This window comes from Hordeum vulgare, chromosome 4H, assembly GCF_904849725.1.
Source record: "Hordeum vulgare subsp. vulgare chromosome 4H, MorexV3_pseudomolecules_assembly, whole genome shotgun sequence".
Classification (NCBI taxonomy): domain Eukaryota; kingdom Viridiplantae; phylum Streptophyta; class Magnoliopsida; order Poales; family Poaceae; genus Hordeum; species Hordeum vulgare.
Window position 1 is genome coordinate 134,624,522 of NC_058521.1, and position 144,179 is coordinate 134,768,700.

Genomic DNA, 144,179 nt, shown 5'->3' on the forward strand with positions numbered 1-144,179 from the left:
TGGCCAGAGGAATGGCGCTGCCTGAAGCTTGTGTTACCCTCTCCTACTTGTTTCTGATGATGGCTTGCAGAGTCTCATCATCATAGTCATCACTGCCTTCTGATGCAGAAGGGACTGTGATGATTTTTCCTGGGCTAGGTCTGGTTCCTCTCCCAGCAGTCACCTTAGTCTTCATTGGAGTTGGTGAAGACTTTGTTTCTGAGCTAGTTGCAGAAGGAACAGAGGAGCTGGAAACAGTCGGCTGCTGCTTCACAATCTGCTTGTGTTCAGGCTTTGAAGCCTTTGGTGGTGCTGAGGGTTTTGGTGCGGATGCAGGTGCAACTTTCTGAAGCAATTTCTCCTCAGGCTTTGAAGCCTTTGGTTTTGGCGGCACATACTTCGCTTGAGGAATGGCCGTGCCAGAAGTTTCAGCTACACAGGAGGCGGCGGCAGTAGTAGCAGCGGCATATTCTTCATTAAATTTCCTTACGGCAGCTTCTGCCTGCTTCTGAAGCTTTGACAAATGTTTTGTCTTTTCCTCAGGATAGTCATGAATTGTCTTGAGTCTTGAGGGGTGTGCATCCTGATAATCCTCGAGAGGAGACCATTTGCCAGGAGGCTTAAGAGCGAATTTCTTCGCGTACTTGGGAGTGACGAATCTATATTCTTTCCACTCCTTAGCCCACCGGCGTTCTTTCTTTTGAAGCCTTATCTTCCTCTTGGGCACTGTCTCTTGCTCATCAGGTGTGCAGTATTCCAGTTATATGTCATCAGGAATATCGATGGCAGTGCTCTGTTCAAGCTTCTTGCCACCCTTTTGCTTCCTTTCATCTTCCATTTTCTTCAGTGAGGCTTTTGCTGAGGAAATAGAACTGTTGAGGATTCTGATGAAGCTTGCAGATTTTCTTCAAGAAACGGCAATATAGCACGCACGAAGAACACAGGAAGAAGTAGCAGTAGATGCTCTTCGGTGCGAGTCCACTATGCCCTAACTTGGCAACAAAGGAGAGCTACGACGACGAAGATGATCCGGTTCCGGCGTGATTTTGGCGACGGAGAGGTCGATGCAGTAAAGCTTTTCCTCGCCGGCGACGAGACTTCTAGCGGTGGCGCTAGGGCTTTGCTGTAGCGAAGAGGAGGTCAAGAGAGAGAACGAAGAGTTTTGACCGGAGGGGGTAAGGACATATTTATAGCCCAGGTGAAAACTGTCCGGACGATTCTTTCGGACCGAACTACCCCTGCCCTTTCGTCTCCGCAGAACACGTGTAGCAACCGTTTAAAGCGGTGGAGATCGTGCTTATCTGATCGTGGGAAGTGGGGTTCAGTTACTGTGTAACGATGTAAAAATCATTTTTGAATATTTGAGGATTTTGTTACAAAATCATCAGCTGACAAGGACGCAGTGAGGATTTTGAACAAAGTTTCAAGTAGAAACATATGAATAATTGAATAGACTAGGTGAGAGTAGCATAGAGGGAAAGTAGGGTCCGATCACATTCACTTAGATGAAATATCAAATCGAAGAAATAGCTATAAGTGAATGCTGTTGAGGACTTTGAAATCACAGTCTATATATATATATATCTAGGCAAATGAAAGTCATCAAGTGTTTTTTAAGATTTTGATTCACTTGAGGATTTTGTGACAAAGCGTCATGATGAAGAATTTCAGCTTTGAAGAAAGACAAGTTTGAAGAAAATCAAACTTGAAGAACAACAACTTTGAAGAAAATCAACTTTGAGGAAAAACAACTTTGAAGAAATTCAACTTGAGGAATTTCAAAGTTGGGTGGTGGGGTGACCCACCGTATAAGAATGATGATTTCAGGCGCCGTGTACAATTGTTGTAGGGCCCTGAGAACCAAATTCTTCATTAATTTCCTCACACTAAGAGTGATATTCTTCATTGGTTGAAGAAAATCGATTCTTCGTGTGTTGCACATCTAAGTCATCAATTTTGCATAAGTGTTAGGATGTGTGCATGTTTTTACAAAACATTTGAAGATTCTAAGAAATTTAGCTCACACCGCAACTTGCAAAATCTTTTCTCATCCAAGGGCTTATCGAAGATATCTGCTAGTTTATCGTCAGTCTTCACATGGTCGATGAGGATATTGCCCTTGAGGACATGGTCCCGAAGAAAATGATGACGAATCTGGATGTGCTTAGTCTTCGAGTGCTGTACTGGGTTGTATGCAATCTTGATTGCACTCTCATTGTCGCAGTAGAGAGGCACATTCTTCATGTTGATGCCGTAGTCCTTGAGGGTTTGCTTCATCCATAGCAATTGAGCACATCATGAACCAGCAACAATGTACTCAGCTTCGGCAGTGTAGAGTGAAACACAGTTCTGCTTCTTTGAGGACCAGCAGACTAGTGATCTTCCGAGGAAATGACATGTGCTAGAGGTTGACTTGCGATCCACACGGTCACCAACATAGTCAGAATCAGAATATCCCACAAGATGAAGATTTGAGCCCTTGGGGTACCATAATCCTAGTGTTGGTATGTGAGCTAAGTATCGAAGAATATGCTTCACAACCTTATGGTGTGATTCCTTCGGTTTTGCTTGAAAACATGCACACATGCAAACACTAAGCATTATATCCGACCTAGATGCACACAAATACAGTAAAGAGCCAATCATGGAGCGATAAACCTGCTGATCAAATTCTTACCATTTTCGTCAGTGCAGAGGTGGCCGTTGGTAGGCATTGGAGTCTTGACAGCTTTGCATTCATGCATGTCGAATTTCCTCAGAACATCCTTGAGATATTTCTCCTGTGATATGAAGATTCCAATGGGTTGTTGATGAATTTGAAGACCTAAGAAGAATTTTAGCTCCCCATCATAGACATCTGATATTCTTCACTCATCATTTAAGCAAATTCATCACTGTAACGTTTGTCAGTACAGCCAAATATGATGTCATCGAACTATATATCTGGCACACAAATAGTTCATTGTCATAGGATTTAGTGAAAAGAGTTGGATTGAGTGAACCAGGTTTGAAGCCTTTCTTCATGAGGAATTCCTTCAATGTATCATACCACGCCTGAGGGGCTTGCTTGAGACCATAGAGCGCCTTTTTAAGTGTGAAGACTTTGTCTGGATTCTTTGGATCCTCAAAACCTGGGGGCTGAGCAACATATACTTCTTCCTCAAGCTTACCATTGAGGAATGCACTTTTCACGTCCATTTGATATAAGGTAATGTTATGATGATTAGTGATACGTCCATTTTGCATCATATTTTCATGTTGATATTTATCGCTTCTTGGGCTGCTCTTTCACTTCACGATACAATTCTTATGCCTTTTCTCTCTTATTTTGCAAGGTTTACACGAAGAGGGAGAATACCGGCAACTGGAATTCTGGCCTGAAAGTGCAGCAAGTTTGAGATACCTATTCTGCACAACTCCAAACGCCGTAAAAATCAACGACGATTTTTTCCCGATTTATCAAAAATACTGGGCCAAAGAAGTGCAAGAGGGGGGCGTGCAGGTGGCCACAAGCCTGCACGGCGCCGACACCCCCAGGCCGCGCCATGAGGGCTTGTGGGCACCCTGCAGGCCCACTTGCCCCCCTCTTTTGCTATATGAAGGGTTTCATACAGGAAAAAAAATCAAGGAGGAGCTTTTTTGTGGTTTCGGTGCCGCCACGAGGCGGAACTTGAGCAGAACCAATCTAGAGCTCCGGCAGGACGATCCTGCCGGGGAAACTTCCCTCCCGGAGGGGGAAATCGTCGCCATCGTCATCACCAACACTCCTCTCATCGGAGGGGACTCGTCACCATCAACATCTTCATCAGCACCATCTCATCTCCAAACCCTAGTTCATCACTTGTAACCAATCTCCGTCTCGCGACTCCGATTGGTACTTGTAAGGTTGCTAGTAGTGTTGATTACTCTTTGTAGTTGATGCTAGTTGGATTACTTGGTGGAAGAGTTTATGTTCAGATCCTTGATGCTACTCATTACCTCTCTGGTCATGAATATGATTATGCTTTGTGAGTAGTTACTTTTGTTCCTGAGGACATGGGATAAGTCATGCTAATAGTAGTCATGTGAATTTGGTATTTGTTCGGTAATTTGATATGTTGTATGTTGTTTTTCCACTAGTGGTGTTATGTGAATGTCGACTACATAACACTTCACCATTTTTTGGGCCTAGAGGAATGCATTGGGAAGTAGTAAGTAGATGATGGGTTGCTAGAGTGACAGAAGCTTAAACCCTAGTTTATGCGTTGCTTCGTAAGGGGCTGATGTGGATCCACTAGTTTAATGCTATGGTTAGACTTTGTCTTAATTCTTCTTTCGTAGTTGCGGATGCTTGCGAGAGGGGTTAATCATAAGTGGGATGCTTGTCCAAGTAAGGGCAGTAACCAAGTGCCGGTCCACCCACATATCAAGCTATCAAAGTAACGAACGCGAATCATATGAACATGATGAAAACTAGCATGCCAGAAATTCCCGTGTGTCCTCGGGAGCATTTTTCCTCCTATAAGACTTTGTCCAGGCTTGTCCCTTGCTACAAAAGGGATTGGGCCACTTTGCTGCACCGTTGCTACTTTTGTTACTTGTTGCTTGCTACGAATCATCTCACCACACAATCAGTTGTTACCGACAATTTCAGTGCCTGCAGATTTTACCTTGCTGAAAACCACTTGTCAGATCCTTCTGCTCCTCGTTGGGTTCGACACTCTTACTTATGGAAAGGACTAAGATTGATCCCCTATACTTGTGGGTCATCAAGACTCTTTTCTGGCGCCGTTGCCGGGGAGTGAAGCGCCTTTGGTAAGTGGAACTTGGTAAGGAAACATTCATATAGTGTGCTGAAATTTATTGTCAGTTGTCACTATGGATACTAATGCTTTGAGGGGCTTGTTCGGGGTATATTCACCTCGAACGGAAGCACAAAGAGTTTCTCCTCAACCTACTGCACCTACTGAAAATATTTGCTTTGAATTTCCTTCGGGTATGCTTGAGAAACTGCTGGCTAATCCTTTTACAGGAGATGGAACATCACATCCAGACTTGCATCTAATCTATGTAGATGAGGTTTGTGGTTTATTTAAGCTTGCAGGTGTGCCCGAGGATGAGGTCAAGAAGAAGGTATTTCCTTTATCTTTGAAGGATAAGGCGTTGACATGGTATAGGCTATGTGATGATACTGGATCATGGGACTACAATGGTTGAAATTGGAATCTCATCAAAAGTTTTATCCTATGCATTTAGTACATCGTGATCGGAATTATATTTATAATTTTTGGCCTCGTGACAGAGAAAGTATCGCTCAAGCTTGGGGGAGGCTTAAATCAATTCTATATTCATGCCCCAATCATGAGCTCTCGAGAGAAATTATCATTCAGAACTTCTATGCTCGGCTTTCTCATGATGATCGCACCATGCTTGACACTTCTTGTATCAGTTCTTTTGTGAACAGAGATATTGACTTCAAATGGAATTTATTAGAGAGAATTAAACGCAACTCTGAAGATTGGGAGCTTGAAGAAGGTAAGGAGTCAGGTATGAATTTCACGTTTGATTGCGTTAAATCCTTTGTTGAGACAAATACTTTTTGTGACTTTTGCGGTAAGTATGGACTTGACTCTGAGATAGTAGCTTCATTGTGTGACTCCTTTCCTGCCCATATTGATCTCCCCAAAGAGAAGTGGTTTAAATATCATCCTCCTTTAGAAGTCAATGTAGTTAAACCCACTCCAGTTGAAGAGAAAGTCATTGCCTATAATGACCCTGTGGTTCCTAGTGCTTACATTGAGAAACCACCTTCCCTGTTAGGATAAAGGATCATTCTAAAGATTCAACTGTGATACGTAGAGGCTATATTAGAACACCTACACCCCCCTAAGAAAATTAGAGTTGAACCTAGCATTGCTATTATCAAAGATCTTCTGTCTGAAGAAGTCGAGGGACATAATATTCACTTCTGTTAAGATGCTGCTAGAATTGCTAAACCTCACGTTAGAGACAAACATAGGCCTGTTGTTGGCATGCCTGTGGTTTCTATTAAGATATGAGATCATTTTTATCATGGTTTATGTGACGTGGGTGCTAGTGTTACTGCAATACCTCAATCCTTATATGATGAAATCAAAGATGAGATTGCACCTGTTGAGATAGAGCCTATTGATGTCACTATTTAGCTTGCCAATAGAGATACTTTCTGCCGTGTGGGAATTGTTAGGGATGTTGAAGTCTTGTGTGGTAAAATGAAGTATCCTCCTGATTTCCTCGTTCTTGCTACCGCTCAAGATAGCTTTTGTCCCATCATATTTGGCAGACCTTTTCTCAATACCGTCAATGCTCATATTGAATGTGAGAAGCAAACTGTCACTGTTGGCTTTGAAGGTGTGTCACATGAGTTCAGTTTCTCCAAGTTTGGTAGACAACCTCATGAAAAGGAGTTGCCTAGTAAGTATGAAACTATTGCCTTAGCTTCTATTGCTGTGCCTCCTACTGATCCCTTAGAGCAATACTTGCTTGAGCATGAAAATGATATGCATATGGATGAAAAGGATGAAATAGATAGAGTTGTCTTAGAAAAATATCCTATCCTTAAGAATAACTTGCCTGTTGAACTGCTTGGGGTCCACCCCCACCAAAGGGTGATCCTGTGTTCGAGCTTAAACAGTTGCCTCAAACTCTTAAGTATGCCTATTTTGATGAAAAAGAGATATATCCTGTTATTATTAGTGCTAGCCTCTCGGAGCATGAAGAAAATAAGTTACTAAAAACTCCGAGGAAGCACCGTGCTGCTATCGGATATACTCTTGATGATCTTAAGGGCATTAGTCCCACTCTATGCCAGCACAAGATTAAAACTGATCCTGATTTCAAACCAGTTGCTGATCATCAAAGGAGATTGAATCCTAAGATGAAAGAAGTAGTAAGAAAAGAAATACTAAAGCTCCTGGAAGCGGGTATTATCTATCCTGTTTCTCACAGCGATTGGGTGAAGTCCGGTGCATTGCGTCCCTAAGAAGGGAGGCATTACCGTTGTCCCTAATGATAAGGATGAATTGTTCCCACAGAGGATTATTACTGGCTATAGGATGGTGATCGATTTCAGGAAACTGAATAAAGCCACTAGGAAAGATCATTACCCTCTGCCTTTTATCGACCAAATGCTAGAAAGGTTGTCTAAACATACACACTTCTGCTTTCTAGACGGCTATTCTGGTTTCTCCCAAATACCAGTTGCACAATCTGATCAGGAGAAAACCACTTTCACCTGCCCTTTCAGTACCTTTGCTTATAGACGTATGCCTTTTGGCTTATGTAATGCACCTGCCACCTTTCAAAGATGTATGATGGCTATATTCTCTGACTTTTGTGAAAAGATTGTCGAGGTTTTCATGGATGACATCTCCGTTTATGGGTCTTCCTTTGGTGATTGCCTCAGCAACCTTGATCGAGTCTTACAGAGATGTAGAGACACCAATCTTGTCTTGAATTGGGAGAAGTGCCACTTTATGGTTAATGAAGGCATCGTCTTAGGACATAAAATTTCTGAAAGAGGTATTGAAGTCGATAAGGCTAAGATTGATGCAATCGAGAAAATGCCATACCCCATAGATATCAAAGGTATAAGAAGTTTCCTTGGTCATGCTGGTTTCTATAGAAGGTTCATTCAAGACTTCTCTAAGATTTCTAGGCCTCTTACCAATCTCTTACAAATGGATATTCCTTTTGTTTTTGATAATGATTGTGAGGAAGCCTTCGAAATACTTAAGAGGGCTTTGATAACTGCACCTATTGTTCAACCACCTGATTGGAACTTACCTTTTGAAATCATGTGTGATGCTAGTGATTATGCTGTTGGTGTTGTTCTAGGGCAAAGAGTTGATAAGAAGTTGAATGTTATTCACTACGCTAGTAAAACTCTAGACAGTGCCGAGAGAAACTATGCTACTACGGAGAAGGAATTTTTAGCAGTTGTGTTTGCATGTGAAAAGTTCAGGTCTTACATAGTTGATTCCAAAGTCACTATTCACACTGATCATGCTGCTATTAAGTACCTCATGGAGAAGAAGGACGCTAAACTTAGACTTATCAGATGGGTTCTCTTGCTACAAGAATTTTATTTGCACGTTGTCAACAGAAAGGGTGCTGATAACCCAGTAGCAGATAACTTGTCTAGGTTGGAGAACGTTCTTTATGACCCACAACCAATTGATGATAGCTTTCCCGATGAGCAACTGAATGTCATCAATGCGTCACGTAGTGCACCGTGGTATGCTGATTATGCAAACTATATCGTTGCCAAATACATACCACCTAGTTTCACGTACCAGCAAAAGAAGAAGTTCTTCTTTGACTTGAGACACTACTTTTGGGATGACCCTCACCTTTATAAGGAAGGAGTAGATGGTGTTATTAGACGTTGTGTACCTGAACATGAACAGGGACAGATCCTACAGAAGTGTCACTCCGAGGCCTACGGAGGACACCATGCGGGAGATAGAACTACACACAAGGTATTGCAATCAGGTTTCTATTGGCCCACTCTCTTCAAGGATGCCCGTAAGTTTGTCTTGTCTTGTGACGAATGTCAAAGAATAGGCAATATTAGCAAACGTCAGGAAATGCCTATGAACTATTCACTTGTCATTGAACCATTTGATGTTTGGGGCTTTGATTATATGGGACCTTTTCCAAAATCCAATGGGTATACTCACATCCTAGTTGCTGTTGATTATGTCACTAAGTGGGTAGAATCTATCCCCACTAGTTGTGCTGATCACAACACTTCTATCAAGATGCTTAAAGAAGTTATCTTCCCTAGATTTGGAGTCCCTAGATATCTAATGACCGACGGTGGTTCACACTTCATTCATGGTGCTTTCCGTAGAATGCTTGCTAAGTACGATGTCAACCATAGAATTGCGTCTCCCTACCACCCTCAGTCCAGTGGTCAAGTAGAGCTGAGCAACAGAGAGGTTAAACTAATTCTGCAGAAGACTGTCAACAGGTCTAGAAATAATTGGTCTAAGAAGCTTGATGATGCACTGTGGGCTTATAGGACTGCCTATAAGAATCCCATGGGCAAGTCTCCATACAAAATGGTGTACAGTAAAGCATGTTATGTACCTCTTGAGCTAGAGCATAAAGCTTATTGGGCAATCAGAGAGCTCAACTTTGATTTCAAACTTGCCGGTGAGAAGAGGTTAATTGACATTTTCTCGCTTGATGAGTGGAGAACTCAGGCATATGAGAATGCCAAGCTGTTCAAAAAGAAGGTTAAGAGGTGGCATGATAAGAAGATACAAAAGCGTGAGTTCAATGTAGGTGATTATGTCTTGCTATATAACTCTCATTTAAGATTCTTTGCACGCAAGCTTCTCTCTAAATGGGAAGGTCCCTAAGTTGTTGAGGAAGTATATCGTTTTGGTGCTATCAAGATCAACAACATGGAAGGTAATTTTCCGAGAGTTGTAAATGGGCAGCGAATCAAGCAATATATCTCATGTACTCCCATAAATGTTGAAAGCAATATTATCAACACCATAACTCCGGAAGAATACCTAAGGGACATTTATCAGCCTGTTTCAGACTCCGAAAACGAAGAGGTATGTGATTCGGTAAGAAAAGAGAGTCCAAAACTTTTCCAGTAGGAAATTTTCTCCGTTTTGGAATATTTGAAAAAATACAAAAAATGGAAGTAGTCCGGAAAGTGCGCGAGGAGGCGACAAGCCTGCACGGCGCGGGCCCACCCCATGGCCGCGCTGTGAGGGCTTGTGGCCACCTCGTGCGCCTCCCGGACTCTGTTTTCATGTAGGGTACAAATACGTCTCCAACGTATCTACTTTTCCAAACTCTTTTGCCCTTGTTTTGGACTATAATTTGCAAGATTTGAATGGAACTAACCTGGACTAACGTTGTTTTCAGCGGAATTGCGTCGGTGTTATTTTTGTGCAGAAATCAAAGTTTTCCAAACGTCCTGAAAATTTACGGGGAGCAGTTTTGGAAAATATCAAAAATATCTGCGCCAAATTCCACCTAAGGGGGTGGGCCAGTGGGCCACAAGCCCATGCTCTGCCACCACCCCCTGGTGGCGGTGGGCAGGCTTGTGGGGCCCACATGCACCTGCCGCCCCCAACTCCAACTCTATAAGTTGTCTTTCGTCCCAAAAATAAAAATAAAAAGAGAAGTTTTCGTCGCATTTTCAATACGGAGGCGCCGCCACCTCCTGTTCTTCATCTGGAGGGCAGATCTGGAGTCCGTCTTGTGCTCCGGAGAGGGGAAATCGTCGCCATCGTCATCATCCACCTTCTTCCCTCTCCAATTCCATGAAGCTCTTCGTCGTTCATGAGTAATCTATTCGTAGGCTCGCTGGGCGGTGATGAGTAGGATGAGATCTATCATATAATCGAGTTAGTTTTGATGGGGATTGATCCCTAGTATCCACTATGTTATGAGATTTGATGTTGCTACTACTTTGCCATGCTTAATGCTTGTCACTAGGGCCCGAGTGCCATGATTTCAGATCTGAAATTATTATGTTGTCACCAATATATGTGTGTTTTAGATCCGATCTTGCAAGTTGTAGTTACCTATTATATGTTATGATCCGGCAACCCCGGAGTGACAATAACCGGAACCACTCCCGGTGATGACCATAGGTTGAGGAGTTCATGTGTTCACCAAGTGCTAATGCATTGGTCCGGTTCTTTATTAAAAGGAGAACCTTAATATCCCGTAGTTTCCTTTTGTACCCCGCTGCCGAGGGAGGGAGGGACAATATATGTCATGCAAGTTCTTTTCCCTAAGCACGTATGACGACACACGGAATGCATGCCTACATCACATTACCGAACAGGAGCTAGCCACTTATCTCTCCTTGTTATAGCTGTTGCATGATGAATATCATCCAAACAAATCACCGACCCATTGCCTACGAGTTTGTCCTACTATTGTTACTTTTCTTGCTCTGCTGCTGCTGTCACTACTGTTGTTCCTTGCCACTGCTATTGCTCGTTACACTGCCGTTACTCGCTACTTTGCTGTTACTACTGTGCGTGCAGATACTAATCTGCCAGGTGTGGTTGAATCTGACAAATTCAGCTGCTAATACTTGAGAGTATACTCTCACCTCCTGACGGGCTTATCAACAAATTGGGTCGAATACTCTACCCTCGAAAACTGCTGCGAACCCACTTGCTGGTGGGCCATCAAGAACATTCTTCCAGTTTCATTGCCGGGGAGTGCTAGCAGCATTCTTCTCGTGCCGTTGCAGGAGAAGGTTCGTTGTCATAAGCATTCGTCTAGCTAACACTAGAGATTGCAGGATCAACACTTTTCTGGAGCCATTGCCAGGGAAGCACATGTGACGTCAGCATTTTTCTGGCGCTGTTGCTAGGGAGGTATTGCTATATTCTCTCACTTGGGATTTATATCTACTGATCACTATGAAGAATCTGAAGGATCCGAAGACCAAAGTCTTGCCCTCAACTATGAGGGGAGGTAAGGAATTGCCATCTAGCTCTGCACTTGATTCACCTTCAGTTATGAGTAAGTTTGTGACTTCACCTCCTGCTAGAAATCTTGATATGTCGCCTGTGCTTGATGATGCTTGTGATACTATGCCTGATGATGCTATGCTTGATACTACTGCTAGAGATGCTATGCTTGATACTACTGCTAGAGATGCTATGCTTGATACTACTGCTAGAGATGCTATGCTTGATAGTATGCCTGATACTTCTAGAGATGCTATGCCTGATACTGCTAGAGATGCTTTGCCTGATGATGCTAGAGATGCTATTTTGCCTGATGTTCCACTAGGAGTGTTCCTTGATGCTCATATTGCTAGATTTACTGCCAATGCTCATGATGCTTCTGAAATTGCCGATGCTATTGAGATAGAACCTCCTTTTGCTCCTGCTAGATCTAGCTCTCCTAGATATGAATTGCCTGATATACCTGAGGGTTATTTTATGGAGGGAGAGATAGCTGAGGATTTTTTTGCGTGTAAGGATGCCTATGACGCTGAGAAATTAATTCTCAAGTGGAAGGAAAAATCTTGGGAAGTTAGGATGAAAAATGATCCGAAGTTTGCCACTTTGCATATCTTTGTCACCGATAAGGATTATGAATTCTCTGTCGACCCTGAGATAATCTCTCTTGTCGAATCTGATCCTTTTCACGGTTATGAGTCTGAGACGGTCATAGCCCATCTTGCCAAACTATCCGAAATAGCCAACCTTTTCACTAATGAGGAGAAGATCCGCCACTACTATATCCTTAAGCTGTTTCCTTTCTGTGTAAAGGATGATGCTAAAGCCTGGTTCACCTCTCTTGCTCCTGGATGTGTGCGTAGTCCCCAGAAGATGGTCTATTAGTTCTATGAGAAATATTTCCCTGCCCATAAGAAGCAAGCTGCCTTGCATGAAATATACAACTTTGCTCAACTCCAAGAAGAGAGTCTTCCACAAGCTTGGGGGAGGCTCGTCCAGCTACAGAATGCTTTGCCTGATCACCCTCTTAAGAAGAACGAGATACTTGATATCCTCTATAACGGGCTTACTGATGCCTCTAGAGACCACCTAGATAGTTGTGCCGGTTGTGTTTTTAGGGAACGAACTGTAGAACAAGCTGAGACCCTATTGAATAATCTCTTGATCAACGATAATGCTTGGACTATTCCCGAACCACCTCCTAAGCCAACTCTTAAGAAAAGAGGTATTCTATTCCTAAGTCCCGAAGATATGCAAGAAGCCAAGAAATCTATGCAAGAGAAAGGCATTAAATCTGAAGATGTCAAAAATCTACCACCCATCAAAGAGATCCACGGTCTCGATAACCCGATACAGGTAGTAGAAGTGAATTCTGTGCGTAGGTTTGACGAGAGTGATATTCCTTTTGATAAACCTGCTAGCCTATGCTTTGATGAATTTGACAACTTTGTTGCCAAACAACAGAGTTTCAATGATTATGTTAGCGGACATTTGGAACAAAGTGCTCGTATGCTTAGCCATTTAAGTGCTTGTGTAGACAGAAATGTCAATGCGCTGAAGCTTCTGAGTAAACATGCCTCTATGATTACTACTCAGGTAGAACAAGTACTTAAAGCTTAGAATGACCTGCTCAATGAATTGAATGACAACTCTGTCAGAGTCATTACTAGAGGAGGCAAAATGACTCAGGAACCTTTGTATCCTGAAGGTTATCCTAAGAGAATTGATCAAGATTCTCAAGGAATCAATGCTGATACACCTAGTCATCCTAAGGAGAAGAAGAAGGATGATAGAAACCTGCACGCCTGTTCACCAAATACTATCACACCTGAAGAACCTAATGATATTTCTGCGTCTGATGCAGAAATACAATCTGGTGATGAACATGAACCTGGTGACAATGTGGACAGTGATGTTCATAATAATGCTCAACCTAGCATGATGAGGATGTGGAGATTGAACCTACGGTTAATCCTGATAATCCACAACCTAAGAGACACGACAAGAATGACTTCATTGCTAGGAAGCATGGTAAAGAAAGAGAGCCATGGGTTCAGAGACCAATGCCCTTTCCTCCTAAGCCATCCAAGAAAAAGGATGACGAGGATTTTGAGCGCTTCGTTGAGATGATAAGACCCGTCTTTCTGCAGATGCGGTTAACTGATATGCTCAAGATGTATTCGTATGCCAAGTACATGAAAGATATCGTGACTAATAAATGGAAGATACCAGATCTTGAGATCTCCACCATGCTTGCCAATTACACTTTCAAAGGGGGAACTCCTAAGAAACTTGGTGATCCCAGAGTGCCCACTATACCTTGCTCCATTAAAGGAAACTACATAAGAACTGCCTTATGTGACCTTGGAGCCGGTGTTAGTGTTATGCCGCTTTCTTTTTATCGTAGACTTGAGTTGGATAAGTTGACACCCACTGAAAATTCTCTGCAAATGGCCGACAAATCAACTGCTTTCCCTATCGCTGTTTGCGAGGATGTGCCTGTTGTGGTTGCTAATACCACTATCTTAACAGACTTTGTTATCTTGGATATTCCCGAGGATGATGCCATGGCTATCATCCTCGGAAGACCCTTTTTAAACACCACATGGGCTGTTATAGATTGCAACAAAGGCAATGTCACTTTCCATGTCAACGGTAATGAGCACACAGTGCACTTTCTGAAGAAACGATATCCAGTACATTGCGTCAATGCTATTGAAAAGACTTCATCGATTCTCATTGGGAGCTTTGAATGCCCTATTCCTCGTGTCAAGATGAAGTATGATTTTCTTGTTGGGGAGATTCATATCCCCATTGAGGTGACTTAGTGGCTATTTGAAAATTCTCCATTCTCTCTTGCGATTCTAGAAGGTTTTGTCATAAGGACTTGATCAACCCCATTAACGAATTTCTTTCGATGACCATGAAACGGATGAATCAGAGAGTCACATACGTCTGTTTTGAGTTTTCCTTTTCTATTGCTTAGAAGAAAAATGATGGAATTAGTTTAGCTTTTCCTGTTTTCTGTTCTAGCGTCCCGGAGAAAAATACCTCGAAAATAAAAGTTCTCCGATGGTCCTGAAAGTTTAGTATGATTTTTTCTGGAATTTTTGAAAATTTCTGGGCCTGAGAGCTGGTCAGGGGGCCTGACCAGTGGGCCACATGCCCCCCACCGCCACCTACCCCCCTGGTGGTGGGGTGCAAGCTTGTGGGGCCCACAGGCATCCCCTCCACTCATTCCTGCTCCCAGCCTCTTCTTCCACCTCCAGAAAAAATTGTTTCGCAGCTCAAACCCGTGTTCTTGCTCATTTGGCTGTGATTTTCGATCTCCTTGCTCAAAGCACCATTCTCGGAACTGTTTTGGGGAAATTACTCCTTGGTAAGTGAATCCTCCATTGGTCCAATTAGTTTTTGTTCTAGTGCTTTATCTTTCGCGTATTCTTGCTACCTTGGTGACCCTGTTCTTGAGCTTGAAAGGTTGATTTTAGCTGGTCCCAAGTAGTTTTAGCGCGTGATACGGTCTCTAGGCACTAGTAGGAGTAGTTGCTACAAGGTGTGGTGGGTCTTTATTCACTTCTCTCTTGAACTTCAAAAATTTCAGCAAAAGGAAATTATGTTCAGGAGGAAGTTTCATGGTGGTTCCTCAAGTAAGAAGGGTCCCCGTCTCTCTTTTCGGGAGCCCGAACCTTTTCAACTAAGGGACGCACCAGTGCAACCATGTGAATGGCCTTCCGATGAGTTCATGATCGAAGCAGGCTTCAAGGATGAGTTTGATGCACTTGTCCGCAATGCCGGGTTAGAAGAATTTCTCTTAGATAAATGTGACCAGTATGCTATGCTCACCGCCTCTTTCGTGCGTAGATTTAAATTTTTAGTTGGCCGTGAATCATCCATACTATTTGATCTATACGATAAATCCTATACCATGGGTCTGGAGGATTTCAATAGGATTTGCAAGGTACCCGATGGAGGTAGTGTTATTGATCCTCCTAAGTCTTCGGTCAGAGACTTTGTCTCCAGTATAACTGTTGGAGAAACCAGAGATATCACGCAAGCCACCATAGGAAGCATCCATTTCCCTGCCTTGCACTACCTTGCCCTCTTCATAGGTAGGTGCATTAACGACAAGGGTGCACATTGTCACCTATGCGCTTCCGACCTTAGTATCCTTAAGAGCGCAGTAACAGGTGACAGGAGCTTCAATATGGGAGCTATTATAGCAAGGAGGCTGAATAAAAATGCTAGTGAGGGGGATTTCTTTGGTGGAGTTTATGCTACACGCTTAGCAAATTTTCTTGGAGTATCCATCCGTCCAGAAGACCCTCCTCTCCGTACAGCCTACCTTGATCGTGTCGATCTAACACACTACCAGTTCCTTGAGAGAGATCATGGATCCCTCCTATACCGCTTGATATTTAACCGACAGCGTGATTTCCATATTACCCTTCCTGCTCCTACTTTCTTTGACTTTCAGGTTAAACGAAGATACTACATAACCATAGGAGAGGCAGAGGAGTATGAGAGGGAGGCGACTGTTGCTCGACTTCGTGAGGCAGCTATTCAGGCAGTGGATGCAGCACTCCCGTATAACATCCATTATGACTTTGGGTTTCGCCAGGATCATCCATGGGAGTAGATCAAGCTTGGCCAAAAGCCTAAACTTGGGGGAGTACGTGTTCTCACCGACTTTACATTCATGCTTATGCTTTCGCTTTGTTAGCCGGTGTTTACACTTTGCCACTGTATTATCCATGCTAGTTTCTTTTTTTTCTTGTTTTCTTGTTTGGTGTCCTTTTGAGAAAACCCAAAAAGATTTTTCTTTCTTCTTTTGCTTGTTAGGAACTTTCCCGTGTAAATAGTTTTATTTTTCTTTGTGTCAAGGTAGAAGATATTGGTTACAATGCTTAGTGGTTCTTACATGCTTACCTGTTCAGCTTTCAAAGAGCCATATTATTTTATCTTCTCCTTTGTGTTTGCCTGCAGATTCAGCTTAGTCCAATGCGCTTATTATTGTTCGCATCATTCAATCGTGCAAATGAAAGGCAACAATGATGATATATGATGAAGTGATTGAGACTGAAAAGCTGGTATGAACTCTATCTATTTTGTTTTTGTAAATATGACTAGCTTGTCGACCCAGATTTAGCTTTGTTGTGAGAAAACCATGTTTGCAATGACAACTTAGAGATCATAGTTTCTGATGCCATGCTTATTTAGCTGAGAGGTTATAATGGTTTGTCTTGATTGCCAACATAGATTTTGAGATGACTATGATGTAGTATGATAGGATGGTATTCTCCTTTGAATGTTTCAAGTGGCTTGACTTGGCGCATGTTCATGCATGTAGTTGAGACAAAATCAACATAGCCTCTATGATGTTCGTGTTCATGGTGATTTATATCCTGTTCATGCTTGCATTCAATGATAGTCAAACTCATTGCATCTTGATGACTGTTGTCGCTCTCTAGTTGGTCGCTTCCCAGTCTTTTGCTAGCCTTCCCTTGTACTAAGCGGGAATGCTTCTTGTGCATCCACCTCCATAAACCCAAAAGTTTTTCCATGAGAGTCCACCATACCTACCTATTTGCGGTATTTACCTGCCATTCCAAGTAAATTTGCATGTGCCATTCTCTAAACCTTCAAGAAATAATCTGTTTTGCATGCCCGGACCGCTCATGTGGTGACAGAGGGCTATTGGTATCTTCCATGCTAGGAGTGTTATCCTCGACATGTGTTTATTCACAGTCCTTCACGAGAAAGGGGCCGGTATTTGGGATGCCCAGTTCCATGCTTAAATCGAAAACATAACTGTAAGACAAGACTCCCCCCGGATTGATGTTAGTATGGACGGTACCCGAGGATTCGGCTAGCCGTGGAGTGTGATTGATTGGTGGTGGGGGAGTTAAAACTTTACTTTTCAGTTTGGGAACCGCCTATAGCATGAGTAGCATGGAAGATATTGAGAACTCTTGGTCATTGCGTTGACAATGAAAGCATGCCACCCAAAATTATTATCTTTGTTTTCAAAGCTTGAGCTCTAGCACCTCTGCAAATCAATGCTTCCCTGTGCGAAGGGCCTGTCTATTTATTTTCCTGTCGAGTCATCCTCCTCTTATATAAGCACCAATTAGAGAGCACCTCTGTCATTTTTATGCTTTGCTCTTGATTGATATTGAGTATGAGTATGACTGGATCTTCGTTGCTATGAATTACAATGTTTAGTCAGCCCTTGATCTTTGAAAGTGCTCTGCATTTATGTTTTGCGGTCTCAGAAAGAGCTAGCGAGATACCACCTATTCATATTGCTTCATGCTTGCTTTGATTGAAGTGTTGGTATTTGAAACTCATCATTATTTGCTCGTTAGCTGATTATGCCATTGATATTAGTTTACCGTGAGACCTTTGTGTCATTTGCTTATGTGGTTAACTTGTGATCTTGCTGAAATTCTGGTTATGAGTTAGACATAGTTGCAACAACAAGATCAAACAGAGTATGTCAAAGTTTTTCTTTCTCCCTCAGTTTGTCAACTGAGTTGCTTGAGGACAAGCAAGGTTTTAAGCTTGGGGGAGTTGATACGTCTCCAACGTATCTACTTTTCCAAACTCTTTTGCCCTTGTTTTGGACTATAATTTGCATGATTTGAATGGAACTAACCTCGACTGATGCTGTTTTCAGCAGAATTGCCTTGGTGTTATTTTTGTGCAGAAACCAAAGTTCTTCAAACGTCCTGAAAATTTACGGGGAGCAGTTTTGGAAAATATCAAAAATACCTGCGCCAAGTTCCACCTTAGGGGGTGGGCCAGTGGGCCACAAGTCCCTGCTCCGCCACCACCCCCCTGGTGGCGGTGGGCAGGTTTATGGGGTCCACAGGCACCTGCCGCCCCCAACTCCAGCTCTATAAGTTGTCTTTCGTCCCAGAAAAAAATAAAAAGAGAAGTTTTTGTCGCGTTTTCGATACGGAGGCGCCGCCACCTCGTGTTCTTCATGTGGAGGGCAGATCTGGAGTCCGTCTTGGGCTCCGGAGAGGGAAAATCGTCGCCATCGTCATCATCAACCTTCTTCCCTCTCCAATTCCATGAAGCTCTTCCTCGTTCGTGAGTAATCTATTCGTAGGCTCGCTGGGCGGTGATGAGTAGGATGAGATCTATCATGTAATTGAGTTAGTTTTGATGGGGATTGAGCCCTAGTATCCACTATGTTCTGAGATTTGATGTTGCTACTACTTTGCCATGCTTAATGCTTGTCACTAGGGCCCGAGTGCCATGATTTCAGATCTGAAATTATTATGTTGTCACCAATATATGTGTGTTTTAGATCCGATCTTGCAAGTTGTAGTTACCTACTATGTGTTATGATCCGGCAACCCCGGAGTGACAATAACCGGAACCACTCCCGGTGATGACCATAGTTTGAGGAGTTCATGTGTTCACCAAGTGCTAATGCGTTGTCCGATTCTTTATTAAAAGGAGAACCTTAATATCCCGTAGTTTCCTTTTGGACCCCGCTGCCACGGGAGGGATGGACAATAGATGTCATGCAAGTTCTTTTCCCTAAGCACGTATGACGACACACGGAATGCATGCCTACATCACATTGACGAACGGGAGCTAGCCACTTATCTCTCCGTGTTATAGCTGTTGCATGATTAATATCATCCAAACAAATCACCGACCCATTGCCTATGAGTTTGTCCTACTGTTGTTACTTGTCTTGCTCTGCTGCTGCTGCTACTACTGTTGCTACTGCTCTTACTTGACTTGCTCTGCTGCTGTTGCTACTACTGTTGCTACTGTTGTTACTTGTCTTGCTCTACTACTGCTGCTACTACTGTTGCTACTGTTGTTACTTGTTTTGCTCTGCTACTACTGTTGCTACTACTGTCGCTTGCTATTGTTGCTACTTGCTACTTCTGTCACTACTGCTGTTCCTTGCCACTGCTATTGCTCGTTACACTGCCGTTACTCGCTACTTTGTTGTTACTACTGTGCTTGCAGATACTAATCTTTCAGGTGTGGTTGAATCTGACAAATTCAGCTGCTAATACTTGTGAGTATACTCTCACCTCCTGACGGGCTTATCATCAAATTGGGTCGAATACTCTACCCACGAAAACTGGTGCGAACCCACGCGCTGGTGGGCCATCAACAACATTCTTCTAGTTTCATTGCCGGGGAGTGCTAGCAGCATTCTTCTGGTGCCGTTGCAGGAGAAGGTTCGTTGTCATAAGCATTTGTCTAGCTAACACTAGAGATTGCAGGATCAGCACTTTTCTGGAACCATTGCCAGGGAAGCACAGCTGATGTCAGGTACTCCTTCTGGTCTGGAAAAAAAATCATTATATATACTCCCATTTGGTCTGACCCCTGCACCATGCAGATTTCTTCTGTTTGTTGTTTCGAGCCTGTTTTCTGCCGCAGATTTAGAGCAAGATGTCGTCTCATGAATCTGTGGGGGAGAACAATCTCCCTCGAGCCTATGGAGAAGTACATGCTGATCCGAAAAGGATGGAGGTCATGGAGGCTAAGGAAGGGCTGCCTAAGATTGCAACAACTCCACCACCATCACCACCAAAGGAAGGCAACTGAGCATTTGTATGGGCAATCCCCTTGGCTTGTGCCAAGCTTGGGGGAGTTGCCCCTGTATCGTATAACCATCTCATCTTTTGCCTTTACCTTTGTTTTAGTTTTCCTTTTCAGTTTTCTCTTTTTCTAGTACAGTAAAAGTCTTAGTGTTTTAGTCTTGAGTTTTGCTTTGTGTCACCCCTGATGTATTCGAGCTCGTGAGCCATATAATAAAGAGTGTCTTAGTTGAAGGGCTTTGCCTCTTGCCATGATCAAAAGAGTGAGAATAGAACAAAAGCATGAAAGATCATGTAATGATCTTATGGGAAGTGATGGATTCACATATAAAAAGAATGAGGATTGAAACTTGTTGAGGGTAGATAAACGTTGACCTTGGTCATGGTTGTAATTAATAGGAAGTGATAAGGAAGGAAAGGTTCACATATAAATATATCATCTCTGACACCATCTATGATTGTGAACACTCACTAAACTATTGCATGCTTAGAAGTAGATGTTGGACAAGGAAGACAACATAATGAATTGTGTTTGCTTGGCTCCAAACAATGTTATATGATTAGAGATCCCTTAGCGTGTGACGATCGCTTCCACCTCACAATAGCCAAAACTCCTGCACTAAGTAGAGATACTACTTGTGCATCCATAAACCTCCAAACCAGTTTTGCCATGAGTGTCCACCATACCTACCTATGGATTGAATAAGATCCCTCAAGTAAGTTGTCATCGGTGCAACCAATAAAAAATGTTCTCTAATATGTATGATCTATTAGTGTGTGGAAAATAAGCTTTGTACGAACCTGTGATGAGGAAGACATAAAAGTAGCAGACTGCATAATAAAGTTCTTCATCACAGGAGGCAATATAAAGTGACGTTCCTCTGCACTAAGAGGACACGCATCCAAACCTTAAAAGCGCATGACAACCTCTGCTTCCCTCTGCGAAGGGCCTATCTTGTACCTTTACTTTTTGCCCTTGAAAGAGTCATGGTGATCTTCACCAATTCCCCATCTCGTCTTTATCTTGGCTAACGTCATATGCTTTGGAAAGATCTATATTCATATGTCAACTTGGAGGTAAGTATTCATGAATTATTATTGTTGACATTACCCTTGAGGTAAGTAGTTGGGAGGCAAAACTATAAGCCCCTATCTTTCTCTGTGTCCAGCTAAAACTTTGATATCATGAGTACCACGTGAGTTGTAGCAATTGTAGAGAACAAAAGGATGATTGAGTATGTGGATTTGCTTTACAAGCTCTTATTTGATCCTTTCTGTTGTTGTGATAAATTGCAATTGCTTCAATTACTAAAGGCTATCGGTTGTTACTTCTCGGTAAGGTTCTTGATCCATGCTTTACTTTGTGAAGGAATTATCACTTTAGCATGAGAGATTATATGTTGGTATGCTGTTCTGATCATGATCATGATGCATGCATGTTCGTATCTTGTTTTGTCGACACCTCTCTCCCTAAACATGTGTACATATTTATTGAGCTAGGCTTTCGCTTGAGGACAAGCGAGCTCTAAGCTTGGGGGAGTTGATACGTCCATTTTGCATCATGTTTTCGTGTTGATATTTATCGCTTCTTGGGCTGTTATTTCACTTCATGGTACAATTCTTATGCCTTTCCTCTCTTATTTTGCAAGGTTTACATGAAGAGGGAGAATACCGACAACTGGAATTTTGGCCTGAAAGTGGAGCAAGTTTGAGATACCTATTCTACGCAATCCAAACGCCGTCAAAATCAACAAGGATTTTCCCCGATTTATCAAAAATACTGGGCCGAAGAAGTGCCAGAGGGGGGCGTGCAGGTGGACACAAGCCTGCACGGCGCGGCCACCCCCCAGGCCGTGCCATGAGGGCTTGTGGGCACCCTGCAGGCCCACTTTCCCCCCCTTTTTGCTATATGAACGGTTTTGTCCAGGGAAAAAAAATCAAGGAGGAGCTTTTTCGTGGTTTCGCCACCGCCATGAGGCGGAACTTGACCAGAACCAATCTAGAGCTCCGGCAGGACGATCCTGCCGAGGAAACTTCCCTCCCAGAGGGGGAAGTCGTCGCTATCGTCATCACCAACACTCCACTCATCGGAGGGGACTCGTCACCATCAACATCTTCATCAGCACCATCTCATCTCCAAACCCTAGTTCATCACTGGTAACCAATCTCCGTCTCGCGACTCCGATTGGTACTTGTAAGGTTGCTAGTAGTGTCGATTACTCTTTGTAGTTGATGCTAGTTGGATTACTTGGTAGAAGAGTTTATGTTCAGATCCTTGATGCTACTCATTACCTCTCTGGTCATGAATATGATTATGCTTTGTGAGTAGTTACTTTTGTTCCTGAGGACATGGGATAAGTCATGCTAATAGTAGTCATGTGAATTTGGTATTCGTTCGGTAATTTGATATGTTGTATGTTGTTTTTCCTCTAGTGGTGTTATGTGAACGTCGACTACATAACACTTCACCATTATTTGGGCCTAGAGGAAGGCATTGGGAAGTAGTAAGTAGATGATGGGTTGCTAGAGTGACAGAAGGTTAAATCCTAGTTTATGCATTGCTTCGTAAGGGGTTGATTTGCATCCACTAGTTTAATACTATGGTTAGACTTTGTCTTAATTCTTCATTCATAGTTGCGGATGCTTGCGAGAGGGGTTAATCATAAGTGGGATGCTTGTCCAAGTAAGGGCAGTACCCAAGCGCCGGTCCACCCACATATCAAACTGTCAAAGTAACGAACGCGAATCATATGAACATGATGAAAACTAGCATGATAGAAATTCCCGTGTGTCCTCGGGAGCGTTTTCCTCCTATAAGACTTTGTCCAGGCTTGTCCCTTGCTACAAAAGGGATTGGGCCACTTTGCTGCACCGTTGCTACTTTTGTTACTTGTTGCTTGCTACGAATCATCTCACCACACAATCACTTGTTACTGACAATTTCAGTGCCTGCAGATTTTACCTTGCTGAAGACCACTTGTCAGATCCTTCTACTCCTCGTTGGGTTCGACACTCTTACTTACCGAAAGGACTACGATTGATCCCCTATACTTGTGGGTCATCAATTAGCATAAGCAAGTAGTATCCTAATAGCTTCAGGTCTAGCAACAGGTGCAAAAGTTTCATCGAAATCAATTCCTTCAACCTGTGTGTAGCCTTGGTCTACAAGTCGTGCCTTATTCCTCACCACTTGACCATCCTCATCTTGCTTGCTTCGGAAAATCCACTTGGTGCCGATGATATTATGCTTGCGAGGATCTGGTCGTTTGAGGAGCTCCCATATGTCATTCAGCTTGAATTGAAGAAGTTCGTCTTGCATGGCTTGTATCCACTCCGGTTCCATGAAAGCCTCAGCAACTTTTAAAGGTTCTGTGATAGACACAAAGGAGAAATGCCCACAAAAGTTAACTAAGTGTGAAGTTTTTGAGCGAGTGAGAGGACCTGGCGCATTGATGTCATCGAGGATTTTGTCAAGTTCTTCTTCATTTGCAATCCTCGGATGAGCTGGTTGAGGATTTCGTCTGGGCTGAGGAGTTGGTTCTGGAGCAATTTCCTTAGGAGAATCTTCTTGGTTTTCATCAGTGCTGGGGATGATCTCTTCATCAATTTCCTGAGTGGGAACAACGTCTTCAGTAGCTTTGAGCTTTATTGCTTCCTCAGGAGACAGCTTATCTGGATCAATAGGCAATTGCTCTCTTTGCGAGCCATTAGTTTCATCGAACCGCACATCTACTGTCTCAACAACCTTGTTGTGATAGGTGTTGAAGACTCTGTAGGTGTGCGAGTCCATTTCATAACCAAGCATAAAATCCTCATGTGCGTGAGGTGCAAACTTTAACTATTGTGAGGATCTCTAATCCAACATTTTGCACCGAAGAATTTGAAATAACTTACATTGGGTTTCTTTTTAGTGAGGAGTTCATATGAGGTTTTCTTGAGGAATTGTGAAGATATACCCTGTTGATGATATGGCATGCAGTGTTGATTGCTTCAGGCCAGAAGCGACGAGGAGTCTGATATTCTTCAAGCATGGTTCTTGCCATCTCTACCAGAGTCATGTTCTTCCTTTCAATGACACCATTCTATTGAGGAGTATAAGGAGCAGACAATTCGTGAGTAATACCAAGTTCATCAAGATACTTATCAAGACCAGTATTTTTGAACTCTGTTCCATTATCACTCCTGATATGTTTGATCTTGACGCCGAAGTTCGTCGAGGCCCTTAAGGAAAATTGTTTGAAGACTTCCTGCACTTCAGTTTTAAATAAAATGATATGCACCCATGTGTATCTGGAATAATCATCAACTATAACAAAGCCATATAAAGATGCTGCATTTGTTAGAGTGGCATAATGAGTAGGTCCAAATAGATCCATGTGAAGCAATTCAAATGGACGAGTAGTGGTCATGATAGTCTTCGAGGGGTGCTTGGATCTGGTCATTTCCCCACACTCACAAGCACCGCAGAGGTGGTACTTGAGAAATTTGACTGATTTGATGCCGATGACATGCTTCTTCCTCATGAGCGTGTGCAAATTCCTCATGCGTGCATGACCAAGTCTTCGATGCCACAGCCACCCTTCTGAGGTTTTTGCTAGTAGGCAAGTGGCTGGTTGAGGACCTGTAGAGAAATCAACAATGTACAAATCCCCTCTTCTAACACCTTCGAAGACTTTGGATCTATCAGATTCCATGATGACAACACATCTATATCTTCCAAAGATAACAATCATATGAAGATCACAAAGCATTGAGACTGACATGAGGTTAAATCCAAGGGATTTAACAAGCATCACTTTGTCCATGTGCCTATCCTTGGAAATAAAAACTTTGCCAAGTCCCAATACCTTGCTTTTACCTTTGTCATCATATGTGATTTTCTTGAGGGGTGATGGAGTTAGTGGCATATTCATCAGCAAGCTTTTGTCACCAGTCATGTGGTCTATGCAGCCACTATCAAGAACCCACTCAGTACTCTTGGATTTGTCATCCTGCAGATGAATTAGTACAGCTTACCATCTCATATGCTTCAGACTTGAAGAATATGATATTAATTTCATCAGATAGGAATTTCATCATAAACAGAATTATAAGGACGTGTGAAATATTTCTATTTCATCAATATTAGCTTGCGTCCCAGCAAGCGTTTTCCTCAGGTCTCCAGCAAATTCTTCAGATGATGATTTTCATTTGGAGACCTGACCTGCAGAAGTGAATAGTTCCATTTTTTCACCACCCACATCTGAAGGGGTGGTAAAGCATTCATCATCCTGCGAGCACCATATGAGAAAGGGGGCATTGAAGCTAATGCACTTCTCTTAACAGTAGGGGGGTTAGAGTACTCAAATGAATATGCAGAGAACTTAGTTGAGGATTTATGAACATAATGATTTGAAGAATAACGCTCATATTCATATTCCTTGTAATTTCCCTGCATGTTAGAAGCATTAGCACGGGTACGAGCATAGTTTTGACCAGTTGAGGATTTTGATCCTCTAGAAGACTTTGGTCCTCCTGAGGAATTTGATTTGGGGTTCAAATTCTTCATAGGTGGTGTCATGAGGACATTCACCTGAAGATTTTCAAGGCAACTTTTGGGAACCCAGATTTTCCTGAGAGGCCCATTTCTGCAGTTAGTTCCAACATATCGAGCAAATACTTCACCGGATTGATTTTTGAATAGTCTATAGTTGGAGTCAAATGACTCATCTGAGGAATAGGATAATTCACATGTAAATCCTGTTAGATTGGATGGATCGAAAGGAGGCCCTTTAGCAGCAACCCATGAGGTTTTGGGATACTGCTCAGGTTTCCAATATGATCCATCAGCATTCAATTTCCTCTCAAAGGCAATTTCTTCTTTCCTCGGGTTCCTATTCAAGATCTGCTTTTTGAGCACATCACAAAGGGTTTGGTGTCCTTTGAGACTTTTGTATATGCATGTCACATACAATTCCTTCAGCCCTGCATTTTCATGAGTGACATTTGTGGTTTCCTCAAGTGAGGAATTTGACACTACACGAGGAGTTGAAGAATTTGTGGCAATACAAGCATTTGATGATTCTGGTGATGAATTAGCAGTTTCACGTTTGATGCATTTAAGACATGGAGGAATGAATTCAGCTTGAGTAGTACTGATCTATTGAGCTATTAATGAATCATTTTACATACGAAGATAATCATGAGAAATCCTCAGCTTCTCAAGATCAAGCTTCCTTTGAAGAAATTCATAGGAAAGTTTCTCATGATCAGCGAGGAGTGTAACATGACGATCTTGAAGATTATCAAATCTGGACTGAAGACTTTTCATATCTTCAGTGAGGATTTGGGTAAGATTCATTTCATCATTCAACAAATCATCACTTCTGTCTAGCAGTTTCTGAAGCTTTTCCAGGGCAGTTAGTTGTTTAGTGGCAATGATAGCAAGTTTACTGTAACTGGGTTCTTTTATAATCATCAGGTTCACAGTCACTTGAATCAGAGGAGGAAGCATCATTCGGTACCTTTGAATCTTTTGCCATGAAGCAATAGGTTGGAGCAAAGTCATCAGCATAGTCATCAGTGTGGATGGTGTTATCATTTTCTTCAAGGTTGAAGATTGACTTCTTGACGAATGTGGTTGCAAGTGCAAGGCTAGCCTATCGAGATTCTAAATCTTGATCAGAACCCTCCTCTTCATCACATTCCTCGGATTCGGCCTCAGAATCCATTTCCTTGCCAATAAGTGCCCAAGCCTTTCTGAAACTAGTCTTCTTGTGTGATGAGGACTTTGAGGATGAGGATTTTGAAGATTTCTTCTTTTTCTTCGAGTCATCAGAACTTTCATCTTTGTATTTCTTCTTCTTTGATTCCTTTTCCCAACGATGATAATCAACAATGTAGTGACCTGATTTCTTGCATTTGTGGCAGGTTCTTTTCTTGTAGTCCTTAGATGAAGATTCTGATTTACTCATATCTCTTCTTAAAGATTTACCAAACTGTCCACGTCGTGTAAGCTTCTGGAATTTCCTCACGAGCATTGCAAGCTCCTGTCCAAATTCTTCAGGATCACCAATGCTACCATCCGAGTCTTCTTCTTCAGATGAGGAAATTGCTTTGGCCTTCAGTGCACGTGGTCTAGAATAGCTTGGTCCATATAGATCTCTCTTTTCCTCTTGTTCGAATTCATGAGTATTGAGTCTTTCGAGTATATCAGCTGGATCAAGCATCTTGTAGTCTGGTCTCTCTTGAATCATCAAAACTAAAGTATCAAATGAAGAATCCAAAGATCTTAGCAGTTTCTTCACAACTTCGTGATCAGTAATGTCTCGAGCTCCCAGTGCTTGCAGTTCATTTGATATGTCACTGAGGCGATCAAAGGTATCTTGGTAGCTTTAATTGTCAAGCCTCTTGAAGCGATTGAAGAGATTGCGAAGAACATCAACACGAGAATCACGATGGGTTGATAATCCTTCATTAACTTTGGACAACCTTTCCCAGATAAGTTTTGCTGAGCCCAAAGCACTCACTCTGCCATACTGGCCCTTGCTCAGATGGCCACAGATGATATTCTTCGCTTGAGAATCAAGTTGCTTGAATTTCTTCACATCAGCGGTAGAGACAGTAGCAGTGACGATAGGGACCCCATGTTCCACAATATACCAAAGATCGTTGTCAATAGCCTGTAGATGCATCTGCATCTTGGTCTTCCAGAAGGGAAAGTCCTTTCCTTCGAAAGTAGGATATCCTGCAGTAACCTTGATCATGCCTGCAGTCGACATAACTAAAACTCCAGGTAGTTAAACCAAAATCACACAGAACAAGGAAGTACCTTGCTCTGATACCAATTGAAAGTGCGTTATATCGACTAGAGGGGGGTGAATAGGAGATTTTTAGAATATCATCACTGAGGAAATTCCTTTTAAGGAAATTCCTCACCGATGCCTAACTTACAGCAGAAACAACAAAGGATCAGGAGTGCAACGTATCACTACATCAGTTTTGTAGGTGAAGAATATGAAAAACAGTTTGCACAATATGTAGGCACGGAGAAAACATATGAGGATTAACTCGCGTGAAGAATTTGGGGTTGAGGAATTTCAGAGAAAGTCTTCAGCAAATTCTTCAAACAGTGACAGTGAAAAATATCAACATATAATATGAGGAATTTAAAGAGTTGAAGAAATAGAACCCGTTTCACAGTGAAGACAGTGGTTGATGACCTAGTTCCAACTGCTGTGAATTTGTACTTCTGGTTTGGAGCGACTTGGTATTGAAACCAAAAGACACACAATCCCGGGACACACAATCCCTACCATACTCTCCTTGGGCTAAGAACACACAGTCCTCGCCCAACGCTCGTGGCAAGTCTTCAGGGCAGACTTCCAAACCCTCACAAACTTGGTCACCTCACGATCCACAATTGACTGTTGGATTGCTCTAGACCATGACGCCTAACCATCTGGAGGATGCACAATCCTCAAAGGTAAAATGCTTTAGTCCCACACAGGAACAACTTCTTCAGTGATGCTCAATCACTTGGTTTTCGGTTTGTGGTTTGGTGTTTGGGGTATTTCCTCACTGATGAATTACTCTCGAAGACTCTGAGGAATTTGGGTTGCTCTTATGACAAGTGTCAGTTTCCAACGGAGCAGCCAACCAGCTAATGGTTGTCGGGAGCGGCTATTTATAGCCTGGGAGCATCCCGACATGATTTGACATTAATGCCCTTAAATAATATGACCGTTGGTGTGGATAAGATCAGTGATGTGGCGTGACTTGCGGTAACGGTCGGGACCCTCAACTGTGAGGGTCCTCATGCCACTCATATTCCCCACATGAGACTTTTAATAGGATTAGGCTTGGGTTGAGCATCATGAGGAAATTCATGCCGACTTGTAACTTTGACCCCCTTTAACGGTACGGTGTTCCTATGACTCAAAATTGAAGAAAAATAAATAGACAAAATAAATCTTCATGCTTCAAAATCTTGAGATTGTTTTTGTTCAGGACACATCGAATTCCTCATCTTCAATTTCTTCATGAGGAATATCAATTTCATCGCAATTTCTCCGCGATTCAATTCTTCAACTTCAGACCAATTTCTTCAGCCGAAGATATACATTTTTAGGGGTCGATATTCGTCGAATATTTCAAACTCCTCAGCGACTTATAGATCATGTGTAAACTCATGAACACATTAGATACTTAACCTATAAGTCTTCAAACCACCAAAATCACTAAGGGGCACTAGATGCACTTACACTAATGCCCTCACTAGGTCAAACAAATTGAGGGAGCTAAGGGATGAGTTGACGGATGAGAGGGACATCCTCGAGCTGCAGAAAAAAGAACTCGGGATAAACATTCTTAACCTAAAGACATACGTTGCTCACTCCAAAAACTAAGGAGGGAGCAATCGGAAGAAGCTTCGCCAAATGAGGATAATCCTTGATGAAGAGTAGTTTAATAATTTCAGCACCTTTTCTCAAATTTTAAACTCTGAAGTTTAACTATGAGTATATTTAGGTGATGAGTACTATGTTTTAAACTCTAAAGCTTATAAGTATGTTTAGTGGATCCGTACCTTTTGTGAAGTTTAAGCTCTTAGTTTCTGAAGTAGTATTTTTTATCAATAAAAAATTGTTGGCGTTCATGAAAGGTGGACATAAGCAACATGTGATATAGTGCCAATGTAGGATCCAACACCACTACTATTTTCTAAGTGTGGCGCCATATTGGTGGCATCGGTGTTCACACTAGCAAGCCCATTTTTTCCACGCCATAGCTATGCTTTTCTGCACTAGTGTGCAAAGGGAAAGGTTTCTTTGGGATTCACTGTGTGGGATGTACTTCCAAAGGAAAACGATTGGGCATGTATGATCGTATGCGATGGCTAGCCCGATCGCACATGAGCTCATTTTTGCGCAGGGTGTGTGACTGGAGGGCCTATCCCCGACGGTTTCTCAGTCGTGTGTGAAGGACCCCCTATCCCCCACACTCACTAGGAGACGGTTTAGAATTCCATCTCGGAAAGGGGTTAAAAACCGTTTTTATGGCATGTAACTACACTAGTGAAAAATCAACTACAAGATGTAATCAATACAACTAGTAACCCAGAGGTACCAATTTGAGGTTTTGAGACAAAGATTGAATACAAGAGATTAACTAGGGTTGGAGACGAGATGGTGATGGTGAAGATGTTAATGAAGTTTGGTCCTCCCACGAAGGAGGAAGTGTTGGTGATCATGATGGCTCCGATTTCCCCTTCCGGAAGGAAGTTTTCCCAATAGAATCTCTCTATCAAAGAGCAAAAGAGCCTCTACCCAGGTTTCCAACTAGAGACGGTGGTACTTCGTCCTGAAAGGTTTCTTATGATTTTTTCTAGGTCAAAACACACCATATAGGAGAAAAGGGATGTCAAAGGGACATCTATGGGGCCACAAGCCATTAAGGCACAACCAGGGGGTGGCCGCGTGCTCCCTCTTGAGCTTGCGTTGGTTTTTCCCTTGAAGAGGAAAGGGTGATGCAGCACAGGAGCAGTAAGTATTTCCCTTAGTTTTGAGAACCAAGGTATCAATCCAGTAGGAGAATCCAGTCAAGTCCGGAGTACCTGCGCAAACACAAACAAGCTTTCACCCAACACTATAAAGGGGTTGTCAATCCCTTCAAGATTGATTGCAAAGTGAGATCTGAAGGCGGAAAGTGCAAAGAAGTAAAAGTGTAAGGCTGAAGATATGATGTGAAGTAGACCCGGGGGGCATAGTGTTCACTAGAGGCTTCTCCCATGATAGCAAGTATTACGGTGGGTGAACAAATTACTGTCGAGCAATTGATAGAACCGCGCAAAGTCATGACGATATCTAAGGCAATGATCATACATATAGGCATCACGTCCGAGACAAGTAGACCGATACTTTTGCATCTACTACTATTACTCCACACATCGACCGCTATCCAACATGCATCTAGTGTATTGAGTTCATGACGAACAGAGTAACGCCTTAAGCAAGATGACATGATGTAGAGGGATAAACTCAAACCAATGATGAAAGCCCCATCTTTTTACCCTTGATGGAAACAACACGATGCGTGCCTTGCTACCCCTTCTGTCACTGGGTGAGGTTACCGCACGGTATGAACCCAAAACCAAGCACTTCTCCCATTGCAAGAATCATAGATCAAGTTGGCCAAACAAAACCCACAACTCGAAGAGAATTACAAGGATATGAAATCATGCATATAAGAGATCAGAAGAAACTCAAATAAGATTCATAGATAATCTGATCATAAATCCACAATTCATCGGATCTCGACAAACACACCGCAAAGAAGATTACATCGGATAGATCTCCATGAAGATCATGGAGAACTTTGTATTGAAGATCCAACAGAGAGAAGAAGCCATCTTGCTACTAGCTATGGACCCGAAATCTATGGTGAACTACTCACACATCATCGGAGAGGTCATGGTTTTGATGAAGAAGCCCTCCGTATCCGAATCCCCCCTCCGGCATGGCACCAGAACGTGCCCCAGATGGGATCTTGCGGAGACAGAAGCTTACGGCGGTGGAAAATTATTTTCGTGGATCTATCTCGCAGTTTTGGAATTTTCAGGAATTTATAGGCGGAAGAGGTAGGGCAGACGAGCCACAGGGGGCCCACAAGCCTGCTAGGCGCGGGCCCCCTGGCCGCGCCTAGGGGTCTTGTGGGGTCCCCTGGTGGCCCCTGCCCTGGTTCTCATGTCTCGTGCATATCTTCTGTTCCGGAAAAAATATGTTCGGAAGTTTTATTCCGTTTGGACACCATTTAAAATCTTCCTCTGAAAAGGGTCAAAAACACGGAAAAAATTGGAACTAGCACTTGGCACTGAGTTAATAAGTTAGTCCCAAAAAAGATATAAAAGGCATACGAAACATCCAAAGTTTGACAAGATAATAGCATGGAACCATCAAAAATTATAGATACGTTGGAGACGGATCAAGCATCCCCAAGCTTAACTCTTGCTCGTGCTCGAGTAGGGAAGTGATAAAGACTATTTTTTTGATGTGGAATGCTACCTAGCATAGTTATCCTTTGTAACTTCTTTCATGTGACATGAATGTTCAGATCCGTAAGATTCAAAACAGTAGTTTGCTATTGACATGAAAACAATAATACTTCAAGCAAACTAGCAAGGTAATCATGAACTTTCGAAATAACAAGGCCAAAGAAAGTTATCCCTACAAAATCATATAGTCTGGCTATGCTCCATCATCCCCACACAACTAATTTAAATCATGCACAACACCGGTATTGTCCAAGTAATTGTTTTCGCACTCTTACTTTCTCAAACCTTTTTCAACTCTCACGCAATACATGAGCGTGAGCCATGGATATAGCACTATGGTGGAATAGAGTGTGGTGGTGGTTGTGTGATAAAAAGGAGGAGATGGTCACATTGACTCAGCGTATGAAAGGGCTATAGAGATGCCCATTAATAGATATCAATGTGAATGAGTAGGGATTGCCATACAAAGGATGCACTAGAGCTATAAGTATGTGAAAGCTCAAAAGGAGAACTATTGGGTGTGCATCCAACTTGCTTGCTCACGAAGACCTAGGGCAATTTTGAGGAAGCCCATCATTGGAATATACAAGCCAAGTTATATAATGAAGATTCCCACTAGTATATGGTGGTGACAAAACGAGAGGCTCTCAATCATGAAGAACATGGTGCTAATATGAAGCACAAGTGTGGAAAGAGATAGTAGCATTGTCCCTTCTCTCGTTTTCTCTCTCTTTTTTGGTTTGGGCTCTTTGGCCTCTTTCCATATCTCTCTTTTTTTGTTGGCAACTTTGGCCTCTTTTTTTATTTCCTCACATGGGACAATGCTCTAATAATGATGATCATCACACTTTTATTTACTCACAGCTCAAAGCTTAGAACGATGATGACTCTATAGTAAATGCCTTCGACAGTGTACCGGGATGTGCAATAATCTAGCTTGGCGTATGACGTTGAAACATCTCGCTAGCTATCTTAAGATCAGGCAATGGCAATATGAGAGTGACGGCACAAGTCATGAGATGGAACGGTGGGAGTTGCATGGCAATATATCTCGGAATGGCTATGAAAATGCCATAGTAGGTAGGTACGGTGGCTGTTTTGAGGAAGGCTTATGGTGGGTTTGTGCACCGGCGAAAATTGCGCGGTACTAGAGAACTAGCAATGGTGGAAGGTGAAAGTGCATCTATACCATGGAATCCCATTAGTCATGAAGAATTCACATACTTGTTGTGAAAGTTTTTATTAGTAATCGAAACAAAGTGTTAAACGTATACTCCTAGGGGAAGGGTTGCTAGGTGTAAACCATCGCGCGATCCCGACCGCAACACAAAGGATGACAATCAATAGATCAATTACGCTCCGACTTCCTAACATAGCGGTTCACCATACGTGCATGTTACGGGAATTACTAACTTCAACACAAGTATTTCTAGATGCACAACACCCTACTAACATGACTCTTAATATTACCAAATCCACGTCTCAAAACTAATTGAGAGGAATCAAACTTCTCTTTCTACTCAATGCACATGAAGATGGAGGTTCTATTGTATCCTCTTTGGGTACCTATCACCTTTGGAACTACTTTCATAGCACAAGCCAACTACCAAGTTACGCACCGCCGTGCTCTAAAAGATCTAAGTGAAGCACATAGAGCAAAATGGTCTAGCTCAAGAGATATAAGTGAAGCACAATGAGCATTCTAGCAAATTCACGATGAGTGCATGTATCTCTCAAAAGGTGTGCAGCAAGGATGACTGTGACACAACAAAAAGAAAAGACTCCTACGATACAAGACGCTCCAAGCAAAACACATATCATGTGGTGAATAAAAATATAGCTCCAAGTAATGTTACCGATGGATTGAAGACGAAAGAGGGGATGCCTTCCCGGGGCACCCCCAAGCTTAGGCTTTTTGGTGTCTTTGAATTTGGCTTGGGATGCCTTGGGAATCCCAAAGCTTGATCTCTTTTCACTCTTTATCCCTTTATCCATGAGAACATCACCCAAAACTTGAAAACTTCACAACACAAAACTTAAACAGAAACTCGTGATATCATTAGCACAAGAAAACAAACTACCACCTCTTTAGGTACTGTAGCAATCTTGATTTTATTTATATTGGTGTTAGATTACTGTATTCTCACTTTTCCATGGCTAGTACCCCCCCGATACTATCCATAGTTTCATCAAAACAAGCAACCAACTCAACAAAAACAGAATCTGTCAAAAACAGACCAGTCTGTAGCAATCTGTATACTTCGTATACTTCTAGTACCTCAAAAATTCTGAACAATTACGACAGCCTGGGCAAAAGCCATATCAACCAGCATAAAAAAGAATAAACTCAAAAGCTCTTTCTGAATAAAAATGAAAAATAATTTCGTGAGCGAAAAGTTTCTCTCTTTTTCCAGCAGGATCAAACAACCATCACCAAGACTAGTCATAAAGGTTTTGCTTGGCTCAAACACAAAAAAAAACACAAAAAACACAATCATAACAGAATTATGATGGTGTGGACGCAACAAAACAGAAAGAAAAAGATAAATTCATTGGGTAGCCGCCGAACAAGCGCTATTGTTTAAGGCCCTTAGCTAGGCATAAGGCGATAGAATCACGTATCGTCGTCTTTGGTGCTCAAACCATAAGCAGGATGATTACTCATCATCTTAAGGTCTTCATCTCTCTTACTAGATGGTTCACCACTATTCTTAGGAACAAAAACAGACTTGGTGGCCTTATTGTGGGCAAAATTTGGAGTGTTCTGCATAGCGGCAAAAGCGGAACCCAAGTTGGTTATAACATCCTCTAGTTTGCCAATCCTAGCAGAATCATGACCTAGTTTTTCGTTAACTGCGGGTTCCTTCTCCTTTAAATTTTTCAAAGCCATTACCACCTTGGATCCGTACTGAGTGATTTGATTGTGAATCTTTTTATCCAAATTCTCAATGAGTTCGATCGTAGCAACTTTATTTTCAATGATATCCAGCCTACGCATCACATGTTCCAGAGTTAAAGTAGTTCCATTAACCATGAGTGGGGGTGAGCCTACCAAACTTATTAAAGCTCCGTAAGAATCAACGGTATGGCTACCCAAGAAATTTCCGCCTACGATGGTGTCAAGAACGTACCTATTCCAAGGGGAAATACCCACATAAAAGCTGCGAAGCAGGACGGTGGTAGATTGCTTACGAGTAGATCTACTCTGAGCATTGCAAATCCTATACCAAGTGTTGGGGATATTATCTACGGTGTGACCCGCCCTAGTTGGGCCAGGTCACCAAGTGGGTGACTCATCCCTTGACGATTTAAGTTTTGGCCCAATAGGCCCGGGAGCTGGGTGGCGGTTCAAGATCCTCGTGGAGAACCAATTATCGGGGAGTACTCTAGTCTTGGAAAGCACCGCGATTTAGAGATAGAAAGGATCATGACTTGCGTGATGGCAAGGACTCTTGTAAACCCTAAGGGCTCGACCTATATATAAAGGCGAGTCCCAGGGAAGGAGGGGTAGGTGAGAAATCATCGAGTACTAGGTCAGGCGACTTATGCCCTCCTTGTAATCGAAACACCATCAATACAACACAAAGCAAGACGTAGGCTTTTACCTCCTCACGAGGGGCCGAACCTGGGTAAATCTCTGTCTCGCTCCCGTTCAACCCATTTGAGTCGCCACCAAGGTGCGATGGCTCCAACACTAAGTCCTTTCACGAGGACATCTGCCGTGACAAAACCACGACAGTTGGCGCCCACCGTGGAGCCCGCGCACGGTGGAGTTGAGTTCTCAAAGGGAGCCCTACCAGGGTCAGGGAGCTACGCAGCGGGGCTCATGACTCGGAGCCGCCGCGAGAAATACTACATCAATAACTTGCTGTGGGGGCCCGAGGCCGATTCAATCGAATCCGGCTACAGAATCCCCTTCGGCAAGAGCAACATCTTTGTCGTCATGGTTGGATCACCTATGCCTGAGCCGGACATCTTCATCGACATCGTCGAGCCGGCCAGGTGTATCCGCCCTGTCGCGACACCAAATCAAACCCGCCCGGTCTTTGTTGGTTTCACACAGGGATCTGAGGAACCAGAACGATCGGCGACTCACGAGACCACGCCGGTCAACACTGATGACGAATCATCCATGGGCGACTCAGATTCAATTCAGTCCCTACATGGGGGCTGCCTCTGAGGCCTGTTATTAGCAATGGACCCCGAGGTCCTTGACCGGACTCGCCGTCAGATCACCGTTTATATGGCAGGGGCGACTCATCGACGGGACTCACGAAACATCGAGAAGTCCAGCTGCGATTTTGGTGGATTTGGCGGCAGAGATAACAAGGCTCATGGCGACCCGTGTAACAGCAGAAAACCAGGACACGATAAACGCCAAGTTGACAAAGCTAAGAGATGGAGTGGCAAAGGCTCATTGAGACGCTGAAATAGAAGCCGCCAGGATCGAGACCCGACAAGCTCAAATCACCGCTGAGGCAGCCCGCTTGAACACCGAAAACTGGCGCCTCAAGAGGCATCTGCGCGCATCTGACGCTGCCCATCAGCGGAGGCACCAGGGGCATCTACCCCCTGATCTCAACCCAACCCGCCTATTTGACACTCCACGCACTCCCGGGCAGGAGACGTTCCGGGAGGAGGGCCGGGCCAGCCGCCAAACCCGCCGCTTCAGCCAGCGTTTGATCGCGTCCCTCGATTCCAGACACCTCGGGGTCACTTTTCCAACCCGGTGGACAACGTTCTCGCCACAACTCGCCATTTTGAATCCCTTCCGATTCATGGAAACACCCCGGCCGAAATAGAAGCAAGGAATACCATTGAGATGTTGAAGACGGCGGTGGTTCAAAACGCCCAGTTCTCACACAGCCTTGATCGGCTGCACTCCACCCCCCAGGCAAGCCGCACCAAGAGCCGACCAGAGGACCAGCCCGCCATAACCAGCGGACCGCGACACCCTCCCCAGGTTAACCCGCTTGACCATCGGGACCCGCCGGGTCGGGATCACCCGGACATCCAAACCGGTCCAGCACCGCTTGTTGGAGGCGGCAGGCAGGTAGGGGTGCCATTCTTGGCCCCCGCCCTTCGCAATGAGCGAATGCCGAAGGATTTTAAGGGACCAAGAAAGGTGCCTAACTACACCCTAGACCTTGAGCCGGCGATATGGGTTGAGAGTTACGAAATCGCCATGGACATGCTCTATGTAATTGAAGCAATCTGCACCAGGTACTTCACAATGATGCTCGAGGGAACAGCGCGCACTTGGTTGAAAAACCTGCCCCCCAACTCCATCCAAACTTGGGCTGAATTGAAAGAGCGTTTCATCAAAAACTTCCGGGGAACTTGCAAGCGCCCAATGAAAATAGTCGATTTACAGCACTGCATTCAGCGCCCTGATGAGTCGGCTCACCACTGGACGCGGCGGGTCACGGAAATCATTCACTCATCGGATGGTATCACAGCGGCTCAGGCTGTGCTGATCTTGGAGCAAAATTGCCACTATGAGCCCTTGGTACAGAAGTTGGGGCGACTCAAGCGAAAGGTCCAACATATGGGGGAACTAATGGACACCCTCACTAGGTACGCCGAGGCGGACGATACCAAAGATCCAGGAGAGGATGGCGGCAAGGACAAATCGCCGAGGAAAGGCGAGTCATCCAAAAATCATACCCGGTTTCAGGGACGCTCCCGCCATAATCGCGGAGGGAACGACAAGAAAAGGCAGCAGGAAGAATCCACGGACTTCATCGCCAACACCAATGCCAACAACGGCAACCAGCGCCAGAAGAAGAGGGGTTAGAGTGGCAAGAAGCCGCGCAATTATAACGAGATACTCAAGGGCCCCTGCCTGCACCACGCCATGGCGGACGGACCGGCGACTCACTCCTCGGAGGACTGCTACGTGATGCGGGAATTTTGGGCGGAGGCGATCAAAAAAGGGCAAAACGGTGACCTGGACCAACGGCAGGAATAGTTCGGTGCACCTAATCAACGCCAGAACCCGTTCGGCGGCTTCCCCGAACCGGGGGCTCAGGGCGGCTCGCAGCCAAGCAGCGGCCAATATCCAGTGCATAACCAACGGCGGCATAACCCGCCCGGGGTTTTTCAACAGCCACCCCCATAGGGGGCTCCACAGGGGCTAGATGATCATGGCGGGTTCTGCAACAATCCCAAACAATTAAGCAACGGGCAATACCACGTCTTCACCACCAATGCCCGCAGGCGTGATAAAAAGGTGAATCACCGAGCGTACAACGTATCTGAGCCGGCACTCCCTAGGTACCTCCACTGGTCCGAGCAGATTATATCGTGGAGTAGGGAAGATCACCCGCCCAGAGTTGAGAACCCCAGCGACTTAGCATTGGTCGTGGCTCCTCAAGTCGGGGGATATACCTTATTGAAGGTACTGATGGATGGTGGTAGCAGCATCAACATACTATACTTCGACACTTTTCGAAGGATGAACCTGCTGGAGAAAGATTTAATGCCGTCAACCACAGTATTCCACGGAATTGTTCCAGGTAAATCGGCATACCCCATAGGCCGTGGTAAACTCACAGTTGCGTTTGGAACAACATCCAATTACAGGAGTGAGTCGCTTATGTTTGAGGTGGTCAAGTTAAAGAGCCCCTATCATGCGTTGTTTGGGTGACCAGCTTACGCCCGCTTCATGGCTCGCCCTTGCTATGTTTACCATAAACTCAAGATGCCCGGTCCTAAGGGGCCCATCACGGTTGATGGTGACAGGAGGATAGAAAGAGAGTGTGAAGAAGAGGATGCGGCTTACGCGGAAGTTGCCTACGCTGCAGAAGAGCTCAAATATCACCAGGCCAATGTTGATCCAGCAGATATGTCACCTCTAAAGAAGCCAACAACAGACGCTAAGCCGCCCCTCAAGTTCAAACCAACGGACGACACTAAGGTAGTGGATTTCGTCCCTGGCGACTCAACCAAGCAGTTCACTATCGGGGTGGGTCTCGACCCCAAATAGGAAAGCGTGCTCATCGAATTCATCCGTCAGAATCGGGACATCTTCGCATGGAAACCTTCTGACATGCCTGGTGTACCGAGAGAATTCGCTGAGCACCATCTTAATGTTGACCCGAAAACGAAGTCGATTCAGCAATATCTTCGTAGGTTCAATGAGGAACGACGCAAGGCAATCGGGGAAGAAGTCGCCCGTCTTTTGGCCGCCCGATTCATCGTAGAGGTCTTCCACCCCAAATGGTTGGCTAACCCGGTCCTGGTGCTCAATAAGAACGACACCTTCCGCATGTGCATTGATTACACAGATCTTAACAGAGCTTTTCCAAAGGACCCTTTCGCCCTTCCCCGCATCGATCAAATCATTGATTCAGTGGCAGGCTGCGAGCATTTGTGTTTCCTGGACGCCTATTCCGGATACCACCAAATCAAGATGGTTGTGGAAGACCAGAAGAAGACAACCTTTATAACCCCCTTCGGGGCTTTTTGCTATGTGTCCATGCCGTTTGGGCTCAAAAGCGCTGGGGTGACTTACCGGCGCTGCATCCAAAATTGTCTCCGTGGCCAAATCGGACGCAACGTCCACGCTTACGTTGATGACATTGTGGTTAAAACCCATAGGAAGGGGACGCTCTTGGAAGATTTAAGGGAAACTTTTGACAATCTGCAGGTATACCAGATGAAGCTTAATCCCACCAAGTGTGTCTTTGGCGTTCCCGCAGGAAAGTTGTTGGGTTTCCTGGTGTCTGAGCGCGGCATTGAAGCCAACTCGGACAAAATCGAGGCGATTACTTCGCTTGGGAAACCGGCAAATATCAATCAAGTTCAACGGATGGCGGGTCGTGTCGCGGCTTTAAGTCGCTTCATAAGCCATCTGGGAGAAAAAGCTATTCCCCTTTATCAGTTGCTTAAGAAATCTGACTGTTTTGTTTGGACAGACGAGGCCAATGAAGCTTTTGAAGCCTTGAAACAACAGCTGGTCAACCCGCCGGTTTTGGCCGCCCCGACTGAAAAAGAGCCTATGCTTCTGTACATTGCGGCAAAATCCAAGGCAGTGAGCGTGGCGGTGGCCGTCGAATGGAAGGAAGAAGGGAAGGAATATCCGGTGCAACGCCCGATGTATTTCATTTGCGAGGTGGTAACTCTCTCCAAGCAACGATACCCACACTGGCAGAAGCTGTTCTATGGGGTCTTTATGGCGAGTCAAAAGCTCAAACACTATTTCCAAGAGCATCCCATCACCCTGGTTAGCTCCGCTCCTCTCGGGGACATCATCCAAAACCGAGAAGCGACAGGGTGAATCGCCAAATGGGCAATCGAACTTGGGCCCCACCACGTGCGATACACCCCTCGCACGGCTATCAAGTCTCAGGCCTTGGTTGACTTCGTCAACGATTGGACCGAATTACAGATTCCGGAAGACAGGCCCGACCTCACGTACTGTACTATTTACTTTGACGGGTCTAGGCAATTGGAAGGCTCAGGGGCTGGCGTGGTGTTGATTTCGCCCGAGGGAGACAAGTTCTGTTATGTTCTCCGACTCATGTTTCCATGCACCAACAACGCTGCAGAGTACAAAGCCTTGCTTCATGGTTTGCGACTCGCCAAGGAGATGAACCTCACACGGGCTAGATGTCTCGGCGATTCTGATCTAGTGGCTCAGCAAGTTTCAGGTACTTGGGATTCTCGGGACCCCCTCATGGCGGCCTACAGAAGGGCTGTGTTTGATGTGGCGGGTCATTTCCATGGCTATCAAGTTGATCATATCGACCGTCGCCTTAACGGAGCAGCTGATGCCCTTTCGCGTCCCGGCTCACAACGTAAGCTGATTCCTCCCAATGTCTTTCTGGATATTTTGCATAATCCTTCCATAAGGCTGCCCTCAGAAGAGGAGTTGGCAATACCAGACCCTGAGTCCTAGTTTGTGGCGGCTCTCCGTGTTACGCCAGATTGTGTTCTTCCGTATTTGGCATGTCTCGCACGAGGCGAGTTACCTTCGGATGAGGTGTTGGCTCGCCAAATTGTCCGTCAAAGCAAATCCATGGTCATCATCAATGGCGAATTGTATAAGCGAAGCACTTCTGGGGTATTCCAACGATGCGTTTCTTCTGAAGAAGGATGCGTGATTATGAACGACATCCATGCCGGAGATTGTGGGCATCATGCCGGGTCACGATCCCTGTTTTCAAAGGGTTTCCGTCACGGTTTCTTTTGGTTGACGGCTGATGCAGATGCAGAAGAGATAGTTCGTCGATGTGCTGGTTGCCAACGTTACGGATGACAGGCTCATGTGCCGGCTCAAGAATTAAGGATGATACCTATTACCTGGCCTTTCGCGGTCTGGGGGTTAGACATGGTTGGCCCCTTTAAGATGTCGTCCATCAAAAAAACTCATCTACTGGTGGCGGTTGATAAATTTACCAAGTGGGTTGAAGCAGAGCCTGTTGGTGCTTGTGATACAGAGACAGCGGTCAAGTTCTTGAAAAAACTGATCTTCCGGTTCGGATATCCACACAACATTATTACTGATAATGGTACTAATCTATCACAAGGAGTGATGCAAGAGTTTTGCCATCGTGAACACATCCGGCTTGATGTTTCTGCAGTGGCTCATCCACAATCTAATGGGCAGGCGGAACGAGCGAATCTGGAAGTATTGCAAGGAATCAAACCCCGACTTATGGTTCCCCTGGAACGCACCCCAGGGTGTTGGGTTGAGGAGTTGCCTTCAGTACTATGGAGCATCCAGACCACCCCAAACCGTTCTACGGGTTTTACTCCCTTTTTCCTCGTATACGGAGCAGAAGCTGTTCTTCCCACTGACTTTAGGCATGACTCACCCAGAGTTGCTGCTTATGTGGAACAAGACAACGAGTTGGCGCGTAAAGATTCTTTGGACGCTTTGGAGGAAGCACGCGACTTGGCTGCTGCCCGATCGGCTATTTATCAACAGGACTTGCGGCGTTACCACAGCCGCCGGGTCAAGAGCCGAACTTTTCAGGAGGGCGACTTAGTGCTTCGATTGATCAAAGATCGCACTGGCATGCATAAGTTATCACCGCCATGGGAAGGACCATTCGTCGTCAACAAAAGCCTTCGCAACGGGTCATACTATCTGGTGGATCTTGGGCCTGATCAGCCAACCACGGAGGGTGAGTCAACTCGCCCCTGGAACATAGCCCACTTGCGGCCTTATTACACTTGAGCTATTAGCTCTGCTTTTTTGTAAGTTTTTTATTTTTATGAAGCAATAAAATTGATGCCCACCAGCTCGGGGGCTTTCCTGCTATTTCATCTTATTGAAAGTATGGATCTTTTATTTTGCTCCTCAACAAGTCGCCCAAGCATGGACGCTATCCATACGAGAGAGCATAAGTCGCCATGATGCTCTTACTACAACACTGGGTATCGATAAGCCAAAGAGGACCAAGTCGCTACAAGCGCGTGATTCAAACATAGGCGCCTTATATGATTCTGTGGATTAGGCCGGCTTACTTGGGGGCTATTTGTTCCCAAGTCGTTTTGTGGTAATAGCGTATACGCTTCTACAATCCTATGACCGGTCTTTCCCCTAATCATAGGTCACTTGGGGGCTTCCTCTCACCGAGATCAGCCTTACTACCCATTTGGCCTGCGAAAAATTACCGCATTACAAATGGTTATATTGGACTGTGTGTTGGCCGAATCGCCATATGGACCCATGAACTCTTGGCGAGTTACTCCGTTTTATGGACCCTGAACTCGCCTTGGTTAAAACATGTCTGGTATCGGCTAGCGCCCCACATGGAAAATAGAGAAACCATTGGTTCACTGAACCTGCTTCATTGAAGCTTGACTCGTGCCTGATCAGCCGGTCTAAATACTTGAGCTTTTTTATACAAAAAGTCTCCCTCGGGTAGCACTTGAGTTTATATAACTCGTCCTATCCTGTCGCGACTTGAATGAGCTGACGAAATTCTTATTTTTCACCTTCACTGGCACTGCCACAAGGTTTTTCAAATTTTTCCGACTCACCCTAACATCTTGAGTCGGTTATTATTTATTATCATCCATTACTCACCGAGGTGGTTTGATGTATGTTTTTAAGCCTAATAGGTTGATGATCAAAATCATTATTGCCATGGCGGGTCAAGCATCATAAGACGCCCTGAGGGCGACACAAGGGTTTTAAAGAAATCACAGAACAAGGTTGTTTTCTACTAATGACTTATTACATGGCTCTGATGGCCAAAACCATGAAGAACTACTCTGCTGATGTCCCGGGTCAGCCTGCTTTGAGCTCTGACCGACTTCAATTTGCAAGTCGCCCAATACCCAATTACACTTGGATAAGGCGGCAAATTCATCTTCATTGTTCAGAAATGATGAGAGATCCACTTCCAAATCGTAAGGGTTTTTGGGTCGACGCGGAGTCAAGCTGGTTGTCACAAAGGTTGGCGGGTTCACTTTCTTATTCTTGTCATCATAAGCAGCCTGATACTTTGATAAATCCAAGCTTGCTGCAAGCTGAGTCGCTGCCAAGCGGGATTGTTTGACAACGTGCTGTAATCCTCTTGAGTAAATTCTGACCCGTCGTCCTTGAGCTGGGGAAAGCCTGCTGCTACTTCTTCGGGTTTTAACGCTGGAGTGTACGCCAAGCACCGACTCAACGAAGTCAGTACCCCTTTTCGGGCAGCTGACCGGGTTAGCTCACCAATGTGAGGCGGAAGGGTAGATAAGCAGCCAAGCATCTTTTTGATTGATGTTATGGGTTCATTGGCACCCATCACTGCCTTCACGATCAGCACGCTTCCGGTATACAGTTGCTCTGTTAATGTGTAAATCGCCTTCAACATCAGGACGCAATCATTCTGAAGGTTGGCGGCTCTCGGACCTATATAAGGGATAATGATGGTCAGTAACTTCTTCATACTAAGTTATTTATTTACAAAGTGCAAGATCAGGGTTTTGCTTCTTACCAAAGATAGCCTGTGCCATGTTGGAGATATGTTGCTTTAAGCCAGCCAGCTCTTGTTGCACGGTTTCCAATTTGGCTTCAGCTTTTTCCGCTCGCTTTACCACGGCGTCTTGATCAGCTTGAGCCCTTTTGAGGGCGGCCTTCAGCTTCTCCATGTCAGATAAGATTATTTGATATTTTTCTTCTGATTTTGCCCGTGCATCTTGCTGACCGGCTAAATTTTTCTTTAAGTCGCCAAATGCCGACTCAGCTTGGGCAAGAGATTCCTGTCAAAATATATTATCAAGGGGCAAGTCTCATAATTATTGCAAGCAACATCTCTGACACTTGGGGGCTAATGTATAATTTTTTAGACAAAATTATACAGTATCAAGACCCGGTTCATTTTTTAACAGATGACCCGGCCCTTGGGGGTTACAGCTCGAAAGATTTTTTCTAATGACAAGACCTGGCTCATCTTTCAACAAGATGACCCGGCCCTTGGGGGTTACAGGTCGAAAGATTTTTTCTACTATCAAGACCCGGTTCAGCTTTTAACTGATGACCCGGCCCTTGGGGGTTATAGCTCAAAAGATTTTTCTACTATCAAGACCTGGCTCATCTATTAATAGATGACCCGACCCTTGGGGGTTAATGAGGATAATATAGTATGCAGTAAGGCGTACCTCATGTCTGTTCTTCATCATAAGGAGCAGACTCTTTTCCATTTCATAACTCGCCTCCAGGCGACTTGCAAAGCCGGAGCAGAGTTCTTTAAATTCAAGATTTTCATATTGGGATAGCTTGGCCTTGGAAATTTCATGTTCAACAGAAGGCTGAGCTGATGATGATATGTGCTTCGACAAGACTGCTGAAGCCGGCTTAGAAAAGCGAGTGCCAGTGATGACCACATCATCTGGATCCTCTGCCGTTTTCAACGGACTCGGCGGATTGGGCGTTTCCATGCTTTCCTTGGGCGAATTCGGGAGATCCGCTTGATCTTCAGATTTATCCTTGGCCGGGTTATCCTGAGTCAGCACCGGTTTTTCAATAGGCTCCGGAGCTGTAGTGGAAGGTGACCGCTAGTTTTCTTCTTCTTCGCTTGTGCCCTAAAAGAGAAGGGGTGCACTTAAAAACAGACATCATCATCATCATCAGGACAATGTAAGTATTATAACAACTTACCCTAGAACACAGATCATAGGCGGAAGAGCTCACATCACTGAGTGGCCTGACGATGGAGGAGAATTCTGCAAAAGTAATACCTCAAGATGTGAGCGAGTTATGAATATGACCCAAAAGGAAACGAAAACGGACGCTGTTAAAAGGGTACCTCATTCTGCCTCTTCTTGGTAGGAGTTTTTGTTGGTGACCTGGACACCAAGTCTCCAGAATGACTCCGAGTTTTCCGATTGGAAGCATATTGCCTTTTCTTCAAAAGGAAATTAGGATCCAAACAAGAATTTGGGTGAGACATGGGAACCTTCCCACAAATCCGCCTGGTCGGCTTAGGCGGAGGAGAAGATGAGTCGGAGGATGTATGAATTACCTCTATGGAGTCTTCTTGGCTGTCGTTGCCCTCATTCTACACAAGAGATACAGAGGTGTAAACACAAAACTATAACAATGAACGACGAGTCAAAGAAGATAGAATTTTACCTCTGAAAGTACATCGCCGACTTGGGATTCGTCTACATCAGACGCTCAGTAACGGCGGCTTTGCCTTTGCCCTTGGATTTCTTCTTTGGGGGCGGCCTGGCTTGCTTTAGGGCCATCTTTTTCGGCCTCTTGGACCAGAATTTGTCACCTTTCTGAAGTGGCATTTTTATTATGAGAATCATAATTCACGTAAGTCGGAAGGAATAAAGTAAAGGCGGGTTAAGTTATTTACCTTTGGGGCCGGGTTGATCTTGCAGAATGGCTTAAGACCTATTTGGCCACACTTGGCCAAGGGCTCGCCGGTCAACTTCTTGATGATGGATACAATGTCATTTTCTGTCAGTGTTGTACGGAAGTAGCACTGGGGATGGTCCAAGGTGCCATCAAACTCTCACATTAAGCCGTCTCGGCGACTTAAGGGGAGGATGCGCCATTCAACCCAGCAACGGATCAAATCGATCCCAGTAAGACCGTTGTTTGTCAGAGATCTTAACTCGGATAGCACTGGGATAAAATGTGACTCTTCTTGTTCAGTAAGCTTGTCTGGGAGTTTGAAGTTTGTCGGAAGGCGTTCCTCCCTATAGCCAAGGAGCTTGTTTTCACCCTCGGGAGAAGTTTCATGGCAATAAAACCAAGACTCGCCCCAGCCCTTGGGATGGCTTGGCATGGCGAGTGATGGGAATGGGCTGTCCCTGCGGCGTTGAACCTTGACGCCTCCAAGTTCCAAGCTAGGGCCATTGGAAAATTCTGTCCGGCGATTCAAATGAAAGAAATACCAAAAAAGGAACTGAAGGTTCCATCCGCAAGTAGGCTTCGCAGAACACTTGGAACTGACATAAGTTGCTAATCGAGTTAGGTCCTAAGTCTTGGAGGCGGACGTTCATGAAAGTCATGGCATCTCTGAGGAATTTTGATCTTGGCGGCTTAAACCCCCGTTCGAGGTGCTCAACAAAGACGACTATTTCCCCTTCCTTCGGGTTGGGAATTTCTTCTCCAAACCCGGATCGCCATCTGATAACTTCTTGCGGGTCGAGATTTACCGTCTTCACACAGTCGTTGAGAAAAGCTTCATCAACTTTGGTCGGGAGCCAATCAGCTTTGAAAACGGTACCCATGCTACAAAGGGAGAGATTACGGGTAAATTAACTCGCCGAGGGCTTACTGAGTGGTTAAAAGATTAATTAACTCGCCGAACATTTGTCACGTGACGAAGGGAGTTTTTGACTCGCCAACAAGGGGCCGGGTCAGAATACGAGGGCGATTTATGAATTTCCTACTACTTAAGAGAGATGGCTCAGAGCTTCAGATATGTTCGCTAAAATGGTGAAGTATGGATCTACAAACAGGTTTTATACAACAGGCAGTAACATATAGATCTACAGAGCAGGCAAAATGAAAAAAGCCTGGATAAAGAAGAACAGGCTATGGCTAGGCGATTATGGAGGCATTCGAGGTGTTCTAAGAAACCGGCATGCAATGAACCTCGAGGAGCTAAGGTCTACCTCTAATGGCGGAAGACTGACCTAGTGATGGCGACCGGAGGCGACCGAGGAAGATCCGCGGCGAGTGCTGCACGCTTAGCTGGCGTGGGGATGCGTCGGATGTGGTGGCCGGAGATGGAGGTCTTCGGGCGGCGACGGAGCTCTCGGTACAGTCACGAGGAAGAAGGCGTCGACAAGATGGGTAGGTGGAAATGTTCCCTACCCCCTTTCCCCAGCCTATTTATTAGGTCGGGCTCTGGAATCAAGGCACCTCGCGCGGGAACTGCCGACGGGATAAAGATTCGCTATAATGGCGCCCAAAATTTTCGGGATATTTGTGCCGAAGGATCCGTTGGGGATTGCGTCATTATCTCTTCCGACATAAAAGGGATAAGATGATGCCAATAAGAAGTGGTTCGGCGACTTGGGTATCTCCACGACAAATGGCGGTTTAAGCGTATGATGCATAAAAGGAGCAGAATGAGTCGCCCCTAACTAGGTAGGAGTATTGGCGTGAACAGGTTCAAGTCAATCTGGGCCTAATGTTGGGGATATTATGTGCGGTGTGACCTGCCCTAGTTGGGCCGGGTCACCAAGTGGGCGACTCATCCCTTGACGATTTAAGTTTTGGCCCAATAGGCCCGGGAGCTGGGTGGCGGTTCAAGATCCTCGTGGAGAACCAATTATCGGGGAGTACTCCAGTCTTGGAAAGCACGACGACTTAGAGATAGAAAGGATCATGTCTTGCGTGATGGAAAGGACTCTTGTAAACCCTAAGGGCTCGACCTATATATAAAGGCGAGTCCCAGGGAAGGAGGGGTAGGTGAGAAATCATCGAGTACTAGGTCAGGCGACTTATGCCCTCCTTCTAATCGAAACACCATCAATACAACACAAAGCAGGACGTAGGCTTTTACCTCCTCACGAGGGGCCGAACCTGGGTAAATCTCTGTCTCTCTCCTGTTCAACCCCTTTGAGTCGCCACCAAGATGCGATGGCTCCAACACTAAGTCCTTTCACGAGGACATCTGCCGTGACAAAACCACGACACAAAGCATCCTTTAAGTTTTCTTCCTCATTTTGTTTGAAGTTGAGAACTTCGTTCTCGGGAGTATCGTTCGGAGCGGTGGGTCTAGCCATGAGGAAAGGTAGACTATCCCACACAAGCGAACAGGAAGCAAGCGAGAGAAAAGGGCGAACGAAAAAGGCAAACGAAAAAGGCAAATATTTTTGTAAATTTTTGTTTTTCAGAAGCGGGGGAGAGGAAAACGAGAGGCAAAAAAGTAAATGCAAGAGATGAGTTTGCGACACTTACTTGGATGAGTTCTTGACTTGATCCTCCCCGGCAACGGCGCTAGAAATCCTTTTCCTGCCTCTTGAGCTTGCGTTGGTTTTTCCCTTGCAGAGGAAAGGGTGATGCAGCACAGGAGCAGTAAGTTTTTCCCTCAGTTTTGAGGACCAAGGTATCAATCCAGTAGGAGTATCCAGTCAAGTCCAGAGTACCTACGCAAACACAAACGAGCTTGCACCCAGCGCTATAAAGGGGTTGTCAATCCCTACAAGATTGATTGCAAAGTGAGATCTGAAGGCGGAAAGTGCAACGAAGTAAAAGTGTAAGCCTGAAAATATGATGTGAAGTAGACCTGGGGGCCATAGTGTTCACTACAGGCTTCTCTCGACATAGCAAATATCACGGTGGGTGAACAAATTACAGTCGAGCTAATAGAACCGCGCAACGTCATGACGATATCTAAGGCAATGATCATACATATAGGCATCATGTCCGAGATAAGTAGACCGATACTTTCTGCATCTACTACTATTACTCCACACATCGACCGCTATCCAGCATGCATCTAGTGTATTGAGTTCATGACGAACAGAGTAACGCCTTAAGCAAGATGACATGATGTAGAGGGATAAACTCAAACCAATGATGAAAACCCCATCTTTTTACCCTTGATGGCAACAACATGATGCATGCCTTGCTACCCCTTCTGTCACTGGGTGAGGTCACCGCACGGTATGAACCCAAAACCAAGCACTTCTCCCATTGCAAGAATCATAGATCAAGTTGGCCAAACAAAACCCACAACTCGAAGAGAATTACAGGATATGAAATCATGCATGTAAGAGATCAGAAGAAACTCAAATAAGATTCATAGATAATCTGATCATAAATCCACAATTCATCGGAGCTCGACAAACACACCACAAAGAAGATTACATCGGATAGATATCCATGAAGATCATGGAGAACTTTGTATTGAAGATCCAAGAGAGAGAAGAAGCCATCTAGCTACTATCTATGGACCTGAAAGTCTATGGTGAACTACTCACGCATCATCGGAGAGGTCATGGTGTTGATGAAGAAGCCCTCCATATTCGAATCCCCCTCCGGCAGGGCACCAGAAAGTGCCCCAGATGGGATCTTGCGGAGACAGAAGCTTGCGGCGGCGGAAAAGTATTTTCATGGATCTCTCTTGCAGTTTTGGAATTTTCAGGAATTTATAGGCGGAAGAGGTAGGGCAGACGAGCCACAGGGGGCCCACAAGCCTGCTAGGCGCGCCTCCCTAGTCGCGCCTAGGGGGCTTGTGGAGTCCCCTGGTGGCCCCTGCCTTGGTTCTCAAGTCTCGTGCGTATCTTCTATTCCGGAAAAAATCTTTTCGAAAGTTTTATTCCATTTGGACACCGTTTAAAATCCTCCTCTGAAAAGGGTAAAAAACACGGAGAAAACAGGAACTGGCACTTGGCACTGAGTTAATAAGTTAGTCCCAAAAAGATATAAAAGGCATACAAAACATCCAAAGTTTGACAAGATAATAGCATGGAACTATAAGAAATTATAGATACATTGGAGACGTATCACCGCGCCCTGTTGGCTTGTGGCCAGCAGGCGGCCCCCTTCTCATATATTTTTGGCCCAATAACTCTTAAATATTCTAGAAATTTTTTCCATGAAGTTTCAGGTCATTTGGAGTTTGTTTCTTTTTGTGCCTTGTTCTTAGTTTCCCGATCCAGAATTCCCGTTTCCATATATTTCCTTGTTATTGATGTACCTTGCATATTCAGAGAGAAAGGCATAAGAATTATATTATAATAGGAAATAATGGACAAGAATAACATAAATATCAATAACGCAAAATGGACGTATCAACTCCCGAATCTTAGACCTTGCTTGTCCTCGAGCAAAGCCGAGCTTGAAAATAATGACCACATGATTTGAGAGGGAGGAGTCGATAAAAATAAAATATGAGCATGATAGAATCATGAATATTATAATATCAACAAGTATTTTATCATATATATTCACATAAACAAGTAACAATCCATTAAAAACTATTGGTCTATGAAGCATAAACCTTAGCGATAATCAACAAACTATATTCTCAGTCATTGGGATAATCACAATTCATCATATTTCAGAGGAGAGTCTATGTAAGAGCTTTCTTATTAGCAAGTTCACATACTCAACTATCATTTAGTCTTCCATGATTGCTCACACTGAAGTCAAATTTTTGGATCTCATGTTTCCATAGGACACATAGGAAGATAGGGGCTTAATGATTTGCCACCCAACTCGTTAACCTCAAGGATAATGTTAACAATAATAGATCATGATAATCTATATCCACTTGGATATATAAGTCTAAATCTTTCCACTATAGAGTTAATAGGTAGGAAGAGGAGCAAACTTTATAGATTCACACACAGGGATGAACTCCTGAAGATAAAAGATAGGCCCTTCTCATAGGCAGGCACATGTTGTCATGCACTTTTAAGTTTTTGGATGTGCAAACTCTTAATGCAAAGGAACATCACTTTATATTGCCCCTTGTGATAGAAAACTTTATTATGCAGTCCATCACTTTTTATTTCTTTGCCAGCACAAAATCGTACAAAGCTTATTTCCCTTACAATAAAAGATCATACATATTTAGGAGCACTTTTTGTTGCTTGATGCACCGATGAAAACTTACTTGAAGGATCTTACTCAATCCATGGGTAGGTATGGTGGACTCTCATGGCAAGAAACTGGGTTTCAGGGTTATGGATGCACAAGTAGTATCTCGACTTAGTCTGGATTTCTTTGGGATAGAAAAAGATTAAAGAAAGCACCACAAGTTAAAGGATCCATTACCATATACTTCTATGTGAATGTAAACTACCATAATCATTACATTGACTTCCATGTCCAACATCAACACTTGATCATTATATAATATTTGGTGGGGCTCACAATCATAAAAGATGTCCAAGATAGTGTATTTATATGTGGGTCTTCTCTCCTCTATAATAGTATTGCTTAGATTGCATCAATGACTAATACTATGTTTGTTTACTATTATCAACTATTATCACTTATACCCCTTTCCATGTGAATTCATTACTTCTCATTAGGTAAGCATATGATCTTTATATTTCTTTTATTGCCATGCTATGATGACCAGTGCATACAAATAAAGCACACAAACTCAACTAATCTTTACTTTATAACTCTCACACTTGGCTACAAGGATAGATGGACCCCAAAGAAAAAATTCTAAGCAAAGCAAATCGGAAATTTTATTCCTCTAAATCATGAAACAGCTAAGGATCGAACTAAGATAGATGGTAATTGTGGAAGTGCTGGTGATACGATACCAGGGCACCTCCCCCAAGCTTGGAACAAGCTAAGGGAGGTGCCCATATGTGACGCCCTCGATTTGATCGTACACAAATCATACACACAAATGCGTAGAACCAAGCTCAAGGACTCACGGGAAGATGTCACAACACAAATCTAGTCACAAATAAAACATACAAGCTTCATATTACAAGCGAGGGGCCTCGAGGGCTAGAATATAGAAGCTCGATAAACACATGAGTCAGCGGAAGCAACAAATATCTGAGTACAACCATTAAACATGAGGTGCCTTAGAGAAGGCTAGCTCAAAAGATACAACAATCGAACGAGGCGAGGCCTCCTTCCTGGGAGCCTCCTAACTACTCCTGGTCTTCAGCGACCTCCTCGTAGTAGTAGGCACCGTCGGGGTAGCACTCGTCGTCGGCGGGATACTCCATCTCCTGGGCTCCATCATCTGGTCGCAACAACGGATCAAGGGGGAAGGGGAGCAAAGCAACGGTGCGTACTCATCCAAAGTACTCGCAAGACTGACATCAGAACTGTGCTAAGTATGCATCAGTATCAAAGGAAGGGGTTTATATATGGACTGACTACAGCAATGCGAGAAAGAGAGGGAAGGCCTAGTCCTATCTAAGACTAGCATCTTCAGGGGTCTTGCAGCAAAAGAAGAGGGTAGAATGGGTAACACAAATAATAGTCATATTGTTGCAGCAATATTAATATGAGGTCATGCCCAGAGATTCTCCCTCGACTCCGTGCGAGGAAGCAATCCTGGAGCAAATTTCTAGTTAATTAACAGTTGTAGCTGTATAAGATCGGGGCATAACTCCAAGTCGTCCTGTAACCGTGGACACGGCTATTCAAATAGATAAGTTCTTCCCTGCACGGGTACACAACATATTCCCCGTCACGCTTGATAAACTCTGGTCGGACACACTTTCCTGGGTCATGCCCGGCCTCGGAACATCGACACATCGCAGCCCCACCTAGACTCAATAGAGAGGCCAGCCCGCTGGTCTAAATCCTCAGCATGCAGGGGTCATGGGCCCATCACCCTTTGCACTCCTGCACGATGCATGGGCGGCCGAGATCAGTCCTAGCATCCCTTATTACAAGCGCGATGCCAATCCAGGCCAATTGGACGCGCGCCGTTATACGTCTCCATCGTATCTACTTTTCCAAACTCTTTTGCCCTTGTTTTGGACTCTAATTTGCATGATTTGAATGGAACTAACCTGGACTGACGCAGTTTTCAGCAGAATTGCCTTGGTGTTATTTTTGTGCAGAAATCAAAGTTCTCCTAACGTCCTGAAAATTTACGAGGAGCAGTTTTGGAGAATAAGAAAAATATCTGCGCCAAGTTCCACCTCAGGGGGTGGGCCAGTGGGCCACAAGCCCTGGCTCTGCCACCACCCCCCTGGTGGCGGCGGGCAGGATTATGGGGCCCACACGGCTCTGCCACCCCCAATCTCAGGTCTATAAGATCCCTTTCGTCCAAGAAAAAATAAAAAGAGAAGTTTTCATCGCGTTTTCGATACGGAGGCGCCGCCACCACCTGTTCTTCATCGGGAGGGCAGATCTGGAGTCCGTCTTGGGCTCCGGAGAGGGGAAATCGTCGCCATCGTCATCATCAACCTTCTTCCCTCTCCAATTCCATGAAGGTCTTCGTCGTTCGTGAGTAATCTATTCGTAGGCTCGCTGGCCGGTGATGAGTAGGATGAGATCTATGATGTAATCGAGGTAGTTTTGATGGGGATTGATCCCTAGTATCCACTATGTTATGAGATTGATGTTGCTACTACTTTGCCATGCTTAATGCTTGTCACTAGGGCCCGAGTGCCATGATTTCAGATCTGAAATTATTATGTTGTCACCAATATATGTGTGTTTTAGATCCGATCTTGCAAGTTGTAGTTACCTATTATATGTTATGATCCGGCAACCCCGGAGTGACAATAACCGGAACCACTCCCGGTGATGACCATAGTTTGAGGAGTTCATGTGTTCACCAAGTGCTAATGCGTTGGTCCGGTTCTTTATTAAAAGGAGAACCTTAATATCCCGTAGTTTCCTTTTGGACCCCGCTACCACGGGAGGGATGGACAATAGATGTCATGCAAGTTCTTTTCCCTAAGCACGTATGACAACACACGGAATGTATGCCTACATCACATTGACGAACGGGATCTAGCCACATATCTCTCCGTGTTATAACTGTTGCATGATGAATATATTCCAAACAAATCACCGACCCATTGCCTACGAGTTTGTCCTACTGCTGCTACTACTGTTACTACTGCTGTTACTTGTCTTGCTCTGCTGCTCCTACTACTACTGTTGCTACTGCTATTACTTGTCTCGCTCTGCTGCTACTATTGCTACTACTGTCGCTTGCTACTTCTGCTACTTGCTACAATTTTTGTTCGCTGGTCGTTGACGGGAACTGACAATTTCCGTCAACGAGGCAACTTGGCACCATTGATACAATCGTTAGGAATAGTGTGCTGTCAACAGATCGTTTCTGACATCGTTGTTATCATACTAATTTGCTGTTACTACTTTGCTTGGAGATACTAATCTTTCAGGTGTGGTTGAATCTGACACATTCAGCTGCTAATACTCGAGGGTATTCTCTCACCTCCTGCCTGGCTAACCAACAAATTTGGGTCGAATACTCTACCCTCGAAAACTGTTGCGAACCCACGCGCTGGTGGGCCATCAACAACATTCTTCTAGTTTCGCTGCTGAGGAGTGCTAGCAGCATTCTTCTGGTGCCATTGCAGGGGAAGGTTTGTTGTCATCAGCATTTGTCTAGCCATCGCCAGAGATTGCAATCATGCCGCTCGATTGCTGACGTCTGAAGAGGTTCGGCTGATACCACGACGAAGAGAACCCATAACTCCTCCCACGTAGATGGTTAGTGCTAAATAAGGTCTCCGACCAACCCAGATCAAATACCCAAATCCATTAACATTTTAATTGAATTATCGACACATCTACGCGGGAATCCACCCGCCTAACATTATTTCATCAATGTTCCCAGTAACACGGTCATGTAACTGTGTGGTTGTAACATCAGGGGGATCCGAGATATCACCCTCGTGGGATTCTGAACGATGTAACTGTCAACGTGGACTGGGAGGAATCATCCTCGATGGGTCTCACACTTGAGGGGATGCATGACAGAGTCATCGTCGGGAGTAGTGAAGGAGGAATCACCCACGATAACCACGACCGACTAGCTTCCCTACAGAGATAGCATCATGAGTACTTCGCGAGGTGTCACCCTCGGTACCCGATAGTAGCTCTAAATCATCGTACAACTAATGGGGGTGTGGGTTCTGTGTCGGGTCTTGGTTCATCGATCAGGGATCGAGACTTGAAGATAAAGCAGGGCAACTGGACTAGGGGTCAGAGGGGATGACTGCTCCACCTATACTAAACAGTTTTGAGGTGCAATACTGAAAGTAGCAGTTCATCAAAATTAGGCTATGCATCAGATATAGGAGCTAACGACAACAGTAGCAAATTCTAATGCAATCATGAGGGAGAAAGAAATGAGTGATATGGGAATGATCAAGGGGGTTTACTTGCCTTGCTGCTGTGCACACAAAAACGGATCCTCGACCGGGAAGTAGTCGATCACCGAATCATCATCGGTCTCGAGGTCTATCGGAAAGGAAATACCGAAGGGGAAACACAATAAATAAGAGAGCAAGCAAACTCACGACAAGGCATGGCACGGCAATACATCGAGCTAGGGGTGACCTATGCAGTACTAACGTTAGAGATGAAGCGGGAAAACATCTCACGATATTTCCCGGGTCTCTAGCTACTACCGGTCGGATAATCGTAATGCTAATTGTCCTTGTTCAACATGCTAGGAGCATGTGACAAATGAACGGACAACGTATTCAGATTCATGGGATTTTTCTGATCAACTTTCATATATAAATTATTCTCATCTGACTTACGGTTTATTTTCTACTCCCTCCGTCCGAAAATACTTGTCACATTAATGGATGCATCTAGATGTATTTTAGTTCTAGATACATCCATTTTTATAAATTTGTGAGACAAGTAATTCCGGACGGAGGGAGTATTAATTTTGAGAGTTTAAAGATTTTAAAAAATTAACAGAATTAATATTAATTCGAAAAACAGGGGAAATTGCTAGGTGCACCTGGTCGAGTGCACCCACAAGGGTGGGAGAGGCTATCCAAGGGGCCTAGTTGACTGGTCAACTCACCAGTCAACTGAGGCTCACTGGTGGGCTAGGCTGGTGAGTCAGCATGCTGACTGGGTCGGCCTTATCCATTGGAACATTGGGTAGGCCCCACTTGTGAGTCACTGTAACATAATTAGGTTTATTTTAATTCTTGGGTTAATAGATGAAGTGGGGCCCGGTCGTCAGTGAGTATTACTGTTCAACTAATCGATGTTCAACTCTAACCTAAGCTCCTGACCGGCTCGACCCAAGGGTCAGTGGCCCAGCGCATGGTGGCCGGCTTTCTCCCGCCCGGTGGCGCGCCGGAGTTGCTCCGACGAGCACCAGGGACGGCAGGGTGGCTCAGAATCGCAGCTTCGGCCACCATTTAGTGTGCCACGACCTCCTATGGGTTGCTGGTGGAGCGACATTTCCAACTGAGGCATCAGCCGGAGCAAGGGCGGCCATAGTCGGTGCCGGCGACGAGCTGCGGCGGCGGCCGGTTTGGGCGAGCGGTAGAACAGCAGCAGCAACACGTGAGTGAGCTGCCAAAGGGGCAGAATTAATGCAGGGGACGCTGTGGAGCACGCCCGCAGCACGCACGGGTGCTCAAGAGCACGCGCGGCCTGTGCGCGACAGCAATGGCAGCCAGTAAAGCTCGGCAATAGCGGCAGCAAGTTAGCGAGGGCTACGAAAGTGCCGAAGGAAGGGGACAGCAAGGAGCTGCTCACTGGCGTTGGAGGGAGGTCCTGATGAAGCCGGAGGAGCTCGGGGAGAAGAGATCGACGGTGGTGAGATATCGGGTCTGAGGTTGAAGAAGAGGAACGGGGCGAAGTTGCGTCGTGCTCCGGTTCGATCCCGAGCTCGAGGGGGTCGAGGCAGGCCCTGCGGTGCTCCTGGACTAGTCGGAGAGGGACGAGGATGACGATGTCCGCGGGCTCAGCGAAGCACGGCCATGGATGCGCTCGGCCGTAGGAGGGGAACGGAGATGCAGGGGAGGGGAGTTTCTCCTGGTCGATCTAGGGTTCGTGGGAGTGAGAGAGAGAGAGAGAGAGAGCGCGCTCGGGTCGGTCTTATCCTCCTAGGGGGCTGGGGATGCTCGATGGTCGCGCGAGTGTGTTCGATCACCATGGCGCCAGCCTTCTCTTGTCGCGAGCGAGAGGAGGAACAAAGGCCGATTGGATTGGGTCGGGCCAGCCTGTAGCACCAAGTGCACAAGGGTATTTTTCCTTTTCTTCCTTTTCTGTCTTTCTTTATTTATTCTTATTTGAATTATTTTTAGCTACAATTGCCTTCAACAAAAATGTGTGTTACTGTCCATTAAATATCTTGGAGTATTCTGCATTGCCTCACATAACTTGAGCATTTTTGGAAATTTTTGGAATTATCCAAGGAATGAAAGGGAAAATTTTAAATGCTTTAAAGCTCTGTTATTGATGGTGGGGTCCACTCCAACATCAAGGTGATGTTGTGTCCCTTAACAACATTTGTTTTGTGATTTTAACAAATGTGCAACAATTTTCTTTTGTTGTTTGCAACTTTATTTTATCACAATAAAATTCAAGGGCCTTTTGAAAAGGAATTTGAAATGAGATATGAATTTGAAAGTGATCAAGCATTGTTTACTGACATGATTAGCGTAATCATGGTGATTACTGTAGCTTGATTAGAGGGGGTTACTGTAGCATAATCCGAGGATGTCACACCATACCCATGTACTCAGGTGTCCTTGTTGGGTGATGATGGTGATGATGCGGTAGGTTGGTCTTCCTCCTTCCGCGACATTGGCTCGCCATTATAGAAAAAGAATCTTTTCTTTGGAATCCTGAAATCAACAACGATTCTCATCCTCTTAAACCTAAATTCATACTCATAGTTTTGGCTTTGTAGGTCAAAGATTTGAGCTTGGAGATGTTCAATACTCTATTGAAGCTTAAAGAGGGCCTCTCCCATGTTCTTGGCGTCCACCTTTTTCTCCCGCATGAAGTCTGTGATCATAGAGTGATTAGAACTCAAACCATGTTCACCCATCCCTTGGCACTTGAAGATTTCCCGCCCCACCGCCGCAAGCCTGGCCTTCTTGCTTCCCTCCTTCTTTGGTCCTTGGACGTCATAGATGTGAAGAACCCCCTTATGCATCTTAATGGCCTGAGCATATTTCATCACCTCTGGGAGGTACATGTTGATGACCTTCTTGAATAACTTGTCTTTGGAGGGGCTTGGTGTTGTCATGGCGATCTAGATTTGTCAAAAAAATAGCCCGTAACAAGAACAGAGGAAAATCTCATGATGCGGTGCTCAAAACGGTCGGGAGTATATATAATTATTGTTTCCAGGTCTGAATATGTGCTCGGGAAGAAAACGGAATCTGGGAGGCACAAGAGGGCCCCACAAGCCATCAGGGCTTGGCCAGGGGGGTGGTCTCGCCCTCTTGACTTATGCCTCCCTCGTGGATCTCACCGACTCCTTTTTATTTTTGGAAATTTTCTAAAATACCAAAACCAATAGAACATATTTTTGGCATTTTTGGAGTCGGTTTTCTTACCGTTTCACGTACCTACTCCTTTTTCAGGTTTCTGGAACGTTCTGGAAGGTCTCTCTTGTGTGCTCCTCTAGTGTTACTACTTCAATAATGTTAGTTTCAATGCTAATGGGTGTACGTGAAATGTAAGGCTTAATTCTTTGCCCATTTACCACTCTAAGATTTTTGCCTTTGAAGTTATTGGTCTATATAGCACCTAAGCGATAAACCTCCTCGACAACATACGTGCATTCCCATTTGGAGAGGAGTTTACCTTCAAAGAATCTGAAATGAGAATTTTACAAAAGCACTAGATATCCTACATTGAATTCTCGTTTTTGGATTTTCTTATCATGCCATCTTTTAACCTTTTCCTTAAATAACTTGGCATTTTCATAGGCTGGTGTCCTCAGTTCATCTAATGAGCTAATATCGAATAACCTCTTTTCACCGACAAGTTTAAAGTCATAATTAAGTTCTTTAATTGCCCAATAAGCTTTATGTTCTAACTCAAGAGGTAAATGGAAAGCTTTTCCATAAACCATTTTATAAGGAGACATCCCCATAGGATTTTATAAGTAGTTCTATAAGACCATAAAGCATCATCAAGTTTCTTAGACCAATTCTTTCTAGACCTATTGATGGTCTTTTGCAAGACTAGTTTTATTTCTCGGTTGCTCAATTCAACTTGTCCACTAGACTGAGTATGATAGTGTGATGCAATTCTATGGTTAAAATCATATTTAGTTAGGATTTTATGGAAAGCACCATGAATGAAATGAGAACCACCATCAGTCATTAAATATCTAGGGACTGTAAACCTCAGGAAAATGATGTCTTTAAGCATTTTAATAGAGGTGTTATGATCAGCTCTACTAGTTCGAATAGATTCTACCCACTTATTAATGTAATCAACATCAACTAAAATATGAGTATACCCATTATAGGAAGGAAAAGGTCTCATAAAATCAAAGCCTGAGGCATCAAATGGTTCAGTAGCAAGATAATTCATAGGCATTTCCTGACATTTACCAATGTTACAAACTCTTTGACATTCATCACATGAAAGTACATACTTACGAGCATCTTTCAAAAGAGTTGCTCAATAGAAACTAGATTGTAATAGCTAGTGTGTAGTTCTGTCGCCAGCATAGTGTCCTCCGTAGGCCACGGAATGACACTTCCATAGGATCTGTCCCTATTCAAGCTCACATATACAACGTCTAAGAACACCATCTAGTCCCTCTTTATAAAGATGTGGGTCATCCCAAAAGTAATGTCATAGATCATAGAAGAATTTTTTTATTTTGTTGATAGGTGAATCTAGGCGGAATATATTTAGCAACAATGTAATTAGCATAATCCGCATATCAAGGAGTACTATGTGAATTATTTATCACAACAAGTTCCTCATGAGGAAAATTACCATCAATATGCAGTGGGTCATCAAGAAATTTTCCATCCTAGGCAAGTTATCTGCTACAGGGTTTTCATCTCCCTTCCTATCTATGATATGCAAATCAAATTTCTGGAGTAAAAGCACCCATCTGATAAGTCTAGGTTTAGCTTCTTTCTTCTCCATAAGGTATTTAATGGCAGCATGATAAGTGTGAATAGTTACTTTAGAATCAACGATCTAAGGTCTAAACTTATCACATGCAAACACAACAGCTAATAATTATTTTTCAATAGTAGCATACTTTCTTTGGAAACTATCTAGGGTCTTACTAGCATAATGAATAACATTCAATTTCTTGTCTATTTTTTCCCTAGAACAACACCAACAACATAATCACTAGCATCACACATAATTTCAAAAGGGAAGTTCCAATCAGGTGATTGAACAAATAGGTGTAGAAATTAATTATTTCTTAAGTAGTTTGAAGACTTCTACGCAATCATCATGAAAAACAAAAGGAATATTTTTTTTAAGAAGATTAGTTAAGGGCCTAGAAATCTTTAATAAACGCATATAGAAACCAGCATGATCGAGGGAACTTATAGTACCTTTAATATCCTTTGGGCATGACATTTTCTCTATTACATCAACTTTGGCCTTATCCACCTCAATACCTCGTTCAAATTTTTTATGCCCAAGTACTATATGTTCGTTCACTAAAAAGTGGCACTTCTTCGAATTCAAGACAAGAATAGTTTCTTCACATCTCTTCAAAACTCAATCAAGGTTGATCAAGAAATCATCAAAATATATCCCGTAAATGAAAAAACCGTCTATGAAAACCTCAACAATCTTTTCAAAAAAGTCAGAGAGTATTGCAGTCACACATCTTTGAAAGGTAGCAGGTGCATTGCATACACCAAACGGCATACTGCTGTAAGCATAAGTTCCAAAATGGCAAGTAAAGGTTGTTTTCTCTTGCTCCTCTTTTGACACAAGTATTTGAGAGAATCCAGAATATCCATCAAGAAAACAAAAGTGTGTGTCTTGGATAATCTTTCCAACATTTTATCAATAAAAGGCATGGGGTAACGATCTTTTCGAGTAGCTTTATTCAATTTCCTGAAATCAATTTCCATCCTATAACCAGTTACTATTCTTTGTGGAATAAGTTCAATTTTATCATTAGAAACAATAGGTATACCAACTTTCTTAGGAACACAATGAACAATAATTACCCATCCACTATTAGCAATAGGATAAATTACACATGCCTCCGAAAGTTTTAGTATTTCATTTCTTGCCACGTGTTTCATCTTAGGACTTAGACGGTGTTGATGATCAACGATAGGTTTAACATCTAGTTCCATATTAACCTTGTGCTAACAGAGAGTGGGGGTGCCCTTAATATCATCAAGAGTATATCCAATAGCAACTTTGTGCTTATTTAGAATTTTTAGTAATCTATTTTCTTCATGCTCTAAAAGCTTAGCACTGATAATAATAGGATATATCTTCTTTTCATCAAGATACACATATTTCAATGTATCAGGTAATGTACTAAGCTCAAACACGGGATCTCCCTTGGGTGGAGGAGGGTCCCTTAAAATATCAACTGGCAAGTTGTGCTTAAGTATTGTTGGTCAAATAATATCTTATTTATTTCATTCCTTTCATTCAGATGGATATCATTTTCTTGGTCTAGCAAATAGTATTCTAGCAGATCAGTAGGAGGTACATCAATAGAAGCAAGACCAATTATTTCATCTTTATTTGGCAATTATTTTTCATGTGTCTGTTTACTAAACTTGGAGAAATTAAAATCATGAGACATATCACCAAAGCTCACTTTGACCTTCTCAGTAGCACAATTAATTTTAGCATTAACAGTATTCAAGAAAGGTCTACCAAATATGATGGGACAAAAGTTATCTTATGCTGAACAAAGTACTAGGAAATCAAGGGGGCACTTGACTTTTCCATGCAAGACTACACCATCTCTAACAATCCCAAGTGGTGAAATAGTTTCTTGGTTTGCAAGTTTAATAGTAACATCAATATCTTCAATCTGAGAGGGTGTTATATCATGCATAATTTCTTGATATAATGTAAACGGTATAATACTAACACTAGCACCAATATGAGACAAACCATGATAGCAATGGTCTCCAATTTTAAGTGAAATGTCAAGATGCCTAGAACTGGTTTATTTTTCTCGAGCTCGTCTCACTTGTTTCTAACAGGTTTTACAATTCTAGCAGCTTCATCATAGAGGTAAATAACATGCCCATCAATATTATTGACTAGGAAATCTTTAACTAGAGCAACATTATGTTCAACATGTATTTGCTCAGAAGGTTTAGGTGTCCTAACATAACTTTTATTAACCATAGTTGTAGCCTTAGCATGTTCCCTAATCCTTAAAGGAAAAGGAGCTTTCTCACTGTAAGTTGTAGGAACAATTAGATCAACATGGCTAACAATTGTTTTTTCCTTCTGAATTATAAGAGGTTCCTTTGATAATTTTTCAATGGGAGGATGGTATTTGAACCACTTTTACATGGGAAGATCAACATAGGTAGCAAAAGATTCACATAAAGTAGCTATTATCTCAGAGTCAAGACCATATTTATTGCTAAACTCATGGAAAGAAGCAGTTTCCATAAAGATTTAGCACTATCAAAATTAAGATTTATACTTGACTCTTTACCTTCATTGAGTTCCAAATATTCAGAAGATCCCATTGGAAATCAATAGTCTCGTTCATATAGGAACGAGTAGCTCAAGAATCGACTAATGTTTAATTATCATGAGAAAGCTGAGCATAAAAAATTGTATAATCAATTCTCTCAAGAGCTCATGGTTGGGGAAAGTGTGCATGATAGATTTAAGAATCCCCCGAGCTTGAGAGATACTTTCTCCTTCACGAGGCCAACAATTATAAATAAAATTCCAATCATGATGAATTAGATGCATATGATAAAACTTGTGTTGAACTTCCAGCTTCAAGCGATTCCAGTCCCATGATCCAATATCATCCAATATCTTGTACCACATTAATGCTTTTTACCCCAAATATAAAGGGAAACTTTCTTATTAAGTTTGTCTCCGGTTAGACCAGAAAGCTTAAAATATCCACAAATCTCATCGACATATATAAAATGGAAATCACGATGAGTTGAACCGTTATAAGGATTAGCCAATAGTTTCTCTATCATACCCGAAGGAATATCATAATACAAAAATTTAGTAGGTTTAGAAGATTGGGGAGCAACTTCCTCAATTTCGGTTCGAGGCAAAGATGCCCCGAACAAGCCACTCAAAGGGTGACCATTCATAGTGACAAGCAATAGTAAATTTCAGCATGTACCAAAAATAATTCATCACCAACTTCCACTTACCAAAGGCGCTTCACTCCTCGTCAATGGTGCCAAAAAAGTTTCTTAAAGGCCCACAAGTATAGGGGATCAATCATATTCCTTTTGATAAGTAAGAGTATCGAATCCAACGAGGAGCAGAACAAAATGACAAGCGGTTTTCACCAATGAATTCTCTACAAGTGCCATAAGTGACAGTGATAGATAGTTTTGTAGGAAGATAATTCAAAACAAGTGACAAGTAACAATAGTAGCGAAGGTGCAGCAAGGTATCCCAATCCTATTTGTATCAAAGGACTGCTACCTCTTGAGCTTGCGTTGGTTTTTTCCTTGAAGAAGAAAGGGTGATGCAGCACAGTAGCGATAAAAATTTCCCTCAGTTTGAGAACCAAGGTATCAATCCAGTAGGAGTATCAAGATGAGGCACCAATGTACGTGCGCAAAAACAAACAAACTTGCACCCAACGCTATAAAGGGGTTGTCAATCCCTTCACGATTATTTGCAAGGTGAAATCTGAAGGTGGAAAGTGCAACAAAGTAATTGTGTAGATCTGAAAATATGATGTGAAGTAGACCCGGGGGCCATAGTGTTTACTAGAGGCTTCTCTCATGATAGCAAGTATTACGGTGGGTGAACGAATTACTGTCGAGCAATTGATAGAATCACGCAAAGTCATGATGATATCTAAGGCAATGATCATACATATAGGCATCACGTCCGAGACAAGTAGACCGATACTTTCTGCATCTACTACTATTACTCCACACATCGACCGCTAGCCAGCATGCATCTAGTGTATTGAGTTCATAACAAACATAGTAACACTTTAAGCAAGATGACATGATGTAGAGGGATAAATTCATGCAATATGATATAAACCCCATCTTTTTACCCTTGATGGTAACAACACGATGCCTGACTCGGTACCCCTTCTGTTACTAGGTGAGGACACCGCACGGTATAACCCAAAACCAAGCACTACTCCCATTGCAAGAATTTTAGATCAAGTTGGCCAAACGAAACCCACAACTCGAAGAGAATTACAAGGATACGAAATCATGAATATAAGAGATCAGAGGTGACTCAAATAATATTCATAGGTAATCTCATCATAAATCCACAATTCATCGGATCTCGACAAACACACCGCAAAAGAAAGTTACATCGGATAGATCTCCATGAAGATCATGGAGAACTTTGTATTGAAGATCCAAGAGAGAGAAGAAGCCATCTAGCTACTAGCTATGGACCCGAAGGTCTGTGGTGAACTACTCACGCATCATCAGAGATGCAATGGTGTTGATGAAGAAGCCCTCCGTGTCCGAATCCCCCTCCGGCAAGGCAACAGAACGGTCCCAAAATAGGATCTTGCGGAGACAGAAGCTTGCGGCGGCGGAGAAGTATTTTCGTGGCTCTCTTCCGTAGTTTTGGATTTTTAGAGAATTTATAGGCGAAAGAGGTAGGGCAAAGGAGCCACGGGGGGCCCGCAAGCCTGCCAGGCGTGGCCCCCCAGGCCGCGGCTAGGGGGCTTGTGACCTCCTCCGAGGTCCCCTGCCTTGGTTCTCAAGTCTCCTGCGTATCTTCTGTTATGGAAAAAATCAGCCCGCAGGTTTTATTCCGTTTAGACTCCGTTTAATATTCTCCTGTGAAAAAGGTCAAAAACACGAAACAAATAGAAACTGACACTTGGCATTGAGTTAATAGGTTAGGCCCAAAAAAGATATAAAATAGCCTATTCATGCATACAAAACATCCACAGTTGTCAAGATAATAGCATGGAACCATAAAAAATTATAGATACGCTGGAGACGTATCAAGCATCCCCAAGCTTAACTCCTGCTCGTCCTCGAGTAGGGAAGTGATAAAGACTGAATTTTTGATGTGGAATGCTACCTAACATATTTGTACTTTGTAACTTCTTTCTTGTGGCATGAATGTTCAGATCCGTAAGATTCAAAACAATAGTTTACTATTGTCATGAAAACAATAATACTTCAAGCATACTAGCAAAGTAATCATGAACTTTTGAAATAACAAGGTCAAATAAAGTTATCCCTACAAAATCATATAGTCTAGCTATGCGCCATCATCCCCACACAACGAATTTAAATCATGCACAACCCCGGTATTGGCCAAGTAATTGTTTTCACACTCTTACTTTCTCAAACTTTTTCAACTCTCACGCAATACATGAGCGTGAGCCGTGGATATAGAACTATAGGTGGAATAGAGTGTGGTGGAGGTTGTGAGGCAAAAAGGGGGAGATGGTCACATTGACTTGGCGTGTTAATGGGCTATGGAGATGCCCATCAATAGATATCAATGTGAATGAGTAGGGATTGCCATGCAACGGATTCACAAGAGCTATAAGTGTGTGAAAGCTCAAAAGAAAAACTAGTGGGTGTGCACCTAACTTGCTTGGTCACGAAGACCTAGGGAAATTTTGAGGAAGCCCATCATTGGAATATAGAAGCCAGGTTATATAATGAAAATCCCCACTAGTATATGGAAGTGTCGAAACAAGAGACTCTCTATCATGAAGAAAGTGGTGCTATTTTGAAACACAAGTGTGGAAAAAGATAGTAGCATTGTCCCTTCTCTGTTTTTCTCTCATTTTTTTGTTTGGGCTCTTTGGCCTCTTTTTTTCATTTTTTTGGTGGGCATCTTTGGCCTCTTTTTTTTATTTCCTCACATGGGACAATGCTCTAATAATGATGATCATCACACTTTTATGTACTTACAACTCAATACTTAGAACAATGATGACTCTATTGGAAATGCCTCCGGCAGTATACCGGGATGTGCAACGATCTAGCTTAGCGTATGACATTGAAACATCTCGCTAGCTATCTTACGATCATGCAATGGCAATATTAAAGTGACGGCACATGTCACGAGACGGAACGGTGGGAGTTCCATGGCAATATATCTCTGAATGGCTATGAAAATGCCATAATATGTAGGTATGGTGGCTGTTTTGAGGAAGGCATATGGTGGGTTTGTGCACCAGCGAAAGTTGCGCGACACTAGAGAGGCTAGCAATGGTGGAAGGTGAAAGTGCATCTATACCATGGACTCACATTAGTCATGAAGAACTCATATACTTATTGCGAAAGTTTTTATTAGTAATCGAAGCAAAGTGCTAAACGCATACTCCTAGGGGAAGGGTTGGTAGGTGTTAACCATCGCGCGATCCCGACCGCCACACAAAGGATGACAATCAATAAATCAATCATGCTCTGACTTCCTAACATAGCGGTTCACCGTACGTGCATGCTATGAGAATCACTAACTTCAACACAAGTATTTCTAGATTCACAACACCCTACTAACATAACTCGAATATTACCATATCCATATCTCAAAACTAATTGTGAGGAATCAAACTTCTCTTACTAATCAATGCACTTGAATATGGAAGTTTTAATTTTATCCTCTTTGGATGCCTATAATCTTTAGGACTACTTTCATAGCACACGCCAATTACCAAGTTACTTAGAGAGAGCACTCTCAAAAAGACATAAGTGAAGATCAAGAGTTTTTATTTCTTCAAAATATGACATCGCCGTGCTCTAAAAATATTAAAGTGAAGCACTAGAGCAAACTTATCTAGCTGAAAAGATATAAGTGAAGCACTTGCGAGCTAAATTGCCTAACTCAAAAGATATAAGTGAAGCTCAATGAGTATTCTAGCAAATTCACGATGAGTGCATATCCATCACAAAAAGGTGTGCAGCAAGGAAGATTGTGACAAAACAAAAAGAAAAGACTCCTATAATACACGACGCTCCTAGCAAAACACATATCATGTCGTGAATAAAAATATAGCTCGAAGTAACGTTACCGATGGATTGAAGACGAAAGAGGGGATGCCTTCCCGGGGCATCCCCAAGCTTAGGCTTTTTGGTGTCCTTGAATTTGGCTTGGGATGCCTTGGGCATCCCCAAGATTAAGCTCTTTCCACTCTTTATCCCATTGTCCATTAGAACATCACCCAACACTTAAAAACTTCACAACACAAAACTTAAAAAGAAACTCGTTATATCATTAGTATAAGAAAACAAACTACCAACTCTTTAGGTACTGTAGTAAACTTTATTTCTATTTAGATTGATGTTATATTACTGTATTCTCACTTTTTCATGGCTAGTACCCCCGATACTAACCATAGTTTCATCAAAATAAGCAATCAACACAATAAAAACAGAATCTATCAAAAACAGACGAGGCTGTAGCAATATGTATACTTCGTATACTTCTGCTATCCCAAAAATTCTGAAAAATTATGAATATTAGGGAAGTCTTCATGTGAACCAGCAGCAAAAAGAATCAACTCAAAAGATCTTTCTGGATAGGAATTAAAAATAATTTCGTGAGCGCAAAATTTCTGTCTTTTTCAGCATGATCAAACAATAGACACCAAAACTGATCATAAAGGTTCTACTTGGCACAAACACTAAAATAATCATAAAAAACACAATCATAACAGAATTATGATGGTGTGGACACAACAAAACAAAAAGCAAAAAGCAAAAATAAATTCATTGGGTTGCCTCCCAACAAGCGCTATTGTTTAACGCCCTTAGCTAGGAATAAGGCGATAGAATCAAGTATCGTCGTCTTTGGTGCTCAAACCATAAGTAGTCCTCATCATGGATTCATAAGGCAATCTTATTTTCTTTCTAGGAAAGTGTTCCATGCCCTTCTTTAATGGAAATTGAAATCTAATATTCCATTCGTTCATATCGATGACATCACCAATAGTCCTAAGGAAAGGTCTACCAAGAATGATGGGACATATCGGATTGCAATCAATATCAAGAACAATCAAATCTACGGGTAAATAGTTCCTATTTGCAATAACAAGAACATCATTGATCTTTCCCATAGGTTTCTTAACAACAGAATCCGCAAGATGCAAATTAAGAGAGCACTCATCAATCTCACTGAAGCCTAGAACATCACATAAAGACTTTGGAATAGCGGAAACACTAGCACTCAAATCACACAAAGCATTGCATTCATAGTTTTTAATATTGATTTTGATAGTAGGTTCCCATTCATCATGAAGTTTTCTAGGAATAGATATCTCCAACTCAAGTTTCTCTTCAAGAGATTTCATCATAGCATCAACGATATGATCGGTAAAGGCCTTATTTTGGCTATAAGAATGTGGAGCGTTTAGCATGGATTGAATCAAGGAAATACATTCAATCAAATAGCAACTATCATAATTGAATTCCTTGAAATCCAAAGTAGTAATTTCATTACTACTCAAAGTTTTGATATCCTCTACTCCACTTTCAATGCTTTTAGCATGAAGATAAATAGACTCCGAATATTTAGGGCGTTTAAAGTGGATTCATATCCAGCCCCATCATCATTAGGATTGACATTAGAAAACAAGGATTCAATAGGAGTCGCACTAAGAACTTTAAGATCTTCGTGATTCTCATCACGAGAACACGCCTTTTTAAGCCATTCATGTCTAGCATGAATTTGGACGGTTCTTTCTTTACTCTCATTCATGGAAACACGCATAGCTTTCAAAGTTTCATCCATATTAATCTTGGGAGGAGCACATCTCAATTTCAAAGCATCAATATCAAGAGACATTCTATCAACGGTCCTAGCCAAGTCATCAATTTTGAGTAGTTTTTCTTCTATGGACGCATTGAAAATCTTTTGTGAGTTGATAAACTCTTTAATATTACTATCAAGATCAGGGGGTAATTTGTTGTAATTTCCATGAGCATTGTTGTAGGAATTGCCAAAGTTATTAGAGGGATTACTAGGAAAAGGCCTAGGATTAAAATTACCTCTATAAGCATTGTTGTTGCCAAAATTGTTCCTACCAACAAAATTAACATCCAAGATCGCATTGCTATTCTCAATCAAGGAAGACAAAGGCATATCATTTGGATCTAGAGGAGCACCTTTACTAGCAAACAATTTCATTAACTCATCCATCTTAGCACTCAAAGAGTTAATTTCTTCTATAGCATGCACTTTTTTACTAGTAGGCGACCTTTCAGTGTGCCATTGAGAATAGTTTGTCATGATATTATCTAGGAGTTTTGTGGCTTCTACTAGTGTGATTTCCATGAAAGTTCCACCGGAGGCGGAATCCAAGATATTTCTAGAAGCAAAATTCAAACCAACATAGAAGATTTGTATAATCATCCAAAGAATCAAGCCATGAGCGGGACAATTTCTAATCATCAATCTCATTCTCTCCCAAGATTGTGCAACATGTTCATGATCTAGTTGATTAAAATTCATGATATCATTATGGAGAGAGATAATCTTAGCCAGTGGAAAATACTTGGATATATAAGCATCTTTACACTTGTTCCAAGAATCAATACTATTTTTGGGTAAAGATGAAAACCAAGTTTTTGTTCGATCTCGTAATGAGAACGGAAATAGCTTCAATTTAATCACATCATTATCCACATCTTTCTTCTTTTGCATCTCGCATAACTCAATGAAGGTATTAAGATGGGGTGCGGCATCTTCACTAGGAAGGCCGGAAAATTGCTATTTCATAACAAGATTCAGCAAGGCAGCATTGATTTCATATGATTCCGCACTAGTGGCGGGAGCAATCGGAGTACTAATAAAATCCTCATTATTAGTATTCGAGAAGTCACACAATTTGGTGTTTTCAATCATGGTTACTCAGCAAGCAGACAAGCACACAAGCGAACAGAAAGCAAGAGAAAGAAAAGGGCGAACGAAAAAGGCAAATAATTTTGTATTTTTTTTCCAGAAGTGGGGAGAGGAAAACAAGAGGCAAAAGGCAAATAATGTAAATGCAAGATATGAGTTTGCGATAGTTACTTGGATATGCTTCACTTTGAATACTCCTCGGCAATGGCGCCAGAAATTGGCATGTTGACGGGAGACTATTCTTGACTTGATCCTCCCCGGCAACAGCGCTAGAAATTCTTCTTGCTAACTCATGAGCTTGCGTTGGTTTTTACCTTGAAGAGGAAAGTGTGATGCAGCACAATAGCGATAAGTATTTTCCTCAGTTTGAGAACCAAGGTATCAATCTAGTTGGAGTATCAAGATGAGGCACCAATGTACCTGCGCAAAAAAAACAAACTTGCACCCAACGCTATAAAGGGGTTGTCAATTCCTTCACGATAAGTTGCAAGGTGAGATATGAAGGTGGAAAGTGCAACAAAGTAATTGTGTAGATCTAAAAATATGATGTGAAGTAGACCCGGGGGCCATACTGTTCACTAGAGGCTTCTCTCATGATAGCAAGTATTACGGTGGGTGAACGAATTACTGTCGAGCAATTTATAGAATCACGCAAAGTCATGATGATATCTAAGGCAATGATCATACATATAGGCATCACGTCTGAGACAAGTAGACCTGTACTTTCTGCATCTACTACTATTAGTCCACACATCGACCGCTATCCAGCATGCATCTAGTGTATTGAGTCCATAACAAACAGAGTGACACTTTAAGCAAGATGACATGATGTAGAGGGATAAATTCATGCAATATGATATAAACCCCATCTTTTTACCCTTGATGGCAACAACACGATGCGTGACTCGCTACCCCTTCTCTCACTAGGTGAGAACACCGCACGGTATGAACCCAAAACCAAGCACTTCTCCCAGTACAAGAATTATAGATCAAGTTGGCCAAACGAAACCCACAACTCGAAGAGAATTAGAAGGATACGAAATCATGCATATAAGAGATCATAGGAGACTCAAATAATATTCATAGATAATCTGATCATAGATCCACAATTCATCGGATCTCGACAAGCACACCGCAAAAGAAAGTGACATCGGATAGATCTCCATGAAGATCATGGAGAACTTTGTATTGAAGATCCAAGAGAGAGAAGAAGCCATCTAGCTACTAGCTATGGACCCGAAGGTCTGTGGTGAACTACTCACGCATCATCGGGGAGGCAATGGTGTTGATGAAGAAGCCTTCCGTGTCTGAATCCCCCCTCCGGCAGGGGACCAGAACGGTCCCCAGATGGGATCTTGCGCAGACAGAAGCTTGCGGCAGCGGAAAAGTATTTTCGTGGCTCTCCCTAGTGGTTTTGGATTTTTAGAGAATTTATAGGCGAAAGAGGTAGGTCAAAGGAGCCACGGGGGACCCACAAGCCTGCCAGGCGCGCCCACCAGGCCGTGGCTAGGGGGCTTGTGACCTCCCCCGAGCTCCCGTGCCTTGGTTCTCAAGTCTCCTGCGTATCTTCTGTTATGGAAAAAATCATCCCAGAGGTTTTATTCCATTTGGACTCTGTTTTGTATCCTCCTCTGAAAAAGGTCAAAAACACGGAAAAAAACAGAAACTGGCACTTGGCACTGAGTTAATAGGTTAGTCCCAAAAAAGATATAAAATATCATATTCATGCATACAAAACATCCAAAGTTGACAAGATAATAGCATGGAACCATTCAAAATTATAGATACATTGGAGATGTATCAAGGACGTGCCTGAAAGTACTCTTATATTAAGCAAGTGCTCCCGAGGACACATGGGAATTTCTGTCTAGTCATGTTCATCATGTTGAGTTGACTCATGTTCGCTACTTTGATAATTTGATATGTGGGTGGACTAGTGCTAAGGTGTTGTTATTACTTGAGAAAACAACCAACTTATGATTAGCCTCTCTCGCAAGCATCCACAACTATGAAAGAAGAATTAAGATAAATCTAACCATAGCATTAAACGTGTGGGTCCAAATCAGCCCCTCTTGAAGCAACACATAAACTGGCGTTTAAGCTTCTCTCACTCTCTCAACCCATCATCTACTTGTCACTCCACAGTGACTTCACTTAGGCCCATAACATGGTGAAGTGTCATATAGTTGACGTTCACATGACACCACTAAGAGAACTAACAACATACATATCATCAAAATATCAAACGAATACCAATTTTATATCATTACTTATAACACGACTTCTCCCATGTCCTCAGGAACAATATTTACTACTCACACTCATCAACATGTTCAAGATCAAAGTTTTAATAATAATGATTAAGGATCTCAACATAATATCTTCCACCAGTTAATCCAACAAGCATCAACTAGAAGATGTAATCAACACAACTAGTAAACCTACAGGTACCAATGTGAGGTTTCGAGACATAGACTAAATACAAGAGATGAACTACGGTTGGATGTTGATGGAGATTGGTCCTCTTATGAATGAGGAAGCATAGGTGATGACGATGGCTTCGATCTCCCCCTCCCGGAGGGAAGTTTTCCCTACAAAATCTCTTTGCCGGAGAGCAAAAGGTCTGCCCAGGTTTCCACCTCGAGACAGCGAAAATTTGTCCCAAAAGGTTTCTTATGATTTTTTTTATAGATAAAAAAACTCCAAATAGGCGAATAAGGACGTTAGAGGGCCAACAGAGCGGCCACAAGCCATGAGGGCACAGCTAGGGGGTGGTCGTGTCACATTGGCTTGTGGCCAGCAGGTGGCCTCCTCTTATATTTTTGGACCCATAATTCTTAAATATTCCAGAAAAATTCTGCATGAAGTTTCATGTCATTTGGAGTCTGTTGATTTTTCTGCCTTTTTGTCTGTTTCCCTGTCCAAAATTGCAGTTTCCAGATATTTACCTCTTTGTGATGTACCTTGCCTATTCACACAGAAAATGCATAAGAATTGTATGAAAACAGGGGAAAATGGACAAGAAAAACACAAATATCAATAATAATTCATGATCCAAAATGGACTTATCAATTATGATTACGTTAAGGAAATGACTAGTATCGAGCTACCCAAATCGTGTCATGGAGTAAATGGATCGAGCACCCATGCCACGGTTGCCCCTCGCCCGGCCTATGGTGGACCGGTTCCCTCACCTCATATAAATCCTAATGGGCCCCCACCCAAGCTTGATTTGACTAACTTTCCTAATTGGTTATTTCATATCATGTCTCATTTGAATCACTGCACAACACAACTAAGGAGGGTGATCGAGCAAAGCTTTAACTCTCATGATCGCAACAACATGACTCCAAGAGAAGAAGTTGACAATGAGGGAGTACGGGATTAGAGGGTCCTCGGGCCATGTGTCTATTCTCATGGGATGGACTCTCGGGCCTATTCAACCGCCAGTAGAATTATATGACTCAATATGGACTCTGCCGAACACTTGGCGTACAATCCAAGCTTGTACTGATGTACTGATAAACATATTCCTTCTCTATTCGAACCGACCTTGTGTAACCCTAGTACCCCACGCATCTATATAAGCCAGAGGACCATAGTTTGTAGCACACAATAAGGTCATTACGGTTAGTGTTTAGACCACAACATCTGATCTCGCAGTAGATCAACTGTGTACTATATTCTATTCCATCAATAACAACAAGTGTAGGACATAGGGTTTTACCTGCATCAATAGGGCCCGCACGTGGGTAAAGTACCCTCTTCTTCATTTCTTGTTACCCGTCGACCCTAGATCCACAGTTTGGACCCCTGAAATAAAAACTGCTCCCTAGGTTGATTTTGATAATTGATAACAACATATGCATCATTGGACTAATGTGTTTTCCAAGTATATTTTAGAAAAGTTCAAAAGATGCCATGGCTTAAGGTTTATGTGGAGATACCCCTGGATGCAAGAAAGGAATAATATTGGCTTAAGCTGCAAGCTAGAAGACTCTTCATTTTATATTTGTGAGAAATCACTTTTGAGTCCATAGGAAAGCCAATACTATTAAAAGGTGGTGAGGTAATAAAATGAACTGATTTCTCAAATGCTCAAAGTTAGCCACGAAAACACTTGGTCATTTTTCCCACATATCCACTCTGTCAAGTTCCACATTCACAAATTCGGTGTCACCAATATTTCCACATCGGACCGACCGAGTTTGAACCTCAGACAAAACCCTAGCCATTCCCACCAAATCGGTGCAACTGAAACTGCATCGGTTCTACCAAGTTCACTCTCACCAACATTCTTTTGCCAAGATACACAAAATCGGAATTTCCGAGTTTGAGTATCGGTGCCACCGAGTTTGGTCATCTGACTATTAGTCACCTTTTCGGTGCGACCGAGTTGGGTATATCGGTCTCACCGAGATTCAAAAGTTCACACCTTTAGTGCTAGTCGGTACCACCGAGTTTCCAACTTCAGTGTCACCGTGTTTGCTCTTTTGTGTCTAATCGTTGGATTTCGGCTGCTGCCTATATATACCACTTCACCCACCTCTCATTCATGGGAGAAGCACTCAGAACACACACTACATTTCCAGATCCATTTTGTAAGAGAGAACCACCTACTCATGTGTTGGGACCAAGATATTCCAATCCAATCATTTGAAACTTGATCTCTAGCCTCACCAAACTCATTTCCACCAAATCAACCTCTCCTACCCATGCATATTCTGTGAGAGAGTGATTTGTGTTGAGGAGACTATCTTTAGAAGCAGAAGAGCATGGAGTTCATTGATCTACCACATCTATTACCTTTTGGAGCGTGGTGCCTCCTAGATTGGTTAGGTGTCGCTTGGGAGCCTCCTACTTCGTGTTGTAGAGTTGAACCAAGATGTTTGTAAGGGAAAGGAGATCGCCTACTTCGTGAAGACCTACCATGAGTGAGGCTAGTCCTGTGTGGACGGAAGCCATGGTGGGATAGTCTAGGCCACTTCTTTGTGGACCCTCCATGGGTGGAGCCCTCCGTGGACTATCGCAGTCGTTACCTTTCGTGGGTTTAAGTCTCCACTAACATGGACGTATGATAGCGCCACCTATCGGAACCATGCCAAAAATCACCATGGCAACCTCATGCGTTTGATCTCCCTACCTTACTCCTCTATTTACACTTGCATGTTTACTTTCCACTGCTATAATATTAGAACTTGCCAAAAAAGGAGAGGAAGCGTGTGCTTCGGGATGTATATGATTTTGATCTAGTAGCCCCGAAGTACAATTCATGGTCGGCATGCCCGATCACCTATGATCGCACCGACCACCCCACTAGTATTCGGCATGGGGGGTTGGCGGCTTTGGTACTCGATCCCATTATTAAAGGGTACCATATCACATGAGTCCTCATGGATGAAGGCAACAACCTTAACCTCATCTACGAGGATACATTGTAGAAAATGGGCATTCATCCGTCAAGAATCAAACCCAGCAAAACCACATTCAAACGAGTAATTCCTGTCTTCGAGGCTCGCTGTTTGGGCACGATATCCCTAGAGGTAGTGTTCGGCTCTCCCGACAACTTTGGCAACAAAGATTTGATCGTCAACATTGTCCATTTCCACAGCGGATATCACGCACTCCTCGCCCATACAACGTTCGCTCAATTTAATTTCATCTCCCATTACGCATACCTCAAGCTGAAGATGTCGGGGCTAAGGGTGTTATTACAGTTAATGGTAATACTGCGCAATCCCTCCGGCCTGAGGAACACACAGCGGCCTTTTCGGTGCAACTGAGTTTGGCCATTTGCCTCTTAGTCACCTTTTCGGTGCCACCGAGTTGTGTGTATTGGTCTCACCGAGATTCAAAAGTTCACACCTTTAGTGCTAGTCGGTACCACCGACTTTCCAACTTTGGTGTCACCAAGTTTGCTCCTTTGTGTGTAATGGTTGGATTTTGGCTGCTGCCTATATATACTCCTTCACCCACCTCTCATTCGTGGAGAAGCACTCAGGACACACACTTCATTTCCAAATCCATTTACTAAGGGAGAACCACCTACTCATGTGTTGAGACCAAGATATTCCAATCCAATCATTTGAAACTTGATCTCTAGCCTCACCAAACTGATTTCCACCAAATCAACCTCTCCTACCCATGCATATTCTGTGAGAGAGTGATTTGTGTTGAGGAGACTATCTTTAGAAGCACAAGAGCAAGGAGTTCATTGATCTACCACATATATTACCTTTTGGAGGGTGGTGCCTCCTAGATTGGTTAGGTGTCGGTTGGGAGCCTCCTACTTCGTGTTGTGGAGTTGAACCAAGATGTTTGTATGGGCAAGGATATTGCCTACTTCGTGAAGATCTACCGTGAGTGAGGGTAGTCCTGTGTGGGCGGAAGCCGTGGTGGGATAGACAAGGCCGCTTCTTTGTGGACCCTCCGTGGACTCTCGTAGTCGTTACCCTCCGTGGGTTGAAGTCTCCACTAGCATGGACGTATGATAGCGCCCCCTATCGAAGCCATGCCAAAAAACGTCGTGTCAACCTCATGTGTTTGATTTCCCTACCTTGCTCCTCTATTTACACTTGCATGTTTACTTTTCGCTACTATACTATTGGAATTGCATGTGTAGGGTGTACTTGACTCGTTATAACTGTAGTAGCTGCCTCTCAAGTAAAATTGGGAAAAGGCAAATTTTTTATATTGTCAAGTAGTCTAATCACCCCCCTCTAGACATACTTTTGATCCTACAAGTGGTATCAGAGCTTGGTCTCCATTTCATTGGTTTAGAAACCTAGGAGAATATTGCATCTAATGAGGGAAATAATCATTGTAGAGGTCCTTACTTCGATGGCACTAATTTGGATAGTTGGAAGCATAAAATGAAAATGCATATACTTGGCTTTAATCCTCATGTTTGGGCTGTTATTCGTGTTGGTGTGCAAGGTAACTTCTTTGGAGAAGGGCATGAACCAGATCATGATGCGACAACTGATGAACTGAAGATGTTGCAACTTAATGCTCAAGCCCATGATATCATCTTCAACTGCCTTTGCCCCGAAGAATGCAACAAAATCCGTCGTCTTGAGAATGCAAAAGAATTTTGGGATACTTTGGTTGATATGCACGAAGGTACTGATTCTGTCATAGAATCTAAGTTGGAAGTGCTTCAAAGTCAGCTTGACAAGTTCAGGAAGAAGGATGGTGAAGGAGTCGCTGAAATGTACTCTAGGCTAGCTCTCATCACCAATGAGATTGTCGGCTTAGGAAGCGAAGAGATGACCGACAAATTCATCATCAAGAAGATACTTAGTGCTCTTGATGGCAAGTATGACACAGTGTGCACACTGATCCAAATGATGCCAAATTACAAAGATCTCAAGCCAACTGACGTCAATGGTAGGATTGTTTCTCATGAGATGTCACTCAAGGACAAAGATGAGCTGCACAACAAGTCAAGTGGTGCTTATAAAGCTTCATGTGATGCTACCGCTACTTCAAAAGACAATCTTATCACTGATAAGCCTCATGGTCAAAAAATTCAACAAGTTCTACAATAGTAGAGGCAAAGATAGAAGCTCAAATTCAAGACGTGATGAGAAGCGTTCACCCCGTTGTGACCGAAACTGCTACAAGTATGGGAAACCCGGACACTACTCAAATGAGTGCTCGGCTCCCTACAAAAGAAGAGAAGAGTCACCTTGAAGACAAAGCTCAAGAGATGAGTCACCTCGTAGAGAGAGAAGGAGTAGAGAAGATCACTATGAACGAAGACACTCACGGAGAGGCAAGGAATCGGAGAAGAAGGACAAATAAACCAAGAGCACTTGAAGAAGAAGACATCAAGCTCATGTTGGTGAATGGGTCTCTGGCTCCGAGTCTGATCACTACTCCGAGAGAAGCTATCACTCCAACTCCGACTATAGTCAAGATGAAGGTGTTGTCGGTATTGCGCTTGTTTCCACCAACTCCTACGACTTATTTGATTCACCAAATGAGGGAGTCAAAAACTGCTTCATGACTAAAGGCCCCAAGGTATCACATCCTGAGTATCTTGATTTCAATAGTGATGAGGATGATTTGTTAGGAGAAGATGACTTAATTCTACATAAAACCAGTGAATGCACTGAAAATGAACTTGCTATTTATCATGCTAGTCAGGAGAAATCGAATGATGGTGATAAGAAATAAATTGAACGACTAACTCGAGAATTAAAAACTCTTAAGTTAGCTTATGAGACTACTCTAGAAGATCATAGAGGGCTTGCAAGAACCCATGAGAAGCTACGCTTTGAGAAGTTCGACTTGGAGCAAGAACATGAGGTCTTAAAATCAATCAATGACGATCTTTGGAAGAAGAGTTCTTCTTATCTAGCCAAGCGATTACTCTTGTCTAACTTTGTTCTTAAAATTAAACCTAGGAACACTAGTAGCAAAGGCAAGAAGGTTTGTTCATCTAGTAACAACAATGCTAAAGCTAAATCCAATAATGTTGTTGCTAGTAACTCTGTTGATTCCACTAACGATTCTCTTAGCCAAGTTACACTTGACCAAGAAAATGATCTATTGAAAGGTAGTATAGAGAGAGGTGTCTTCAAGACTCTTACCGGAAGTAAGAAATTTGAGGAAATTGTGCGCAAGCAATGAGGACATCCTAAGAAACAAGGTATTGGCTACTTAAACATCAACAGAGATGTTTGGGAAGAAGGTCCATATCCCACTCCCAAGTTTGTTCCCCAAGAAGAGAAGTGTGATTCCACTCCTTCCAAAGGAACAAGCTCACAAGATTGCCTTCTACCACAAGACGACAAAGGCAAGGGAACGCTTCAAGATGACATTGACCTATTTGAAGAAGAACCCCAAGCGAAGGTCAAGTGGACTCCCAAGGATACTACTAGCTCTACCTCAACAAGTGCTACCAGAACTCCAAGGATTCCCATCAATTTGGTGTGGATACCCAAGAGGAAGAACTAGAAGATCTTGAGGGGTGACTCTTCCAATGAAATTCACTCGTATTCATTTTGACAAGAACTATATTCAATCAACCTCAACCATATGCATTAGTTCAAGGAGTCACACATTCCCTCAAATGTAAGCAAGGAACAAGGTAATTAATACATCTTTGGACATTATCCCATGTGTGATTCACTCCATGTCCATATATATTCTTGCATATGTTCCTTTTTCTTTGGGACTAACACATGTAGGTGAGAAGAGTATGAAAACAAAAAGGATTGCTCCCAACTCAAGATGATCTTCATCAAGATTGAGCATCCACCACTACTTCACCTACTTGAAGTCTTCTAGGACAAAACCCAAGGTTAGTTGATCCCTCTTAGTGGGGATATCATATCAAGGGGGAGATTTACTCGAAGACTTGTGTATAAGCATCTCCTAAGGATATGAACACATTAATGCTTATGTAAAAGTGGTAACCCCACTTGTGCTTGACGATGAGTATGACCTATTATCAAATATTCTTGCTTGGATCCTCTGTCAATATACTCATATATAGATGACTTTGTCATCGCCCAAGTGCTTGATAGCTGCTAGGATGTGTGTGCATGTTCACCATGTTTTATTCATCATTCTTATTGTGTGAGCATCTTGGTCTTCATGTGTTTCACCATTCGAGGACATCCAATTGTTGTTATTTGGCTTTTGATTTATCTTTTGCTAATTGGATGGACAAGAATGCCTAGGATCCTTCTCTAGCTATCTATTCTATCTCATCTCAAGTTCTATTCATGCTTCATCACAAAACTTGAACAAGCACTTGTCGATCCCTATGTGTGAAGGTGCACTCGGAGTTCTATATCGTCAAAGCCTGCCTTCCAAAACCTCTTTGAAAAACTCGGTGTGACCAACTCCACAAACTTGGTGCAACCGATTTTTCAAAGTTGATCAGGTTTTCCTATCTCAGTACCACCAAAATCGCCAACTCGGTGACGCTGAGCTTCCCTGTCTACTGACAGTTGAGGAACTCAGTGACACCGATTTTGCCATCTCGGTGACACCGACAGCGCACGGGTATATATATATCCTCGGACCAAGTCTTTTGACATCACTTTGTCAAAACCGTTCGTTCGCCAAACCCTCGCTGCCCCCGAGACCCCAGGTCATCGCCCTTGGCTCCCCGAGCATCGACGCCTCTCGGATTCGCCACCGTCGATGCAATCTGCTGTGCTGTCGCTGTCCTAGCCGGACTGTCGCCAAGTTAGGGTACGAATCCGATTTCCTTTTGTGTTCCCCTATTAGATTCTTACGCATTGGGAAAGATTTTATTCGAGCCACCATGTGCAAACCCATCCTTCCACCATATGAATCCCATAGTGTAGAAGAAGTAGAAATTTTGGATCTGATCTGCCGCAACATGCAACTCGGTGAGATCGAGTTTGTAAAATCGGTTCCACAAATTCTTGTTTTAGGGTTCCCGAGAAGCAACTCGGTGAGACCGAGCAGCTCTTTTCGGTGCCACCGAAAATAATTGCCAAGTTTCTGTTAAGCCAGTAAGCTTTCTCGGTGACTCCAAAAATGCCAACTCGGTGCCACTGATTTACATCCTGTAGAAGATCATACCCTAAGTTTCACACTTCAAATTTTCAAAAATGCCTGAATTTTGTGATGCTCATCCATTTTGTCTTTCATATATACACTTCACAGGTTCCGTTGTTTGTTGTTGAGCGTGTGTGTCAGTATGTCAGGTTCACATGATAGTCAAAATGATTTCAGAGAGAAGAGTGTTGAGATGGACTCAGGCACTAGTCCAGAGAAGTATGCTTCAGTTCCAAGTTCCTCCAGCTCCCATGGCTTGCCCAAAGAAGCCACCAGGCAGAGAAGGAGCTAAATTCTGATGAGGAGGATTCATACTTTGTGATTGAAGAGACTTCAGCTCCTTCGAAGGCCCCTCCTAATAAGGTCGTCACGAAATTCACTTCTACTTCAGCTGATCTGAGAGCACCTGAATATGCGAGGAAGAGCACTAAGATTTCCAAGGATGCACCTGTAGAGAAGGATGGTGTGAAGAGGCCCAGGAAGAGAACTATTCATCTTGTTGGCAGAAAAACTTCCATGTTTGAAGACCCAGAAGATGCTGAGGAAGAAGCTCGTGAGGAGATCCCAGTTCCTCCCAAGAAGAAGAAGTTGATGGCTGACGCCATGAAGTCTTCTCCTAAGCCTGCTGCTAAAGCAAAGAAGGCTCCAGCTTCCAGGAAGACCACTAAAGACATACATGCAACTGCCAAGAGAAAAGGCCCTGCATCCAGTGCCCATGTTGCACAAGAGGAAGAAGAAGATGAGAATGCTCTAGTTCTCAGAAAGCTCAAACCATTCCTTCCACTCCACAGTGTTGCTCATCCTATAGCATAGGATATGAAAGAAGAGGAAGGATGCCGTACTAAGAAAGTGGAGAGCTATTGATCCATATCCTGCCAGAAGAAGAACTGTTGTTGATTCAAGGTTTCACACCAAGGAACAACAAGATTTTTATGAGACTGTCTTATTTGACAAGATTCCTGCTGCCAGTGATATCAGGTATGTCGACTGGGCATACATAAAGGAAAATGAAGATTTCTTTCCCCATGTCCAACAGAACTTCAAGGCAGTGGACATTGAGAAATTTTTGGGAAAGAGATGACCCCATGGAATGATGAGCTGACCATGCAATTCTATGCAACCGTTCATTTCTATGGAGATGGTTCTTTAGTGTGGATGACTGATGGTCACAAGTACGAAGCTACAATTGCTGAATGGGCTGCTATCATTGGTGCCCCCTCGAGATGTAGATGTGTATGCAGAAGCTAAGCAGAATCACAACTCCATGGACAATATGTGCAAGACCATTCCACATCAGTACTTGGCCAGTCACAAGTCCGGTTCAATATACTTTCTTCAAGCTGGCATTCCCATGATAAACACTATATTGCGATACACCCTCATGCCTAAGTCACGTGATGAGAAGATGATCAGAGGATATTCTATCAACTTGCTGCACCTGATAGACACACATACCAGATTTAGACTGATGGACTTGATAGTTGTAACTATCTGGAAAACTGCTGCGGATCAGAAGAGATCTTGTGGATATGCACCTTACATTCAGATGCTCATCAATGTCAAGCTAGGAAAGAATGCATATCTACTTGATCGTCCCCAACTACCTCTTCATCCTGAATTTGAAGATAATGAGGTTGTGATGGATGACAACGATCCCAACTCAGCTTCAGCAAGAATTGCAGCAGAGGCAGGAGAGGCTGAAGCTGCTAGAAAGAGGCCACCTCAAGTTACACAGCTTAGAACTCAAGCTGAGCAAATGAAATTTCTAGTGAGCATTGTCCAAGGCATGGAGAAGAACATCCAGGAGATCATGCAAAATCGGAAGAGTCTTGAGAGGTTTTCGAGATAAAATTCCACAACATGGATGTGAAGGTAACTGAGTTGACCACCATTGTCAAACAACTTCAAAATGAACTTGACTCTGTGGAGATTCCACACTCAGAGGATGAAGATTAAGATGAATATGATGATGACGACGAGGATGAGTCTCCTCCTCCCACTACTACTAGGTTAAGCACCAAGCCTCGGTCAGTTGTTGTTCCTTCTCAGGAAAGACGACACACATCTTCAGCACAAGCTTCAACACCTTCAGCACCAGCTCCAACTCAAGCTCCTTCAGTATCAACTCCCTTAGATCCAGGACATTCAGCAGAAGCCTTCACACACACTGTTCTATCGACTCCATCATCAGTTGCCTATAGAGACGACTAGTTCTATACTTTTGAACTTTTTGGTAACTTGTTGCCAAGGGGAAGAAATGTATAGATCATAGACTTCATGGGAGAGAGCTTTTGATTTTATTTGCTCTCATTTGGTTTTTAAAACTTTGGTTTTTGGACGACTTTATCCTATCTGTGTGATTGATCATATGCTTTATCTTGTGTGATGCTACAATATCATCTTTTAGCTATCCTTGTGATGATCACTCACTTACCTTGTTGGTGTCATGTGCATTGCTCTTATTTTTACGCACCACCAAGATGTATGTGACATGGAAGAGTAACCCATGATCCTAATCGATTGTGCATTTGCATTCAAATGCAAATTTTAAATAATGCACAAATTTAGGGGGAGCTCTTGCTTTTCAGATACTTCTCAAAGCGTCGATGCTAATCATTGATTATATCTTTTGTCGAAGCTCTGATCTATATGTTGTCATAAATTACCAAAAAGGTGGAGATTGAAAGCACAATTTCTCCCTAGGGTGGTTTTGATAATTGATCACAACATATGCATCATTGGACTAATGTGTTTTCCAAGTATATTTCATAAAATTTCAAAAGATGCTATGGCTTAAGGTTTATGTGGAGATATCCCTAGATGCAAGAAAGGGATAATATTGGCTGAAGCTTAAAGCTAGAAGTCTCTTCATTTTATATTTGTGAGAAAACACTTTTGAGTCCATAGGAAAGCCAATACTATTAAAAGGGGGTTAGGTAGTAAAATGAACTGATTGCTCAAATCCTCAAAGTTAGCCACCAAAACACTCAGTCATTTTTCCCACATATCCACTCTGTCAAGTTCCACATTCACAAATTCGGTGTCACCAACATTTCCACATTGGACCCACCGAGTTTGAACCTGAGATAGAACCCTAGCCATTTCCATCAAATCGGTGCAACCGAAACTGCATCGGTGCTACCGAGTTCATTGTGACCAACATTCTCTTGCCAAGATACACAAAATCCAAATTTTCGAGTTTGAGCATCGGCGCCACCGAGTTTGGCCATCTGACCATTAGTCACCTTTTCGGTGCCACCGAGTTGTGTATATTGGTCTCACCGAGATTCAACAGTTCACACCTTTAGTGCTAGTCGGTACCACCGAGTTTCCAACTTCGATGTCACCGAGTTTGCTCTTTTGTGTGTAATAGTTGGATTTTGGTTGCAACCTATATATACCCCTTCACCCACCTCTCATTCGTGGGAGAAGCACTCCGAACACACACTTCATTTCCAGATCCATTTTCTAGGATAGAACCACCTACTCATGTGTTGAGATCAAGATATTCCAACCCAATCATTTGAAACTTGATCTCTAGCCTCCCCAAACTGCTTTCCACCATATCAACCTCTCCTACCCATGCATATTCCGTGAGAGAGTGAGTTGTGTTGAGGAGACTATCTTTAGAAGCACAAGAGCAAGGAGTTCATTGATTTACCACATCTATTACCTTTTGGAGGATGGTGCCTCCTAGATTGCTTAGGTGTCGCTTGGGAGCCTCCTACTTCGTGTTGTGGAGTTGAACCAAGATGGTTGTAAGGGCAAGGAGATCGCCTACTTCATGAAGGTATACTGTGAGTGAGGCTACTCATGTTTGGACGGAAGCCGTTGTGGGATAGACAATGCCGCTTCTTTGTGGACCCTCCATGGGTGGAGCCCTGTGTGAACTCTCGCAGCTGTTACCCTCCATGGGTTGAAGTTTCCACTAACATGTACGTATGATAGTGCCACCTATCGAAACCATACCACGGATCAGCCGGTTTTGACACCGACATTGGTGATTTCATTGAGAGGTCCGCCGTGAGATCACAAAAGGATCGATGGCATGCTTGGTCACGAGCGACAATATCAAGGCTCGTGATATCTTAATCTTTGACCAATCTCATGATTTTAGTTATGCCGCCCCGCACGTTAGGGCGGTTCATCACGAGATTGATGGGGTCACCCTAGGATAGGAATTTAAGTTCAACAAGTTGGAATTCATTGCCAACACCCGGGGCTACCTCATCCTGTCCGAGGTCTTGGCCTTTGCCGAAGAGCTCAAAAATTCTGAAGCCTTATGGAATATGGCCTTTGCCGAAGAGCTCAAAGCCGAACAAGACTCCATCAATGAAATATGGACAAAGGTCTTGCCGCCGAAGAGGGGTACAAATAGGAGTGACAGGGCCAAACCAAAAGTTACCCGCATCGGCGCTTGTTGCTAGAATTTGAAGATGAGGCCTTGTACCCGCACCACCCATATTCGCAAAAGATAATCAACCAGCCGTCCTCCTCGAGGATGGAACAAGAAAAAGGAACCGATTCAAACCGAAGACCGATATGATCTGCGGCACACCATTAAGTGTAAAGTAGGACAAACCAGATCCATTTATGGATCGAGAAGTTGGACTCCCGTGAGACAAGATAGATACCAAGCTCGACCCGACCGGAACGACCGAGTTTGGGATAAGCAGCGCAGTACGATCTCGGTTGATCTCCAGCATGACACAGCTCGGATAAAGGTAGCCACTGACCCAATGTTCTTTACTGATGAAGTGAAGCGACATTAGTTCCCCAAAGGGTTTAAACCCATAAATATCAAGCAGTACGACGGGACAATAGATCCAGTTGTATGGATCAAAGATTTCCTCCTCCACATTCACATGGCCCGTGGAGATAATCTGCATGCCATCATATACTTGCCACTTAAGCTCAAAGGGTCGGCTCGGCACTGGCGGAACAACCTCCCAGAAAACTCCATCGGGAATTGGGAGGATCTTGAAGATGCTTTTTGAGACAACTTTCAAGGCAGTTATGTTCGGCCACCCGGATCCGATGACTGAAGACAGATAATCCAGCAACATGATGAGTCATCTCGGCAATTCTGGAACAGTTTCCTCACCAAAAAAAATCAGATTGTTGATTGTTCGGATGTTGAGGCAGTAGCTTCCTTCTACAACAACATACAAGACAAATGGCTAGCCCGGACGGTTGGACAAGAAAGGCCGAGGACAATGGTCATGATCACTTCCCTCATGACCCACCGATGAAATGTCGAACAATGCCAGATTCAGCAACTCCACACATGGACCCAAGAAAAACCTTTCAAAGGAAATCGGGATGGGCCAACCGTGTTGGACAAAATACTCGAGCGGCCTTGTCAGATACTCAACACTCAGAACAAGCCCGTTACTCATATCAACTGTAACTGTTTGGTGATCAAGGCAGCGAGCAAGAACATGGCCGAAGACCAGGCCAAGAGCAGGCGCATCAAGGACGACAAAGAACCTCGTCGCCTGAACAATGGGGGCCAAAAGCAGTTCCCCCTGAAGTAAAAAACACTTAATATGATCTATGTCACCACTTGCCCAAAAAGGATAGGAAGCGTGCGCTTCGGGATGTATATTCTATAGATCTAGTAGCCCCGAAGTACAATTCAGGGTCGACATGCCCGATCACCTATGATCGCACCGACCACCCTACCAGTATTCGGCATGGGGGGTCAGCAGCTTTGGTACTCGATCCCATTATTAACGGGTACCATCTCACACGAGTCCTCATGGATAAAGGCAACAACCGTAAAATCATCTACGAGGATACAGTGCAGAAAATGGGCACTCATCCATCAAGAATCAAACCCAGCAAAACCACATTCAAAGGAGTAATTACTGCCGTCGAGGCTCGCTCGTTGGGCACGATATCCCTAGAGGTGGTGTTCGGCTTACCCGAGAACTTTTGCATCAAAGATTTGATCGTCAACATTGTCCATTTCCACAGCGGATATCATGCAATCCTCGGCCGTACACGTTCGCTCGCTTTAATTCCGCCCCCCATTACGCATACCTCAAGCTGAAGATGTCAGGACTAAGGGTGTTATTACAGTTAATGGTAATACCGAGCAATCCCTCCGGTCTGAGCAACACGCAACGGCGTTGGCAGCTGAAGTGCAGGCCGGTGATATGACTCCCAGGCCAAAGTTATCCGTCTAGGAGTATAAACGGGCTCATGCCCCGCCACAGTCACATATTACAGCAGATAAATAGGGATATGGCCCCATCGGAGCACCTTGCCTCCTGGAAAGTACGTACCTCGAAGACACAACTTTGCGCTCAAGATACCTTGGGTAGCTAGGGGGATTGATAATATACAACTTATTGTTCGGATAAACCGCGCCATGGCTAATATAGTCTTCAGACATATATAGGTACCATCAATGACCAATTTCTACATTAAGCAAACCCACACATTGTTGGCCTCTCAAGACCTCCATTGTTCACAAGATTTGTTCATTGAACTTCTCTCCTTTTCAAGGATTATACTCCGAAGAGTGAAGGCGCAGAAGTGCAGCAGAGTGTTTATAGGAACATCAAGCTAGTTATACCAAACTCTGTATAAACTTCTACTCTGTACACTTTTATTCATCTATATATATACACCTAGTTGTTTGTTCGAAATACGCAATTCAATTTTTTCAGAAGTAAGGCATGCTCTTTGTGATTTACGAGCTTTGCAATGACTTTTGCCTCCTGCTTTTCCCAAACTGTTTCTTGAACACATATACAAGACAATTTTCATGCACATATCTGATATTGGTCGAATTGACGGGGGGCTTGGCATTCAGCAGCACCCCTTTGAACCATTACAATACTATTTGGCATTTCATGTGCGCAGAGTCTTAGATTTGCATTATATGCATCGGTTCCGAATTATGAATTTGGTCAAATGTTGGGTTGCCCACTCCTGTGTTTACCCATTTACGTTCCGCTAGTTCGGCTAGAAGGATAAAGGGAGAACATTGCGATTGTATTTCCAGCTAGTGAGGTTAAGTACCTCAATGGAGAAAGCCGAAAACTAGCCGGCATGATAGGCGAGAACTGGTGTGCGATCCGAAGACAAGTGTTAAACTAAAGAACCACTGGGGGTTCATCGCATTCCGCGAAAGGTTTAAATCATTCAGACCAAGTGATTACAGGTTTTTATACCATGACATAGGCCGAATATCACAAAATGGTTCTGCTTAGAACCCGTAGTCAAGATCTTATGGTTAAATGAAAGCGTTAAAGCCGGATAGTCTGATTGCCTGGTTTTCGCCCACATTGCCGCCTTAGGGTGCCAACACGTTGGTTAAAGGTAACAATGGAGAAGCCGGAAACAACCCTGCTAGTTTCTCGCAGAGGGCTGAAGCCGACGGTTGGACACTTTTCAGTTTCAAAACAACCAAAATAAGAGTTGCAATTAAAAAGACATGGTTTGCTATGAAAAATCAAATAGGCATTATATTATACAACCACTCTTACATGATAGGATCTTTTACTCAAAGACTAAATATTTGGAGCATTGCGCATCTATAGCTCGGGCACCTTCCATGGCAGCACAGAAGTATAGATCGGGTTATTTGTGCTTGATGTATAATACACAACTTGTTCTTGTAGACTCGAGTTGGGCCTCCAAGCGTAGAGTTTTGTAGGACAGTAGAAAATTTCCCTCAAGTGGATGACCTAAGGTTTATCAATCCATGAGAGGTGTAGGACGAAGATGGTCTCTCTCAAACAACGCTGCAAGCAAATAATAAAAAGTCTCTTGTGTCCCACACACACCAAATACAATGGTAAATGGTATAGGTGTAGTAGTTTGGCAAAGAGATGGGAATACAAGTGTAGTAATGATAGTAGATATTGATTTTTGTAATCTGAAAATATGAAAACACCAAGGTAGCAAGTTCAAAAGTGAGCATAAACGGTATTGCAATGCTTGAAAATGAGGTCTAGGGTTTGTACTTTTGCAAGTGGAATCGCTCAACAATGCTAACATAGTTAGATCATATAAAATTCCTCAACGTGCGATAATGAATCAATCCAAAGATCTTATCTAGCAGAGAACATAAAAAGAAATTGTTTGTAGTGTATGAAACCACCTCAAAGTTATTCTTTCTGATTAATCATTCCAAGAGTTCGTACTAAGATAACAAGCTATCCTTTTCGATTGATATATCAAGAGTTCGTACTAAAATAACACCATAACAAATTCAGATTCATAATACCCAATCCAACACAATTAATTTTGAGGAGCATACCAAGATTTCTACTAGAGAACATAGTATGAAAACGTGCAATTAACCCCTATGCCTAGATTACTCCATTGTCACCTCGAGAATCCGCGAGTTGATGCCACAACATATATCAAGTGAATCACTTGAATACCCCAATGTCACTATGGGTATCCGCATGCAAGACATATATTATGTGCTCTCAAACCTGAATGTTCAATCCAACATAACGAGATATTAAAGGGAAAGATTTAATTCATCACAATAATAGCATGGGACAAACACCATATGATCCAACTATATTAACAAGGCCCATGATATATCAAGATCATGACATCTCAAGAACACGAGAGAGAGAGAGAGATTAAACACATAGTTAGTAGTACAAACCCTCAGCCCCAAGTGTGGAATACTCCCTCCTCATCATGGTGGCCGCCAAGATGATGAAGATGGCCACCGGAGATGATTTTCCCTCTCCGGCAGGGTACTGGAACATCTCCAGATTGGTTTTTCATGGATACAGAGGCCATGCAGCGGCAAAACTTCTTGTCTAGGGTTATTTACGGAGGTTTCTATATTTATCGGATTTTTTGGTGTTGGAATCGTGCCAAGATGGGCCACGAGTGGCCCACTAGATACCACACACATCCACGGGGGCTAACGTGCCCTCGTGTCTAGTGGGCACCACGGGGCCCCCTGTGGTCGTTCTTTGCTCCACTATTTATCTTTTCTTCCAAAAAAATCGTCAAATTTTTTGTTGAATTTCGAGAACTTTTATTTCTGCACAAAAAACAACACCACGGTAGTTTCGATGAAAACATCATCTGTCCGGGTTAGTTCTAAATAAATCATATGAAGTGCAGCAAAACCATAGAAAAGTATTATAAACATAGGCAAACATGGCATGGATACTTCATAAATTATCGATACATTGGAGACGTATCAGCATCCCCAAGCTTAATTCCTACTCGTCATCGAGTAGGTAAATGATAAAAGAAATAATTTATGAATTGTGAATGCTAGCATAGTGGATAAGTTTGATCAATGATAATTTCAATCACTTTTCCTAGCATCATAAGAGCAACTTTCTCATAAAACTCATCATGGTAAAGTAGCAACCAATTCACATGATACGGTTCAAATAATGAACTCTCTTGAAACTTAACAACCCATGTTCTTAGTCATAAAAATTTGAAATTCAACTTATTCTCAACAAAGTCTAAGTAAGAGCTCCACATACTCAATCATTATATAGCCTGCTATGATTTCTAGTACTCAAAGCATATTTTTAGAACGAATGGCATCCATCAAACAGAGTGAAAAATAGGGGCTTAATGTTTTGCCTCCCAACTCATTTATCATAGAGATAATTGTCAACAATAATAAGTCATGATCAAATATATTTGACTAGCCATATGTGCCTAGATATTCCCCACCACATGATGCTTGCCAAATAGAGAATAATTGAGGTTGAAATGAGAATGCATACTATTGACTCTAGCATAAAAGTAAATATTGAAAGGTAAAAGATAGGCCCTTCGCAGAGGGAAGCAGAGGTTGTCATGCTCTTTTTGGTTTTGTATGCACAATCCCATATTTCAAAAGAATGTCATGTTATATTGCCCCTTAGGATAACAACCTTTATTATGCAGTCCGTCGCTTTTATTACTTTGCCATCACAAGTTCGTACAATGCTCAATTTTCTCTTACACTAAATGATCAAACATATTTAGAAGCAATTTTTATTGCCTTTATGCACGGAAGACAACTTACTTGAAGGATCTTATACAATCCATTGGACACTCATGGTAAGAAACTGGGTTCATGGGTTTTTGGATGCACAATTAGTATCTCTACTTAGTACGAATTTTTGTGTGTAAAAAGATCCTAAGCAAACACCACATGTTGGAGGATCCATAACAATATAACTTGTATGCAAATATACACAACGATAACTCATTACGTTCTCTTGCTTGTCCAACTTCAACTAATTTTCTCAATTTTGAAAATAATTAATGGGTATTCACATCATAGAAGATGTCCAAGATAATGTATTTATATGTCAAAGTTCTCTTCCTTAGACGAATCATTCATGAATTGCTTGTATGACCAATATTGTGATTGTCAAACTTAAAAAGATTTCACTTTATAAACCCAATGTGTAGCTACTGCTAGGCATGACATGAACATATAACTTCAACTTCATTGTATTCAATTCATTCAACAATTTACTCATAGGATATAAGTGAAGCACAAGAGGAAACAATCAAACTACTCTCAAAAGATATAAGTGAAGATCAATGAGTAGTTAAACAATCAAGTAGATATGTGAGTACTCTCTCTCAATAAAGATTTGCATATCTGATAATTTTATTCAAACAACAAACTAAACAAAAATGCATTCCAATAATAGCACATATCATGTGGACAAGTAAAAAAATTTAGGCTCAACATAGGCTAACCGATAGTTGTTGATGAAGAGAGGTGGGATGCATCGCATCCCCAAGCTTAGATTCTAGAGACTTATTGAAGAATTTACTTGGGGTGCCTTGGTCATCCCCAAGCTTGAGCTTTTGTGTCTCCTTAATTCCACTCATATCATGGTTTCACCTATGTCTCAATATCTTCATCCACACGAAACTTGAAAAGAACTCGTGAGATAGGTTAGTACACATAAAAGTAAATCAAATATTTATGTACTGCCAAGACAAGTTTAATAATAATTTTATAACATCTGGTATTATATCATATATTTTCCAAAATTTATATCTACCAATATAAGCCATGGAAACTATAGGATAAGTAGATAACAAAACAATGACAACAGTTTGTCCAAACGGAACAATCTGTAGCAATATATAAAAAAGTGTACTTATGTATCTCCAAAAGTAATGTAAATTTAGGAATTAATAAATAATTTGTGTGAAAATACTATGTAAATTTTTTAGAAACTTTCCATGTACCAGTAAAATAAGATAATTCAAATACTACATCATAAGTTTATGTTTTTATACAGCACACGTCACAGATGCAATTCAAGCATTCTAAAGGCCATTCTTGGAATTTTTTATTGAAAAACAAGATTATAAATAACATATAACAGAGAACAACAAAATAAAATGACGCTCCAAGCAAAACACATATCATGTGATGAATAAAAATATAGCTCCAAGTAAGATATACCGATAATGTTGGAGATGAAAGAGGGGATGCCTTCCGAGGCATCCCCAAGCTTATACGCTTGAGTATTCCTTGGGTATTATCTTGGGGTGACTTGGTCATCCCCAAGATTAGGTTGTTTCTCCTCCTTATTCTCCTCATATTGACATCTCACCCAAAACATGAAAACTTCAATCACACAAAACTTAACGGAACTTCGTGATATGGGTTAGTATGATAAATTTAGATCATTCACTTAGGTACTGTCATGACAAGATTAATAATTGTTCTCACATAATATGTAATGTATTCTATCATTCCCGTAATTTTTATTACTTAATATAAGTTATAGAAACACTAAAACAAGCAAACTTTGCATGAAAAACAGAATCTGTCAAAAATAGAACAGTCTCTCAAGATATGCATGCAATCCGTACTTCCCTGCCTCTATTTTTCTTTAAAAATACGAAAACACAGAGAATTTTCATACCAAAACAGTTTAATAATTTCAGAAGTTTTTGATGCTCCATTAAAATCACAGAAATTCTGCAGTGGACGTAAAAGTTTCTGTTTTTGCACAGAATCAAACAAGCAAGTATCCACACTATCCCAAAGGCTTTACTTGGAACTTTATTTAAATAAAAGCTATAAAACATGATTACTACAGTAGATTAACCATGTGAACACTCAAAAACAGTAAGGATAAATATTGGGTTGTCTCCCAACAAGCGCTTTTTAATGCCTTTTAGCTAGGCATGATGATTTCAATGATGCTCGTATAGGAAGAATAATTGAAACATGCAAGAGGGCATCATGAATCACATGGGAAGCACATTTAAGTCTAACCCACTTACTATGCATGGGGATTCCAAAAGAAAAAAAATATTGTATAAAGAATCGTCTTGCATAGGAAGGCAAAACAAGCATAACTTCAAAACTTTGAACACATAGGGAGGAAACTTGATATTATTGCAATTCCTACAAGCATATGTTCCACCCTCATAATAATTTTCATTAGCATCATGAAGGAATTAAAAAATATAACTATCACATGCAGCATTGTTTTCATGATGCACAAGCATAGAATTTTTATTACTACCCACATAAGCAAATTTCTTCTCATTCATAGTAGTGGGAGCAAACTCAACAAAAAAAACTATCATGAGATACTTGATTGGCACAATCCAAATAAAAATTAAAATCATGATGACAAGTTTCATGGTTATTATTACTATTTATAGCATACATGTCATCACAATAATCATCATTGATAGCAAATTTGTTGTCATAGTCAATTAGAACCTCTTCCGAAATAGTGGAATCATCACTAAATAAAGTCATGACCTCTCGAGTTCCACTTTTATCATTAAGAGAAGATTCAACATCATTAAAAATAGTGGGATCATTAGTACCTAGAGTTGACACACTTCCAAACCCACTTTCATTAATATAGTTATCATAACTAGGAGGCATGCTTTCATCATAATAAATTTGCTCATCAAAACTCGGGGGGATGAAAATATCATCTTCATCAAACATAGCATCCCCAAGCTTGTGGCTTTGCATATCATTAGCATCATGGATATTCAGACAATTCATACAAACAATATTACTATCATGCGCATCATTCAAGGAATTCACATTAAGCACTTTCATACATTCTTCCTCTAGCAACCGAGCACATTTTTCCTTTCCATCATTTTCAAGAAAGACATGATAGAGATGAACAATATGATACCGCCTCAATTACAATTTTTGTAAGTTTCTTTTTATAAACCAAACTAGTGAAAAAAGAAACTAAAAGATTCGATTGCAAGATCTAAATATATAACTTCAAGCACTCACCTCCCTAGCAACGGTGCCAAAAATGATCTTGATGTCTACTACACAACTTGTTCTTGTAGACTCATGTTGGGCCTCCAACCGTAGAGTTTTGTACTGAAAAACAAGAACTTGGGGTTGGTAATAATCCCCAAGTGCAAGGAATCATTGTATCACTTCCAAAAGATGGAAGTGTTAAGTATGGAGTGTCATACCCACAAGGAGCTAAAGGTAAGGTCTGTCGTGGGTATAAGTCTGACAGTACATGTGTAGGGTACGAAAGGATAGGCAGAGCCTTATCTACGACGAGGTTGTATGAGTTCAGGCCCCTCTACGGTGGAGGTAAAAGCCCTACGTATCAGTGCTCTTGGGAGCTTGTTGTCGAGTGGAATATGGATTACAGTGAATTGCTAACCCCTGCACGAGTGGGGAAGGGCGGCTTATATAGAGTGCGCTACCCTTCACAACGGTTCGATGCACAAGGGTGGAGTAGTGGCGAATAAATGCCTACGTTACAGGTAACGTATGTATTAAATGCTAATAAAGGTACGTGGAAACGTATGACCGTTGCCCTCCAGGGGGGTTACGATGTACAGAGTGGAATCCAGTCGGTAAGTTTGATACGCTTCGAATGCTCATCTTCGACTGGATGATGGAGGATTCGTCACCGACTGGATGATGGGAAGTCCTTAATTCAGTCGGAACTGACTAAGGGCCCTATCCCTTATGAAGGTTAGTCCTTGGGTAGGACCCATGGGGCAGGCCTATGACCCTACCCTAGGACTATAACCCCATCATTAGTCCCCGAATGGATTGGGGTTGGAACGACGAAGCGATGCCTGGAGTACGGATCCGACTGGTATGGATGCGACTTTGGCGTTGTTTGCCTCGATCAATTTTATCCTCTTGACCAGTGATCCGAGTGGATGTATCCATGAAACGAACCGTCAGGGACCGAGTGCTTCCGTGGAATCTTTTGACGAGACCAGTCAACTGACAGCGGCGGATTTTCTGGGATCCTCAAATTTCGGTTGCCACGCGCTCAGCGGGGATGACGACATCATAATCGAGTAGTATCTGTCGCCTCGATTCCCGCGCCTTCATCTCCTCCACTAATATCGCAGCAACCGGTCGGGGGATAAGATTTCGGGGCCACCTTCTAGTGACCCAGTCGGAACCTTATTTAAACCTCTACAGCAAGGGTTTCTCGTTGCACTCGCCTGATAGCTCGCACTTGCCCCGCTTCTCTCGTCACCTCCTGCGCATCCCAAGCTCCTTCCTTCCCCTTCTCCCCCGCGGATTCAGCCTCCACCATGACGAAGGGGCAGACGAGCAAGCTCGAGGCGCGGAAGAACAAGAAGGCGGCGGCTCCTGCTCAGCGGCGGCAGCGAGCGCTGCCAGCGGGTTGGATCCAGGGGGATTTCCTCCCCTCCACGGTGACAAAGGAAGACATGCTAGCGCTGGTGGAGCAGGGCATGATCGAGCACAAAACGTGGAGGCTGCCAACGGAGGGCGAGATGGAGCCGGCGCCCCGGGAGGGGGAGTGCGTCTTGCTGCTCAGTCACGTGTACCGAGGCTTCTCTCTGCCTCCTCATCCCTTCTTCAGAGGTATAATGAACCACTTCGGGGCGCAGCTCCACCATTTTCCTCGCAACGCAATTTCTCATCTCTCTGCCTTCGTCGTGCTGTGCGAGTGTTTTATCGGCTGTCCTCCCCATTGGGGGCTCTTTAAGCACATCTTCTATGCTAGATCTCAAACCATCAAAAGGCTTAGCCAGTCGGATGAAAAAACTCACCTCCTCCAACTCTGCGGAGGCTTAGGCTTCCAAAAGAACAGTAAAAGTAGCTATCCCGCTCTTCAGTTGTCCGAATCCGTTAGGAACTGGCAGTCAACTTGGTTCTACTGCCAGGATGTTGCTTGCCCGAATGCCGCAACTGGACTGCCACCTTTTAGCCTAGACCGACCGGATCCGCCTAGGCAGCTTGCGCTCACGAAGATGGAGAAGATCCAGATCCAGCCTCTGGTCGATACGTTGGTAGAGGTCGTCCGAAAGGGGGTCACTGGCATAGACTTGCTGGAGATTTTTCTGGGTAGGCGTATCCAGCCTTTGCAAGCTCGACACCACGCCATGTGGCACTACACGGGGCCTGAGGACTCCACTCGGACTAACCCCGAGTGCGTGACCGGGGAGATTGTGACGTCGTGGGTTCGCAACATCACACGCGCCTGCGATAACCCCAGAGGTGCCAGGCGAGTGAAGCCCTTCCGCGCGGACAACCCTCCTCCGAATGAGGTGAGTATAACTTGTCGAGTGCACACAATTGTCTTAGATTTATCGCATTTTCTTGTATCACTGTCTGACGTCTGATGTTGTCGACTGTGTCTCGTGCAGGCGTGGACCAACTGGTTTTCTCCTGTCTCGAACGGGAATCCGACCGAGGAAGAGGAAGGCAGCCAGGAGGGCAGCGTGGAGAGCATCGAGTACGTCTCCGACAGTGGGGAGACGGAGGAGGAGTCCGAAGAAGAAGAGGGGGAAGATGAGGAGCAGAACTCACCACCCCCACCACCAGAGCCTCGAACTAAACGCCGCCACGAACCCGTGGCTCCGTCGGCTCCTCCAGCGGCCTCGAGTGCCCCGCAAGCTCCTCCTGTGGTTCCGAGCGCCTTGTCAGCTTCTCCCGTGGTTCCGAGTGCTCGGAGCACCAAGAGGACCAGGGACTCTGCTGCTGAGCCCGCGGGCCAGCCCTCTAAGGTGGCCAAACCGAGTGGATCCAAACCTCGGAAGGCTTTGCCGCGGATGAGGATCGCTGTTCCGGTCGCCTCAGCGTAAGTGTATTGTTCTCCTATCTTCTTCCAGTATTTGACTGAACTCATGCTTATTGGTCGAGTGAATTTTACTCAACAGAGCTGCCACCTCCGCCACTTCTCTGCCACGCCAGGGGGACGATCCCATGGATACAGACAACATTGTCACATCCCAGCAAGGTACACCGTGGCGACTCTGAGAGCTTACATTATTGTTTCACGAATTCTGTCTTTGGTCTTGCCCTTTTTTCTGTGGTCTCACGTCGTTTGGTCGGGCTTCCTTCAGAGGTGGTTCATGTGGAGGATGACGACCAGAAGAGGTCCGAGCAAGCTGCGGCGCCTGTCCTTGAGGCTGTTCCGTTTGTTACTACTCCCGCCATGGACGTGCCGCCAACCGAGACGATGTCGTCGACTGAAACGGCGCTTATCGCTGCTGAACTGACTGGAGCAGGACTTGGGATGCCCAAGGAGTCTCTTGTGGTGCCAGGTCAGCCGACTGTCTGGTACGATGTCCAGCGTCTCCCGGAAGATCAGGTGGGAGCTGCCAAGGGGGCCATGGTGCAGGCGGAGTTGATGGCGGGTGATGCCAAGAGAGCGTACGACTCCATCGCGTCTGTGTACACGCGAAGCTTGGAACTCCGGGACGATACCGAGTAAGTGGGCTAGTAAGTATTTTCTTTCCCCTTGTAACCCAGTGGGTGTTTAAGCCAGATAGTCGGACATAGAATGATTAGTTTGCGGTGGGTTCACTTTTAGTGAACCCAGTGGGTGTAGTCCCCGAGACTTCAGTCGAGTGCTTGCACCGGCAGTTGTCTTTATATAAATTATCTTTTAACTTGATCATATCAAAACTAATCTGTTCGAATGTTACCGGTGGGGGCATTCCGAGTGCACCTACTGGATTAATCCCCGAGAGTAATTTTACTCAGGTCGGGTAGTAGTAGCCTCATAGGCTTGTTTTTTGTTATGTATCTCAATAGGGCGGACCTGTTTGAGCTTCATGTCAGTGGGGTCACTCTTAGTGAACCCACTGGGTGTAGTCCCCGAGACCGCTGTCGACTGCTTGCGGCGGCAGGGGTCTGAAGGACTTTGAGTTTGTATTTTTGTCCTTGTTGAATTTGTCTGATCATCTCTTCGCGCTGACTTGCAGAAAACTTGCGAGATGGGATCAGCGTACGACACTCTGAAAGCTGAAAAGATTCAGTTTGCTGCGGAACTGGATGCAGCAATGCTTGCTTTGGCTGGTCTGAAGGTTGTTCTGACTGAACGAGAGAAGTCCTTGGAGGAGTCACGTGAGGCAAACAAGGCATTGGTGGCCGAAGTGGAGAAAATGGGGAAACAAAGAACCGAGCTGATGGGACAGATGCAGGTGATGAACTGGCGGTGCATAGCACAGGAGAAGTACGTTAGTGACTGGGCAAGGCAGATGATTGCGCTTCTTGGTGGTAGGTTCTGTTTTTCCGAGTGTTTGTTGACTGTGTAGTTCATTCTGCGCTTACTTGCTGCTCGTCTTGTCTTTGCAGATTTTTGTATGGACGCTGAGGCTGAAGTAGCTGACATTGAGCGGTCGGTTATTCCGAACGTTCCACTTGGCGACAACGCCAATCGAGACATGCTCCGAGCGCACATTCGCCTGGGTAAAGTGGGACCTTTCATCAGTTGACCGAGAGAGGTCGTCGGCCGAATCGACAAGGAGCTGTGGCCCGAAGACGAGTCTCGGCAAGAGATGGAAGGGTTGATGACTCGGCAGGAGGAGGTCCCGAACCGAGTGCAGACGTTGAAGAAATCTGCGGCTCGCTGTGGTGCGGACGTGGCGTTGTCGCTGGTCCGAGTGCACTGCAAGGAGGCTCGCGAAGAGAAGCTGAAGGCGCTGCAGGTCGCAAACACCAAGAAGCTTCGATTCGAAGATTTCATGGAGACCTTCCTTGAGAGCGCCACTCGCATCACAGACGGGATCGACCTCGACACTTTCGTGGAGCCTGCCAGTCCCAGTGCTAGTCCTGACGACTCTTGAGAAAACTTTTACCTCGGTATGCCGAGTGTTAGTTGTATGAATCTTTGGCCACAGCCGTTGGCCGTCACGTCACATTCGTGGTTCGGCGTGGATAAGCTTGATCTACACCGAACCAACTATCTTTAGACGAACTTTGAATTTGAATCGAATCTTTTGCTCTTATTTTGCCAAAGAGTTGTTGGCACGATTTTGGCTCATGGTTTTTGTTTGGCGTTTCTTGGTGAAGCCAACGGCAAACATGCGGAGCATGTAATTGTCAGTTGTCTTGACATCTGCATGAGCCTCACTGAGGGTCTGCTGAGTCTTCGAGTGGATCTGTAGGACACACTCGAAGGCAATTGTGACCTTAGGCGATTCATGATCGCGGCTAAGTCTTCGAGTGCGAATGTAAGGTCGTACTCGGAGCGAGTTGTTACTGATGTAATTGTCAGTTGTCTTGACATCTACATGAGCCTCAATGAGGTTCTGCTACTCATGTAATTGTCAGTTGTCTTGACATCTACATGAGCTTCAATGAGGGTCTGCTAAGCCTCCGAGTGGATCTATAAGATACACTCGAAGGAAGCTTTCCATTTAGGCGATTCTTGATCGCAGACAAGTCCCCGAGTGCGACGTTTAGTGCACATTCGGAGAAAGTTAGTACTTAGGCGATTCTGGATCGCGTCTAAGTCCCCGAGTGCGACGTTTAGTGCACACTCGGAGAAAGTTTGTACTTAGGCGATTCTTGATCGCAGCTAGGTCCCCGAGTGCGACGTTTAGTGCACACTCGGAGAAAGTTTGTACTTAGGCGATTCTGGATCGCAGCTAAGTCCCCGAGTGCGACGTTTAGTGCACACTCGGAGAAAGTTTGTACTTAGGCGATTCTTGATCGCAGCTAAGTCCACGAGTGCGACATTTAGTGCACACTCGGAGAAAGTTTGTACTTACGCGATTCTTGATCGCAGCTAAGTCCCTGAGTGCGACGTTTAGTGCACACTCGAAGAAAGTTTGTACTTAGGCGATTCTTGATCGCAGCTAAGTCCCCGAGAGCGACGTTTAGTGCACACTCAGAGAAAGTTTGTACTTAGGCGATTCTGGATCGCAGCTAAGTCCTCGAGTGCGACGTTTAGTGCACACTCGGAGAAAGTTTGTACTTAGGCGATTCTGGATCGCAGCTAAGTCCCCGAGTGCGACGTTTAGTGCACACTCGGAGAAAGTTTGCACTTAGGCGATTCTTGATCGCAACTAAGTCCCCGAGTGCGACGTTTAGTGCACACTCAGAGAAAGTTAGTACTTAGGCGACTCTGGATCGCAGCTAAGTTTTTTTTTTGAGACCGGAGTCTGCGACCACGGAAGAATTTTGAATCTGCAAAAACTCAATCTGCTTTGTATTACTTCAACGATACTTGTTCTTTACATTGCTTCAGTCGACGGTCACGTGTAGAAGCGCTTCAGGAGATCTCCGTTCCATGCTCGCGGCTCGTCCGTTTCCCTGTCGAGGTTGTAGAGTCGATATGCTCCGTTGTTCAGCACCTTGGAGATGATGAAGGGTCCTTCCCAGGCGGGAGCCAACTTGTGAGGTCTCTGCTGATCCACTCTGAGCACCAGGTCACCTGCGTGGAATGTACGACTCCTGACGTGTCGCGCGTGAAAACGCCGCAGGTCTTGTTGTTAAATGGTTGAGTGAGTCAGTGCCATCTCGCGCTCCTCCTCTAGAAGATCCACTCTGTCTTGCCTTGCTTGCTCTGCTTCAGCTTCGGAGAAGAGTTCAACTCGTGGAGCATTGTGAAGCAAGTCAGTCGGAAGGACTGCCTCTGCTCCATAAATGAGGAAGAACGGGGATTGCCCTGTAGATCTATTTGGGGTTGTGCGGAGACCCCAAAGCACCGAAGGCAGCTCGGTGACCCATGCGCCGGCGTCATGCCCCACTTCTCGCAGGAGTCGAGGCTTCAAACCTTGCAGAATAAGTCCATTCGCCCGCTCTGCTTGCCTATTTGTTTGGGGATGCGCCACAGATGCAAAATCCACTCGGATACCTTGGCCTGTACAGAAACCTTTGAATCTATCCGAGTCAAAGTTTGTTCCATTGTCAGTGATTATGCTGTGAGGTACCCCGAATCTGGAGATGATGTCCCTGACAAACTTGATGGCCGTAAGGGCGTCGAGCTTTTTGATGGGCTTGGCTTCAATCCACTTTGTGAACTTGTCGACTGCCACCAACAGATGTGTGAATCCCCCTTGGCCTGTCCTGAATGGACCGACTGTATCTAATCCCCATACTGCAAATGGCCAAACAAGAGGGATTGTCTTCAACGCAGATGTTGGTTTGTGGGACTTGTTAGAGTAGAACTGACAGCCTGCACATCGGTCGACCATATCTTTCGCCATTTCATTTGCCTGCATCCAGAAGAAGCCAGCTCTGAATGCTTTGGCGACGATTGCCTTTGAGGAGGCATGAGGACCGCAGGTTCCCGAGTGAATTTCTTCCAGGATTAACTGTCCCTCCTCAGGGGAGATTCATCATTGAAGGACGCCTGAAACGCTTTCTTTGTACAACTGGCCATCAATGAGAGTGAACGACTTTGACCTGCGGACGATCTGTCTGGTTTGGACTTCGTCTTCTGGTAATTCTTGCCTGAGGATGTATGCAATAAACGGCACAGTCCAATCGGGGATGATAGCAAGAATCTCCATGATCAAATCAACCACAGCAGGGACTTCGACTTCAGTCGGATCCATCGAGCTCTTTGGTTGTACTGGTTCCTCTGTGAAAGGATCTTCTTTAACTGAGGGAAGGTGGAGGTGCTCGAGGCAGACGTCACTCGAGACTGGTCTCCGAGTGGATCCGAGGTTTGCCAACTCATCAGCTGCTTGGTTTTTCAATCGCGGAACATGGTGGAGTTCCAGACCTTCAAACTTTTTCTCGAGCTTCCTCACTGCATTGAAGTATGTGGTCATGGTGGAGTTCCTGACGTCCCACTCCTTCATCACTTGATTAACCACCAAATCTGAATCGCCATAGACCATCAGGCAACGGACGCCGAGTGCGATGGCCATGCGCAGTCCATAAAGGAGAGCTTCATACTCTGCCTCGTTGTTGGAGGAATCAAAGTGTATCCGCAACACATACTTGAGTTTGTCACCCTTTGGCGATATGATCACAACGCCAGCGCCGGAGCCATTCAACATCTTGGACCCATCAAAGAACATTGTCCAATGAGCCGAGTAGATGTGGGTCGGTTGCTGTTGTTCTACCCATTCTGCTATGAAGTCAGCCAGATGTTGAGATTTATAGCTTTCTTGGCCTCGAACTTGATGTCGCAGTATAACATCTCCATTGCCCAATTCGCCACTCGGCCCGATGCGTCCCGATTGTGTAGGATTTCCGACAACGGAGCATCAGAAACGACGGACATCGAGTGGTCTTGAAAATAATGAGCCACCTTCCTCGCAGTCATGTAAATCCCGTAGATAAGTTTTAGATAATGGGGATACCTCTGCTTGGAAGGAGTCAGGACTTCGGACACATAATACACTGGCTGCTGAACCTTGTATGCCTTCTTCTTCCTGTTCGACTGTGAGAACAGTGCTGGCGACTTCATTTGTAGCCGCGATGTACATAAGGGGTTCTTTACTGAGCGGAGCAGTAAGAACCGGCTGGGTGGAAAGTAGGACTTTGAGGTCGTCGAATGCGATTCGGGATTCGTCTGTCCACTCGAAAGTATCTGATTTCTTCATGAGTCGGTACAGAGGAAGTGCCTTCTCACCGAGTCTACTGATAAACCTGCTCAAAGCCGCTAGGAAACCTGTGAGTCTTTGAACATCGTGTATTCTGACCGGCTGCTCCATTCGGATGATGGTCCCGATCTTTTCGGGGTTGACATCGATCCCTCGTTCGGAAACGAAGAAACCGAGTAACTTTCCGCTGGGAACGCCGAATGAACACTTGGCTGGGTTGAGCTTGATATCGTACCTACGAAGGTTGGCGGATGTTTCTGCCAAGTCAGTCAGCAGGTCGGAACCTTTGCGTGACTTGACTACGATATCATCCATATACGCCTCCACATTCCGACCGATCTGGTCGAGGAGGAATTTTTGGATCATGCGCATAAAGGTTGCTCCTGCATTCTTCAAACCAAATGGCATAGTGATGTAGCAGAAGCACCCGAATGGGGTGATGAAGGCTGTTTTTAATTCATCGGGGCCATACAGATGGATCTGATGATAGACCGAGTAGGCATCAAGGAATGATAACCGCTCGCAACCTGCAGTCGAATCGACAATTTGATCGATGCGGGGGAACGAAAAATGGTCTTTCGGGAAGACCTTATTGAGATGCTTGAAGTCGATGCACATTCGGAGCGACTTGTCTTTCTTGGGCACCATGACGACATTGGCGAGCCACTCGGAGTGGTGGACCTCGCGAATGAAGTTGGATGCCAAAAGTTTAGCCACCTCTTCTCCGATTGCCTTCCTCTTGTGCGCGGTGGACCGACGCACGCGTTCCCGGACAGGCCGAGCGGCGGGATCCACATGCAGTCGGTGCTCAGCCAATTCCCTGGGTAAACCTGGCATGTCAACGGGCTTCCATGCAAAGATGTCCCAGTTCTCACGGAGGAATTGGGTGAGGTCGGCTTCCTATTTAGGATTGAGGGTGGTGGAGATGTTCGTCGGGGCAGCGGTGTCATCCGTCGGGTGGATGCTGACCTTCTTCGTCTCCCCCGCAGACTGAATGCGGACTCCGAAGCTGGCTTCTTCGAACGCATCAAGTCAGCGGGGTCGACTGTTTTCTTGTACTCGTCAAGCTCAAGGACAACCATCTGCTGATCGGCGATCCTCGATCCCTGCTGCAGACACTCCTCGGCCCGCTGCCGATTGCCTATGATAGTGATCACACCTTTTGGGCCTGGCATCTTTAGCTTCAGGTACACGTAACATGGGCGGGCCATGAAACGCGCATACGCCGGGCGGCCCAGAATTGCGTGGTACGCACTCTGGAAGTCCACCACCTCGAACGTCAGCTTTTCCTTGCGGAAATTCTTGTCGGAGCCGAAGACGACATCCAACGTGATCTGGCCGAGTGACTTGGCCTTTCGTCTAGGGACGACTCCATGGAACTGCATGCTGCTCTCGCTAAGTTTGGACATCGGAATGCCCATCCCCTTGAGAGTGTCAGCGTACATGATGTTCAAGCAACTGCCGCCGTCCATGAGGACTTTGCGCAGTCGGACTCCTTCGACCATCGGGTCGACGACGAGAGCCTGCCTCCCTGGGGTGGGTACGTGCGCTGGATGATCCGACTGGTCAAAAATGATCGCAGTCTGAGACCATTTGAGGAACGTAGGGTTGGTTGGCGTGGCCATGTTCACCTCCCTGTTCACCAGCTTCAGTCGACTCTTGCTCTCAACGTCAGCAAAAATCATCAGTGTTGCATGGACTTGGGGGAACGGATCCTCCTTGTCCTCCTCATCCTGTTCATTGTCCTTTTCACTCGGCTGTCCTTCGCCGAACCCCTGGATCAGGAGGCGACATTGCCGAGTGGTATGCTTCGGATATATGGCGTTGCCCTCTTCATCCATCTACGTGTGAATTGGACATGGCTGGTCCAGGATGGGGTTTCCGAACTGCTTCTTCTTGGGGGTGAACTGAGCCTTCCCCTTGCCTTTGAACTTGGCATTGGTAACGGCTGTGGCCTCTGCCTGCGGAGTGGACGGAGCTTTCTGCTTTTGCTTCCGAGTGCTGTTCCCATCTCCATCGGCGACTGCTTTGTGCTTGCCGCTACGAATGTGGTCCTCTTCTTCGCCATTTGCATAGCATGCCGCTATCTCCATCATCTTACTCATGGAGATGTCGCTTGTTCGACCAAACTTCAGGTACAAATCTCTGTACCGCATGCCTGCTTTGAAGGCGCAGACTGCTTGGTGCTCTGTGACGTTCTCCACCGTGTGGTAGAGGGTCATCCAACGCTGAATGAAATCCCACAGGGGCTCATTCTGCTTCTGGACACAATGGTGGAGCTCCACGAGGCCAGCAGGGCGTTTGCACGTCCCTTCGAAGGTCCTGATGAAGACTCGCGCCAGATCTGCCCAGCTGTAGATGCTTGAGGGAGCCAACTGGTTCAGCCACGCTCGTGCCGAACCGTCGAGCATCAGAGGGAGGTGTTTCATGGCGACGTGGTCGTCCCCTCCTCCGATCTGGACTGCCACTCGGTAGTCGTCCAGCCACGTTTCTGGCTTGGATTCTCCTGTAAACTTGCTGATCCCCGTTGCCAATCGGAAGTTGGGAGGGATGTCAGCCGAACGGATGGCTTGACTGAAACACTCGGGGCCAGAGACGATGGTCCTGCTTCCACTCGGACGGTCCATATCGTGACCATCGCGGTGGGCTCGGCCCCTGTCGACCCTCCTCTGGGCGATATGCCCTCTCATGTCGGGCCCTGGATCATAAGTGTCACCGACTGAATGCCGATCATCATGATGTCGGGGCCCGTAGGGCCCACCCCGTGGAGGGGTGCGTGAGCGGCGACGATCTTCGGGATTCAAGGAACGGCTGCCTCCCCTGTGTCGCTGATGAGAACCGGGGCTGTGAAATGATCGATGCGTGTTCGCGTGAACAGAACTATTGTGAATCCTGTTGTGCGACTGAGAGACCGCCGAATTTTGCTGCTGCGTCGTGTGCAGCAGGGCACGGATTTGCTTGATCCCTCTGCCAGCCTCTGAATCAGTTGGCTGGAGAGAATCGGCTATCTTGGCGGCGGTAGCCAGGTTGAGGACAGGTGTGCGGAACACCTCCGCGTTGCTCCGTCGAGTGTGCCGACTGGCAGAACAGCGGGGCTGACGGGGAGCGCCGGATGTTTCGCCGACCTCGTGCTCGTTCCGCCCAGTTTGGCGGGGACTTTCATGGGAGTTGGCCATGTGCACTTCAGCTGCAGGCCCGCGACCCAAGTACTCGGAAGGAAACTCAGTCGGAACTGAGTCCGAGCGCTGGGACGGCGGCGCAACCACAACCGACTCTAGGACCGCCACTTGTGAGAACGCGTTCTGGTGCGCCTGGGCGTGTTGCACCCAACGCTGGAGTCACGGACGGCGGGACCGCTTGTTGCGGCGCGCGACGGCGGCGTAGGTCCACACCGGAGCCGACTGCTGGAGAAGAAGAATACCGTGGGCGCCGGCACGGAAGTGCGTAGCCCCGCGACTGGGGAGCGCTTCGACGTCGAGAGGGGCATCCCGAAGCCATGCCGAATCGTCGACGATGAAGGAGAGAGGGCCGAAGAGGATCTCATGACCCATGCTCAGATCTCCACCGGATGACATGATGAAAAGATGTAGTCGCAAACTCGCCGGAAGTCGGTTAGACGCCTGCCCCACGGTGGGCGCCAAGTGTCGTGGGTATAAGTCTGACAGTAGATGTGTAGGGTACGAAAGGATGGGCAGAGCCTTAGCTACGACGAGGTTGTATGAGTTCAGGCCCTTCTACGGTGGAGGTAAAATCCCTACGTCTCAGTGCTCTTGGGAGCTTGTTGTCGAGTGGAATATGGATTACAGTGAATTGCTAACCCCTGCACTAGTGAGGAAGGGCGGCTTATATAGAGTGCGCTACCCTTCACAACGGTTCGATGCACAAGGGTGGAGTAGTGGCGAATAAATGCCTACGTTACAGGTAACGTATGTATTAAATGCTAATAAAGGTACGTGGAAACGTATGACCGTTGCCCTCCAGGGGGGTTACGATGTATAGAGTGGAATCCAGTCGGTAAGTTTGATACGCTCCGAATGCTCATCTTCGACTGGATGATGGAGGATTCGTCACCGACTGGATGATGGGAAGCCCTTAATTCAGTCGGAACTGACTAAGGGCCTTATCCCTTATGAAGGGTAGTCCTTGGGTAGGACTCATGGGGCAGGCCTATGACCCTATCCTAGGACTATAACCCCATCAAGGTCAATATTCGCTCAAGTCCTATCTGCCATCGATACGACTCTACATACATCGAACGTTTGCTTCTATCTAGTAACGAGAAATAGAATTGCATTATGGGTACAAAGAGGATAGATTTGCATGATATTGGAGAACTAAAATATGAAAATAATTGTTGCACTTAATAGAGTTAGAATATAATACAATATATTACAAATAGCGAGTGTGGAATAATGATGGTATGGTTTGCGGAATCAACCTAGGCAATTGATGACAAGATTGGTAATCATTCTTGCAATTTTATATGAGGGAAAGGCATGAGCTAACATACTTTCCATACTTGGATCATATGAACTTATGATTGGATCTCTATCAAGCATCCACAACTACTATAAATCATTAAGGTAAACCCAACCATAGCATTAAACATCAAGTCCCATTTACTCCCATACATAAACTACCCCCTTACTCGGGTGTAAGCTTCGGTCACTCTAGCCATCCACTATAAGTGAATCATAACATATTGCAACACCCTCCAACGTGAATCCTCCACCTGGGTGCCTCATGGAAGGCACTTAGGACAACACCAAAATAAAACATACACTCAAATCAGTCAAGATAATCAATCAACCCAAAGGAGAACATAAATCTACTCAAACATCATAGGGTGGCAACACATCATTGATTAATACTATGTGGCATGAAACACCATGTTCAAGTAGGGGATTACAGTGGGGTGCGGGAGAGTGGGCGGCCATAGATAGATGAGGGAAGGTGATGAAGACGATCACTACGGTGATGGTTCCTCCAGGGACACTCCGGTGCCGTCGGAATGGAGGGGGGAGAGTCTCCCCCCTTAGGCTCACTCCTCCATGGCCTCTCCCTAGATGGGGAGAGGTTCTCCCCACTAGTCCTTGGCCACCATGGCCCGCGGAGGGGCGAGAGCCCCTCCGAGATCGAATCTCTCTCTCTCTCTCCCTCTCCCTCTCTCTCTCTCTCTCTCTTTCACTTATGTTTTCGCTATTGTTTTCTCTCCAGATTGGTTTTTCATTGATACAAAGAGTTGTGGCACCAAAGCAGAAGGTTTGTCCTTATTTATATAGTTTCTAGTATATATAGGATTTTTCCATGTTGGAATCACGCCAAATGGAGCCATGTGGGCCCCAAAAGGCATCACGCCACGATCTAGAGGGTTGCAACATGTTGGCTTGTGGCCCATTGGTGGCTCCCCTCCGGTGGTTCTTCGCTCCAATATTTCTTATTTTCTCCAGAAACAATATATAAAAGTTTCGGACGATTGCGAGAACTTTCACTTTGTGCACACAAAAAACAACACCACGGTAATTCTGCTCAAAACAACGTCAGTCCGGGTTAGTTCTAAGTAAATCATATAAAGTGCATCAAAACCATATAAAAGTGTTGTAAACATAGGCAAACATGGCATGAATACTTCATAAATTATCAATACGTTGGAGACGTATGAACATCCCCAAGCTTAATTCCTACTCGTCCTCGAGTAGGTAAATCATAAAAGAAATACTTTATGAAGTGTGAATGATATCATAGTATATAAGTTTGACCAATGTTACTTCCAATCAGTTTTTCTGGCATCATAGAACAACAACTCTTTTCTCATAGAACTTCTCGTGATCAAGTAACAAGCTATTCGTATGTTAAAGTATAGACCATAAAATTTCTTGAAAGCTAGCAAATTATATTTTCAGTCCTCAAACAATTACAATTCATCATATTTTCTGGAAGGGTCTATGTAAGAGCTCTGATTTAGCAAATTCCACATACTCAACTATCATTTTCTCTTCCAACAACTAATTGGATTAACATGATGAAATTCACATGAACATGACTCATTTCATACAGAATGGATCAAAATCATACAACCCGACCGGATTTTCACCACACTCTAAATAGTTAGAACAAAAATAAAATGTACCCACCCCAAACCTATCTTACGGCGGGGGACGACGTCAAAGCCTCATCCTCCATCCGTCGTCTCCATGAGCACCAACGATGAGACCCGATGAAGTGAAGTTGCGATCTTCGGCGAGGAAGAGTAGAACATGAGAGACGGGTTGGCTCACATGGGACACAAGGACATGTCGCCTCCCATGACCTACTCATTCTTGGCGTATTCCACACCTTATCCGTCACCCGTGGATGTGAGGTCCACAATGGAGATGGTGGCATTGGTGTTGTCGTCGTCGAACTGGCCTGCCCGATAGTTTGTTGGCGGAATGTAGGAGGCACAACTAGCATTGTTCTTGTCCACAATCGCCTGCAGTGCAGATGCACCTCCGAGGTGCCAGCTTCCTGGCGAGCGGTGGCTTGAGCGCGGAGGGCTTCGTAGATCGCACGCCGCTCCGTAAAAGAGTTGGGGTTCACCGCGGTCATGCCCGCCAAGGCTTCCTCGCTTACACACTCTCCATTGATTTGGCCCTCAGCCAGTCGATGATGTTTGAGGAGGAACATGTTGTACCGATGTTCCTCATGTGCCCGTTCGAACACCGACATAGGCGCCATCGCAGGCAGCTCCTCCGCCATGGCGGTGTTGAAGTGTGCATGTGCCTGCTCCATGTGAAGCCGACATGCACATGCGCGGGCGTCGGTGTGGCGTCGTCGGAGCCCGTATCCATCGTGGGGTCATCGGAGATCTCGAATGAGCTAGCCGACATGCTAGACTCGATCCGCCTGGCACGCTGGCTTTGCTAGGCGGCCGCAAGGGCGGCCACCTTGTCCTTCATGTCCATCAATAAACTCTTATGTAGAGTGTTGCCGCCTGCACTCATGGCGATGTGGTGTGACCCAAGGGAGGAGGATATGGAGCGAGGAATTTGTGTTGTGGTGGAGTTAGCCGGGTGTGACTGGTATTTAAATAGCCGATTCCGATGAGGCCAGGCGCCCGGGTGCAATAATGCGCGGTACCCGAGTGGGTTTCTTGACCGGCGAGCCTGCTTAAGGACGACATACGAATGGACCGGGTATTGAACGTGCATGGTAGATATCTGTCATGTCACGTCCAAGTAATGCATCCCCGACAAGGAACATGCACGGAACATCAAGGACGTGTCGCGGGCAGCGCTCTCTGTCGACGCTCTGCTTGAATGGCACAACCAATGAGAGGTCGCGTCCTCTCTGGGCCGGCATAAATGTGGAGCTATCGCTTTACAGCAGCATGAATGCGAAGATCTAAAGTCGGATGAGAATGCATGTGGACGAGGAAGGAGGGTTTTGAGTGGGCCTGGGCGGCCAGAAGCGGACACATGTATTGTGCGGATGCCCGCAAAGGCCCCACATTAGTCTCTCATTTGCGAAGAAAAACATGTACGGACAGCCCAATAAATCAATACAGACTTGTGTTAAATGGATTCATGGTCAGAACTGTTAGTCCGGAGGATCGGCATGAAAGATGCCCTAACCATCTTTTCGACAAAAGCCATGGATGGGGTTGTTGGGCCGTCATGCCTAAAGGCCTAGTGCTAAAAGTGATCTATACAAGTACAATAGTACAATGAATGAGCCGAACCGGATGCCTGCCTAACTCCACTTGGTACGTGTTGTGGAAGCTTGTTGTTCGAACTGTTCTTCTTATTTGGTCAAATACGTGCATTTTTCTGGTAAGTAACCGGGTATCTCTCCTTCTAGAAATAGTCTTTAATTCTTTTTCCTTCTTGTGTGAAAAAAAGTCAATTTTTCAACGGCATAAGCACATACAATCATGATACCATATGAAATCACATTCCAAAGGAACGTGCCAGTATTTAGTCTTTTATATGCCTCACCTAGCTGTGAACCACCTAGCCAGGTTGATGATAAGGAGAAGAGATGTTATTTTGACCACCGATTTCTCTGCTGCCAACCGTTCCAAAGTCTCCAGCCCGCACAAACAACTTTTTTCACCACCATTTCCATTCATCATGTCCAAGATTTGGACTTTTTGAATGGAAGTCTGACCGTAAAGAAAGAGGAAATTCTAAGTGGAAAGAATCATGGACAGCAGCACAAGTGTGCAGCAGAATACGAATATTCTCGAGACACACTGAATTGACGCGCATACATGAAAGACAAAGCGGGGCGGGGTAGGGAAAGGTTGCGTCCATGCTGATGGGGCCGAAATGGAAGCCCCCCTCCACCCTAGGTAAAATTAATAAAAATGACCCCTGGGGAATAGAACTCACGGAGTGACCCCTGGGAGAAATATTTCACACGCCTCACTCTTTTGTGTGGCGCCCAACACCTAGGCGCCACACTACACTGTGTGACGCCTAGCCGTTCGGTGCCACACCTCCCGACCATCTGGCAGGGAGGGCCCACCCCCCAGACCGTGTGACGCCTAAGCCTCAGGCGTCACACATTGTAATGTGTGGCGCTTAACGCTTAGGCGCCACACATTGACTTAACTGGCCATGGGCTAGCCCCCTCCCAACCCCCTCCTCATTCCCCTCCCTCAGCCCCCTCTCCCAGCCACTGCCCCCTCCCTCAAATCCTAAATCACCAAATCTGAAGGTTTGGAACGGGCATTTGTTGTCCAATCACTCCCCTAAGGTAATCCCCACCTCTCTCCTCATTCTCATCCAAAGAAAAATCTTTTGTGGTCTTTTTTTTTGCAAATTTAAGGAAACCCTATTTTTTCATGAAATGTAGGATGTATATGATATTGTTGTATTTGTTTGTATGTTAGGATGGGGGGTATGATGGGGTTAGGATTAGGGTTGTTTGGATGTTTGCATTATGGTTGTTTTAGGGTTAGGCTAGGGTTAGGCTATGGTTAGGCTAGGGTTAGGGATGTTTGGTTGTGTTAGGGTTATGATGGGGTTAGGGTTATTTGGAAGTTAGGCTAGGGTTATTGTAATTGTATGATTGCTTATAAAAAAGGTTCTATGTTTTGTTGTTTAGGTATGGGAAGAACATGTGTTTATGTTCATCACGTGGACAAGGATTCCTTTTTAAAAGGAAATATTGATCCGGACCCGGATGAGCTTGACATGGTGTTCGATTTGTGTCCTAGCTATGGTGAATTGTTGGAACAAGTCCGAAAGGATTTGAATTGGATGGACCCTAGTGATGTAGTTGAGTTTGATGGTAGGCATAATGTGGGATTCGGAATGCACATTCGTTGAAAGACCATGCGTGTCAACTCCGAGCAACGTTGGCTTGCATACAAGGATACGGTGGCCGAATCACTAGACAAGGCTCTAGAGTTATTTGCCATCAAAACAAATGTTCCTAACTTGTTGGATTTGAACCGGGTTGCCTCTTCGATTGTTGAAGCTATTCCTGCACCCATCAACAAGGAGGCCAACATTGAACCTCTTTCTTGTGTCGATGAGGCCAACGAAGAGGTCAACATTGAACATGAACCATTCGTAGAGGCTAATGATGAGCACGATGATGATGAGAATAATGGTAATGTTCTTCATGACAACAATCTTGGTGATTTGGACAAATATAATTTGCAAGAGACAATGGACCATTCTATTCCGTACTCACGTGGCTATGCCTCTGAGTCTGACGATGAGGGTCCCGATGAAGAAGTTGATGAGGAAGGGTTCACGGCAAAGGAGGCTGAAGCTTTCACGAAGGTATTAAAGCGTGATCACCGGACACCATTGTTCGAGGATCTTAGCCTTGCGGATGAAGCCGTGGTTGACGGAGGCGAAGGCATATTGTTTGGAGTTAGGCCACCTTCTCATCGGGACACACATGGGAAGAATATTATTTTGCCGGGGTCAAAGTTCGAAATATTCTTTGAACTGAAGATGTGGTTGGATGAATATTCTGTTACGCATTATAGGCCACACAAAGTTGTTCATTCAAACATGAAGCTGCGTTACACGGTTGCATGTGAGGATAGAGGGTGTCCTTGGATTGTCCGTGCAAGACCATGGAAAGGAGGGCCAGGATGGAACATTGTCAGTTGTGTACCTCACATGTGTCGAGGCAAGAGGGTTGATGGTGCCCTTTCGTCGCAAAGCCATAGACAACTCACCTCCGATTTCAACGCTTATAGGCTTTCCAACTCCATCTCCTCTCTTCCTACAATGAGCATAAAAAGCGTACAAGACCTTGTGAAAGCCCTCTTTCACTACGAGGTGAAATATGGTAAGGCATGGAAAGCAAAGCAAGCCGCATTCAAGATGTTGTCTGGTGATTGGGAGGAAGCATACAACCGCATATCTAGCTTGTTGGGAGCTATTTCCCACACTAACCCGGGCATGGATCATGTGGTCGAGCCGTATGGGGAGAAAACAAGGATTCTCAATGGAAATAGGGTCCGCGTATTTGGCCGTGCATTTTGGGCATTTGAGCAATGTGTGAGGGCTTTCCAGCATTGTCGTCCCGCCATCTCCATCGATGGCACGTTTTTGACCGGACAATTCAAGGGCACTTTGTTGGTTGCAATAGCAAGTGATGCCAATAACCGGTTGATGCCTTTGGCTTTTGCTTTGGTTGAGGCAGAGAACAATGTTAACTGGGAATGGTTCTTGCATATTTTGAGAACCAAAGTATTACCGTTTGAGAGGGAAATATGTGTCATATCGGATCGCCATCAAGGCATACTTAACGCGGTTGACATTGTCATTCCCGGCCATGCTCCTTTGCATCATCGATGGTGCATGAGACATTTCTGTGCAAACTTCTATCGGGCATGTGGTAGCAAGGAGTTGGCGGATGATCTTCAAGATTGTTGTCAAGCATTTTCGGACAAACGATTTGCAAGATTGTACAATGCTTTGCTTGTAAACAAAAAACTTGATGCAAGTGGGCTTGAGTTTCTGAACAGGCACATTGAACTTCGGGCCGAGTGGGCACGAGCTTATGACGAAGATGGCCGAAGATATGGTCAAATGACAAGTAACATGGCAGAATGCTTCAACCGGGTGTTGAAGGGTGTCTGTGCGTTGCCGGTGACGGCAATAGTTCAATACACATTCGACAAGTTGAGAGCATACTTTCTAAATTACTCGCAAGAAACAGATGATCAGATTGCGGGAGAGAACAAGAAAAAGTATAAGTACCAGTTTCCTCCAAAGGTTGACAAATGGATGGTATTTCAATCACGGAAGGCTGACTCCCAAACGGCTACCCTGTACAACAACGAGGATTGGACATACCAAGTGAATGAGCCCGGAGGAACGACAAACGATGACCAGCAACACGGAAACAGGGCGTTCAAGGTATCTTTATCCTTGTGTGATTTCTCTTGTGGGAGGCCAAGGTTGCTTCATATCGCATGCTCGCATTTGTACACGGCAGCTCGCAATAGGAATGTGGACGTCAACCATCCACTAACCGTGAGGGAGTCCGAGTTCTCGATCATGACCACGAAGCATACATGGGCTCCTAGATTTGAACCATACTTTGACCAATCACAATGGCCGGAGTATCATGGAGTACAACTATGGCCCGACCCAGAGTGGAAGGTTGTGAAACTGGGAAGACGAAAGACAAAGCGTTTTAGAGGAGACATGGATGGATGGGGCCATGGTGGTGGCAGAGAAATGGGGAACAACCAATTCCCAGAGCCTACTGAGAGATCACATTGTGGAGATTGCGGTGTAACAGGGCAGAACACAAGAAGGTATACGACGCGAAAGAAGAAGTCCAAAAACAATGATTCCAGGTCAAGCCAACCAAGTCCTAGCCAACCAAGTTCAAGCCAACAACGGACGGGTCAAGGAAGCACGAGCCAACAAGGGACGGGTCAAGCAAGCACAACCCAACAAGTTCCTACTCAACATGTTCCTAGCCGACTTGGGCTTACTAGAGGATGTGGTGGTAGAGGCAGTGGTGGTGGTAGAGGCAGGGGTGCTGCTAGAGGCAGGGGTGGGATAGGTCGTGGTGGTGCTAGAGGCAGGGGTGGGATAGGTGGTGGTGCTGCTAGAGGCAATGGTGGGATAGGTGGTGGACTTACTAGGATTGGTATGCGTGGATACCTACGAGGACCATTTCCGTATGTCACATATTTGACTTATCTTTATCATGTTGTTTTTCATGATCCTTTGTGTGTTATTTTACTAACTATGAGCTTTGATGCCTGTTTTGTAGGTATGGCCGCTTCTCAACCCAACAAGAGAAAAGCGGAGTGGGGGGAGGAGAAGGATGCAGCCAGTGAGGAGCAGCGGTTGATGGAGAGGGTTGCAAAGAAGTTGAGAGAGGAGGATGCAGCCGAAGCGCGAAAGAAGAAGGATGAGGAGCATAAGGCAAAGATGGATGAGGAGTGGCAAATGTTCCTTGAGCATAAGCGATATGAGGCTAGGATAAAGGAGAATGACAGGAAGACGCTAGAGAAACGTAAAAAAGAATATGAAGCTAACTTTAAGAAGATGTGGGCAGAGGGTGCAACAAAGAGAGAGCGGGAGCATCAACGCTTCACGGAGAGGGTTAAGGAAGAGGCATCAAAAATGCGCAAAAGGGATGAGGAAGAGGAAGAAGAGAGGAAGAAGAAGGGAAAGGGGCCTTGCTCGACCCAATAGAGTCGGATGCTTCATATTCTCATGCACGCTTCATCTTCGAACCCTATGTGTAGTTGAACCTTGTTCGCTTGCGCGCTTTCTTACTATGAAACTCCACTATGTATGCACTTTTGGACGTATGTTCTTTAAGAACCCTATGTATGTTTGAACTCCACCCTCTTTGTGTTGTATGTTTAAACTCTAGTATTATTGTGTTGTATATTTGTGCATAATTTGTGATGTATATTTGAACTCCTCCACCACTATGTGTTGCAGTTTTCAGCATGACAGAATGTGTGGCGCCTAAGCCTTGGGGGTTGCACATGTGTGGCGCCTAGTGAAATAGAGTAACAGAAATTCGACATTTGGGATGCCAATAGGTAGGCGTTCCCAGCTCCATACTGAAAGTAGGAGCATACAACCACCAACTCCACCGTCCTTTGTGGTCCTGCGACAAGCATCGTCCAACTAGAAGTAACAACAAACATGCATCAGTTTAGCAGAAAAAGATAACATAGAGTACTTAATACTAACAATTTATTACCTGCCGATACAAGTAAGCCAATGCGGCCGAGCCCCAGCTGAACTTGTTGTCGAAAACAGTCAACGCCTTCAGCCACATCCATGGAGCATTCTTGCCAGTGCCGTCAGCAAAGATAGTCCTACAGATGACGTACCACATGTACACGCGAGCATACCTCTTGATCACCTCGTCATCTACGTCCTCAGGGAAATGAGCAAAGTTCGCGGCAATCCAAGTGAAAGGAGCGCCGGCCGATACTCTATCTTTCTTCCCTCCATCTTCTACCTCCGGCTCCTGCGGCGACATACCAATAAGAGCCTCCATTTGTTGCCGCCATCCCTCGGAATGAGTGCTCATACAAAGAGGCTTCCCCTCGATCGGAAGTGCGGTGATCATGGAAACATCTTGAAGAGTAATCGTCATCTCTCCGGTCCGGAGGTGAAAACTATGTGTCTCCGGCCTTCAACGATCAATAAGTGTTGTGACTGCCGCAGCGTTCAGATTGGGCGTTGACCGACTCACAAGCTGCACGAATGGAAGGAGTCCTGTCATCTCGATGTATGGGGTGTACCGCTCATCGTACTGCATTACAGACGATGCCCCATGAGACCAGATCTTCAAGGGCGTAAGCTCCTGCAAACAGATAGGAGAAGAAGATATCAAGTGCTTATTATATTTTCAAAAAATTACTCATCTACTAATCATTTTCTACTTACCATTTTCTTCTCCGACATGAAATAGGCCCGGTGTTCAACGTCATAAACGTTATTCAGAAGCCACACCATCCTACAAATCACAAAAAAATACTCATATTCAAAAAATTACTCATCTACTCATATACTAACTAATATTCAAAAAATACTCATATTCAAAAAATTACACCATCCTACAATCCACTAATCTACATATCCTAACTACTCAAATCCTAAGAACTCATATGAACTACTACTACTCATATACTCATATACTAACTACAAATATGAACTACTACTACTAATATACTCATATACTAACTACTAATACTAACTACTAATACTAACTATCAATACTAACTACTAATATGAACTACTACTACTAATGTACTCATATACTAACTACTAATACTAACTACTAATACTAACTATTAATACTAACTACTAATATGAACTACTACTACTCATATACTCATATACTAACTACTAATATACTAACTCCTAATACTCATATACTAACTACTAATATACTAACTTACTACTCAAATCCTAAGAACTCATATCCTAACTAGTCAAATCCTAAGAACCTACTCAAATCAATCTACTCAACAAAAACCTATTCCACTTGGATAGAAGGATGGGAAACGGAAGGAGATGGGGGAGGAGATTACCTTAGGGGATCAATCCAAGAAAGAAATCACCAGATCTGAAGGAGACGGGGGAGGAGAATAGGGATTCGAAGAGAGCCAGCCGCCGCCGTTGTAGTTTTTGTTTGAATGAGGGAGGGGAATGGGGAGGGGGTGGGGAGGGGTGTTGGCCCGTGGCCAGTTAAGTCAATGTGTGGTGCCTAACCGTTAGGCGCCACACATTACAATGTGTGACGCCTGAGGCTTAGGCGTCACACGGCCTGGGGGGTGGGCCCTCCCTGCCAGGTGGTCGGGGGGTGTGGCGCCGAACGGCTGGGCGTCACACAGTGTAGTGTGGCGCCTAGGTGTCGGGCGCCACACAAAAGGGTCAGGCGGGTGAAATATTTTCCTCGAGGGGTCACTCCGTGAGTTCTTTCCCCCCAGGGGTCATTTTTGTCAATTTTGCCTCCACCCTATAGGACGCAAGAAGCTTTTGATGAAAAGATGTTGCGATGCGCGCAACACTAGAGTCATGTCGTCCAAAAGGCCAATCACGTGAGTAAGGTGGCTTGGGACTAGCTCATTTGTTCACAAGCCCTTTTCTTGATGAACTTGCGTGTGTCCCCCTGTTTTTTTTAACTAGGTATTTGTCCATGCACTGCTACGATGCCTAAATATCCTAGTACATTAGTCCATAATTTATCTGTCTGTATTATACAATTATGCAAATACTTGTGCCAAATTATGCCCGAGATTTTATTTCGTAATCATTTATTGACTTGCCAAAGACAATATAATTTATATGGTAAGTCAATAAAAAATGGGGCATTTAAGGCGGTTTTTAAGAACCCAGATGATAACGTCCACCCGTGTGGCATAGCTACACTTCGTTCATATGCAATGATCTCCGTTGATTTTTTGCTCGAATTTTGACAATGTTTGACGAATTTTGTGTCTCACATATGCATCATGGTCTCTGTGGGCGTTGGAGAGTTCCCCGGATGCCCCTTACACACCCGTAGCCTGCGGTTGCCACACGTCGGGTGGTACTGTCGTCGCGCCCGCCCGCCTGCACGGTTGTCAAATCCCCAGATTTCACGGCACATCGACATTGTTTCAAGTGGTTTCAACTTCATTCCCGTATCCTCCTCCAATCCCCCAACCCCATTCACATTCGAGGGCAGGGAGCCTTTCCGTGGGGAAGCTGGGGCAATTCTGTGGCGGAGCAGGGGCTACTCCGTGGCGGAGTAGAGGGGAGGCGGCGGCGTAAGTCTCACGGGGACTCGTGGCCGTTGCCGGAGCTCATGCAGCCCGACGATTGTCGCCGGAGACTGTACCGCATAGGTAGCATGCTTGATTCATGTCGCTCTGCTCCTCCTCCTCCTGTTTCCTCTGCTTCGAATCCATGGAGATTCTAGTGTGTTATAGGGAGCTCGCATGATCCCCGTCGGCGGTGAGTCGCCGACGTGTAGTTTGGCCACCATTAGTACGTATCTTAGTCGCGGCGGTGGAAGTCTCGCCGGTGAGGAGTCGCCCGTTCTGCATGATGCATTCTCTGTTTTCAGAGATTATATGCCTTCAAATGCATATTGGAGTGATTTTGTCATAGTTCATGCTTGAGATTTTGTTCATTCGATGATCTTGTAGGTAGTGGTTCGTTATTTTAGGTGTTATTTTTGCTTGAAATCTTAGGTGAGAGCACAACAAGAACCCTAGATCTAGGTTGCCATGTTTTTAGTTTTGCTGGAATGTGTAAGATTGTTAGATGCATTTCGTGTAGGTCGATGATAGTTGATTGTTTTGTGATACTCGCTCATTTGCCATGCTGATATGTGCAAAATGGCAACTTGAATCTCATGTCTTACCTACAATTTGCCGCACTATTTAGTGAGGAGATGGCAACTCTCTCTTTAACACAAACTGTCAGTTGCCTGTATTTGCAGTGATTCAGCGCAACTACCCAAATATTATTTGCCATGTATTTGTAGTGATACAGGAAAACTGCCTCGTATGATTGTAAGCAGATGGCAACTCTCTCTTTACCCCCAAGATATTATTTTCCATGTCTTTTTGCATTATTTCAGGGGCAACTACCTAGTGTGCTTAGAAGCATATGGAAACTCCCATTTTACCCCAATATATTATTTTGCCTTCTCTCTCCACTGTTACCTCGCAATTGCCTAGTGTATTTTTAGTTAGCATGTGGCAACTCCTCTTTACCCCAAGATAATAGTTGCCATGTCTTCTGCAGTGTTACACGACAACTTTATAGTGTATTTAGTTACTTGCTCTCCATGTCCCAAAACACTATATGTTTTCTGGATTTTTTTCTAAGGCCACATGGAAAATGCATTCTGCTTAATTTCCATGTCGCTATCATCGAAACTATATCTATGTATCAACTTACCAGTTTGACATACTTGCTCCAGTTTGCAGATGGCAACTTCCTACTTGCCTGCAACCCATTTTTTGCCTTTCTCGTGTGGGGCTCCATGACATCTATCCTTTGTGTTCTATTGTATGAAAGTAGTAGCAACCATGGCAATTTTGTGTGAAACACAATTGTATTATTTGCCATCAGACATTATATGATCATGGCAATTTTGTTTGTGTGATCTCTCAGTATTACACATGTGCGTTGACATTCTGCATAGTTATTATATGGTAATTTACAGTTTTATCATGCCATTCATACGTCCTGGATCATGGGAAACTAAGTCTCACTTGATTAGGAAAACACATTGAAATTTGCCATCCATCTGTCTAGTAAACATGGCAGTTTTCCCGTGTCGTCGACGTCATCAGTTGCCTTGCTACATTATGCATCCAATGCAATTTTCATCGTGTTTTCATTTACACTCATGTGCTCTTGTTCCTACTTATTATAGCATCATGGTTCGCAACCACCAGCAAGATGAGGACGACGAGTTCATGGAGCCGCCGCCACAAAATTATGCGGTTGGTCCTCGGAAAGACGGAGAGGAGGTTCTTTTTCCCTGTTCATTGTGTTATTGAGATTTCAATCAGTTTTAGTGGTATTTTTTAGCATATTGTACATGGCAACAATGACCGTGTTTCCATTTTGCAGAAGAAGAAACACACACGCAATAGGGCTTCGCAAGCACGAATGACTCTATTGATCAAGAGTTTTAGTGATCATCAGAAGAAAGCTGTCGGCAAGATGGGGATGCACACATTGATGGATGTCCTATGCCCAAATTTAGTGAACCCTGTGTGTGATTGGCTTAATAAGATCTATGACCCTGCGTCTAGGGATTTTGTCATTCCAGGACGTGGAAGACTCCCTTTGGACGAGGAGTCTATTTTCTACACCTTGGGTGTCCCCCTCGGCAAGCTCAAAGTTCCTTATGAGGTGAACAATGAGATTGAAAAAGCATTGTTGTAACAGCCCGAGACCGAAGCTCCAGAAGATTCCCCTCTTATTCCATTGTAGTCGTGCGATTAGATTGTCTGTCGCATTCATCATCACATCATGCGCATCATCTGCATTGCATCGGCACTCTGTTGTGACCCGTTTTGAAAACATGCATCCGTTATTAGTTGCCGGTTCTCTCTGTTTTTGTTGTTGACCGTTTTGAGAGCAACCACACACGCACGCGCCCACGTCATCATTAAAATATTGTTTTTAAAAGTGAGTATACAATATTCTCGGATTAGGTTGAATTTGGCATGCGGTCTTATATTAATGTAAGTAGGCCGCCAGCCAAATTTCGTCGCAATCGGAGTTCGTTTGATACCCGAACGGTAGACCGTAGTGGCACCATCATCGGTTTATCAACGGACATTATTCGGTGTTTAAAATCTTGTTGTCGGCCGCAAACCACCCTCTCTTCCCCTCCTAGCCCATTCTACACACACCAAAACTACCATCGAGCCAATCCCCTTCGTTTAGGACCGTCCGATCGAGATCCGATGGTCCGAAAATGGTGGAAAAATCCGTAACCCTAGCCTTGTCTATAAATAGACAGCCAGATCCGGCTTACCTTGTTTCCCGTGCCCCAAACCCTAGCTGCCACGCCCACCACCTCTCTCCCACCATGCAGGGCCCGCACAACCCAAATCTGGCCCTCCCGGGTCCCGAGCGCCGCCACCGTAGCCCGCGAGGCCCGCCAGCCACCCGATCCCGGGAGAGCAGCCCGAGCTCCCACGACTGCCACGGCCGAACCCCGCCGCCTCGCCACCACTCCGCATTGCAGTAGTCGCCGCTGCAGTTTGCAGCTCCATCGGAGCAGCCGCCGCGCCATCCGGCGACCGCGTCTAGCCGTCAGCCTCGCCGTGGAGCTCGTCGCCCGCAAGCTCGCACTCGACGCCGTCGTCAGACCCGCCTCGGCCAGGCTCGCGTGCCGACCCATCTCGGCCGCCGCCCGGGGATCCCGACGCCCTGCCCGACCTCGCCTCCGGCCACCGGATCCACCGACCACCGAAGCTACCGCCGTCGCCTTCCGATCCAGATCGGATCGAGGAAGGACGACGGGGTGCCCTCGCCTCCGTGTCACTCGATGGGCCGACTCAGCCAGTGCGTTATATTGACTAGAGGGGGGTGAATAGGAGATTTTTAGAGTTTCATCACTGAGGAAATTCCTTTTGAGGAAATTCCTCACTGATGACTAACTTAGAGCGGAAACAGGAAATGATCAGGAGTGCAAATTATCACTACAATAGTTTTTCAGGATGAAGAATATGAAAACAGTTTGCACAGTACACAGGCACGCAGAAAATAGATGAGGATTAACTCGCGTGAAGAATTTGGGGTTGAGGAATTTCAGAGAAAGTCTTTAGCAAATTCTTCAAAAAGTGAAAGTGAAAATCATCAACACACAATCTGAGGAATATAAAGAGTTGAGGAAATAGAACTCGTTTCACAGTGAAGACAGTGGTTGATGACCCAGTTCCAACTGTTGTGACAGTTGTACATCTGGTTTGGAGCAGCTTGGTATTGAAACCAAAGGACACACAGTCCCGGGACACACAGTCCCTACCGTATTCTCCTTGGGCTAAGAACACTCAGTCCTCGCCCAACACTCGTGGTAAGTCTTCAGGGTAGACTTCCAAACCCTCACAAACTTGGTCACCTGGCGATCCACAATTGACTGCTGGACTGCTCTAGACCATGACGCCTAACCGTCTGGAGGATGCACAATCCTCAAAGGTAAAAGGCTTCAGTCCCACACATGAACAACCTCTTCAGTGATGCTCAATCACTTGGTTTTCGGTTTGTGGTTTGGTGTTTGGGGTATTTCCTCACTGGTGAATTACACTCGAAGACTCTGAGGAATTTGGGTTGCTCTTATGACAAGTGTCAGTTTCTAACGGAGCAGCCAACCAGCTAATGGTTGTGGGGGCGGCTATTTATAGCCTGGGAGCATCCCGACATGATTTGACATTAATGCCCTTAAATAATATGACCGTTGGGGTGGATAAGGCCAATGATGTGGCGTGACTATCGGTAACGGTCGGGACCCTCAACTGTGAGAGTCCTCATGTCTCTCATATTCCTCACTTGAGGCTTTTGGTAGGATTAGGCTTGGGTTGAGCATCATGAGGAAATTCATTCCAATGTGTTACCTCGACTCCCTTTAACAGTACGGTGTTACTATTACTCAAGTGTGAAGAAAATAAAATAGGAAGGATAAATCTTCATGCTTCAAAGTCTTCAGATTGATTTTCTTCAGGACATACCGAATTCCTCAATTTCAATATCTTCATGAGGAGTATCAATTTCATCGCAAATTCTTCACGATTCAATTCTTCAGCTTCAGACCAATTTCTTCAGCCGAAGATATACATTTTTAGGGGTTGATATTCATCGAATATTTCAAACTCCTCAGCGACTTATAGATCGTGTTTACACTCACGAACACATTAGATACTTAACCTATAAGTCTTCAAACCACCAAAATCACTAAGGGGCACTAGATGCACTTACAATCTCCCCCGTTTTGGTGGTTAATGACAATTAGGTTAAGTCTTGAACGAGGATAAAAATATGAAATGTAAATACTCATTTGAAATCAAGATTCAGAGAGACTCCCCTTGAAGATGTGCATATCTTGAGGATTTTGCTTTTCTCAGCAAATGCACATTGATGATTTATATCATGGAGATCTCCCACTGAGTCTTGTAAATCATGCATACATACGACATATAGTATGAAGAAATTGAGGATGCATGATGACAAATGGTATCTGAGGAATTCCAGCATGCGTGCATTGAAATTTTGAGGAATAAGCATGCGAAGAAAAACGTTCAAAAGCGTCAGAGTACCATCGGGCTTAAGTTACAACTCATTACATAAACACTTCAGAAGAACCAAGAGTTTGTAACTTAAATAAAGTTTATAAGCCCCCAAAATATCCCGCATGAAGACTAGTCTCAAGTTTCTCCCCCTTTGTCATCAAGTGACAAAAAGGGACAGACTGAGGACTAACGCCCGTGAATACTTTCACTTCTTGGCAGTTGAGGAAGACGCGTGAGGATTCGTGGGAGCAGACTTCCTCCTTGGACCAGTGATAGTATCTTGTTGATCTTCATCTGATTCAGCAGTGCGGAATGAAGAAAACAAACTATCCTCAAGGTCTGGAACTGGAATTGGCCTGAATTTCTTCTTTGGTGGCGACGACCAGTCGAAGTCCTGCACAAACTCCAATTCTTCAAGTTCTGCTCGAGTCTTCAAATGAGCCAGTGTGGCCCAGCTGCGATCAAAAACCTCATGAAGATAGTGATGGTTAGGCTTCACGGCATTCTGTGTTTCATTAAGGGTTTTCACAATGGCACCGAACTGGCGTTTGACCCACTTGTGATTCCGATCAACCTTTTGGTGAAGACTTAGAAGAAGCTCTGTGGTATTCATCACACTTGGAGGAACAGGACTAGGAGGATGGGTTTCAGTGTCATCCCATGAGGAATATGCATCTGGCTCTCTGAACTCGCCATCAAGGGGCCGACTGCCTTGATCAATGACAGACTTGCCTTTTCCTTCAACAGGCTCGAAAGTCTTCTTGTTGACCCTTAGAGGAGGCATATAACCGATATGATTGTTGAAATCAGCGTGATAGTTGATGCCTGACCTGCGTCTGATGAACCTCATGATTCGTGGAGCGTAAATCTTCAGGTCAAAAGGGCCCATAGCATTTTCTGCCAGCATCCTCAAGAAGAAATCATGGATGTTGATGGGAATGCCATGTGTGATGTTGAAGAGGATATTCTTCATCATGCCGACTACATCTTCTTCATCATCATGACCCTTGATTGGCGCAAGAACGCTGCAGAGGATTCTGTAAACCGTCGTGGGTTCATATTTCAGCTCATGGACCAGGAAGGTTATTCTTGGTGGTTGCCCCTTAGATAAAGGCTTCATGAGGACATCGATCAACTTGTTTGCCAGCTCACGTTCATCATACAGCTTTACTGCCTGCTCTGAGGGAATTGACACTGGTAGTTCACGTAGCAGCTCATTGGCAGGAGCCTTGAAGTGTGTGTTCTGTGTCATCCAATCCAGCACCCATGTGTTGATGTCTATTGGATCTCCCGAGATGTGCAGAGTTGCATAGAATTGAAAAATGATTTCACTATTCCAATCACAGATATCTGAGCACATAGGGAGGAGGCCAGCTTCATAATGGACGTTGAGGACTGGGGGGAAGCAAGGAATTTCTTCAAGCTCAACGTGAGGAATGTGCCTATGCTGGAAAATCTTGTTTCTTCCACAGAACACAGAGGCGTAGTAGTTGAGCCGTGTCCTAGTCCAAAACTTCAGATGCCTGATGCGAGGTTTGTCATAGGGATTTTCTCCTATGAAGAACATGCGTTCTTCAAAGAAGGATTCCTTTTGAAACTTTGGCCGCTTGGAGAATGGCTGACGCTGCATGGGCTGAAGATTTTGTGGCTTGCCTTGAGGAGACACAATCATCGCAGTTTCTGGGTTGAGGACGACAAGAGCATTCTCTGGATCTTGTGCATTGTCCTCAGCATGTTCCTCATGTTGAGGAATTTCATCTCCTTGTGCTTCAGGCTGAGGAGCATGCTCTGGTTGAGGAATGTCATCAACCGGGACTTCTTGTTGAGGGTTTTGCTATGGAGGAGGAATTGGTTCATCCTGAGCCTCAGGTTGAGGATTTTGCTCAGGAGGAGGAATTGGGTCAGCCTGAGCCTCTTGTTGAGGATTTTGCTCAGGATTTTGAATTTCATCCGGCTAAGGATTTTCACTTTGTTTTTTCTTAGCTTGAGGAGCTTGCTTGGTGGAGGAGCCAGATTCATCAGCTGGTGCAGCTGATCCTTGTGCAGTTTCGTCAGGAGGAATGAAGGTCCATGGACTGTCATCAATGCAAATTTCCTCATCAGTGTGTTCCTCAGATTCAGCATTCTTTTTTTCTCATCAGCCACGTGCTCCTTGTCTTCGCTTTCGAAGGGAGTCATCTCATATGATGGAGCAACGTTGAGAGGCACAGGATCCAGAGGTGCATTTTCTTCAAGATCTTTGAGGCGCTTGGCCTCAGTTGATTCTTCTGCTGAGGAAGCTTTTCTCTTCTTGGCTTCCTTTTAAGCAGCTCTAGTCTTCTTCACGTCTGATGCAGACGGAGTCATTTTCATCACCTTTGAAACTTTTGGTGAAGGCATTTTCTCAGTTGAAGCAGATTCGTCAGCTGGAGCAGAGTCATCAGCTGGCTTAGAAGCAGCTGGAGCAGTTTTACCACCTGTAGCAGAATCATCAGCTGGATTTTCCTTGGCAATTTCCTCAATAGCCGGTTCATCAGCACGACTGTCTTGAGGGATTTCCTCAGCATGAGCAGTTTCATCATCTGGTTCCTCAATCAGAGGCTGAGGTGTTGGAGCTAGAGGGGCAGCCTTCTTGTTGTACTTATCAACTGCGTGAGTGGCAAATTTGATGAAATTGTTTTTGAGACTTTGACGATCAGAGAGCTTAGAGTACTTGTCAGTCAAAGTCTTCAATTCAGCCTATGTTGACACAAGTGCATCAGGCGTCAGGTTGAGGAGATTCTGTCTGAGGAATTTCTCCTTTTTGAGCTTTGCAACCTTAGCCTGTTTGGCTTGCTGCTCTTTCCACTTGGCCTCATTGTTGAATGTGGCCACCATGTGACTGATGCCTGGGGGAAGCTTCAAATCATCAATTGGAGTGTTGGGGTCCTCATACCAGATGTTGATGTAGTCAGGAGGACTTTTGGGTCCATGGCTAGAGGAATGGAGCGGCCAGAAGCTTGAGCTACCCTCTCCTGCTTATTTCTGATGATGGTTTGCAGAGTATCATCATCAAATTCATCACTACCTTCTGATGTAGAAGGAACTTTGATGATTTTGCTTGGGCTTGGTCTTGTTCCTCTCCCAGGAGCCACCTTAGTCTTCAGGGGAGTCGGTGAAGACTTTGTCTCGGAGCTTGTTGCAGAAGGGACTGAGGAGCTGGAGACAGTGGGCATTTGCTTCACTATCTGCTTCTGTTCAGGCTTTGAAGCCTTTGGAGGTGCTGAGGGTTTTGGCGCTGATGCTGGTGCAGCTTTCTGAGGCAGTTTCTCTTGAGGCTTTGAAGCCTTTGGTTTTGGTGGCACAGACTTCATTTGAGGAATGGCCGTACCAGAAGTCTCTGCTGCACAGGAAGTGGCGGCAGTTGCAGCAGCAGCAGATTCTTCATTGAATTTCCTCACAACAGCTTCTGCTTGCTTCTGAAGCTTTAACAAGTGTTTTGACTTTTCCTCAGGATAGTCATCAATTGTCTTGAGGCTCGAGGGGTGTGCATCCTGATAGTCCTCAAGTGGAGGACTTTTTCCAGGAGGCTTCCGAGCGAATTTCTTCGCATACTTGGGAGTGACGAATATGTACTCTTTCCACTCCTTAGCCCATCGGCGTTCTATCTTTTGAAGCCTGATCTTCCTCTTGGGCATAGTTTCTTGCTCATTAGTTGTGCAGTATTCCTGGTATATATCCTCAGGGATATCTATGGCAGTATTCTGTTCGAGCTTCTTGCCACCCTTTTGCTTCCTATCATCTTCCGTTTTCTTCAGCTGAGGCTTTTGTTGAGGAAATTGAACTCTTGAGGATTCTGATGAAACTTGCAGATTTTCTTCAAGAAACGCTGCAAAATGAGTTAAGTTGATGAGAACCTAGAGATTCATCAGCTGACATGTTTGTACCTGTGAACATAGTATAGTTGCGAGGAATTTGGAGAGGTCATATGCGTTCTCAGATTTGATGAAATGAATTTTTTTGAAAGTTGAGGAATTTGACCAGTGGTTGAGGAATTCGTCTAAGCACACTATTCTTGGGTTCCAGAGTTCTACAGATTCGAAAATTTGCACAATTGAGGAATCTCGTGAAAATCTTAGATGCTTAGTGAAGTTCATCAATAGTTGAGGAATAAGCAGTGTTTGAGGAAAAAGAAACTGATGGATACTTGAGGAAAAACAGATTTCACATCTCTAAGGTAAAATAGTAGATCAAAAGAGGTGTAAAAATAGGGTTTTTATTTACCCCCGATAGCGCGCACGAAGAACAGAGAAGGAAGTAGTAGTAGATGCTCTTCGGTGCGAGTCCAATGTGCCCTAACTTGGCAACAAAGGACAACTACGGTGGCGGCGGACGAAGATGATCCGGTTCCGGCATGGTTTCGGCGATGGGGAAGTCGAGGCAGTCAAGCTTTTCCTCGCCGGCGTCGAGACTTCTAGCGGTGGCGCTAGGGCTTTTGAGCTTTGCTCTAGCAGGAGGGCGATGGGACGAAGAAGATTTTACCGAAGGGAGATGGGGACATATTTATAGCGAGGCGGTAACTGTTGGCGTGAAAGTGTCGGACCAAATAGCCCCTGTCTCTACGTCTCCACAGGACACGTGTAGCCCACAACCGAAGCGGTGGAGATCGTGGAGATCGTGGTTATCCGAACAGGGAAAGTGGGGTTCAGTTACTGTGTAAAAAAAATATTTTTGAAGATTTGAGGATTTTGTTACAAAATCATCAGCTGACAAGGACGCAGTGAGGATTTTGAACAAAATTTCAAGTAGAACACATATGAAGAATTTGATAGACTGGGTCAGAGTAGCACAGAGGGAAAGTAGGGTCCGATCACATTCACTTAGATGAAATATCAAATTGAAGAAATAGCTATAAGTGAATGTTGTTGAGGACTTTGAAATCACAGTCTATCTAGGTAAACAAAAATTATCACGTGTTTTTGAAGATTTTGATTAACTTGAGGATTTTGTGACAAAGCGTCATGATGATGAATTTCAATTTTGAAGAAAAACAAGTTTGAAGAACAACTCTTTTGAGGAAATCAACTCTTGAAGAAATTCAGCTTTGAAGAAATTCAACTTGAGGAATTTCAAGTTGGGTGGTGGCGTTAGCCACCATATAAGAATGTTGATTACAGACGCCGCGTACAATTGTCGTAGGGCCGTGAGAATCAATTTCTTTGTTGATTTCCTCAAACTAAGATTGATATTCTTCATTGGTTGAAGAAAATCGATTCCTCGTGTGTTGCACATCTAAGTCATCAATTTTGCATAAGTGTTAGGATGTGTCCATGTTTTTACAAAACATTTGAAGATTCTAAGATATTTAGCTCACACCGCAACTTGCAAAAGCTTTTCTCATCCAAGGGCTTAGTGAAGATATCTGCCAGTTGATCATTAATATTCACATGGCCGATGAGGATATTGCCCTTAAGGGCATGGTCCCCAAGAAAATGATGACGAATCTGGATGTGCTTGGTCTTCGAGTGCTGTACTGGGTTGTATGCAATCTTGATTGCACTCTCATTGTCGCAGTAGAGAGGCACATTCTTCATGTTGATGTCGTTGTCCTTGAGGGTTTGCTTCATCCCACTACTGGAATTCCTATATTTGCCGTCCGCCAAATCTTTGCCGTCAGCCAGCAGACGGCGAAGAACCTCTTTACCGTGTGTTGGCAAAAAACAGACGGTAAAGAGGAGGCTGATGGCAAAATAAATATTTGCCATCAGCCACCTCTTTGCCGTCTGCTGACGGACGGCAAAGGTAGGGATGGCCGACGGCAAAGCTGTCCCACCCCACCCCTCCTCTCTCCCCATCCCACCCCGGCCCCACTCACCCCTTTGCCGTCTGCCTGAGTAGCTTTGCCGTCCGTGGCAGACGGCAAAGGGGATCAGTGGCGGACGGCAAATGAGATGGACCCCCGAAAAGTTAACGGCGCCGCGTGCCTACCTCTCTCCTCTCTCCCACACACTCTCTCTCTCCCACGCGCTCTCTCTCTCCCCCACGCACGCCCTGCGCCCCCCCCCCCCCTGCGGGCCTCCTCCTCCTCCCTGCGCCCCCAGCGCCGCCGCCGCCCCACCGCCGCCGCCTCCCCCCACCTCCCCACCGCCGCCCTACGACCCCCCCCCCCCCCGCGGGCCTCCTCCTCCTCCCTGCGCCCCCAGCGCCGCCGCCGCCCCACCGCCGCCGCCTCCCCCCCCACCTCCCCACCTACACACCCCACCGCCGCCCTGCGCCCCCCTCCTGCGGCCCTCCTCCTCCTCGGTGAGTCCTTTTTTCCTTTTTTCGTTTAATTCATTAATTAGGTTAGTTAGGTTAGTTGTTAATTACCTATTTTTAGTTAGGTTAGTTAGGTTAGTTGTTAGTGGTTACGTACTGGTAATTAGGTTAGTTAGGTTACTTGTTAGTTGTTAGTGGTAATTAGGTTAGTTGTTAGTGGTATTACCCCTCGAGCTAGGTTAGTTGTTAGGTTAGTTGTTAATTACCTACTGTGTGTTAGGTTAGTTGTTAGGTTTGTAGTTGACCGTGTAGAGCCCTCCGGTCGCCGCCTATGCTTGCACTAGCCACAACATTGAGGATATTAAAACAGCTCGCAATAGTAGTTGTCGCACCGACACGACATCTCGACGACACCCCTGACACCCGTCACGATGCCCCGAAACCCCGACACGACGCCCCGACACGACATCTCGACGACACCCTTGACACCCGACACGATGCCCCGAAACCCCGACACGACGCCCCGACACGACATCTCGACGACACCCCGGCATGAAATATTTTTTTATGGAACCTGGAAAGTTTTATAAAGTAGTATAGGTAACCTGGAAAGTTTTATAGGTAACCTAGAAAGTTTTATAGGTAACCTAGAAAGTTTTATAGGTAACCTCGACCCCCGACCCCCGACCCCCGACAATACTCACCCTCTACCCCCGACCCCCTACCCCGACCCCCGACGCCACTGACCCCCGACCCCCGACGCCCGACGCCACCGACCCTCGACCCCCGACCCCCGACCCCCGACAACACTCACCCTCGACCCCCGACCCCCTACCCCGACCCCCGACGCCACTGACCCCCAACCCCCGAGCCCCGACACCTCTTCGGCCTCTTGTTGACCGAAAAGACCCCAATCCCCGATGGCAGTGACCTTCGACCCCCGATGACACTGACCCACATAGTTATGAGTTAGGTCATATAGTTATGTTAATTATAAAAACATCATATTTGTGTTGATCGGGTGAATTTCAATGTGCAGTTGTTCGACGACCTCCACGTGCGTTGGACGAGCTCCGCCCTTGCATTTGTTGGTGAGCACAAATGACTTCTCCTCCTACCCCCTTAATTTGCTCTGTCCCGGTCTTCGTGTCGATGAAACTTGCTAGCTATAGGTTTCTTCAATCATGACTATGCGTGACCAGTATGCGTCTCCCATTCGAAAGGGCGACATCTATAAATATGCATGTCTTTGCATATTTATAACCGCCATCCTTTCGAATTGTCCAACATTATCCATGGACAGCCCGAGTATGTGTAGACTGGGTTCGTTTTCCCGTATGCTGTGCTCTGGATCCGATGCGGAATTTCGTCAGTGCCTCCCTGTTGTTCTCCGGATGCACATCCTCTCTGTTTATTGCGGAGACGTGTATCAGGAGAACAGCGGGGAGTTGCTGCCGAAATTTTGCGTTGGATCCGGAGCAGAGCATGGGAAAACGAACCCAGTCTACACATACTCGGGTGGGATTAGGACCTATCTTTACCTATTAGCGTGTAGGTTGCCTGGACGTAATAAAAATGGTGAACCTGATTAACCGATGAATATAGATGATGAATTATATATAAATATATTTCTTCTGTCTTTAGTAGCTACGCAAGATGAGTGATCGTGCGTGGATGTATACCGGTCACCCTAGTCAGAAAGAGATGACGAAAGAATGGTTTTTAAAAACAAAGGAATTTGTGAAAGCCGCATTCGCAAATGGCGAGGAAAGAAACTATTGCCCCTGTCCTGGATGCGACAACTATAAAAAGACGACAGAGGCTGTAATGATTAAACACATGCAGAGGAGGGGTTTTAAGCCTAATTATACGTTGTGGACATTTCATGGTGAGTCTATACAACGCACAAGAGCTGAGGTGGTCCGTCGTCGCACGGACGAGCATGGTACTGGGATCGAAGACATGGTGCAAGACTTTGATGATGCTCGGGATTCGGAAGATGAGATGGAGGAATCTACAAAGGTCTTTTATGAAATGTTGGAGTCTTCAAAACGTCCTCTCCATGAGCACACCGAGCTCTGTCAGCTGGATGCAATTGCACAAGTAATGGCTCTGAAGGCTCAGTTCAACTTGGGAAGAGAATTCTACGACGCGATGATGACACTATTTGGACGTTTACTACCCAAAGGCCATGTCATGCCTGCAAACCTGTACCAGTCGGACAAAATACTTCGAGTACTTAAGATGCCCTATGAGAAGATAGATGCATGTGAGAAAGGATGTGTCTTATTTAGGAAGGAGTATGCACACTTGGACTATTGTCCCAATTGCGAGTCTTGCAGGTATCTTGTGGTAGACAACGGTATGGGTGAGAAGAGGCAGACCAAAATCGCAGTTAGTGTTCTTCGGTATATGCCAATCGTACCAAGACTTCAACGTCTTTTCATGGTCGAAGAGACAGCCAGACAGATGACATGGCACAAATTGGGCAAAAGAACCGAACTAGATGCGGATGGGAATAAGATGATGGTACACACATCGGATGGGGAAGCGTGGAAACATTTCGATGGATTGCATCAGGATAAAGCGGCAGATCCAAGAAATCCTCGAGTCTGCGCCGCCACGGATGGTTTTAATCCCTTCGGCATGACGGCAACCCAATACAGTTGTTGGCCTGTATTTGTCATTCAACTGAATCTCCCCCCCCGGGCAGCTTATGCAAAGAAAGAACATATTTCTGACGTTGATAATTCCAGGGCCCAATTATCCGGGGAAGAATATGAATCTGTACCTGCAACCGCTTAAGGATGAATTGGAAGAAGCTTGGGAAAATGGGGTCAAGACATACGATGCTGCTAGAAAAGAAAACCTCAAAATGCATGTGTGGTACATGTACTCTATGCATGACTTGCCAGCGTATGCGCTATTCTCTGGATGGTGTGTGCATGGAAGGTTCCCGTGCCCCCAATGCAAGGCAGCTCTTCAGTTTCATTGGTTGAAGGAGGGTCGGAAGTATTCTTGCTTTGACTTGCATAGACAGTTCCTGGATCCTGACCATCAGTTCAGAAAAGACAAGAAGAACTTTACCAAAGGTAAAGTTGTCAAAAACTTGGCACCACATGCGTTCACAGGCCAACAGATCCTGGATCAGTTAAACGCCCTCGAGCCTGATCCAGAGCGTCCAGGGTATTTCAAGGGGTATAATTCAAAACACGCCTGGACTCACAAGCCATGCTTCTGGGATCTGCCGTACTTCAAAGACCTCCTTCTTCCACACAATATCGACATGATGCACACTGAAAAGAATATCGGAGAGGCTATTTTTGGTACATTGTTCGACATAGATGGGAAGACAAAGGATAATATTAAGGCTAGAGTCGATCAAGAGACACTATGTCATAGACCGTTACAAAACATGCGAGAAGGCAAAGGAAAGCAGAAGTGGTCGAAGCCAAAGGCCTGGTTCAATCTTGGAAGGCCAGCTATGACGGAAATTATCTTGTGGGTCAAAATGCACTTGATGTTCCCCGATGGGTATGCAGCGAATCTAAAGAGGGGAGCGAGTCTTGAAAAATTAAAAATCTTTGGTCTCAAGAGTCATGATTGGCACATATGGCTAGAGCGGGTAATGCCGATGATGTTACGTGGCTTTATTCCTGAGGATGAATGGCTAGTACTGGCGGAGCTGAGCTATTTCTTCCGTGTTCTTTGTGCGAAAGAATTGTCGCCTGGCGTGGTAGAAGACATGGAGGAGTTTGCACCGGAGTTGTTGTGCAAGTTAGAGAAGATCTTTCCACCGGGCTTCTTTAATCCAATGCAGCATTTGATTTTACATCAACCGATCGAGGCAAGATTGGGTGGGCCGGTGCAAGATCGTTGGTGCTATGCAACTGAGAGGATGCAGAAGACCCTTCGAGCTAAATGTACAAATAAGCGTAGAATTGAAGCATCGATGGCTGAGGCATTCATTACTGAGGAGGTGGCAAACTTTGTGACAGCACACTACGAAGCCAAAAATCATCATTTGCATAATCCGAAGCCTCGGCACAATGATGGAGACCCTAAAAAAGGTGGGTCCAACCTCAGCCTATTCAAAGGGAAGCTCGCACCAGCCGGTGCTTCGAAACCAATAACGTTGGATATCGAAGAATGGCGGAACATTTCTTTGTATATCTTCAACAACCTAACAGAAGTGCGGCCGTACATCGAGTGAGTTCTCGACACATTTTCCCATAACTTCTAATTCATTTGAACTGCTCTTATTCCTGGATATTTCAAACAGCTGTTACATCGTCAAATTCTCGGATGGAGCGGTGATCGAAAATGATTCCGTCGAAGAGTATGAGCTTCTGTCAAAGACAGGAGGCGGCTATCCCGGTTTCATCTCTTGGTTCAAACAAACGGTAATTATCAATAATGGACCATTTCATTCTTGGTCTAACTTGCGGCTAATGCAACAACCGTTTCGTATTAAACTTGTAGGCTAATTCAGAGTCTATGGACGCCGAATTGAGACAAGTCGCTAATGGTTTTGACTATAAGGTCCGTTCACTTGAGAAATACAACATCAACGGGTATCTCTTTCGTACCTTTGGCAAAGAGCTATCTATGACCGACCGGAAATCTACAAATTGTGGTGTCTCTGCTATCGGCGAAGGTGTTATCGAGTATTATGGAAGAGTTGAAGCAATTTATGAACTTCAATTCTATGGTGAAAACCCACCGAACGTCGTAGTCTTCAAATGTTATTGGTTCTAGCCGAAGGAGACTAGAAGGACTCATGAACATATAGGACTAGTCGAAATCAATCCAAACACCCATTTAGATGTTCCCGATGTCTATATTACGGCTCAACAGGCGACCCAAGTTTTCTACCTACCGTGGGCATGCCAAACGGATAAGAATCTGGAAGGTTGGTATGTTGTTTATGAAGTGCCGCCACATGTCAGACCACCTCTCCCAAATGAACAGGATTATGAACCTCACATTAACCCAGACACATATGATGGAGAATTCTTCCAAGAAGCACGTCTTTCCAAGAAACGTTTCAAGAACCGCCATGCTTCATCCAAGAACATGGAAGTAGACAGCGACAATGAATCCGACTCCAGCCCTGAGCCGGATCCAGAAGACCTGGAACTCGTAGAGGTTACTGATGCGGATGACCTGTCAATGCTTCAACGATTAAAGGAAGGCCTTTCACAACTTCACGCCGTTGAGCCCGATGAGCACGTCATTCATGAAGACATGCGTGATAGTGATGATGATGAAGCATTTATTGATGATGATTATTAGTTTGTAAGATTCAAAACTTAAATTATATATATTTTAATATTTACTATTCATGTACATATTATTATTCATGTCAGTCATTCAATTTTTTTATGTTGTACTAATTTCTTTCAATCTTTATCATGGCAGGTGTTGAAAGATGGTGGGCGCGGGTCCAGAGCCTTCTCCAAGGCAACCGTCTCGAGACGAAGCCGACGCGAGCAACCGTGGTGTTTCTCCTCCTTGATGACCACTACGGTAAGTTTCTCCTCCAAACTTAGCTTGTTTTCCTCTAAAATGAGATAATTAGCCAATTTAGCTTAAAAAAGACATAATTAGGTAATTTAGCTCCAACAAGAGGAGAAGAGGAGAAGAAATAGGCAAAATGAAAAGAAAGAAGAAGAAGAGATGAAGAAGAAGAGAAGAAGGAGGAGGAGGAGGAGGAGGAGGAGGAGGAGGAGAAGGGAGGAGGAGGAGGAGAAGGATGAGGAGGAGAAGGCCTATCCTTCTCCTCCTCCTCCTCCTCCTTCTTCTTGATTTCTTCTTCTTCTCCTCTTCCTCCTCTTTCTTCTTCTTCTCCTCCTCTTTCTTCTTCTTCTTCTACCATAATAAGCTCAAAATGAAAAGAAAGAAGAAGAAGAGATGAAGAAGAAGATAATAAGGAGAAGGAGGAGGAGGAGGAGGAGGAGGAGGAGGAGGAGAAGGCCAAGGACCTTCTATCCTTCTCCTCCTCCTCCTTCTCCTCCTCCTCCTCCTTCTTCTTTATTTCTTCTTCTTCTCCTCCTCCTCCTCTTTCTTCTCCTCTTTCATATTATCCTTGCTTTAATTAACCCAACAATGACATAGTTAGCCCATTTAGCTCCAAAATACCGTAATAAGCTCAAAATGGCATAAGAACCTTGGTTAGCTCATGAATATTATATACTTAGCTTCTTTTCCTCTAAAATAACATAATTGGAATATTTAGCTCAAAAAGAAGGAGAAGGAAGAAGAAGAGGAAGAAGAGAAGAAGAATAGAAGGAGAAGGAGAATAAGAAGGAGGAGGAGGAGAAGAAGAAGAAGGAGGAGGAGAAGAAGAGAAGAAGGAGGAGGAGGAGGAGGAGGAGGAGGAGGAGGAGGAGAAGGGAGGAGGAGGAGGAGAAGGAGGAGGAGGAGAAGGCCTATCCTTCTCCTCCTCCTCCTCCTCCTCCTCCTCCTCCTCCTCCTTCTTCTTCTTGATTTCTTGTTCTTCTCCTCTTCCTCCTCTTTCTTCTTCTTCTCCTCCTCCTCTTTCTCCTCCTCCTCCTCTTTCTCCTTCTTCTCTTCCTCCTCTTTCTTCTCCTCCTATTTCTTCTTCTTCTCTTCCTCCTCTTTCTCCTCCTCCTCCTCTTTCTTCTTCTCTCCTCCTCCTCTTTCTTCTTCTTCTTCTCCTCCTCTTTCTCCTCCTCCTCTTTCTTCTTCTCCTCTTCCTCCTCTTTCTTCTTCTTCTCCTCTTCCTCCTCTTTCTTCTTCTTCTTGATTTCTTCTTCTTCTTCTACCATAATAAGCTCAAAATGAAAAGAAAGAAGAAGAAGAGATGAAGAAGAAGGGAAGAAGGAGGAGGAGGAGGAGGAGGAGAAGGAGAAGGAGAAGGAGAAGGAGCCCTCCTTCTTCTCCTTCTTCTTCTCTCCTTCTTCTCCTCCTTCTTCTCCTTCTTATTCTCTTTTTTTTTCTTCTTCTTCTCCTCCTTCTCCTTCTCCTTCCCCTTCCCCTCCTCCTCCTCCTCCTCCTCCTTCTTGTTTTTCTTCTCCTTGTTCTCTTATTGCTTCTTCTCTTTCTTCTTCAATTTAGCTTATTTGTCATATATGTTGTTGTTCTTCTTGTACTTACTTTCTTATTCCCATTTTGCAGATTGGATGTACTACATGCATGGAAGCTGGCGTTGGAGTGCTTTAGTTTCCTTTTTTATTTGAGTTGATGAACAATGTGTTGGTTCTTTGTATGTGTTGATGAACAATATATGTGGAACTATATGTATATATATATGGATGAAACTTTGTATATGTTGGTTTCTTTCGATATATGGATGTCCATTGATGAAAAAATGACATTGGTGAACTTTATATGTATATCATATATGTGTTGTGAACTATATATATTATTGCTGTGAAATAACATAAAATAAACAAAACAGTGACAATATGGGCTCTTTGCCGTCTGCTGGCTGATGGCAAAGGCCTTTGCCATCAGCGAGCAGACGGCAAAGGTGCCACATGGCACCCAGCTGTGCTTCCTGGGTAGTAGCAGCTGGCCATATAGGCTCTTTGCCGTCTGCCTGCTGGGGGGGCAGACCGCAAAGAAGAGGGCACAGAGGAGGGGCAGGAGTGGAGAGAGGGGGAGGGAAGGACACGGCAGACGGCAAAGATATGCAATAGGGCAGACGGCAAAGATTGACCAGCAGGCAGACGGCAAAGAGCCTCCGTTAACCCCTAACGGAGGCAACGCCTCTCGGCTGCCGTCTCAAGCTCTTTGCCGACTGCTCCTCAGGGAAGCTGACGGCAAAGAGCTTTGCCGTCCGCTTCGGGCGGGGCAGACGGCAAATAATGCCCTATGCCGTCGTAGGCTGACGCAGAAAATTTGCCGGCCGTGACAATCTTTGCCGTCTGTGGTACGGTCTTTGCCGTCCGGGTATTTGTCTTTGCCGTCTGTGATGGCAGACGGCAAAGAAGGTGATTCCTGTAGTGTCCATAGCAATTGAGCACAACATGAACCAGCATCAACATACTCAGCTTCGGCAATGGAGAGTGAAACACAGTTCTGCTTCTTTGAGGACCAACAGACTAGTGATCTTCCAAGGAAATGACATGTGCCAGAGGTTGACTTGCGATCCACATGGTCACCAGCATAGTTAGAATCAGAATATCCCACAAGATGAAGATTTGAGCCCTTGGGGTACCATAATCCTAGTGTTGGTGTGTGAGCTAAGTATCGAAGAATATGCTTCACAACCTTATGGTGTGATTCCTTCGGTTTTGCTTGAAAACGTGCACACATGCAAACACTAAGCATTATATCTGGCCTAGATGCACATAAATACAGTAAAGAGCCAATCATTGAGCGATATACCTGCTGATCGAATTCTTTACCATTTCGTCAGTGCAGAGGTGGTCGTTGGTAGGCATTGGAGTCTTGGCACCTTTGCATTCATGCATGTCAAATTTCCTCAGAACATCCTTGAGTTATTTCTCGTGTGATATGAAGATTCCATTGCGTTGTTGACGAATTTGAAGACCTAAGAAGAATTTCAGCTCCCCCATCATAGACATATGATATTCTTCACTCATCATGTAAGCAAATTCATCACTGTAACGTTTGTCAGTACGGCCAAATATGATATCATCGACATATATCTGGCACACAAATAGTTCATTATCATAGGATTTAGTGAAAAGAGTTGGATCGAGTGAACCCGGTTTGAAGCCTTTCTTCATGAGGAATTCCTTCAATGTATCATACCATGCCCGAGGGGCTTGCTTGAGACCACAGAGTGCCTTTTTAAGTCTGAAGACTTTGTTTGGATTCTTTGGATCCTCAAAACCTGGGGGCTGAGAAACATATACTTCTTCCTCAAGCTTACCATTGAGGAATGCACTTTTCACATCCATTTGATATAAGATGATGTTATGATGATTAGCATAAGCAAGTAATATTCGAATAGCTTCAAGTCTAGCAACAGGCGCAAAAGTTTCATCGAAATCTATTCCTTCAACCTGTGTATAGCCTTGGGCTACAAGTCGTGCCTTATTCCTCACCACTTGACCATCCTCATCTTGCTTGTTTCAGAAAATCCACTTGGTTCTGATGATATTGTGCTTGCGAGGATCTGGTCGTTTGACGATCTCCCATACGTCATTCAGCTTGAATAGAAGAAGTTCGTCTTGCATGGCTTGGATCCACTCCGGTTCCATGAAAGCCTTAGTAACTTTTGAAGGTTCTGTGATAGACACAAAGGAGAAATGCCCACAAAAGTTAACTAAATGTGAAGCTTTTGAGCGAGTGAGAGGACCTAGCGCATTGATGTCACTGAGGATTTTGTCAAGTTCTACTTCATTTGCAATCCTCGGATGAGCTGGTTGAGGATTTTGTCTGGACTGAGGAATTGATTCTGGAGCAATTTCCTCAGGTGCATCTTCTTCATTTTCATAAGTGCTCGGAATGATTTCTTCATCAATTTCCTTAGTGGGAACTATGTCTTCAGTAGCTTTGAGCTTTATTGCTTCCTCAGGAGACAACTTATCTGGATCAGGAGGCAATTCCTCTCTTTGCGAGCCATTAGTTTCATCGAACCGCACATCTACAATCTCAACAACCTTGTTTTGATAGTTGTTGAAGACTTTGTAGGTGTGCCAGTCCTTTCCATAACCGAGCATAAAACCCTCATGTGCCTTAGGTGCAAACTTTTAGCTATGGTGAGGATCTCTAATCCAACATTTTGCACCGAAGACTTTGAAATAACATACATTGGGTTTCTTGTTTGTGAGGAGTTCATATGAGGTTTTCTTGAGGAATTTGTGAAGATATACCCTGTTGATGATATGGCATGCAATGTTGATTGCTTTAGGCCAAAAGCGACGAGGAGTTTGATATTCTTCAAGCATGGTTCTTGCCATTTCAACCAGAGTCCTGTTCTTCCTTTCGACGACACCATTCTGTTGAGGAGTATAAGGAGCAAACAATTCGTGAGTAATACCAAGTTCATCAAGATAATTATCAAGACCAGTGTTTTTGAACTCTGTTCCATTATCACTCCTGATGTGTTTGATCTTGACGCTGAAGTTCCTCGAGGCCCTTGAGGAAAATCGTTTGAAGATTTCCTGCACTTCAGTTTTATATAAAACGATATGCACCCATGTGTATCTGGAATAATCATCAACTATGACAAAGACATATAAAGATACTGCATTGTTAGTGTGGCATAATGACTAGGTCCAAATACATCCATGTGAAGCAATTCAAATGGACGAGTAGTGGTCATGATAGTCTTCGAGGGGTGCTTGGATCTGGTCATTTTCCCAGATTCACAAGCACCGCAGAGGTGGTCCTTGAGGAATTTGACTGATTCGATGCCGATGACAAGCTTCTTCTTCGCGAGCGTGTGCAAATTCCTCATGCCTGCATGACCGAGTCTTCGATGCCAAAACCACCCTTCTGAGGTTTTTTCTAGTAGACAAGTGGCTGGTTGAGGACCTGTAGAGAAATCAACAATGTACAAATCCCCTCTTCTAACACCTTCGAAGACTTTGGATCTGTCAGATTCCATGATAACAACACATCTATATCTTACAAAGATAACAACCATATCAAGATCACAAAGCATTGATACTGACATGAGGTTAAATCCAAGGGATTCAACAAGCATTACTTTGTCCATGTGCCTATCCTTGGAAATAGCCACTTTGCCAAGTCCCAATACCTTGCTTTTACCTTTGTCAGCATATGTGATTTGTTTCAGGGGTGATGGAGTTAGTGGCAGATTCATCAGCAAGGTTTTGTCACAGGTCATGTGGTGTGTGCAGCCACTATCAAGAACCCACTCAGTACTCTTGGGTTTGTCATCCTGCAGATGAATTATACAGCTTACCATCTCATATGCTTCAGACTTGAAGAATATGATATCAATTTCATCAGATAGGAATTTTATCATAACAGAATTATAAGGACGTGTGAAATATATCTATTTCATCAATATTAGCTTGCATCCCATCAAGCATTTTCCTCAGGTCTCCAGCAAATTCTTCACATGATGATTTTCATCTGGAGACCTGACCTGCAGAAGTGATTAGTTCAATTTATTCACCACCCACATGTGAAGGGGTGGTAAAGCATTCATCATCCTGCGATCACCGTTTGAGAAGGGGGGCATTGAAGCTAATGCACTTCTTCTAACAGTAGGGGGGTTAGAGTACTCAAATGAATATGCATAGAATTTATTTGAGGATTTATGAACATAATTATTTCAAGAATAACGCTCATATTCATATTCCTTGTAATTTCCCAGCATGTTAGAAGCATTAGCACGGGTACGAGCATAGTTTTGACCAGTTGAGGATTTTGATCCTCTTGAATACTTTGGTCCTCTTGAGGAATTTGATCTGGGGTTCAAATTCTTCATAGGTGGTGTCATGAGGACATTCACCTGAATATTTTCAAGGCAACTTTTGGGAACCCAGATTTTCCTCAGGGGAGGGCCATTCCTGCAGTTAGTTCCAACATATCGTGCAAATACTTCACCAGATTGATTTTTGAATAGTTTATAGTTGGAGTCAAATGACTCATCTGAGGAATAGGATAATTCACATGAAAAGCCTCTTAGATTGGATGGATCGAAAGGAGGCCCAGTAGCAGCAACCCATGGGGTTGTGGGATACTGCTCAGGTTTCCTATAAGATCCATCAGCATTCAAATTTCCTCTCAAAGGCAATTCCTTCTTTCCTCGGGTTCCTGTTCAAGATTTGCTTTTTGAGCACATCACAAAGGGTTTGATGTCCTTTGAGACTTTTGTATATGCCTGTAACATACAATTCCTTCAGCCCTGCATTTTCATCAGTGGCGTTTGTGTTTTCCTCAAGTGTGGAATTTGACACTACATGAGCAGTTGAAGAATTTGTAGCAATTGAAGCATTTGATGATTCTGGTGAAGAATTAGCAGTTTCTCGTTCGATGCATTTAAGACACAGAGGAATGAATTCAGCTTGAGCAGCACTGATCTGTTGAGCTAGTAATGAATCATTTTCCATACGAAGATCATCATGAGAAATCCTCAGCTTCTCTAGATCAAGCTTCCTTTGAAGAAATTCATAGGAAAGTTTCTCGTGATCAGCGAGGAGTGTAACATGACGATCTTGAAGATTATCAAATCTGGACTGAAGACTTTTCATATCTTCAGTTAGGATTTGGGTAAGATTCATTTCATCATTCAACATATCATCGCTTCTATCTAGCAGTTTCTGAAGCTTTTCCAGGGCAGTTTGTTGTTTAGTGGCAATGATAGCAAGTTTACTGTAACTGGGTTTTTTTATAATCATTAGGTTCACAGTCACTTGAATCAGAGGAGGAAGCATCATTCGGTACCTTTGAACCTTTTGCCATGAAGCAATAGGTTGGAGCGAAGTCATCAGCATAGTCATCAGTGTGGATGGTGTTATCATTTTCTTCAAGGTTGAAGATTGACTTGCTGATGAATGTGGTTGCAAGTGCAAGACTAGCTTGTCCTGATTCCGAGTCTTCATCAGAACCCTCCTCTTCATCACATTCCTCGGATTCTGCCTCGGAATCCATTTCCTTGCCAATAAGTGCCCGAGCCTTTCTGAAACTAGTCTTCTTGTGCGATGAGGACTTTGAAGATGAGGATTTTGAAGGTTTCTTCTTTTTCTTCGAGTCATCAGAACTTTCATCCTTGTATTTCTTCTTCTTTGATTCCTTTCCCCAACGAGGACAATCAGCAATGTAGTGACCTGATTTCTTGCATTTGTGGCAGGTTCTTTTCTTGTAGTCCTCAGATGAAAATTCTGATTTCCTCATATATCTTCTAGAAGATTTACCGAACTGGCCACTTCGTGTAAACCTCTGGAATTTCCTCATGAGCATTGCAAGCTCCTGTCCAAATTCTTCAGGATCACCCATGCTACAATCCGAGTCTTCTTCTTCAGATGAGGAAATTGCTTTGGCCTTCACTGCACGTGGTCTAGAATAGCTTGGTCCATATAGATCTCTCTTTTCTTCTTATTGGAATTCATGAGTATTGAGTCTTTCTAGCATATCAGCTGGATCAAGCATCTTGTAGTCTGGTCTTTCTTGAATCATCAGAACTAAAGTATCAAATGAAGAATCCAAAGATCTTAGAAGTTTCTTCACAACTTCGTGATCAGTAATGTCTCGAGCTCCCAGTGCTTGCAGTTCATTTGATATGTCAGTGAGGCGATCGAAGGTATCTTGGCAGCTTTCATTGTCAAACCTCTTGAAGCGATTGAAGAGATTGCGAAGAACATCAACACGAGAATCACGCTGGGTTGATACTCCTTCATTCACTTTGGACAGCCTTTAGCAGATAAGTTTTGCTGAGACCAAAGCACTTACTCTGCCATACTGGCCCTTGCTCACATGGCCACAGATGATATTCTTCGCTTGAGAATCAAGTTGCTTGAATTTCTTCACATCATCGGAAGAGATAGTAGCAGTGATGATAGGGACACCATGTTCCACAATATACCAGAGATCGTTGTCACTAGCTTGTAGATGCATCTGCATCTTGGTCTTCCAAAAGGGTAAGTCCTTTCCTTCGAAAGTAGGACATGCTGCAGTAACCTTAATCATGCCTGCAGTCAACATAACTAAAACTCCTATGGCACATAGGGCTCTTTTGGGATGTCCCACCAGCCCACTAAGGGCTGGTGCGCCACCCCAAATGCCTATGGGCTTCCCCGGGGTGGGTTGCCCCCCCCGGTGAACTCCCGGAACCCATTCGTCATTCCCCGTACATTCCCGGTAACTCCGAAAACCTTCCGGTAATCAAATGAGGTCATCCTATATATCAATCTTTGTTTCCGGACCATTCCGGAAATCCTCGTGACGTCCGTGATCTCATCCGGGACTCCGAACAACATTCGGTAACCAACCATATAACTCAAATACGCATAAAACAACATCGAACCTTAAGTGTGCAGACCCTGCGGGTTCGAGAACTATGTAGACATGACCCGAGAGACTCCTCGTTCAATATCCAATTGCGGGACCTGGATGCCCATATTGGATCCTACATACTCTATGAAGATATTATCGTTTGAACCTCAGTGCCAAGGATTCATATAATCCCGTATGTCATTCCCTTTGTCCTTCGGTATGTTACTTGCCCGAGATTCGATCGTCAGTATCCTTATACCTATTTCAATCTCGTTTACCGGCAAGTCTCTTTACTCGTTCCGTAATACAAGATCCCGCAACTTACACTAAGTCACATTGCTTGCAAGGCTTGTGTGTGATGTTGTATTACCGAGTGGGCCCCGAGATACCTCTCCGTCACACGGAGTGACAAATCCCAGTCTCGATCCATACTAACTCAACGAACACCTTCGGAGATAACTGTAGAGCATCTTTATAGTCACCCAGTTACGTTGCGACGTTTGATACATACAAAGTATTCCTCTGGTGTTTAGTGAGTTATATGATCTCATGGTCATAGGAACAAATACTTGACACGCAGAAAACAGTAGCAACAAAATGACACGATCAACATGCTATGTCTATTAGTTTGGGTCTAGTTCATCACGTGATTCTCCTAATGACGTGATCCAGTTATCAAGTAACAACACCTTGTTCATAATCAGAAGACACTGATTATCTTTGATCAACTGGCTAGCCAACTAGAGGCTTGCTAGGGACAGTGTTTTGTCTATGTATCCACACATGTAAATGAGTCTTCATTCAATACAATTATAGCATGGATAATAAACGATTATCTTGATACAGGAATTATAATAATAACTATATTTATTATTGCCTCTAGGGCATAATTCCAACAAGAACGGGATGTGGCGGCGCCTCTTGATCATGAAACGCGATGAAATCTTCTCTCTTGATTTTTTTCCGGGACGAAAGGGAATAAATAGCGCTGGAATTGGGGGCGGCAGAGCCACGTGGGCCCCACAAGCCCTGACGGCGCGGCCTCGGGGGGGGGGGGGTGGCCGCGGCCATA